Source organism: Chiloscyllium plagiosum, unplaced genomic scaffold (genome assembly GCF_037043375.1).
Source record: "Chiloscyllium plagiosum isolate Xiang-an unplaced genomic scaffold, Cpla_swu_hap1 HiC_scaffold_40, whole genome shotgun sequence".
NCBI lineage: Eukaryota > Metazoa > Chordata > Chondrichthyes > Orectolobiformes > Hemiscylliidae > Chiloscyllium > Chiloscyllium plagiosum.
The window spans coordinates 59,956,371-60,100,549 of record NW_028270178.1 but is presented as its reverse complement, the minus strand read 5'-3'; positions in this window follow the sequence as shown (position 1 = coordinate 60,100,549).

Genomic DNA, 144,179 nt, shown 5'->3' with positions numbered 1-144,179 from the left:
GCCTTGTGACCAGCGGTGGAGTGGGTCCCCTGTTGTTTGTCATTTTGATAAATGATTTGGATGGGAATATTGCTAAGTCAGTTAAGTAAGTTTTTTGGGTGACACTGAAATTGGTGATAAACTAGACAGTGATGAAGGTTATCTGTGATGTAACAGGATGAACAGTACTGCTGGGATAGTGGGCTGAAGAATAGCAGATAGAGTTTAATTAGATAAATAGGAAGTGTGCCATTTGGGTGAAACAAGCCAGGGTGGAACTTGTACAGTTAATGTTCGGGCCTTGGGTAGTGTTGTCAGTTAGAGACCCAGTGATGCAGGTACACAGTTCTTTGAAAGTGGTGCCACACGCAGACAGGCTGGTGAAGTAGGCGTTTGGGATGGTTACCTTCATTGGGCAGAGCATTGAGAGTAGGAGTTGGGATGTCATGTCGTGGTGGACATTGGTCAGGCCACCATAAAAGCATTGTTGATCAGTGGGAAGAACTCATCTGGTTCACTGATCTCCTTTTGTGTCGAACATCTGACATTCTAACCTTGCCTGGCTAACATGTGACTCCAGACCCACAGCAATATGGCTGACTCTGAGCTGTCCTCTGGGTAATTAGCAGTGATACCCACATTCCATGAATGAATAAATTAAAATACATATGTCCCTCCCTACCTCTGCAAACCCCTCCAGCTGCAGCAATCCGTACTGGCTTTGTAACACCGTTCAGACCCTGACCACTCTCTGTAACACTCTCAACACTTCCAGCACCTTCACCTCTCCCTGTTCCTTTTGCGACATTAAACCCTGACAATGATTCCCCTTCCCATTGCCCTCCTCCTGATAGCAGACCCTTTGCAATACCTTTAAAACGTACTCCTAAAACACTCTCTCACTTCAGGATTTTAAGTATTTTTTGGTGATCTTCTAAGTCTCCTAATCTAATATGATACATTTTGTCCTGAGAGAGGGGCCGCTGGGAATTTCTTGCTGAGGTTTTGTCTGTTTCAATGGAATGTTCTTTTGTTGAGTGATTTACACTGTTCCTTCAAATGATTTCCACTGTTCATTTACAGGCACACATTTCAGTTTGTTTCGCCTCTTTACCTTGGCCAGTTCTCCTCTCAAACCCATGTAATTGACTGTTTTTGTTTCTAGTTGTAGCTTGTTCTTTCTGTGATTCACTTTAAAACTTTATATTTCTTTAAGCTGAACTTTATCACAATTTCCTTGAAGATCTCTCCAGGTGACATTACGCATTCACTAAGTTTCATCACACAACGGTCGCTCTGAGATAGTTACATCCCTAGCCAGTTGCACAATTTGTTATTCAAAGAAACACTGAAAAACAATTCTCTGAACTCCTCTTCCAATATCACTGTCAGTGTGACTGTCCCAGATTATGTGAATATTGAAGTTTCCCAAAATTATCACAATGTGTTTGTTAAAAAATTCTAATGGCTTCCTGCTTAATGCAGTGATGAGCAATGAAATGCTGTTCGTGGTCTAAAACTGTTCTGCTGCTTGTGTCCTTTGCAAGTAGTGGCCAGAATTTACATTCAGACTGACTCTACTTCATGATCTGAGGCCAAATGCTTTCTCTGCAATGTCTTTCTTATCCATTATTGTTAGCGTTACCCATTTTGCCTGAGTTTCCACAAGGTTGTGATCCATTGAATATTTATGTTCCACCTTTTGTTCGCCCTGTAACTACGTCACCCTGGTGTCTAAATCTCTTTTATCTCTGTGTCACAAATCAATCTACCTTATTGATGAGACATTATCCATTCCAAAAAAAACATAATTTACTCTTTCCCACAATTTCCTGTCACACACCGATTCCCTGATGCACAGTCTTAGTTAAACTCTGTCCCTTCCTGTTCCTTTCTGCTTGTCTTCAGCCACATTCCCATGCTGCTCCCATACTTCACCTTTTCCATTTGGATTTGGAAAGCTCCTTTCACCTGGACCCTGTTCCTGCATCCTCTCTGTCAGTTGAAAGCCCTGTCCATTAACCGACGACATTATTGGCCAGGACACTGGTCCCAGCAGTTCCAGTGGGACCATCCTAATGGATTATTTTTTTAAATCAGGTAGGGGATGTGGGTGTCTCTGGCTGACCAACCTTTCTTGCCCAGCTCTAGCTGCCTTCGAGCTGAGTAACTTGCTCGGCCATTTCAGAGGGTAATTGAGAGGCAAACATTTTGCTGTGAGTATGTCGTGCAGACCACGTCGTGTGGATGAGCAGATATCCTTATCTGAAGGACAAGTGTTTGGGTTTTTTGTACATCAGCAATGGTTTCATATTATTTATGGATTGTTAATTACTATTTTTTAAATTATTGACTTCAAATTCCACCAATTCTGATGGCGGGATTAAAAACCCACTTCCCCTGAAGATTAGCTGAGGTTTTGGATACATACTCTAGCAATAATACCACTCGGCCATCACTTCGCCTGCTCACTGGTTGATCATCCCTGAGCACTGATACCAGGGCATCATGAAGCTAAACCCATTCTTCCAACATGACTGTGTGATCCTGAGGTCTTCCAGCACTCTAGTGATATCACTCAGTCTCTCTCCATGTGATATCCCTCACTGTGTGGGTCTAATTGCTGCCTTGGTCAGTGCCTCCACTCTTGCAGTTACTCCGTATCCTGAGCCAACAGAATTCTCCACTCCAGAGAGATGCAACAGCACAAGCCAGGGATGGAGTGGGATTTTACAGATCTCTGTGGGGCTCATTTCCATTCTCCATGTGTAACCCTCACTGCATCCGCCTAATTTTCCATTCTGTCTATTTCTCTGTCTCCTGTAGGTACTTACGAAGTTCCTGACTCAATAGACTTCCCAATTGCTGGGTGTGTCGTCCAACACCTCATTGAGGATGATTGGTCAGCCAGAGAGACAAAAGACAGGGAGATGTGGAGCCTTCAATAAATCCTGCAGTGAGGTAAGATCACTCAGTGCACAGAGCAGAGAGCAATGAAAGGCCTCCTAACATTGCTAGCAAGACATGACATAGATGCAGTGCTGGAGGGGGAGCACAGTACAGTACAGACACACCCCTGGCTCAAACACCACGTCTCCATAACTCACATTGCGCTGGGACAGCATGGGGAATTCATAGTAATCAAACCAGGCCTGCGCTGTCTTAGTGAACATCAGGACAACAGAGGGGAAAGCAGGCCTCTGATGAGAGGTTGGGAATTCTGCCTGGGATCTTTCTGTTCTGTGTTCTCCCTCCATCACTGTACTAAGACTCATTATTCTGCAACTCTGTACCTATGGCATGGCTTGTGCACCAGTGTCTTCAGTCATTTTTAACTCCTATAACAGTTCCTGTCCCTGTAACCTCCTCCCTTCCCGATAGTCCATCTACATATTTGAAACGGACTGCATTCCAGATTACCATCCCTATCGCTGTATCTTGCTTCAGCATCTACAACATGCTTTATCTCGGAACTGTAATCCTCTTTAGCTGGATACAGAGTGATACTGCGCATAAACAGAACCTGTGTCCAACTCATCAATGCTGCCCATGTTTCATATACTGAATGAGTCTCATTTGCCTGCATTTGGCCCTTAGCTCTTCAAACCTTCTCCTCTCCATGTACCTGCCCAAATGTGTTTTCCATGTTGTCATTGTTCTTGTATCTCCCATGTGCCTCTGGCAGTCCGTTCTGTCTGTGAACCATCCTCTGTGGATAATGTTGCCCCACAGCTCCCTCTTTAAATCTTTGCTCTCTCACCTCCCATTTGTACCCTCGAGTTTTGGACTCCCTTGGTTATTCACCATTCTTAGGCCCAATCCTTGTGGCACTCCACTGGTCACAGGTCTCCACTGGTCACAGGTCTCCAGTCTGATAAACAACCCTCCACCACCACCCTCTGTCTTCTACCTTTGAGCCACTTCTGTATCCAAATAGTTAGTTCTTCCTGTATTCCGTGAGATCGAACCTTGCAAGTCAGTCTCCCATAGGGAAACTTGTCGAATGCCTTACTGAAGTCCATATAGTTCGCATCTACCGCTCAGCCCTCATCAATCCTCTTTGTTACTTCTTCAAAAAACTCAATCAAGTTTGGGAGACATGATTTCCCACTCACAAAGCAATGTTGAATATCCCTAATCAGTTCTTGCCTTTCCAAATACATGTACATACTGTCCCTCAAGATCCCCTCCAACAACCTTCCCACCACCGACGTCAAGCTCACTGGCCTATAATTCCCTGGCTTGTCTTTACCACCCTTCGTAAACAGTTGCACCACATTAGCCAATCTCCAGTCTTCCGCCACCTCACCTGTGACTATCGATGACACAAATATCTCAGCAAGAGGCCCAGCAATCACTTCTCTCCCTTCCCACAGAGTTCGTGGGTACACCTGATCAGGTCCTGGGAATGTACCCCCCTTTATGCATTTCAAGACATCCAACACTTGCTCCTCTGTATTATGGACATTTTGCAAGGTGTCACCATCTATTTCCCTACATTCTATATCTTCCATATCATTTTCCACAGTAAAAACTGATGCAAAATACTCATTTAGTATCTCTGTCTTATAACCATTGTAATTTTACCCACATCCACCCCTTCCTCAGGAAGTTTACTCCACAATCAAAACACCCTCTGGGTAACAATTTGCCCCCATGTATTTTTTTTTGAACATCTCGCTCTTCAAACCTAAAAAACGTGGTCCCTCCTCTTGAGACTCCCCCATCCTACGGAAAAGGCAACTACCACTAAATCGATCTATATACCTCTTTTTTTTAAAAAAAATACCCTTTTATAACATCATGTCTCAACCTCCAGGCTCCAGTGAAAAAAGACCCAGCCTATCCAGCCCTTTTTCAGAATTCAAGCCTTCCATGTCCAGCAACGTCCTGGTAAATCTCTTCTGAACCCCTGCAGCTTAATAATATCCTTCCTCTAACTGGGCGACCAGAACTGGACAGAGTATTGCAGAACACGCCTCGCCAATGTCTGCGCAATCTCAACATGACGTCCCAAATCCTCCATTCAATGGACTGAGCAATAGTCAGACATGCCATGCACTGTCTTCCCCATCCTGTGATGCAAACTTCAAGAATTATGTACCTGAACCTGGAGGTCGCTCTGCTCTAAAACACTAACCCAGGCCAGAACATTAATTGTATAAGCTCTACTCTTGTTTGTTTGACCAAGTGCATTACCTTGCATTTGTTCAGATTGAATTTCATCTACAGTTTTTCCGCCCATTCACTCATCAAGATCACTTTGTAATCTCAAAAAACCTCCTTCACTGTCCACTATGCCACCCTCCAGCCTTTCCAGCACATCACACATGGCTGTCAATGGTACAAATACCTTTGCTCGGGGCTCCACAATTTCTTCCCTAGCATCGCACAATGTCCTGTGATATACTTAATCAGGTCCTGGGGCTTTCCATACCTTTGTGTCTTAAAACCTCCAGTACCACCTCTTCTATAACATGCACTCTATTAGAGTCATAGAGATGTACAGCATGGAAACACACCCTTTGGTTCAACTCGTCCATGCTGACCAGAAGACGTAAATAAATCCAACCCATTTACCAGCATTTGGCCCATGTACCTCTAAACCCTTATTATTCATATACCCGTCAATATATCTTTTAAATGTTGTCATAGTATCAGTATCTGTTACTTTCTCTCTCAGATCATTCTATACACACATCACCGTGTGCATAAAAAACTGACCCTTCAGTCCCTTTTAAACCTTTCCCCTTTAACATTTAACCTGTGCACTCTAGTTTTGGACTCTCCAACCCCGAGAAAAGACCTTGAATGTTTACAAAATCCATACCCCTCATGTTTATATAAACCTCTGTCAGGTCACCACTCAGTCTCCGGTGCTCAGGGAAAATAGCCCCAGCTTATTCAGCAACAATCCTGGCAACATCTTGTAAATCTTTTCTGAGCACTTTCAAATTTCACAACATCCTTCCTATAGCGGGGATACTTGAATGCGGAAAACTCCAAATGTGGTCTAAGATATTACTCTTGTTCCCTGAGTTCCCCAGTAGTTGTCCACAGTAGGTTCTGGAGTAAAAAATGTGTTTAAGGTCTTAGCCATATCATATGGTTCCACACATCAATTGTGTCATTGCTACTTTGTCTCGAGTTACTCTTTTGCTCAATATATTTATACAATCACTTTTGGATTCTCCTTATCATTCTCTGCCAAGGCTATTTCATGTCCCCTTTCTGCAATCCTGATTTCCACCCAAATTGTATTCCTACAGTCCCTGTGATCCTCAGAGGTTCCCTTGATCCAGCTAGTGATACCTGACATGTGCTCCCTTTTCCTTGACCAGACCCTCAGTAGACAGCCAGTGTTTGCTAATGTTGTCAGCATTGACCTGCACACAAACAGGAACATGCTGGCACTGATCGCTCAATTTATCTCACTTTTAATATATTCTCACTTGCCAGACTTCGCTTTCCCTGCAAAGAGACTCCCCAATCACATTTTGAAAGTTCCTGGCTAATATAATCAATATTGGTCAGGCCCCATTTTGTAACTTGAACTTGTGGACCAGGCCTGTCCTTTTCCATCGCTATTTTCAAACTAATAGAACTGTGGTCACTTTGGCAAAATGCTTTCCCACTAATACCTCAGTCCCTTTTCCTACCTTGTTTCCAAAGGGGGGTCAGATTTTGCCTCTTTCTCTTTTCAGGCCATTTACACATTGATTGGGAGTTTCTGGAACACAATTACCAAATTCCTCCCTTGTAAACACTGAACACTGGCAGTCTCAGTCTCAGTTTGGAAAATATAAAAACCCCAATCATAACAGCCCTATTATTATGATTAATATTTGAGATCTCCCGACATACTTGTTCCCCAGTCTGCCACGGATTATTCGGGGTTAGTGGAACAATCATGTCAGACTGATAACCCATTCTTATTTCTCAGTTTCATTAACATAGCTTCACTGGGTGATCCTACAGGAATATCCACTCTAAGTACTGCTGGGATGATTCATGCAATCAAAACCCACCACCACACGTCCTCTTTTTCCTCCCCTTCGATGCTTCCTGTAGTGTCTCTACCTTGAAACATTGAGTAGCCAGTCCTGCCCCTCCCTCAGCTGTGTTTCTGTCATAACTATAATATCCCAGTCCCATGTTTCAATCCATGCCCCGAGTTCATCTGTCGGGCCTCTTTCATTGAAATAAATGCAGTTTAATCATCAGTTTTTCCACATTCCCTGCGATGTTCTTGCCTGCCTTGCCTGTTGAATATTCTCTTTTTAACTTGTGCACTGGCCTCAATCTTCTTTCTGGCTTTACGGCTGTTTAAAGTCCAACACCCTGCCAGTTAAGTTTATATCCTCTCAAGCAATTCACCCAACCAGGGTATGGGTCCCCCTCCCGCTCCCAGTTCAGGTGCCTTTCCCACCCTGTCTCCCTGTGTTGACACCTTCAGGGATCTAGGCACCTGTCCACGAAGGTCCAAGTGTTCCTTAGTACTCCACAAGGTTCGCGCATTCATTATGTCTGCCCTTCACTTATCATACCTTCCACAGGGTATGACCTTACATTGAACAGAACTAAACTCCGCTCAGATTATCATCTGATCGTCATCACACTGTCGCGAGAGACCATCCCCCTCACTGTGAACAACACCCTCACCTTCCATGTCATCGGCAAACCGACTAATGATGCCTTCTGCTTTCATATCGGAGTTATTATTCCACAGAATAACCAGCAATGGTCCCTGCACATACCCCTGTGGTACACCCGCTGGTGAAAGAATTTCAAACACGAAGAAGTTTATACCCCAATTTTGTATCCAAATTACCAACTTGCCTTGAATCCCATGGGCTGTTCCCTTTTGGATCAGCCTTCCACTTGGGACCTTGTCAAAGGCCTTATTCAAGTACATGTAAACCACATAATCTGCACTGCCTTCCTCAATATTTTGAGAGACCAATTCAAAAAACACAACTGAATTCTGTGGCGGTATCTTCCTCTACCAAATCCGTGATGACGCAGCCAAGTTGACCTTTGCCTTTGTAAGTGTTGATCCATCCTCAGAATATTTTCCAATAATTTCCCTCCCTCTGCTGTCAGACTATCTGCTCTGTAATTACCTGGCCTATCCCTGGTGCCCTTCTTGAATTAAGGAAACAGATTAATTATCCTCCAGTCATTCGGCACTTCACCTGAGACCAGCCAAAGTACCCACCAGGGCCCCAGCAATATCCTCCCTTACTTCCTATAGCAGCCCAGGATATATTTCATTGGGTACTGGGGGTTTATCCACCTTTATGCTTGTGAAAGCGTTTAATAGCTCCTCCTTATTGGTCGTCACAGGTTCGAGAACCACACATCCTCGAATGAAATGTCTAGCTACAATGCCTTTCCCCTGTGTGAATAAGGGCAGGAGGTATTCATTGAAGACCTCACCTACGTCCTCTGGCTACATGTACAGATTGTTCCTTTGGTTTCCAAAAGGCGCAACCCTCTAACAATACTGATAAATACCTCGTGGCCTTTCCTTCACAGTATCTGCCAAGGATATTTCATGTCCATTCTTTGACCCTCAATTTGAAGGACCCCATTGCATGTTCTATACATTTGAAGGGCTTCTCCTGTTTTCATCGCAGTGTGCTTTCTTTATCAGGATCACAACATCGCTTGATCAGTATTCGCTGGAGTTACTGCCTTTGACATTCAATCATCGGGGACCATACCGGACCTGAATTCTCACCGTATGACTTTAACATACTTCCTTTTTCCGAATATGAGCCCAACTGCAGATAGTTGCTCCCAGTCTGTATTTGCCAGGTGCTGTATCATGATCGTGATAATGCCCAGTGACAGTGATATTCTAATGATTAGGGGGCTTCCCCAAATTTGGAATCTTCACTTCTGCACTACCCTTATCTCTTTCCAAAATAACCCTGACACTTCGAGTTATGCCCACTATCCCCAAAACGCTACAGAAATCATTGCGTGTGTCATCTTGCCCAGCACCTCCAGCCCACAATGTCTGTAACTTCCAGCCCTTACCGAGGGCTCCAAACATCGGCTAGCAAGACATGATATAGATACAGTGTTGGAGGGGGAGCTGAGTACAGACACACCTAAGGCTAAATCACCACTCCGACTGTAAGTTCTGTTGTACTAAGACTCACTACTCTGCAACACTGTATCTGTGGCATGTCTTGTGGACCAGTATCTTCAATAGTTTGTAACTACTATAACAGTTCCATTCCCTATAACCTCCTCCCTTCCCGATAGTCCCTACACATATTTGAAATATACTGCATCCCAGACTACCATCCCTATCGCTGTAACTTGTTTTGTCTATACCATGCTTTATCTCTTTAAAAATCACACAACACCAGTTTATAGTCCAACAGGTATAATTGTAAGCACACTAGCTTTCGGAGCGACTCCTTCATAGTCACCTGATGAAGGAGCGTCACTCCGAAAGCTAGTGTGCTTCCAATTAAACCTGTTGGACTATAACCAGGTGTTGTGTGATTTTTAATTTTGTACACCCCAGTCCAACACCGGCATCTCTAAATCATACCTTATCTCGGTAGTCTCCTCCTCCATTAACAGGAGACAGGGTCATTCAGCACGGAAACGGTTCCTTCGATCCATCTAGTCCATGCTGAACAGAGTCCCTGAATGATTCACGTTTCCCTGCATTTGACACAAATCCCTTCAAACGTTCTCCTCTCTCTGTACCTGCCCAAATGTCTTTTACATATTGTTGTTGTTGTTGTTGTTGTACATTTCTCTACCACTTCCCCCAGAAGCTCATTGCATACCTGCACCATCCTCTGTGTGAAAAATCTTCTCCTCCGATCGCTTTTTCAGTATTTCTTTCCCATCTCACACTTATGCCTTCTAGAAGACAGAACATAGAACATGGAAGCGCGGTACAGACCCTTCGGCTCTCGATGTTGCGCCAACCTGTGGAACCAATGTGAAGTCCATCTAACCTTCTCTATTCCATTCTTATCCATATGCCTGTCCAATGACCGTTTAAATGCCCTTAAAGTTGGCGCATCTACTACTGTTGCAGACAATGCATTCCATGGCTCTACTATTCTAAGTAAAGAACCTACCTCTGGCATCTATCCCATATCTATTAATTAATATTAATATTAATTGCTACCTTAATTTCAAACTATCTCACTTCGTGCTCGGTATCGCCATCCGAGGGAAACGTCTCTCACTGTCTAACCTATGTAACCCTCTGATTATCTTATATGTCTCAATTAATTGGCCTCAAATATCTTCTCGCGAACAAAAACAGATTCTAGTCCCTCAGCCTTCCTCATAAGACCTTCCCTTCAGACTTGGTAAAATCCTAGTAACTAACCTCTGAACCTTTCCAAATCTTTCATATACGTCCTCTAATACGGTGACCTGAGCCATAGGCAATACTCCAAATGTGGACGCACCAGGGTTTTGTACAGATGCAGAATTATCTCATGGTTCCGAAATTTAATGATTGTACCAATAAAAACTCATGCGCCGAATGCCTTCTTGACAACCCTATCAACCTGCGTGGCAGCTTTCAAGGATCTATGTACATGGACAGAGAGATGTCTCTGTTCACCTACACTACCAAGAATCTTACCATATCCCAGTACTCTGTGTTTCTGTTACTTCTTCCAAAGTGAATCACCTCACACTCTCAGTCCAGTTCTGCAGATTATCTAGACTTTTCTATAACCTACAACATTCTTCGTCACTATCCACAACTCTACCGACCTGAGTGTTATCCGCAAATTTGCTAACATATCCTTCAATGCCTTTCCCAAGTCATTTATATAAATGACAAACAATAGTGGTTCCGAAACAGATCGTGGCAGTTCCAACTAGTAAGTGAACTCTAGCATGAGTATTTCCCTTCAACCACGACCCTCTGTCTTCGTTCAGCGAGCCAATTATCCAATCCTAACAGCGAAATCACCCTCAATCCCATGCCTTTGTATTGTTGGCAATAGCCTACCGTGGGGAACCTTAACAATCACCTTACTGTAATCCGTATGCGCACCAACTGCTTTACCCTCATCCTCCTCTTTGGTCACCATCTCAAAGAACTCAATATGGTTTGTGAGGCATGTCCTACCCTTTAGAAAACTGTGCTGACTCTCCCTAATCAACTTATCCATCTCGTGCTGATTATAAATTCTCGCTTTTAGAAGCCTTTCCAACACTTTACCCAGAATCGAAGTAAGGCTCACAGCTCTATAATTACCAGGGTTGTCTCTATTCCCCTTCTTGGACAAGGGGACAACATTTGCTGTCCACCAGCCTTCTGGCACTATTCCTGTACACAATGATGTCTTAAAGATCAAAGCCAAAGTCTTGGCAATCTCCTTCCTGGCTTTCCAGAGTCCAAGGATAAATCCCATCTGGCCCAGGGAACTGTTTTTTTTAAACTTTCCAGAATTGCTACCACCTTCTCCTTCTGCAGTTCAATCCCATCTAGTTATGGACTCCACGACCCTGGGGTAAAGACATTGGCTAATCACCTTACCTGTACTCCTCATGGTTTTCTAAACCTTTATAAGGTCACCCCTCAGCCACCTACGCACAATGGAAATGCGAAAGACAATAATAAAAATATTTCTGCTCATGTCCCTGCCACTACTTTGTCACAATATTCTGGGATACGCTTGTTTTGGATCTAGCACTTTCTGTACCTTTGTGTTCTAAGACCTCTACTGTAATGGGGACTCTTTACAAGTCATCACTGTTTATTCCCTTTGTTTCCTCGTCTTTGTCCACTGTACGTTCTGACATAAAATGCTCATTTAGGGTCTCGCCCATCTCCTGTGGTTCCACACATGGATGGTCACATTAATCCATGTTCGACCCCCAGTTAATCTTCTGCTGTTAATATACTTGTAGACTGTCTTTGGATTTTCCTCAGCCTGATCTGCCAACGCTTTCTATGGTCCCCTTTGGTGTTTCCTAATTTCCCTCTTAAGTGAATTACTCCACCCGCAATGTTTATGACACGTGCCCCCTTTTTCTTGACCAGAGACTGAATAACCCCAGTCATCCAGTGTTTCCTACTTGTGATCGGCATTGTCCTTCACACTAACAGGAATATGCTGGCCCTGAACTCTCATTTTATCTCCCTTTTGAATGCTTCCCACCTGCCTGACGTCCTTTACCTGTGAATACCCTCAATAATCAATTGTTAAAACCTCTTGACAGGAGGGAGATTTGCCAGTGTTATGCAGAGAGGATTTAAACTAGTTTGGCAGGGTTTTTGGACTCTGAATAAGAGAGGTACCATCGACCAGTCAAGGGAAAAATGCATCAGCCATCAAGAGCAAGTTTCCTATCCAGAATATCCCGGGGCACAGTCAAGGGAGGGAAAAGACTTCTGGTTTAAAGGGCATTCTTTTCAACGCACGAGGCCTGACTGGTAAGGCAGACAAGCTCAGGTCATGGATTAGCTCTGGAGACTGGGATATTATAGCCATAAAAAAAACATGGCTGAGAGAAGGGCTGGACTGGCAGCTCAGTGTTCCACGATACAGAAGCTACAGGCGGGACAGAAGGACAAGTAAGTGAGGAGGGGGAGCTGCCCTTGTGATAAGGGAGGATATAACAACAGTGATTAGGATACTTTTTCGACGTGATAAAATGAGGTCATATGGTGAGAAGTAAGAAACCTAAAGGGGATGGTCAGTCTGTTGGGATGGTGTTCTCGACCCCCAAATAGCCAGCGGGTACTACAGGGGCAGATGTGTAGGGAGATTGCAGGTACCTATAGAAATAGTAGGATAGTATTGGTTTGAGATTTTAACTTCCCCTCGATTGACTTGGCCACCCAGAGTGTAAAAGGCCCGTATGGAGTGGAATTTGTCAAATGTGTCCAAGAAATTTTCATAAATCAATATGTAGAGAGCCCCACTCTACTCAGGCGGGTGCAACACTGGACCTGTCCTCAGAAAACGACGTCAGGCAAGTGTCTGAAGTGTCAGTCGGAGAGCACTTTGAGTCCAGTGAACACAACTGTCTGAGTTTTAACAAAGTTATGGAAAAACATCAGACAGGTCCACAGATTAATGTCTTTAACTGGAGCGGGGACAGGTTTGGGGCCGTGAGGCAGGATCGAGCAGGGTTCGATTGGGTGAATTAAAAATCACACAACACCAGATTATAATCCAACAGGTTTATTTCAAAGCACTAGCTTTCCAAGCGCAGGTGATCAGCCTAAAAGATAAAACTTCCACTAAATTTGTTTGTTATTACATTCCATGACACTGCAATCCTGTTGCTATACATTCTGTGCCTTATGATAGTGCTCCACAACCACCTGATGAAGGAGCAGCGGTCTGAAACCTAGTGCCTCTAAATAAACCTGCTGGACTGTCAAGCTGGTGTTGTGTGATTTTTAACTTTGCCCCCCCCCCCTCCCCGTCCAACATAGGCTCCTCCACATCATGCTCCCATCAACTGGGTGAGTCTGTTTGGAGGAAATGGAATGACGGACAAATGGGAGGCTTTTAAAAGTGTGATCTCAAGAATCCAGGGCCAATGTGTCCCCGTTAGAGTGAAGGGAAAAGCTGGCAGGTTTAGCGATCCCTGGCTCATGAGGGATATTGACGCTCTGTACAAGAAAAAGAAAATAGCATACATTTTCTTCAATGTTTCCGTAAACTATTCCCGTCCTAAAGACAATATCACTCACTGGAGACTCGACAAGCCTTTCAGGTGCCTGCAGCATTCACGGTCTGTAGAACCCACTGAAAGCCTGTAATTCTCCCGATCCAGTTCCGACAAGCCTCACTGTATGTGTGACATCCTCCTGTCGCCAACACCCACCCTATCAATGTAAGTTCCTCCTGTATTGCCATGCATTTACTCATCTCCATAACCTTCTCCAGCTCATATACCCCTATCTGTGGAAATGTCACCCTCCCCTACAACCCTTCCCACTTTGACCAAATTGGAGGAGGTAACAAATGCTCTCTTTTCTTTGAAACTGGCTCCAACCAAAAGTACTGTCCTTCTGGAAAATCTGTCAGACTCCACACCCTCCATGTCTAAATAATTTGCAGAAGTAAACCTTCCTATATCTATAAACATCTTCAGTCACGACTACCCTCCATCTCTGTTTGGTCCTCCAGTCAATGCAACCCACTTTATCTCTGCAATCTGTTCCATTCACCACACTCTGGGGGAAAAAGCTTCTTGCTGTCCACCCTGTCTGTACATCCCATGATTTTGTAGACCTCGATCAGGTCCCCAGTCAACCTTTGTCTTTCTAATGAAAATAATCCGAATCTATTCAAACTTTCTTCAAAGCTAGCCCCTTCCATACCAGACAACATACCGGTGAACCTCCCCTGCACCCTCTCCAATGCATCCACACCGTTTTGTTAATGTGGTGAGCAGAAATGTACGTGATATTCCAAATGTGGTCGAACCAAAGTCCAATACAACTGTAACATGACCTTCCAACTCTTTTACTCATTATCCCCTCCAGTGAAAGAAAGCATGTCGTATGCCGCCTTGACCACTTTACTGACCTGCATTGTCACCTTCAAGGAACAATTGACCTGAATATCCAGATCTCTTTGTACGTCAGATTTCCCCAGGACTTTTCCATTTAGTTTGCTCTTGAATTGGATCTTCTGAAATTTGCCCAGATTGAACTCCCCATCTGCCATTTCTCTGCCCATCTCTTCAATCTATACACTGCTGTATTCTCTAACAGTCCCCTTCACTGTCTGCTATTCCGCCAATCTTAGTGTCATCTGCAAACATGCTAATCAGGCAACCGATATCTTCCTCCAAATCATTTATGTATATCACAAACAACAGTGGACCCAGCACGGATCCTCGTGGAACGCCACAGGGCACAGGTCTCCATTTTGAGAAATTCATTTTACTCTCATCCATTTGCATGTGCAAAAGTTAATTAAATATCCCTAATGTAACTGTCTCTACCACCAACAGTGTCAGTGCATTCCACATACCCACCACTCTCTGTGTAACGTACCTACCTCTGACATCTCCCATAAACCTTCCTCCAATTACCTTAAACCTATGCCCCAAGGTTATAGCCATTTTCAGAATGCGAACATTCTCGGGCTATCCACTCTGTCTGCCTCTCATTATCTTGTACACCTCTATCAAGTCAGCTCTCATCCTTTTTCATTCCAATGAGAAAAGCCCTGGATTCCCCAATATTTCTCTATTAGATTTGCCCTCCAATCCAGAAATCATCCTGATGAATCTCTGATGCACCCTCTTCAAAGCTTCCACATCTTTCCTATAATGAGGCGACCAGAACATAACACAATATTCCAAATGTGGACTAACCAGGGCTGTATGGAGCTGCAGCATAACCTCACAGGTCTTAAACTCCATCCACCTGCTCATGAAAGCTAACACATCACACGCCTTCTTACCACGCCTATCAACATGGATGGCATCTTTGAAGGATCTATGGACGTGGACCCCATGAAACTTCTGTTGCTCCACATTACCAAGACTCCTGCCTTTAATCAAGTAAAGGTTTTCTGCAGAATCCTTCAATCTTTAACCCTCCCTGTTTTGGTACCTTGCTCCAAAACTCATAAACTGTGAAGCGTCTTCCCAACTCTATAATCCTCCTTAGCTCTGTAACCTCCTTTATTGATGTGAACCCTCAAAACTACCAAAGCCAATTTTAGCCACTTCAATATTACTAATACCTGCAAAACCCTCCAAACCTGATATTCCTCCCTAACTCTGGAACCCTCACCATCCTCCAGTACCCTTCTGGGGAAAATTGCAGAGGAAGGAAGAGTTGTAGAGTCCGGGTCATGTTGCGGAGGTAGGAAGGGCAGCAGAACCTGGAAGATGGTACAAATGTAGGAAGGGACGGGGATCCTTCAGGAGGTTAGAGGTAGCAGGATTCATATAACCTGCAGGATGGGACGAGACTGCGTTGTGGAACCTGAAGGATATTTTAGGCTGAATGATTCTTTTTTTTTTATTAGACTATTGGGCCGATCTTGATGACCTAATTTTGCCGATGTTTACCAGAATTGGCTGTGCACAGCTTCAGATTCCCAGGCTGGGAAATGTGGGTTCAGATGTGAATCTATTTGCCCATTCTGTCTGTGTGCCTGAAACTGACCTGGTGCTGCTCTAATAGAAAGTACTCTCCGTGGATCTGGTAAACTCCAGATCGACAGGACTGACCAGAGCTCACCTCACCAAAGTCTTCGTTTAGAATGTTCTTCTTTTTTTATTATTTTCAAGTGACAGTTGCATGAGATGCAGGAATTGGGGTGATTCCATGTTAAGAGAATGAAACCTTTATGATTGGAGATTGGGAAGCCTTCAAAAATGAGATAACGGCTTTCTAGAGACAATACATAGTATTCCTGTTAGGGTGGAAGGAAATGCTGGGGGTGTAGGGTATGCTGCATGACGTGAGAATGAAGATTATGGTTAAGAAAAAGAAGGAAAAAATTGTCAGGTATAGACATGAGAAATCAAGTGAATTCTCAGAATATAAAGGCAGGAGGAGTATACTTAAGAGGGAAATCAGAAGGGTAAAAAGGGGACATGAGATAGCTTTGACAAATAGTGTTAAGAAGAATCCAAAGGATTTTTTATAAATACATAAACGACAAGAGGGTAACCAGGGAGAAAATAGGGCCCTCAAAGATCAGCAAGGCAGCCTTTGTGTGCAGCCGGAGGAGATGGTGGCGATACTATACGAGTATTTTGCATCAGTGTTTACTGTGGCGAAGGAAATGGAGGATACAGAATGTGGGGAAGTAGATAGTGACGTCTTGAAAAGCGTCCATATCGAAGAGCAGGAGGTGCTGGATGTCTTGAAATGCATAAAAGCAGATAAATCCCCAGGCTCTGAGCAGGTGTACCATGGAAACTGTGGGAAACTAGGGAAGTGACTGATGGGCCCTTTGCTGAGAAATTTGTATCATTGATTATCACAGGTGAGGTGCTTGAAGACTGGAGGTTGGCTAACGTGGTGCCACCATTTAAGAAATGTGGTAAAGGAAAGCTAGGGAACTACAGACTAGTGAGCCTGACATCAGTAGTGGGTAAATTGTTGAAGGGAATCCTGCGAGATAGGATTTACATGTATTTAGAAAGGCAAGGAATGACTAGGGATAGTCAGCATGGCTTTGTGTGTGGGAAATCATGTCTCAAAAAATTGATTGCGTTTTTTGAAGAAGTAACAAAAAGGATTGATGAGGGCCAATCATTGGATGTGATTTCTATGGACTTCAGTGAGGTGCTTGAAATAGTTCCTCATGGGAGATTGGTTAGCAAGGTTAGATTTCATGGAATACAGGGAGAACTGGCTGTTTGGATACAGAACTGGCTCGAAGGTAGAAGACAGAGGGTGGTGGCGGAGGGTTGCATTTGTGGGCGGCACGGTGGCACAGTGGTTAGCACTGCTGCCTCACAGCGCCAGAGACCCGGGTTCAATTCCTGCCTCTGGCGACTGACTGTGTGGAGTTTGCACGTTCTCCCTGTGTCTCTGTGGGTTTCCCCCTGGTGCTCCGGTTTCCTCCCACAGTCCAAAGATATGCAGGTCAGGTGAATTGGCCATGCTAAATTGCCCGTAGTGTTAGGTAAGGGGTAAATGTAGGGGTATGGGTGGGTTGCGCTTCAGCGGGTCGGTGTGGACTTGTTGGGCTGAAGGGCCTGTTTCCACACTGTAATGTAATCTAATCTAATCACACAGAAGGACGATGGTGTGCCACAAAGATCGGTGCTGGTGTCACTATGTTTCGTCATTATATTAATGATTTTGACATGAACAGAGGAGGTACAGTTAACAAGTTTGCAGATGACGCCAACATTTGAGATATAGTGGGTAGTGAAGAAGGTTACCGCAGATTACAACGGGATCTGGATCAGATGTGCAAATGGGCTGAGGAGTGACAGATGGAGTTTAATTTCGATAAATGTGAGGTGCTGCATTTTGGGAAAGCACATCTGAGCAGGACTTGAACACTTAATGTGAAGGTCCTAGGGAATGTTGCTGAACAAAGATACATTGGAGTTCATAACTCCTTGAACGTAGAGTCGCAGGTAAGCGGATAGTGAAGACGGTGTTTCGTATGCTTTCCTCTATTGTTCATAGCATTGATTATAGGAGATTGGGGGTCATATTACAGATGTACAGCACACTGGTTAGGACACTTTTGGAATATTACGTGCATTTTGGTCTTTTTCCTATTGGAAGGATGTTGTGAAACTTGAACGTGTTTAGAAAGGTTTTACAAGAATGTTGCCAGGGTTGGAGGATTTGAGCTATCGGGAGAGGCTGAAATGACTGAGACTGTTTTCCCTGGAGCGTCAGAGGCTCAGGGGTGATATTCTTGAGGTTTATAAAATCATGAGGGTCATGGATAGGATAAACAGACAAGGTCTTTTCCCTGGGGTGGTGGAGACCAGAGCTGGAGTGTGGTTATGTATGGAATGTACTGCCAGAGGAAGTGATGGAGGCTGGTACAATTGCAGCATTCAAAAGGCATCTGGATTGTATATGAATAAATAAGGGTTTAGTGGGATATGGGCCAAGATGGGACGAGATTACGATAAAATATCTGGGTGGCGTGGACGAATTGGACAGAATGGTCCATTTATGTGCTGTACGTCTCTAGGACTCTCTGGGTCGAAATGTTTTCCACTGTTCATTTACAGACTGACATTTCAGTCTGTTTCCCCTGTTTACCTTGGTCAATTCTCTCTCAAAATAATGTAATTGGCTTTGTTACTGATGCTCGGGTGTGCTATATGGTCACTTTAAATTGTCATAATCTCTTTGAATTCCGATATAATTTCTTGGAGGATCTCGGTATGATATTACTCATTCACTCAGCTTCGGTCGATCTGAGATAGTTACATCCCTAGCTATTTGCACAATGTGTTAATCAAAGAAACACTGACAAAAATATTCAAGGAGGATCTCGGATAATATCATCCTGCCAATGTGTCTGTCCCAGATTATACAAAGATTGAAGTCTCCAAAAATTATCTCACCACCTTTGCTACAAATTCTAATGAATTCCTGTTTAATGCAGGGATGAGCAATGAAATACTGCAAGGCAGCATAAAAACTGTTCTCCTGCTTGTGTTTTTGACACACAGCATCCAGAATTTGTATTCAGGCTGATTCAGCTGCATAATCTGAGGCCAAATGCTTTCTCTGTTATACCTTTGTTATCCATTAGTGTCAGGGTTCCCATCTTGCTTTTCCATTCTGCCTGAGATCCTGTAAGGTTGTTTACTGTTGAATATTTATGTTCCACCTTTTGTTCAACCTGTAACCACGTCTGTCTGGTGACTAAGTCTCATTTTTCTCTGTGCCACAAGTCTATTACCTTATTTTAGATACTTTGCCCATTCCAAAAAAATGATAATTTCCTCTTTCCCACAATGTCCTGTCACAAACCGATTCATTGATGTACAGTTTTCGTTAATCTCTGTCCCTTCCTGTTCCTTTCTGCTTGTCTTCAGCCACGTTCCCATGCTGTTCCGAGGCTTCACATTTTCCCTTTGGATTTGGAAAGCTCCTTTCACCTGTACCCTGTCCCTGCACCCGCCATGTCAGTTTAAAATCCTATCCATAAACCTACCAACATGACTGGCCAGGACACTGGTCCCAGCAGTGTTAGTTTTAATTCACTCGTGAGACAGCAGAGAGCGGCGCGAGCTGGGCGGAAGTGAGGTTGGAGCGCAGAGCTGGTCGGCAAGGTAAGTGATTGATATTTGAGTGGGTGTGTTCTAGGTAGGAAGGGGGTGGGGAGGTTATTCAAGAGCTCAGGTAGTTAGGTTGGAAGCGAAAAGTTAGGACAGACAGAGTCGTCATCTCTGGGTTGTTGCCGGTGCCACGTGACACTGAGGCAAGGAATAGGGAGAGAGTGCAGTTGAACACGTGGCTGCAAGGATGGTGTAGGAGGGAGGGCTTCAGGTATTTGGACAATTGGAATGCATTCTGGGGAAGGTGGGACCTGTACAAGCAGGACGGGCTGCACCTGAACCAGAAGGGCACCAATATCCTGGGAGGTAGGTTTGCTAGAACTCTTCGGGGTGATTTAAACTAATTTGGCAGGCGGATGCGATTCGAACTTGTAGTGCAGCAAGTAGGCTAGCTGTTTGTCAGGATGTCCAAGAATGTAGGGAGGCTGTGGAGAAGGTAGCACTGACAGGGAATACTTGCGGACACAGAGATGGGTTCAAGTGCATATACTTCAACGCAAGGAGTATCAGATATAAGGTGGTTGAACTTAAGGCGTGGATCGGTACCTGGGACTACGTTGTTGTGGCCATCACAGAAACGTGGATAGAAGAGGGACAGGAATGGTTGTTGGAGGTTCCTGGTTACAGATGTATCAGTATGATTAGGGAGGATGGTAAAGAATTAGAAATGGTATAACGGCTGCAGAAAGGCAGTTCGAGGGGGATCTGCCTTTGGAAGTAGTATGGGCTGAAGTCAGAAATAGGAAAGGTGCAGTCACCTTGTTGGGTGTTTACTATAGGCCCCCCAATAGCAGCAGAGATGTGGAAAACAGATTGGGAAACAGATTTTGGAAAGGTGCAGAAGCTAAAGAGTAGTAGTCATGGGCGATTTCAACTTCCCAAATATTGATTGGAAGCTCTTTAGATCAAGTAGATTGGATGGGGCGGTATTTGTGCAGTGTGTCCAGGAAGCTTTACTAACTCAGTATGTAGATTGTCCGACCAGAGGGGAGGCCATATTGAATTTGGTACTTGGCAACGAACCGGGGCAAGTGATGGTCTTGTTAGTGGGTGAACATTTTGGTGATGTTGACCACAATTCTGTGACTTTCACCTTGGAGAGAGATAGGTGCGTGCAACAGGGTAGGTTATACAATTGGGGGAAGGGTAAATACGATGCTGTAAGTTAGGATCTGAGGAGCATAAGTTGGGAGCATAGGCTGTCAGGGAAAGATGTCGTGGAAAGGTGGAACATTTTCAAAGAACAGATGCGACGTGTCCTTGATATGTATGTACCTGTCAGACAGGAAAGAGATGGTCGTGTGAGGGAACCTTGGTTGACGAGGGAGGTTGAATGTCTTGTAAAGAGGAAGAAGGAGGCTTACATAAGTTTGAGGAAACAGGGTTCAGACAGAGCAGTGGAGGGATACAGGATAGCCAGAACGGACCTGAAGAAAGGGATTAGTAGTGCTAAGAGAGGGCATGAAAAATCTTTGGCGGATAGGATCAAGGATAACCCCAATGCATTTTATGCGGATGTGAGAAACATGAAAATTACGAGAACGAGGGTAGGTCCGATCAAGGACAGTCGTGGGAGACTGAGTTGGAAGAGATAGGAGAGGTCTTGAATGTGTACTTTTCTTCAGTATTTACGAACGAGAGGGACCGTATTGTTGAAGAGGAGAGTGTGAAACGGACTGGTAAGCTAGAGGAGATACTTGTTAGGAAGGAAGATGTGTTGGACATTTTGAACAACTTGAGGATAGACAAGTCCCCCCGGCCTGACGGGATATATCCTAGGATTATGTGGGAATTAAGAGAGGAAATTGCAGTACCGTTGGCAATTATCTTTTCGTCTTCACTGTCAACGAGGGTGGTACGAGGGGACTGGACAGTGGCGAATGTTGTGCCCCTGTTGAAAAAAGGGAATAGGGATAACCCCGGGAATTACAGGCCAGTTAGTCTTACTTCGGTGGTAGGCAAAGTAATGGAAAGGGTACTGAGGGATAGGATTTATGAGTATCTGGAAAGGCACTACTTGATTAGGGACAGCCAGCACGGATTTGTGAAGGGTAGGTCTTGCATTACAAGTCTTATTGAATTCTTTGAGGAGGTGACCAAGCATGTGGATGAGGGTAGAGCAGTGGATGTAGTATACATGTATTTTAGTAAGGCATTTGAGAAGTTTCCCCATGGTAGGCTTATGCGGAAAGTCAGGAGGGATGGGATAGAGGGAAATTTGGCCAATTGGATAGAAGACTGGCTAACCGGTCGAAGTCAGAGAGTGTTGGTAGATGGCAAATATTCAGCCTGGAGCCCAGTTACAAGTGGAGTTCCGCAAGGATCAGTTCTGGGTCCTCTGCTGTTTGTAATTTCTATTAATGACTTGGATGAGGGAGTCGAAGGGTGGGTCAGTAAATTTGCAGATGATACGAAGATTGGTGGAGTTGTGGATGGTGAGGAGGGCTGTTGTCGGCTGCAAAGGGACTTAGATATGATGCAGAGCTGGGCTGAGGTGTGGCAGATGGAGTTCAACCCTGCCAAGTGTGAGGTTGTCCATTGTGGAAAGACAAATAAGAATGCAGAATTCAGGGTTAGTGGTAGGGTTTTTAGTAAGGTGGAGGAACAGAGGTATCTTGGGGTCTATGTCCATAGATCTTTGAAAGTTTCCACTCAGGTGGATAGAGCTTGTAAGAAGGCCTATAGTGTATTAGCGTTCATTAGCAGAGGGATTGAATTCAAGAGTCGTGAAGTGATGTTGCAGCTGTACAGGACTTTGGTTAGGCCACATTTGGAGGACTGTGTGCAGTTCTGGTCGCCTCACTTTAGGAAAGATGTGGAAGCTTTGGAGAGGGTGCAGAGAAGATTTACCAGGATGTTGGCTGGAATGGAGAATAAGTTGTACGAGGATAGGTTGAGAGTGCTAGGCCTTTTCTCGTTGAAACGGCGAAGGATGAGGGGTGACTTGATAGAGGTTTACAAGATGATCAGAGGAATCGATAGAGTAGACAGTCAGAAACTTATTCCCCGGGTACAACAGAGTGTTACAAGGGGACATAAATTTAAGGTGAAGGGTGGAAGGTATAGGGGTGATGTCAGGGGTGGGTTCTTTACCCAAAGAGTGGTGGGGGCATGGAATGCGCTGCCTGTGGGAGTGGCAGAGTCAGAATCATTGCTGACCTTTAAGCGGCAATTGGATAGGTACATGGATGGGTGCTTAAGCTAGGACAAATGTTCGGCACAACATCGTGGACCAAAGGGCCTGTTCTGTGCTGTATTGTCCTATGTTCTATATTGCTGTCTCTGGCTGGCCAGCATCGCATGCCCACCCTGATCAGCCTTAGAGCTGAGTGTCTTGCCAGACCATTTCAGAGGGAATTTGAGAGTCAATCCCATTGCTCTGGGTCTGGATTCATATGTAGTCTAGTCCGGCAGCCTATAACAGATTTCCTTACTTAAAGGTTATTAAGTAGTCAGATGGGTATCCCTGCTACCGGCATTAAATTCTGGATGAACAGTCTCGTGAGAGTAACACGAGGCCATTGCCTGGCCCACTGATAGCTCGCTCATCCCTGAGTACTGATCCGTGTGCACCTTCTTCCTGACCGTGGTTTGATCCTGATAACTTCCTGCACTCTGGTGCTATCAGACAGTCTCTCTCCATGTGGTATGTGTCACTGTGAGGGTTTAATTGCTGCCGGTGACTGCACCTTTTGCAGCTACTCCAGATCCTGAACCAACAGAATTCTCCACTCCAGGGAGACGCAGCAGCACAGACCAGGGATGGAGACTGGGATTTTCCAGGTCTCTGTGGGACTTGGTGCCATTCTCCACGTTTAACCATCACTGCATCAGTCTGATTTCCCATTCTGTTCATTTCTCTGTCTCCTGTAGGTACTCAGGATGCTCCTGACTCAGCAGAATTCCCAATTCCTGTTTCGTCCATCACCACACTGAAGACAGTTGGTCAGCCAGAGAGATGGAGAGTGAGATCTGGAGCCTTCAATAAATCCTGCAGTGAGGTAAGATCACTCACAGTGAACAGCGCAGAGTGTATTTAATACATCGAACTTTGGTCCAGAAGACATGACACAGATACAGTGTTGAAGCACGAACACAGAGCATGATGTTCCCAGGCTCAATCCCCACTCTCTTGTTTACTTTCATCTCTGCTGTGCTGAGCATTCCTGTGTCAGTATAGGAATTTGACAGTTATCAATCCAGGCCTGTGCTGTCTTAGTGAGGATCAGTACAACAGAGGGGAAAGCAGGTCTCCCTCAAGGAGATAGTATTGAACTCTGGGATCTTTCTGTTCTATATTCACACATTGTCTCTTGTCATGTGATAGAGTCATACAGGAAGGAAACATGTCTTTCGGTCCAACTCATTTGTGCCAGTGTCTGGAATACTTGTAATTCCCAGAAAATTTCCTGTTTCTATAACCTCCACCCCTCTCATATTCCCGCTGTATATTTCAAACCTACTCCAATGCTGACGACTCTCCCTATGTGTAAATTGCTCCAGTGTCGATAACATGCCGAATCTCAATAATCTCATCCTTCACTCAGTACAATAATTCCTATTTCTGTAGTCTTGCACAGTACTTACATGCCCCCGTCTCTGTACACTCCTCCAGCCTGGATCAAAATACCCTCCTGTGTACCTTCCTCAAGCCCCAAGAGAACATGATATCACTGTAACCTTCTGCAGGCCCTATAACACTCCTGCCTACTGGCCTATAGCACCACATGACCTCAGTAACCTTCTCCCAACTTACTGAGTTCCTTATCTGCATAAACACCTCCAGACACTTTTCAAGCCACAACAGCACTCCACATCTCTGTTTGCTCCTCCACTCCCTGTAGTCCTCCCAGCACGTCAAACGTTGTCTCTGTGTAATTCTGCAATTTGGGGCAGCACGGTGGCTCAGTGGTGAGCAATGCTGCCTCACAGCGCCAGGGACCCAGGTTCGATTCCAGCGTTGGGTGACTGTCTGTGTGGAGTTTGCACATTGTCCCCGTGTCTGTGTGGGTTTCCTCCGACACTCCAAAGATGTGCAGGTCAGGTGAATTGGCCATTCTATGTTGCCCATAGTGTTAGGTGCATTGTCAGAGAGAAGAGGGTCTGGGTGGGTTACACTTTGGAGGGTCGGTGTGGACTGGTTGGGCCGTAGTACCTGTTCCCATGCTGTAGGGTTTCTAATCTAAACTCTCCCTCTGCGTTTCATATTATTGTCCCTAAATATATCCCTCTATCCATAAACAGTCCCAAACCCTTCAAACCTCCAAGTCTGTGTGAACTCCCACAGTTCCAACATCCCTCCTTCACTGTGTCACCTTTTCCAGTCCTGAAACACTCTGAAAATGTGGACATCCTACAATCCTCCCTATCTGCGTAATCCTCTCAGGTCCCTGCAACACCCTCGATCTGTGGAACCAACTCCAATGCTTGTGACTCTCCCGGTCAGTTTCTACAAGACTTACTATCTCTGTAACATCCTCCCGTCGTTATCACCCGCCCTGTCAATGTAAGCTCCTCCAGTCTCCCCATCAATCTAATCATCTCCAAAATCTTCTCCAGCTCTTACACCCCTATCTGTGTAAACGTTACACTCCCCTACAACCATCCCGAAAGCAGAAACCTCCTCCAGTGTCTGCAATACTCCTTATCTGTGTTAGTGTCTCCAGGCTCCATTGCTGTTCCTATCTCTGTAAGCTCTGACAGATTGTCCAGCTTTCCGGTCCATATAATTTCCAGAACCTCAGCACCCGACATCAACAAATGAATTCATTAACTACAGCCTTCCATATCTCTGTTCGTCCCTCAATTCCATACAACTTCATAGTCTCTGTAAATAGCACCATTCCATAAAATACTCCCTGTCTGTGTAAGCTACCCCAATCCTATACTGAGAAGCCTCACTGTCCTTTTGATCACCTGTGGTCCCTTCAGATCTCCCTGTATCTTCCCTGACTCCAATGAATACAGCTCATCTCATGTAATAACTCCTCTAACTCATATGTTACTCAACATCTCTGTGATATTCTTCAGTTACTGCAATTCTAATTCTTTATCTCCAGAGCTTCCAATCCCCCTGATCGATGTAAGGTTATTGATCTCCTACAGCATGTTTAACACCTGTAGCAGCCTCCAACTCCTCAATGCATCCTGTTGCTGTAACCTTCTCAAATGCTACAGCTCACTGTCTTTGTAATATCTTCCAGTATCTGCAACCCTGTTGATTTCTGTAACCTCTTCCACAACAGCACTCCACATCTCTGTGTAACTGATGGGAATGCTGCCAACCTGCCTTCACAGTCCTCACTAACTCTCTGAACTCCTGAAGCCCTACAACCTTCAGTATCTCTGGTTCCTCCAATCCCTACACTTCCCCCTGGCTGTGTGAACTGATCCATCCCCTTCAATCCTCCCTATCTTACTCACTCCTGCAGCTCCAACTACTGTCCATGTCAGTGTAATTCCCAGCACCAACAATCCTCCCGGTCTCTATAAACTCCTGCAGCTCCAACTACCAACCCGATCTGTGTAATCTCTAGTCCGTACAAACCTCCCTTTCTGTAGCTCCAAACACCACCCAATCTGACTAATCTCCAGTGCCTACAACCTTCCCTTTCTCTAAAATCTTCTATGGTCCCAACTACCACCAATATCTGTGTAATCTTCAGTCCCGACAACCCTCCCAGTCTCTGTATCTCCTGAAGCTCCAACGACCACCCCTATCTGAGTAATCTCTAGTCCCTATATTCCTCCTGATCTCTGTAACTCCTTCAGGACTGATAACCCTGTAACTCTCCTTGACATCTTTCAGCCCGACAACCATCTGATCTCTAATCACCAACAGTGATCTCAAACCACCCGAACTCTGTAACATTCTCCAGTCTCTACAACCCAGCTTTTTTCTGTTAGCTTCTCTGGTGTCTGTATTCCCCTTTATGTCCAGTTACAGATCCTTGCTCAGGGAAACAATGTCTCAGTACCGAATCTGTAAGAACACACGAATCTTCGTTGTATCAATAAATTTGCCTCATTTTCTAAAATGTAATGACTGCAAGTTCAACCTTCTCCACCTCCTCTCATCAATATCCCTCCATTTTGAAGATCAGCCTGGTGAACCTTCTCTGGGCTGCCTCCAATGCAAGGACATTTTCCCTCCAGATAGGGGACCAAATCTGTTCACTGTATTCTCAGTGCGGGCTGACCAGGAGTCCTCTATAGTTGTTACAAGCCTTCCCTATTTTTATTCTCCATTCCCTTTGGAATCAATGTCAGCATTCCATTTGCCTTCTCTATGTCCTGCTTGCCCTGTATACCACCTTTCTGAGATTTATACACAAGGATTCCCAAGTTACTCTGTGATGTAGCTTTCTGCAGTTGATCTGAAACCAAGAATGACATCAATAATCAGGAAGGTGCTGGAATGTATGGTAAACAATATGCCAGAAATGCGAACTGCACAGTTAGAAACCTATGGAAAAAGCGCAGTCCATACGACCATCATTTATAGGAGTAGAATTATGCCATTCGGTCCATCGGGTCTATTTCACAATTCGATTATGGTTGAATTGTTTCTCAACCTCGTTCTCTCACTTACTCCCTGTAACCCTTGATCTCCTTACTCATCAAGAAACTAGCTATCTCTGAATCACTTAGCACCCACGAGGTAGTGAGTTCCACAGATCCATCACCCTCTGGCTGAATAAATTCCTCCACATCTCTATTCGAAAGGGTCGTCCCTTCACTCTGGCCCCTAGTCTCTGCTGCTTGTGAAACATCTTGCCCCCGTCCACTCCATCCAGGCCCCTCAGTATTCTGTAAGTTTGAATGAGATTCTGCCGCTGCCTCTGAAACTTCATCAAGTGCAGACCCAGAGACTTCACCTGCTCCTCATATGACACAGATTTTATCCCTGGGATTGTTCTTGGAAACCCATTTCTCGTACCCATTCATTTCATTTGTACAGACTCTTAATGGAAAATGCGTGGAATGTAGTCCCAACACTGACCCCTGCGGAGCTCCCCCCTTCACCAGTTCCCATCGTGAAAAAGACCCCTTTCTTCACACTCTCTGCCTTGTGCCAATCAGACAAATCCTCTATCCATGCTAAGCATGTTGTTCTGAAACGGAAATTTCATTTCACACCCACTGCTGGATTTATTTTTCAGTCTGGCTGTAAACGGTAGAGTTTCACCATTACCTTCCCATCTGTAATTCCCTGGAGAAGGTGGTGGGGAGCTGCCTTCCTGACCCATTGCAGTCCTTTGGGTGTAGGGACAGACACAGTGCTGGGAGGATGGAGCGTGTCTTGGAGGGCACCTTGGAAATGCTGGTGTTCCCGGGTACCTGGAGCTCCTGTCCTTCCAGGGTATAGTAGTTCCGGGTTTATGAAGGGCTGTTGAAAGACCCTGCCTGAGTGACCTCAGTGCTACTTGTAGATCTTTTATTCCTTCATTTATTAATGAACACGAGCTTTGTTGGCTGACCCAGCATTTATTGTTGAGTTTGAGTTGTCCCTGAGAAGGTGGTGGTGAGCTGCCTTCCTGAGCCACTGCTGTTGTTATCTGTGTACCCTCCAGCAGGTGCTACAACACTCCTCATGTCTGTAACTGCATACAGATAATGCAGCTCTCCCTTTCATATCTGAGATCCTCCCCTCCATATAAATCTGACGGTTCCTCGCAATATCTCACCTCCTCCATTCCCATCTGTGCTAGAGATCACTAAAATTTCTTTATTCTTGTTTAAACTTCTGATCACCAAAACTCTCTCCCTTTTTAAAATTGTAACTCCTTCAGTTTCTGTTACTCTCCATCTAACTGTAATCAATGACAGCACAGGTTCCCTTCCTAAATGTCTATAATTACAATGGTTGTATGTGTTAAATTGGCACTTTTCTTCCTCCTTATACATCTCAGGACTTCCAGCCCCTACAATCCCACTATTTGGAATGCTCCCATTCTCTGCACCTCCTCATGTTCTGAGGGTCCTTGAAAACCACCAGTGCTCCAAAGGTTTATATTCCCCCCAGTTACTGCAAGTCTTCTCACTCTGTCACATGCATGTCTGTCACATCCAAGTCTCCATCCAAGTCTCCAGGACCAGACAACATTTGCTGGATGTCAATTCCCTTTTATTGAAGTCTACACATCACCGTAACCAGTTCAGAAAAAGCCCTTTAGACTCTACAAAGCTCCGTCATGAACAAGCCACCATCTCTCTATTTCCTTTGCCTTCTTCAGTGTCTGAAACTCTCACTGTCTCTTCCAGTAAACTTCTTTAGTTGCTACAGGTCTGCCTAGCTCCCGAGTCAACCTATTCCATCCCATATAGCTCGGTCAATCACTGTAAAACCCTCTGCTCTGTCTAATCCTCCTCTTTCCCACTGTCTTCCAGGCATAACAGCGATCCTGTAAGAGAGCAGAGCAGAATGGGATGTTATAAATCTCAGCTGAGGCTTGAGGCCTACCATTACCTGGGAGTCACAAAGGGAGAGAACCTGAGAGAGATCAGCACAGAGCGGGAGAATATAAATCAGCAGCGAGGATCGAGGCCGGCTGGGACTTGGAGTTCGAGAAGCAGCGGAGCAGGAGGCTGAAAATCAGCACCGAGTCACAGAGGGAGTGACCAAGTGAGGGAGCAACTTGGAGCAGGAACATGAGGCTCACTCACACCTGGGCGTTACAGAGGCAGCAACGTGGGAGGATATAAATCATCACTGAGGATCGTGCCTAGGAGTCACAGAGACGGCGACCCTGTGAGGGAGCGGATTGGAGGTGGAGCTGGAGGATTGCACGTCCCTGGGAGTCACAGAGACGGTGACCCTGTGAGGGAGCAGAGTGCAGTGGGAGCTGGAGGAGGACATGTACTTGGGAGTCACAGAGGCAGTGACCCTGTGAGGGAGTAGAGTGGAGTGGGAACTGGAGGATTACACGTCCCTGGGAGTTACAGAGACGGTGACACTGTGAGGGAGCAGAGTGAAGTACAAGCTGGAGTTCTACATGCACCTGGGAGTTACACAGATGGTGACCCTGTGAGGGAGCAGAGTGGAGTGGGAGCTGGAGGATTACACGTCCCTGGGAGTCACAGAGATAACTTTCTGTTGCTGGGACCTACCTGCACTGAGTTTGAAAGAAATGCAAGAGCCATCACAGGAAAGGCTGTAAAGTCACTTGCTGATAAATACACTGTTATTAGTGACTGTCAGTTAATTGTTGTAAGTCAGCAAATTTATTTTTTCAACTTCTGAAATAAGGGTTGAACACAGAAATAAGAGGGACAAGTGAAATTGTGAGCCAATATAATAAATTACCCTCAGTAAGCCACAGTTGAATAAGGGACTTAACCATATTGCTATTTCCCGAATGTTAACTTCATTCTAAGTAATTAATTAAGTTACTCCGGACATGTTGTATTTTAAGACATGGTAAGACATACTTGTCAGATGGAAAATCTATTCTGTTACATTGGGAAGTCATAGCCCCCTGCTCGTGTCCTAGATGGACACTGGGTCATGGAGCTCAGACAGTGACGAGAGACTCTATGGGAGATCTTTGATGCTGAGAGTTAGGTGGATAACACACACGCAGAGCAGATCACCCTGCAGACATGACGGCCTGGAAGAAGGAAGGGTCTGGGGAACTAAGCAATTGGAGAGAAACAGTCAGGGAATGCAAGAATATACTGGTGTCTCCCTCCCAATTCAGATTCCCAGTTTGGAAGCTGATGAACGTATTGGCTGCTGAGAGGAGTGAAGTCAGAGCCATGTCTGTGGCCCCACAAGCAGCCTGACTGTACAGGAGGGGAGGGAGAAGGAAGGAGAAGCAATAGGCACAGGGGAGTCAGGAAAGTGAAGAAGGTGTCAGTGTTTTTGTAATTCCAGGATAGTGGGGTTAAGAATGTCACGGTGGCTGCAGGACATTCGTCTGGGAGACAGTGAGCAGTCAAAGGTCATGTACCTGTTGGTAGGAATGACTTGGGTAGGAAGGGTGAAGTGGTCTGGGAGTCAGAATTTAGGGAGCTCGGTGGATGGTTAGCAAGCCGGTCCGCAAATGTAGCAATCCCTGGAATACTCCCATTGCCGTGTACAAGTGAGAACAGGACTCAGAGTTTTAGGTAGATGAGAGTGTGAATGGAACGATGGTGCAGCAGGAAGGGCTTCAGATTCCTGGGACATTGGGACTGGTTCTGAGGAAGACAGCAACTGTACAAGCTGGATGGGCGAACATGACAGAGCTGGGACTGAATTTCTTACGGGGTGTGTGGGAGGGATTGAAAATAACTTGGTGCGTGCTGAGGATCCAAAAAGGAATAGAAGAGGAGACTACCAGGATTCTCAAAATAATGGGAGATGCAGTTGGTACTAATTTACAACAACAAGTTTAACAGTGGAAGATGGTGTAAGAAAGAAAGCCTTAATCTGAGGTACACTGTATGGACGTGAATACTCTGAATGTGCGGAGTTCCAGATGCAGATTGTGGAAATCTGATGGACGAATCACCGATAGCTGGCTCAAGGAATGGTAGGACTGGGTGCTAAATATTGCTGGGTATAAGGGATTCTGAAATGATAGAAGGGAAGGGAAAGGATGAAGGTAGAAGTATTGGTTTAGATTAGCGTTAGTTAAGGAGTCCAAGAGAAAGAGGATACGTCCAAGAACAGAATGAATTTGGCTGGAGCTACAGAACAACAAGTGTACAATTACACTGTGAGGTACAGTCTGTCAGCCAGTAACCATTGGAAAGGATGGAGAGAATAAATAGGCAGGTTCATATGAGAGCGATGAGAATACTACAGATCGGTTATACTGAGAAACTTAATGTTTCAGATATAGACAGGGATACTGGTGGTGAAAGGTCACGAGGGGCAAGTGTTCCTGGGCTACATGGAGGAGGGCTGACTGGAGGAGTATGTGTCCAGCCCAAGAGGGCATGTACTGTTGGACCTGGTCCTTGGGAAAGAGGTGGGGCAAGTGGATCCAGTGTCAGTAGGGAAACGTTTTGGGGCGCAGCGATCATTTTATTGTAAAGATCAGGGTGACGGTAGAGAATGATGTGCAATGATTGAGAGTGAGAAACATTAGTTGACTGAGAGCAGCCTTCAATGGGGCAAGAATGAAGCTGGGAACCTTTCAGCAAGGCCAGTGAAATTGCAGATTTCAATAGAGTGAACCAGGTCAGATTGAGCTGGGATTATGGAGATGTTGCTGCAGTGTGACCATGACTGAGATCTGCATAAACAAAGGTTTTTCCCATTTTTACAGGAAGGTTAAATAGGCCAACACAGTGAAGTAGCATTGTGTATAAAGAATGGGATCTAATCAATTTACACACTGCTCCTCCCTGCCCTCACCGCTCATCCCTGCGTATTGATCATGTCAAACATTGGTAACCTTTGAAAAATTCAGAAAATAGCATAGTATAGAGGAGATCACTCTGTCCACTGTCTGTTGGTAAAGATGTGACGTTTTTTAAAGCCTAGTTCTGTCTCCCCGGACAGTGTAGGACTTCAAGTGCAGATCCAGGCACGTTATTAAAATAGTTTGAGAGTTTCTGCCGCTACTCGGCTTCCATGTGTGTCACCCAGATCCCGACCATACTCTGGGTGAAATAACAACTTTCCTCACCACTTCTCAAATATTTCAACAAATTACATTAAATATTCGCCGCTCGTAACTGAGCTCTTCAACAGGAACAAGGTGTTCTCTCCCTTTCTAACCAGGCTCCTGACAATATGTGCACCCCAATCAAATCTCCTGTCAGCATCCATCATTTCAATTTTTCCTCATAACTGCACTTCCACTGTCACAGGATAGCGAATCTCCTCTGTACCCTCTCCAGTCCAATTCCATCCTTCCATGTGATGGGGTGACCAGAACTGTACACAGTGCCCAAGCTGTGACTGAACTCATTATTTATACAGTTCCTGCATAAGCTTGCTGCTTTGAAGTTCCGTATTTTGTCTGATAGAGGAAATAATGCCATTTGCTATATTAACAAGATTATTAATGTTTCCAGCTTCCTTCTGCCCACACTGACTATACTGTCATTTATTGTACATATCTCTCTATTGTCGATGTCCCCAAATGCCTTGCCTTGCACTTCTCTGGGTTGTTTGTTCCATTCACCTGAATCCTATAGTTTCTGTTTTGAAACTGTCTGCCACGGGAATCTCTCGTCAAATCCAAGTAATTCACATGCAGTTACAGGTTACTGCCTCAGACCGACACTGTTAGTTTAATTACACACGATCTTCCTTGAACAAATCCAGACTGACCATCCTGAAGTCCCAGGGACTTCCTCAGTGACCGTTTATCCACTGTCTCAGAATTCCAGCCGCGACCTATTCAGTCATTCCCTTGCTCCACATTAAACAAACGGTGTTAGCCATTCTCCAGTCCTCCGGCACCATCCCTGCATCCAGTGAGGATTGGATAATGTGGGTAACTATAAGGCAGGGAATTTTCCCCGGCTCCTTTTAACAGTCTGAAACATTGTGTTACCGCTATTTTAAGGATTTGAATCTCCTGTAAAATTCTCCGCTCCAAGTTTGTTGCTCCCAATATTTCACACTGCATCCCTATTTTAGTTCAGACAGACAGAGGTCTAAACCATCTAATGATTTGGTCAAGTCTCATTTTAGACGGGTTTCATGGAGGGTTTCTCTCCACAAGGTGAAGTGCATTTTCTCATGATACCATCCCCAATCTGTCTCATTAACTACCTTCCCTGGCCACATGGTCTTCCTCTCATTTGACACTAAGCAGATGTATTTTTTTCCCTTTGTCATAACAACTGCCCACTGCCTGGATATCCCAGAATGCACCAGCCTTCCTGTTACAGGGGCCATCTTTAAAAAGTCATTATACTCTTGGATTGTCAATCCGAAACTGGCCTGGACATGGCAGAGGGGGTAAAACTGGGGTTTCACTTTGAGACCAAGCCGCTGAGGTTCTGGTGGATGGCACGGTGCAAGAAAGGGACATTATCTTCCTCCAGGACTGGCAAGGAAGGCCATGATACTACACCCTGCCAGCTTGGTTGGAGGTTGATCCCTGTGTCAGTGAGGTGCCAGCCTTCTTAGTGAATGCCAAGCAGTGTCGGAAGGAGGTCAGTGACCATCTCCACGTCACCATGGTAAGTGCCACCATCTGCACTTTGTGACCTCGCCCACACTGTCTCTCTGTTACTGCACCGACCTCCCACAAAGGCTCATGTTCTCCCACTGTCACTGAATGCAGCACCTTCTCTCGGTCTGTACCAACTGTTCCAAGCAATTCTACTTCCCTGGAAGGAACCACCAGAAAGAGCCAAGAGGAATAGGGGTTTCCCCAAAATTAAGCTCCTCACCCCATCACAGGGGAAGGATCCTGACCCTAACAACCATGAAAGGCTGACTGACCGTGTCCAAGCTCCCGGACTGAGATCTGAGACACCTCTTGTCTCACTGCACTGGGCACCGTGACTGACTGTGGACAATGATATCAAGCTTCCTGGGTTTGTGTCTGTGCTCAACACCAAAACAATGCAGCAGGCGGGTGAGCCTGGTAGCTCTGGCTAAGGGGAAATACTGCTGAGGGCAGGGTAAGGCAAGGCAATAATTCTGTGACTATTCAAGTCAGTTCAAAGTGAGTGTGTACAAACACCGAGTGAGCAGCCCAGAGGGACAGTCCATGAATTGGGTGGGTGTCCCTGAGCACAGTGTCCTTGCAGCAGCATTGAGTGTGTACAAACACGGAGTGAGCAGCCCAGAGGGACAGTCCATGAGCTGGGTGTGTGTCCCTGAGCACAGTGTCCTTGCAGGAGTATTGCAAGGAGAGTTGTCAGTGCACCCTGAGCTGCAGCATTGAAGTACAGAAGCATACTGTCAGTGTGTCGGAAATGTGCTGGGATGGCATGGTGAGGCTGGCATGTGTCAGATGCCTGCATTGGTGGGTGTGGAGTACATGCAGCTTCTGTCTGTGCAGTGTCCGCCGAGATGTTGGTATCCAAGATAGAAGGCCGTCGGAGCGAGGGGCGAGATGAAGTCACCAGTTACCAGCTCGGACGTTCACGTCCAATTCTCCATATTGATTTTCCCTGCTGTGGGTGGGAGGGTATGAAGCTGCAAGTTGTTGAGAGATCCATTGAATGTGGCTGTTGATCATCAGTCATCATTCAGTCAACATCTTGCCATTCCCGCACAAATCTTGTTTTAAAGAACAGTCCAGCACAGGAACAGGCCCTTCATCCCAGCAAACTCGCACTGACACATGATGCCATTCTAAAGTTAAAATAAACGTTTTTGCTCTGATACCTTCTATGTCATTCTATTCCCTACTTAGTAATACTTGTGCCAACATGCCTCTTAAACCTTGCTATATTGGCTTCTTCCCCTCTATCAGTGCATTCCAGGCATTTTCACATGCTGTCTGGAACAGCGGAAAAAAACCTTACCTATCACATCTCCTGAACTTTCTCCCTTTTACCTAAAACCGAACTGTCCTTCTATCTATGCCTCTGATAATTTTGTAAATATCTATCAGGTAGCCCCATAGCTGCACACAAACCATGTTTGTTCAATATCTCCTTCTGGCTAATACCCTCCAGACCAGACAAGATCCTGGTAAAACCTTTCCATACCATCTCCAACACTTCCATATCGTTCTGCTGGTGTGGCAACCAATACTGTACACAATATTCTAAATGTACCTCGAACTAAGTTTCTGTACAGCTGCAATGTGACCTGCTAATGTTCATACTGCATGCTGCTGTGTATGTCTGCAAGTTTGCCGTCAGTCTTCTTGATCACCCTATCCACCCATGTTGCCACTTTCAGGGAACTGAGGAGCTGTACACCTAGATCACTTCGGATGTTGATGCGGCCAGTAATTTTTCCATCCACTTTATACTTCTCTCCTGCATTAAACGTTCTAAAACGCATCACGTCGCAACTGCCCAGATAAAATTACATCCGTGTTTTCTCTGTCCAAGTCTGCAGCTGACCTAAATCCTGTTGTATTCTCTGGCAATCATCCTCATAATCTGCAACTCCACCAATCTATTTATACATCTCCAGTCAAAAAAACACTGTTCCATCACTACTCTGTCTTCTATGACCAAGCAGTTCTCTATCCATCTTACTAACTGACCGCTGATCCCATTTCACTTCATCTTCTGTAGGAGCCTGCCATAAGGAACCATATCAAAGGCCATGCTAAGGTCCAAACGGCCAACATCGAGCCCATGCCCTCATCAATCAATTTTGTCATTTCCTCAAAATAATTCATCACGTTTCTGAGACAGGATATTCCCCACACAACTGTGTTGCCTGTTGCTCATAAGTCCATACGAGAGTACTGTTGGAGTTGCACTCATTCAGACAAGTGACTATTCCATCATATTCCTGACTTGAACCTTGGAGTTTAGATTAGATTCCCTACATTGTGGAAACAGGTCCATCAGCCCAACCAATCCACACCAATCATCAGAAGAGCAACCCAACCAGATCCATTCGCCTGCCCTATATTTAACCCTGACTAATTGCCCTAACACTGTGGGAAATTTAGTATGGCCAATTCGGCTGACCTGCACATCTTTAGACGGTGGGAGAAAACCGGAGCACCTGGAGCAAACACACGCAGACGCTGGGAGAATGTGCAAACTTCACACAGACACCCAAGGCTGGAGTTGAACCTCGGACTTTGGTGCTGCGAGGCAGCAGTACTAAGCACTGAGCTCTTGATGGTTACTGAAGAGTGGGAGGTATGTTGGGCCGTGATGGTTACTGTACAGTGGGAGGTATGTTGGGCCGTGATGGTTACTGTACAGTGGGAGGTATGTTGGGCTGTGATGGTTACGGTACAGTGGGAGGTATGTCGAGCTATGACAGTGACTTTACAGTGGGAGGTATGCTGGGCGGTGTGACAGTGACTGTACATTAGGAGATACGTCGAGCTGTGATGGTTACTCTACAGTTGGAGATATGTCGGGGTGTGATGGTTCCTCTACAGTGGGAGGTATGTCGGGCCGTGATGGTTACTCTACAGTTGGAGGTATGTCAGGCAGTGATGGTTACTGTACAGTGGGAGGTATGTCGGGCCATGACAGTGACTGTACATTGGGAGGTATGTCGGGCCGTGATGGTTACTGTTCAGTGGGAGGTATGTTGGGTCGTGAGGGTTACAATACAGTGGGAGGTATGTCGGGCCGGTTTGGTTACTGTACAATGGGAGGTATGTCGGGCCGTGATGGTTACTGTACAGTGGAGGGTATGTCAGGCCGTGATGGTGACTGTACAGTGGGTGGTATGTGGAGCCATGACAGTGACTGTACAGTGGGAGGTATGTTGGGCCGTGATGGTGAATGTACAGTGGGAGGTATGTTGAGCTGTGACAGTTACTGTACAGTGGGAAGTATGTCGGGCCGTGATGGTTACTCTACAGTTGGAGGTATGTCAGGCAGTGATGGTTACTGTACAGTGGGAGGTATGTCGGGCCATGACAGTGACTGTACATTGGGAGGTATGTCGGGCCGTGATGGTTACTGTACAGTGGGAGGTATGTTGGGTCGTGTGGGTTACAATACAGTGGGAGGTATGTCGGGCCAGTTTGGTTGCTGTACAGTGGAGGGTATGTCAGGCCGTGATGGTGACTGTACAGTGGGTGGTATGTGGTGCCATGACAATGACTGTACAGTGGGAGGTATGTTGGGCCGTGATGGTGAATGTACTGTGGGAGGTGTGTTGAGCTGTGACAGTTACTGTACAGTGGGAAGTATGTCGGGCCGTGATGGTACAGTGGGGGGTATGTTAGCCGTGATGTTTTCTGTACAGTGGGAGGTATGTCGAGCCATGACAGTGGCTGTACAGTGGGAGGTATGTTGGGCCGTGATGGTTACTGTACAGTGAGAGGGATGTCGGAAAATGATGGTTACTGTACAGTGGGAGGTATGTTGGGCCGTGATGGTGAATGTTCAGTGGGAGGTATGTCGAGCTGTGACAGTTACTGTACAGTGGGAGGTATGATGGGCCGTGATGGTTACTGTACAGTGGGGTGTATGTCGGGCCGTGATGGATACTGTACAGTGGGAGGTATGTCGGGCCATGACAGTGACTGTACAGTGTGAGGTATGTTGGGCCGTGTGACAGTGACTGTACAATAGGAGTTATGTCGAGCTGTGATGGTTACTCTACAGTGGGAGGTATGTCGGGCCGTGATGGTTACTGTACAGTGGGAGGTATGTCTGGCCGTGATGGTTACTGTACAGTGGGAGGTATGTCGAGCTGTGACTGTTACTTTACAGTGGGAGGTATGTCGGGACATGATGGTTACTGTACAGTGGGAGGTATGTCGTGCTGTGACTGTTATTGTACAGTGGGAGGTGTGTTGGGCCGTGATGGTTACTGTACAGTGGGAGGTATGTCAGGCCGTGATCGTTACTGTACAGTGGGAGGTATGTCGAGCCGTGATGGTTACTGTACAGTGGGAGGTATGTCGGGCCGTGATGGTTACTGTACAGTGGGAGGTATGTCGAGCTGTGACTGTTACTTTACAGTGGGAGGTACGTTGGGCCGTGATGGTTACTGTACAGTGGGAGGTATGTCTGGCCGTGATGTTACTGTACAGTGGGAGGTATGTCGAGCTGTGACTGTTACTTTACAGAGGGAGGTATGTCGGGTCATGATGGTTACTGTACAGTGGGAGGTATGTCGAGATGTGACTGTTATTGTACAGTGGGAGGTGTGTTGGGCCGTGATGGTTACTGTACAGTGGGAGGTATGTCGAACTGTGACTGTTATTGTACAGTGGGAGGTATGTCTGGCCGTGATAGTTACTGTACAGTGGGAGGTATGTCAGGCCGTGATCGTTACTGTACAGTGGGAGGTATGTCGAGGCGTGATGGTTACTGTACAGTGGGAGGTATGTCAGGCCGTGATCGTTACTGTACAGTGGGAGGTATGTCGGGCCGTGATCGTTACTGTACAGTGGGAGGGATGTCGAGCGGTGACTGTTACTTTACAGTGGGAGGTATGTCGGGCCATGATGGTTACTGTACAGTGGGAGGTATGTCGAGCTGTGACTGTTATTGTACAGTGGGAGGTGCGTTTAGCCGTGATGGTTACTGTACAGTGGGAGGTATGTCGAGCTGTGACTGTTACTTTGCAGTGGGAGGTCAGTCTGGCCGTGATGGTTACTGTACAGTGGAATGTATGTCGGGCCATGACTGTGACTGTACAGTGTGAGGTATGTCTGGCCGTGATGGTTACTGTACAGTGGGAGGTATGTCGAGCCATGATGGTTACTGTACAGTGGAAGGTATGTCGGGCCGTGATCGTTACTGTAGAGTGGGAGGTATGTCGAGATGTGACTGTTATTGTACAGTGGGAGGTGTGTTGGGCCGTGATGGTCACTGTACAGTGGGAGGTAAGTCGGGCCGTGTTGGTTACTGTACAGTGGAAGGTATGTCGGGCCGTGATGGTTACTGTACAGTGGGAGGTATGTCTGGCCGTGATGGTTACTGTACAGTGGGAGGTATGTCGAGCCATGATGGTTACTGTACAGTGGAATGTATGTCCGGCCGTGATGGTTACTGTACAGTGGGAGGTATGTCGAGCCATGATGGTTACTGTACAGTGGAAGGTATGTCTGGCCGTGATGGTTACTGTACAGTGGGAGGAATGTCTGGCCGTGATAGTTACTGTGCAGTGGGAGGTATGTCGAGCCATGATGGTTACTGTACGTTGGAAGGTATGTCGGTCTGTGATGTTTGCTGTACAGTGGGAGGTATGTCGAGCCATGACAGTGACTGTAAAGTGGGAGGTATGTTGGGCCATGTGACAGTAACTGTACAGTAGGAGGAATGTCGAGCTGTAATGGTTAATCTACAGTGGGAGGAATGTCGGACCGTGATGGTTACTGTACAGTAGGAGGTATGTCAAGCCATAATGTTTACTGTACTGTGGGAGTTCCGTCGGGCCGTGATGGTTACTGTACAGTGGGAGGTATGTCGGGGTGTGATGGATACTGTACAGTGGGGGGGAAGTCGGGCCGTGATGGTTACTGTACAGTGGGAGGTATGTCGAGCTGTAATGGTTACTGTACAGTGGGAGGTATGTCGGGCTGTGATGGTTACTGTACAGAGGGGCGTATGTCGGGCCGTGATGGTTACTGTACAGTGGGTGGTATGTCGAGCCATGATGGTTACTGTACAGTGGGAGGTATGTTGGGTCGTGAGGATTACAATACAGTGGGAGGTATGTCAGGCCGAATTGGTTACTGTACAGTGGAGGGTATGTCAGGCCGTGATGGTTACTGTACAGTGGAGGGTATGTCAGGCCGTGATGGTTACTGTACAGTGGGTGGTATGTGGAGCCATGACAGTGACTGTACAGTGGGAGGTATGTTGGGCGGTGATGGTTACTGTACAGTGGGAGGTATGTCTGGCCGTAATGGTTACTGTACAGTGGGAGGTATGTTGAGCTGTGACAGATACTGACAGTGGTAGGTATGTCGGGCCGTGATGGTTACTGTGCAGTGAGGGGTATGTCAGGCCATAACGTTTATTGTACAGTGGGAGGTATGTCGAGCCATGACAGTGACTGTACAGTGGGAGGTATGTTGGGCCGTGATGGTGAATGTACAGTGGGAGGTATGTCGAGCTGTGACAGTTACTGTACAGTGGGAGGTATGATGGGCCGTGATGGTTACTGTACACTGGGGGGTATGTCGGGCCGTGATGATTACTGTACAGTTGGAGGTATGTCGAGCTGTGGCTGTTATTGTACAGTGGGAGGTATGTCTGGCCGTGATGGTTACTGTACAGTGGGAGGTATGTCGAGCCGTGATGGTTACTGTACAGTGGAAGGTATGTCGGGCCGTGATGGTTACTGTACAGTGGGAGGTATGTCGAGCTGTGACTGTTATTATACCGTGGGAGGTGTGTTGGGCCGTGATGGTTACTGTACAGTGGGAGGTATGTCGAGCTGTGACTGTTACTTTACAGTGGGAGGGATGTCGGGCCATGAGGGTGACTGTACAGTGGGAGGTATGGCGAGCTGTGACTGTTATTTGACAGTGGGAGGTGTGTTGGGCCATGATGGTTACTGTACAGTGGGAGGTATGGCGAGCTGTGACTGTTATTTGACAGTGGGAGGTATGTCTGGCCGTGATGGTTACTGTACAGTGGGAGGTATGTCTGGCTGTGATGGTTACTGTACAGTGGGAGGTATGTCTGGCTGTGATGGTTACTGTACAGTGGGAGGTATGTCTGGCCGTGATGGTTACTGTACAGTGGGAGGTATGTCGAGCCATGATGGTTACTGTACAGTGGAAGGTATGTCGGGCCGTGATCGTTACTGTACAGTGAGAGGTATGTCGAGCCATGATGGTTACTGTACAGTGGAAGCTATGTCGGGCTGTGATGTTTACTGTACAGTAGGATGTATGTCGAGCCATGACAGTGACTGTACAGTGGGAAGTACGTTGGGCCGTGTGACAGTGACTGTACAGTAGGAGGAATGTCGAGCTGTAATGGTTAATCTACAGTAGGAGGTATGTCTGGCCGTGATCGTTACTGTACAGTGGAAGTTGTGTCGGGCCGTGATCGTTACTGTACAGTGGGAGGTATTTCGGGCCATGATGGTTACTGTACTGTGGAAGTTATGTCGGGCCGTGATCGTTACTGTACAGTGGCAGGTATTTCGGGCCATGATGGTTACTGTACAGTGGAAGGTATGTCGGGCCGTGATCGTTACTGTACAGTGCGAGGTATGTCGAGCCATGATGGTTACTGTACAGTGGAAGGTACGTCGGGCCGTGATGGTTACTGTGCAGTGGGAGGTATGTCGAGCCATGACAGTGACTGTAAAGTGGGAGGTATGTTGGGCCATGTGACAGTGACTGTACAGTAGGAGGAATGTCGAGCTGTAATGGTTAATCTACAGCGGGAGGTATGTCGGACCGTGATGGTTACTGTACAGTGGGAGGTATGTCAAGCCATAATGTTTACTGTACTGTGGGAGTTCCGTCGGGCTGTGATGGTTACTGTACAGTGGGAGTTATGTCGGGGTGTGATGGATACTGTACAGTGGGGGGTATGTCGGGCCGTGATGGTTACTGTACAGTGGGAGGTATGTCGAGCCGTGATGGTTACTGTACAGTGGGAGGTATGTCGGGCCGTGATGGTTCCTGTACAGTGGGTGGTATGTCGAGCCATGATGGTTACTGTACAGTGGGAGGTATGTTGGATCGTGAGGATTACAATACAGTGGGAGATATGTCAGGCCGGTTTGGTTACTGTACAGTGGAGGGTATGTCAGGCCGTGATGGTTACTGTACAGTGGAGGGTATGTCAGGCCGTGATGGTTACTGTACAGTGGGTGGTATGTGGAGCCATGACAGTGACTGTACAGTGGGAGGTATGTTGGGCCGTGATAGTGAATGTACAGTGGGAGGTATGTCGAGCTGTGACAGTTACTGTACAGTGGGAGGTATGATGGGCCGTGATGGTTACTGTACACTGGGGGGTATGTCGGGCCGTGATGATTACTGTACAGTGGGAGGGATGTCGAGCTGTGGCTGTTATTGTACAGTGGGAGGTATGTCTGGACGTGATGGTTACTGTACAGTGGGAGGTATGTCGAGCTGTGACTGTTATTGTACAGTGGGAGGTGTGTTGGGCCATGATGGTTACTGTACAGTGAGAGGTTTGTCTGGCCGTGATGGCTACTGTACAGTGGAAGGTCTGTCGGGCCGTGATGGTTACTGTACAGTGGGAGGTATGTCGAGCCGTGATGGCTACTGTACAGTGGAAGGTATGTCGGGCCGTGATGGTTACTGTACAGTGGGAGGTATGTCGAGCTGTGACTGTTATTGTACAGTGGGAGGTGTGTTGGGCCATGATGGTTACTGTACAGTGAGAGGTATGTCTGGCCGTGATGGCTACTGTACAGTGGAAGGTATGTCGGGCCGTGATGGTTACTGTACAGTGGGAGGTATGTCGAGCCATGAGGGTTACTGTACAGTGGAAGGTATGTCGGGCTGTGATGTTTACTGTACAGTAGGATGTATGTCGAGCCATGACAGTGACTGTACAGTGGGAGGTATGTTGGGCCGTGTGACAGTGACTGTACAGTAGGAGGAATGTCGAGCTGTAATGGTTAATCTACAGTGGGAGGTATGTCTGGCCGTGATGGTTACTGTACAGTGGGGGGTAAGTCGGGACGTGATGGTTACTGTACAGTGGGAGGTATGTCAGGCCGTGATGGTTACTGTACTGTGGGAGGTATGTCGGGCCGTGATGGATACTGTATAGTGGGAGGTAGGTCTCTCCCTGACGGTTACTGTACAGTTTGAGGTATGTTGGGCCGTGATGGTTACTGTACAGTGGGAGGTATGTCGGGCCATGAAGGTTACTGTACACTGGGAGGTATGTCGGGGTGTGATGGTTACTGTACCGTGGGAGATATGTCCGGCCGTGATGGTTACTGCACAGTGGGAGGTATGTCGGGGTGTGATGGTTACTGAACAGTGGGAGGGATGTCGGACTGTGATGGTTCCTGTACAGTGGGAGGTATGTCGGGGTGTGATGGTTACTGAACAGTGGGAGGGATGTCGGACCGTGATGGCTGCTGTACAGTAGGGGGGGTTATGTCGGACCGTGACAGTTACTGAACAGTTGGAGGTATACCTGGCCGTGATGTTTGCTGTACAGTGGGAGAGAAGTCGGGCCGTGATGCTTAGTCTACAGTGGAAGTTATGTCGGGCCATGATGGTTACTGTACAGTGGGAGGTATGTCGGGGTGTGATGGTTACTGAACAGTGGAAGGTATGTCAGACCGTGATGGTTACTGTACAGTGGGAGGTATGTCGGGCAGTGATGGTTACTGTACAGTGGGAGGTATGTCGGGCCGTGATGGTTACTGTACAGTGGAAGTTATGTCGGGCCATGATGGTTACTGTACAGTGGGAGGTATGTCGGGGTGTGATGGTTACTGAACAGTGGAAGGTATGTCAGACCGTGATGGTTACTGTACAGTGGGAGATATGTCGGGCCGTGATGGTTACTGTACAGTGGGAGGTATGTCGGGCCGTGATGGTTACTGTAAAGTGGGAGGTATGTCGGGATGTGATGGTTACAGTACAGTGGGTGGTATGTCGGGGTGTGATTGTTACTGAACAGTGGAAGGTATGTCAGACCGTGATGGTTACTGTACAGTGGGAGGTATGTCGGGCCGTGATGGTTACTGTACAGTGGGAGGTATGTCGGGCCGTGATGGTTACTGTAAAGTGGGAGGTATGTCGGGGTGTGATGGTTACAGTACAGTGGGAGGTATGTCGGGGTGTGATTGTTACTGAACAGTGGGAGGTATGTCGGGCCGTGATGGTTACTGTACAGTGGGAGGTATGTCGGGGTGTGATGGTTACTGTACAGTGGGAGGTATGTAAGACCGTCATGGTTACTGTACAGTGGGAGGTATGTCAGACCGTGACGGTTACTGTACGGTGGGAAGTATGTCGGGCTGTGATAGTTACTGTACAGTGGGAGGTATGACAGACCATGACGGTTACTGTACAGTGGGAAGTATGTCGGGCTGTGATAGTTACTGTACAGTGGGAGGGATTTCGGACCGTGATGGCTGCTGTACAGTGGGGGGGGGGGGGGGGGGGGATGTCGGGCCGTGACAGTTACAGGACAGTGTGAGGTATGTCGGGGTGTGATGGATACTGTACTGTGGGAGGTATGCCGACCGAGATGGTTACTGTATAGTGGGAGAGATGTCGGGCCGTGATGGTTACTGTACAGTGGGAGGTAGTTGGACCGTGATGGTCACTGTACAGTGGGAGTTTTGTCGGGCCGTGGTGGTTACTGTACAGTGGGAGGTATGTCGGGCTGTGATGGTTAATGTACAGTGGGAGAGTTGTCGGGCCGTGGTGGTTACTGTATAGTGGGATTTATGTCTGTCCAGGAAGTTGCAGACTGTATGAGTTGTACAGAATATGATTGTGCTGCTGCCGATGGGCCATTATACCTCATGGATGCATCGTCATTGGTTGCTTTATCTGTTTAAAGTCTGTACCATTCAGTAGATATCACAATGTGGAGGGTCTGCAAAATGTGAAGTAAGCCCTTGTTCCCCATTAAGACTGTGCAGTGACCATTCTTACCGATATATGAAATGGAGGAGTGTATCTGCAGCAGGCAGATCGGTGATGATGTCGTCAATTTTTGGTTTCCCTTTTATTGGTTCCCCATAACCTGCCGCAGAGCAGTCTAGCCACCACAGGATCCAACATCAATGCTGAGCACTATGATTATTTTAGATTTCCTACACTGTGGAAACAGACCTTTTTGCCCAACCATTCCACGCCAACCCCCTCCAAAGAGCAACCCACTACCATGGCCAATTCACCTGATCTGCATTTCTTTGGACTGTGGGAGGAAAGCCATGCAGACACAGGGAGAATGTGCAAACTCCACACAGGCAGTGGCCCAAGGCTGGAATCAAACCTGGGTCTCTGGTGCTATGAGGCAGTAATGCTAACCATTGAGCCACCATGCCTCCCCATATTGACTATATGTCAAGGAGCTGTCCGCCTCTGCCTGGCTGTGTCCTGTCAGTGGGACAGAACCTACCACAGAGGATGGTGATGTTGCCTGGGACATAATCTTGCTTTCCAGACAATATCTGATTGTTGCTTGATTAGTCTGTGGGAAATATACAGCAGGTCACTTTTACATTCTGTATAATGATGAATTAATATCACTTTATTTCTTACATATTTTTAAATAAACCAAACATCATTGTTTTTCAGTTAAAAGCAATTGAAGTGAACAATAATTGACTTACCAGAGCGCACACCTAAGTATTACAGTTCAGTGACTATAGTAAACATACAATTCATGTCCAGTTCAGTGAACACACCATCTTGCAGAAAAGCTGTTGGAAATGACATTGAGAAAAAACCTACATTCAGGCACAGTTTTACTGGCCCACACCACGATCTCCAAAAACACTGGTCATCTCCAAAATCTGTTCAGTGAGCTTCCTAACTTGAGCTGGAGAGTTAGTCACACAATCCCTCACAATAGACTGGTTAGAGACATACCTGAACAACAGGGAGATGTGTGTGGGGCAGACTGGTCAATGGACTAGCACATGGCGCTGGTCCAGATACAATTCAACATTTGTAACAATGACCTGTAAACAACTATGTATTGCAAGTATATCCCTTCTGTAATTTTATACCTTGGACCCAATCCTGAATGAATGTGTTCTAAAGATGAAGAGTTCCTGCAGCAGATGGCATCTTACATTGAATCCCTCATAAACCATATCCAGTGTATGTTATTTCCACAATGTCAGTATCCAAACAGAATTGTGCAGCTCCATTGATGGCCAGTATGATCCCAGCCCAACATGCTTGTGTGTGACTTGAGCTGGAAATCTCTGTGTAAATGTTTGCACCATTGTTCTAACCATTAACAGCAAAGTCTTTTTACTGAAGGTCCGATATCCTTTCGTAATACCAACCTTTATTTTGTCCAATAAACACAAAATCTCTCCTTTATTCAGTTCATCTTTATAACAATATGGTGAAAACAGTGCACAACTCAAAATATGGAGCATTGAAATGATGGGCCTCAGTTCCACACCCAAGACCAAGTTATTATTAAGTGCAAGGACTTTGAAAATAGAAGATAGAACAGTACAGCACAGAACAGGCCCTTCAGCCCACGATGTTGTGCCGCCCATTGATCTTCATGTATGCACCCTCAAATTTATGAGACCATATGCATGTCCAGCAGTCTCTTAAATGTCCCCAAGGACCTTGCTTCCACAACTGCTGCTGGCAACGCATTCCATGCTCTCGCAACTCTGTGTAAAGAACCCGCCTCTGACATCCCCTCTATACTTTCCTCCAACCAGCTTAAAACTATGACACCTCGTTTTAGCAATTTCTGGACTGAGAAATAGTCTCTGGGTTTCGACTCTATCTATGCTTGTCATTATCTTGTATACCTCAATTAGGTCCCCTCTTCTCCTCCCTTTCTCCAATGAAAAAAGTCCGTGCTCAGTCAACGTCTCTTCATAAGATAAGCTCTCCATTCCAGGCAGCATCCTGGTAAACCTCCTCTGAATCCTCTCCAAAGCATCCACATCTTTCCTATAATAGGGCAACCAGAACTGGACGCAGTATTCCAAGTGCACTCTAACCAAAATTTTATAGAGCTGCAAGAAGATCTCACAACTCTTAAACACAATCCCCCTGTTAATGAAAGCCAAAACACCATATGCTTTCTTAACAGTCCTGTCCACTTGGGTGGCCATTTTAAGGGATCCATGTACCTGCCTATCAAGATCTCTCCATTCCTCCACATTGCCAAGAATCCTATCCTTAATCCAGTACTCAGCTTTCAAATTCGACCTTCCAAAATGAATCACCTGGCATTTATCCAGGCTGAACTCCATCTGCCACCTCTCAGCCCATCTCTGCATCCTGTCAATGTCCCCCTGAAGCCTACAACAGCCCTCTATACTGTCAACGACACATCCAACTTCTGTGTCGTCTGCAAACTTGCTAAATCCCCTCATCCAAGTCATTAATTAAAATGACAAACAATGGAGACCCAAGGACGGAGTCCTGTGGAACACCACTCACCACTGACTTCCAGGCAGAATATTTTCCTTCTACTACCACTCGCTGTCTTCTGTAGGCCAGCCAATTCTGTATCCAGACAGCTAAGTTCCCCTGTATCCCATTCCTCCTGACCTTCTGAATGAGCCTACCATGGGGAACCTTATCAAATGCCTTGCTGAAGTCCGTATACATCACATCCACAGCTCGACCCTCATCATGACCTGCTCCTCACAAAGCCGTGTTGACTGCATTTAATCAAGCCATGTATTTCCAGATGGTCATAAATTCTATCCCTCAGAATCCGTTCTCACACCTTGCAGACAACAGACGTGAGACTAACTGGACTGTAATTTCACGGGAATTCCCTATTTCCTTTCCTGAAGAGAGGAATTACATTTGCCTCTCTCCAGTCCTCAGGAACGACTCCAGTGGAGACCAAGGATGCAAATATCTTCGCAAGTGACGAAGCAATCACATTTCTCATTTTACAAAGCAGCCGAGGACAAATCTGATCCGGGCCTGGCGACTTGTCAATCTTAATGTTGCTCTTCGGAGGGTCTGTGTGGACTTGTTGATCAGAAGGGCCTGTTTACACACTGTAAGCGAAAGTGTGCTTAAAAAAAGCAGTGTGTGTGTCATCATTTTGATTCAAATCTCGACCCTCAAAGCCTCATTTGAAGACCCTTCCAAGATATTGTCCGTCCTTTCACCAGTAACTGACTTGTTAATTAATAAAGCAACACCACCTCATCTTTAACACCCTGCCCTGTCCTGTCTATAGTTCCAGTACAATAGAGTATTGAGTTGTTAGCCCTGACCTCCCTCAAATGCGCCTCTGTGATGGTAAAAATGTCACACCTCCACACACCTCCCCTTATCACATCTGTCAGGCTGTCTGAAAATACTCCCAGCATTAATGTAAGCTGCAATATAATACCTGGAATACCCTGTACCTCAGAGTTCTTCAGTCATTTCCTGTTTGATATCAAGCTGCTGAAACCATGAACCACATTTCTAACTCTGGCACTGAATGAATATCTGCGGAATTGTAATTTCTTTTTTTAAAAAATGTATTCATCAAGTGCAAATTTCGAGAACTGAGCAGTCAGCTCCACATACAATGAGTTTCTGATGGTTCATTGCCCACTCAGTGTGCAGAGGGGACAGCCCTCAGTAATGGAGAAAGTGAGAACTGCAGTTGATGGAGATCAGAATCAAAAAGTGTGGTGCTAGAAAAGTACAGCAGGTCAGGCAGCATCCGAGGGGTAGGAGAGTCAATGTTTCGGTCGTAAACTCTTCATCAGGAAAGCATTGGTGCATTCCTTTATTTTTTTCATTCCATGATTCCCAGAATGTTGTGAACTGTACTTACTCAGGAAGGCAGCACTGTATATTGCACTGAAATGGAAAGCAGACAATCAGTTGGTTGGTCAGAGTGTAGAAAAGTTGAAGGGAAGTATACACTGATTGAATGAATTACGAACATAAGAATAGATAAATCCCCTAGGCCAGATAGGGTTACCCTCGGTTACTCCAGGAAGTGACGGGAGAGATTGGCGTGCCTTTGGCGATGATCTTTGCGTCCTCACTGTCCACTGGAGCAGTGCCAGCCAGATGTTTGGAGGGTGACAAATGTTATTCCCTTGTTCGGGAAAGGCAATAGGGATAACTCTCGGAATGACCGAACAGTGAGTCTTACATCAGTGGTGGGCAAAGTATTGCAGACGTTTCTGAGAGACAGTATTTACAATTACTTAGTAAAGAATAGTTTGATTACAGATAGTCCGCATGGCTTTGTGAGGAGCAGGTCATCCGTCAGAAAGCTTATTGAATTCTTTGAAGATGTAAAAAACACATTGATGACGGTAGACCAGTAGATGTGGTCAACAAGAATTTTAGCAAGGCATTCCCCATTGTAGGCTCATTCAGAAGGTACGGAAGCATGGGGAGCAGAGACATTTGGCTCTGTGGATACGAGTGTGGCTGGCCCACAGAAGTCAGAAGATGGTAGCAGATGGAAAGTATTCAGCCTGGAGCTCAGTGACCAGTGGTGTTCCACAGGTATCGGCTCTAGGACTTGCGCTCTTTTTGATTTTTATAAATTACTTTGATGAGGAAGTGGAAAAGTAGGTTAGTACGTTTGCCGATGACACGAAGGTTGGTCGGGTTGTGGATGGTGTAGAGGGCTATTGTAGGTTGCAACAGGATACTGACAGGATGCAGAGCTGGTCTGATAAGTGGCACCTAGAGTTCAACCTTAAAAAGCGTGAAGCAATTTATTTTGGAAGGTTGCATTTGCATAAAGAATACTGGGTTAAAGGCAGAACTCTTGACAGTGTGGAGTGACAGAGGGAACTTGGGTTCATTGTCCATAGATCTCTCAAAGTTGCAACCCAAATTGATTTGGTTGTTCAGAAGGAATACGGTGTGTTGTCTTTCATTATGAGGGGGATTGAGTTTAAGAGCAGCGACGTTATTTCTTCGCTCTATAAAGCTGTGGTTCAACCATACTTGGAATATTATGTTCAGTTCTGGTTGCCTCATTATAGGAAACACGTGGAAGCCTCAGAGAGTGCACAGAGGAGACATAACAGGGTGCTGCCTGAACTGGAGGGCATGTCTTACAATGAAAGTTTGAGCAGCTAGGGCTTTCCTCCAGCGGTGGTAGTAGAGTCAGACACAATAGAGATATTTAAGAAGATTCCTGGATAGGCACACGGAAGTTAGTGCATTGAAGGTTATGGAGGTTAGTCTGATCTTAGAGTAGGATAAAAGGCTGCCAAAATATTGAGAGCTGAAGTGCCTGCACTGTGCTGTACCGTTCTATGTTCCAAGTTTCACTCAGCTTGTGGATTCTCATCAGTTGGTGAATGTATTGAGGGAGTGAGGTGTGTGAGGTCAGGAAGCTGGGGAGGGGCGTTAGACCAAGAGGTCCAGTTTTGATGTGCATTGTTACATTCACCTGAGTGTCAGCACAATATGTGTGGTTACCACGACCAGACAAAATCCACCAAGTTGAGTTATTAAAACGATTTTTGGCTTCCCGTTTGTTCCTGCTTTCTTCAGATGCATTCTGCTGGGTGACCTATGATTTAGTATCTGGGTATCCACAGGGATGTATAATTTTATTTTGATACTGTTGAATGTGAAGGTACATTTATTGGATATAGTTTCAGAGGGACCACTGTGAGACACAAGATGCTGCAATAGACTGTCAATTGTGAAGGTTTTCACCCAGTGTCTGGTCCAGGGTGCAGATGTATGGAGTCTGGGGGACATACCAGATGTCATCACCATAAGTAACTTGTGCGATGTGATTCTGACACTCCATGTCCATACATCTGCTCCCTGGGCCAGGCTCTGACTGAGGTTGAATTTAAAAGGCATGGTTCCTGGTCAGTCATTGGTATCTAATTTAGACAGCATTTATACCTACACTGAGAGCAGTGATAGCCTCTTGGCTAGTTTCCTCCTGCTCAAGGTGGATTCCAAATGATTCTCTGTGAGGGAATGTTTGAATGACTGCCCTGACCCAAGTTGGAAACTCTCTTCACAGATTCAGGGCGAGGCCAGTGTCTCTCTGAGTGCTACATGCAGCTGTGAGGTCCAGTAACACTACACGAATTCACCCTTTTGGAATCCACATTTAATGTCGGTCATGATGCAAAGTGATGGGTTTACTGACCTGCACAATAATCAGGAGTTTGCCATGTTTGTGAATTGTGCAATAATAAGGTATGAAATACAATTATTCAACTGAACAATATCTGCATCATCTCTGAAAACAATAAAATTGATTCTATGTTGATGGAATTAAAATATAAACACCGAATGACCTTTTATTATACAAAAATAAAGAATGCACATTTTGTTTTGTATCGAAAAAGAACATGTTGCCTGACTATGCTGGTGATCACAATTACACATTGAATCTCAGTATTCAAATGCCTATATTGTCGCGCTATCATTTGCAAAATAGTTGACATCTGACAGATTTTTTATTCAGAGTGAGCATTTGATTGAACAATCAAATAGAAATATAACATTTAAATATAATCAATCGATTTAATTTCTCACCTGAAATGTGTCAGCTTCAGTTATTTGCCAACAATTCTATTAGTTTTAAAACAATGATGGAAAAGGATAGACTAGATCTAAACGTTGAAGTTCTAAATTGGAGGAAGGTCAATTTTGACGGTATTAGGCAAAATCTTTCAAAAGCTGTTGGCGGCAAATGATCGCAGGTAAGCAGACGGCTCGAAAATGGGAAGCCTTCAGAAATTAGATAGCCGGAGTCCAGAGACAGTATATTCTTGTTAGGGTAAAAGGAAAGGCTGGTAGGTATAGAGAGTGCTGAATGACTGAAGACATTGAGGGGCTGGTTAAGAATAAGAAGGATATGACCGGTACAAACAGGATAGATCGAGTGAATCCTTAGAAGACTATAAAGGCAGGAGGAGTATTCTAAATAGGGAAATCAGAAAGGCAAAAAAGGGACCTGAGATAGCTTTGGCAAATAGAGTTAAGAAGAATCCAAAGGAGTTTACAAATACATTGAGAACACAAGGGTAAACAGGGAGAGAAAAGAGCCATCAAAGATCAGCAAGGTGGCCTTTGTGTGGTGCCGCAGGAGATGGGAGAGATACTAAACGAGCATTTTGTATCAGTGTATACTCAGGAAAAGGAGATGGGAGATGTAGATATACGGATAAATAGATGGTGATATCATGAAAAATGTCCATATTACAGAGGAAGAAGTGCTGGATGTCTTGAAAAACATGAAGATGCAAAAATCCCCAGGACCTGATCGATCAGTTGAAACTTGAAAGGGTTCAGAAAAAGATTTACGTGCACGTTGCCAAGGTTGGAGGGTTTGAGCTATAGCTGGAGGTTGAAGAGGCTGGGGCTGTTTTCCCTGGAACGCTGAAGATTGAGGGATGACCTTATAGAGGTTTAAATAATCATGAGAGACATGGATAGGGTAAATAGACAAGGTCTTTTCCCTGGGGTGGGGAGTCCAGAACTAGAGGGCATAGGTTTCGGTTAGGAAGGGAAAAATGTAAAAGAGATTTAAGGGGCATTTTTTTTTTTCACTCAGATGGTTGTACGTGCGTGGAGTGAACTGCCAGAGGAAGTGGTGGTGGTTAGTCCAATTGCAACATTCAGATGGCGTCTGGATGGGTATATGAATAGAAAGTGTTGAGATGGATATGGGCTGAGTGCTAGCAGGTGCGACTAGATTGGGTTGGGATATCTGATTGGCGTGGACAAGTTGGACCGAAGGGTCTGTTTCCATGCTGCACATCGCTTTGACCCTGTGACTGTAATTTAGAAATGACAATAATTTGATATGCACTATCAAATAAATAAATCGTTTACATTATTAAATTGTAGCATACAATAAGTTGAAAACTTGCTATTTTTAGAATGAATGATAAAGAACAAAGAACATTTCAACACAGGAACAGATCCTTCGGCCATCCTAACCTGTGCTGATCCAGATCCTCATATTTTCTAAACCTGCCACCTATTTTCTAAGGGTCTGTATCCCTCTGCTCCCTGCTCATTCATGTTTCTGTCTAAGTACATCTTAGATAACGCTATCGTTCCTGCCCTACCACCTCCGCTGGCCACAAGTTCCAGGCTGCATCTGCCCTATGTGTAAAGAACATCCCACATATATCTGCCCTAAACCTTTTCCCTCTTACTTTGAACTTATGACCCCGAGTAATTGAGTTCCACAATCTGGGGAAAAAGCTTCTTGCTATTCACCCTGTGTATATCTGTCTTGATTTTGTAGACCTCAACCTTCGACTTTGTAATGAAAATAGTCCTAATCTACTCAATCTTTCTTCATAACCAGCACCGTCCAACCCAGGCAGCATCCTGGTGAACCTACTCTGTACCCTATTCAAAGCATCGACATCCTTTTGTTAATGTGTTGACCCGAACTATGTGCAGTATTCCAAATGTGGCTAAACCAAAGTCCTATGCAACTGTAACATGACCTGCCAGCGCTTGTATTCAACACCTGATCCAATGAAGGAAAGCATGGCATATGCTGCTTTGACCCTTTCCTGACCTGTGTTGACACCTTCAGGAAACAATGGACCCAAACACTCAGATCTCGCTGTAAGTCAATTTTCCCCAGGACTTTTCTGTTTACTATGCTGTTAACTCTTGAACTGATTCTTTCAAAATGCATCACCTCGCATTTGCACAGATTGAACTCCATCTGCCACTTCTGTGCCCATCTCTCCAATCTATCTATGTTCTGCTGTATTAGCTGACAGTCCCCTTCACTATCTGCTACTCCAACAATCTTAGTGTCATCTGCAAACTTGCTCATCAGGCAACTGATACCTTCTTCCAAATCATTGATATATATATCATAAACAACAGTGGTCCCAGCACAGATCGCTGTTGCTGGCATAAGTCTCCATTTTGAGAAATCCCCTTCCACTATTACTCTCTGTCTCCTGTTGCCCAGCCAGTTCTCTATCCATCTAGATAGAACACCCTGGACCCCATGTGACTTCACCTTCTCCATCAGCCGACCATGGGGAACCTAATAAAACTCCTTCCTCAAGTCCCTCAGTATCTTCTCCAGCAGCTTCCCTCCCACTGATGTCAGGTTCGCCGGTCTCCAATTACCTGGATTATCCCCGCTATCCTTCTTAAACTAGGGGACAATATTAGCAATTCTTCAGTCCTCCGGGACTTCACCCATGTTCAATCATCTTGCAAAGATATATGGTAAAGCCCCAGTTATTTACACACTCACATCCCTCAGTAACCTGTGGTTGATCCCATCCGGACTTGGGGTTTGTCTACCTTAATACCTTTTAGAGTATTCAAAACTTCCTCCCTCTTTATGTCGACTTGAACCAGAGTACTCAGAGATCTATCCCTAACCTCAACATCTGTCAAGTCCCTTTCCTTGGTGAATACAGATGCAAAGTATTCGCTAAGAATCTCATCCATTTTCTCTGACTCCATGCATAACTTTCTTCCTTTGTCCTTGTGTGGGCTAAACATTTCTCTAGTTACCCTCGCTCCTTATATATGAAAATAATTCTTTGGGATTTTCCTCAACCCTGTTTGCTATCAATATCTCATGACTACTTTTAGCCCTCTTAAATAGTCGATATTTACTGTGAAATGTAACTAGTGAAAAGAAAATAAGCATTTGTTCGTGCGAGTGGGAACTCAGACCTTTGCAAAGTGTTTTGTGCCAAAAAAATTTGAAATCCGTCTCAGTTCAAATAAAAAGCAAGAGAAGAAACCGCTTGAAAAGAGTAATTTTCAGCCACTGTCCCCCCCAAAGTACTTCTGAGGTAGAAAAGAGTGAAGGTTTGTAACCAGGGCACAACAGTAACTATGGGTGGTTTGAACATGCAAATTGGCTCAATTAATCAACTTGACAGTGATATCCTTGAATACACATCCATAGAGTGTATGAGAGATTATTTCTGAGAGCAGAATGTCATGGAAACAACCAGAGAATGGGGCGGCACGGTAGTTCGGTGGTTAGCACAACACCAGGCCTCCAGGTTCGATTCCAGCCTCGGGGGACTGTCTGCGTGGGTTTCCTCCCACAGTCCAAAGATGTGCAGGTCAGGTGAATTGGCTATGCTAAATTGCTCATAGAGTTAGGTACATTACTCAGAGGGAAATGGGACTCGGTGGGTTACTCTTCGGAGGGTCGGTGTGGACTTGTTGGGCCGAAGGGCCTGTTTCCATACTGTAGGGCATCTCATCAAATTTAGATTTAATATTATGTAAAAAGGAAGGATTGGTGGATGAGATTTGCCTTGGAATAACCACAACATGCTGGAGTTTCACATTCAGATTGAAAGAGTGAAGACTGAGTCATACATGAGAGTTTTAGTGTTAGGTAATGATAATTATACTGGCCTAAGGAAGTATTTGGCTGTGGTGGTCTGGGGGGAGAAAAGAACAGTCAAAGGCAGGACAGCTGAAGAAATTTGGCAAACAATTAGGGAGATACTAAATACCGAAGAGGAATTTCATTTCGGAGAAAAATCATCCATATCTTGATAAGGAAATCAAGGATAACATGAAGGCAAATCCCAGTACATATCGTACTGCACATGTTAGTCACACTGTGGAGGATTGGGCAAGTCAGTGGCCTCGTGGTGTTATCACTGAATTCTGATGCGATAAACCCAGATAATGTTCGAGTGACCTGGGTTCAAGTTCTAAAGATTTTCTCTTGACTCTCAGGCTATGTCCTTGAGTCCTTTCTCTCCTAGCCGTGGAAGCATCTTCCCAACATCTACTCTGACAAGTCAACCAGTATTCTGTATGCTTCAATCAGATCCACCTTCATCCTTATAAACTCCAGCGAGTATAGACCCAGAGATCTCATATGTTAAGCTTTTCATTCCATTCTTATGAAGCCCCTCTGAACATGCTCTGGGCGGTACATCCTTACTGAGCTATGAGGCCGAATATGGTACACAATACACCAAATGTGTTCTGACCAGAGTCCTATAGAGCCTCAGAAATCCATCGCTGCTGTAATATTCAAGTCTTCTCAAAATAAATGCCATCACTGTATTTGCCTTTCTGACCAGATTGACCACCTGAAATAATAATCTTACAATGGACAATAATAAATTTACCATGGAGTTACAAAAACGAACAATGATTAAAGCATGCTGTGAAGTAGAACCAAGCCTTGACCAAAGGCTCTGTGCTCATCCACATTCTGCAGAATCCAGACAGGCTGCAGCTACCCACAGATGGTTGCAAAGAAACCTGAAGCAACAGACCATGTAATACAAACCTGAAGTTGGACCTGAACGGGATAATGGAATGTCGCCCTAGGGCCATCAATGTGACAACACCTGGTTGAGTCTGATTGATCAATTTAATGTACCTGATCATTTCTTTGGCAGATCCTCCACACCCTCCCAAAAGGAGTGAAGACTTGGAAGGATAAAAATCATCGTAAAACCCCTCAGAGAGTGGTAACTCGAGAATAACCACTGAAAGAGAAGACACCTCCAAGACTATCAGAAGAACAAGAAGACTTCACCACGTGGAATGTGGTCGACTTCTCAAAGGGTGGTATGTGATCATCCAAAGTTAAGTTAAACCATAAGTTAATTTGTAGTGTTTTACATTACGTTATAATACGTTTTATTGTTCTAATATTAATTGTGTTCAATAAACGAATATTATTGTTTGTAAGAGTTGACTCAGTTCTTTTGATGAATATAAGATTTCAAGCACATTGTGAGGCAGATACACCACCTTCCTAACTACTGACTCAACTTGCTGATTACCTTGAGACAATCCTGGACTGGAACGCGCAACACTCTTTGTACTTCAGACTTCTGAATTTTCTCCCCAGGTATAAAATAGTCCATGCCTCTCTTCTTCCTATTAAAGTGCATCACCACGCACTTTCCCACGTTGTACTCCATCTGCCACTTCTTTGCCCACTCTCCTCCCCTGTTTAAACCTTTCTGCAGCCTCCCTGCCTCCTCAATGACACCTGTTCCACTACTTACCTTTGCATCATCTAAAAGTCTCACCGGGGTGCCCTCAGTTCCGTCATCTAGATTGTTAATGTACAAAGTAAAACGTTTTGGTTCCCTTGCTGAACACCAGTTGACATCGGCTGCTATCTAGAGAAGAATCCTTTTATTCCCACTCTCTACTTTCTGCCAGATAGTCAAGTTTCTGCACACATTAGTACCTTGTATCTGACACCATGGGCTCTTATCTTACTCAGCACCCTTCTGTGAGGTACCTTGTCAACGTCCTTCTTGAAGTGCAGATAGATAGCATCCATTAGCTCTCCTTGTCTAACTTGCTTGTTACATCCTCAAACAAGGAGGAGAAAGTGAGGTCTGCAGATGCTGGAGATCAGAGATGGAAATGTGTTGCTGGAAAAGCGCAGCAGGTCAGGCAGCATCTAGGGAACAGGAGAATCGACGTTCCGGGCATTAGCCCTTCTTCAGGAATGAGGAAAAACAATTCTAACAGATTCATTACCTCGATCTCCCCTTGACGAAACCATACTGACCTCGCCATACTTTACCACGCACTGGCAACTATTCAGAAATTCCATCCTTCACAATGGATTCCAGGAACTTACCCACGACCGGGGTTAGGCTGATCAGTTTGTAATTTTCTGTCTTTTGCCTTATTCCCTTTTTAAGCTGGGTGTCAGTGAGATCCAAGATGGCGGCGACCCAGTAGGTATGAGTCTGCACAGCTCTGCCCAAGACTCAGTCAAAGTGGGGTACCCACCCTCACATCACCTGTTAAATTGTTTAAAATAGTTTTTTCCCAGCAGCCTTGGCCATTTTACATCAAACTTTAGAATTTGACGCTTTTTAAAATGACCAAAGGCAAAGGCTCTCGCAGTTCCCAACAGCCAGGGACCCCTCTCCCACCCCCACCCCCATCTGGCAGCAAGGCAGATGTCTGCGGCCGCCCCGGGGGACTCACCTGCAGGGGCGAGCCTGATATCGGAGCTTGTAACACTCCGGGAGAAGATTGATGCTTCCATTGAAGAGACCCAGTCCAGGTGGGACTCAATCTCGGTCATGCTGCAGAAACATGACGGAGAGATCGAGAAACTCGGGCAGCGTGTCGGAGATGCAGAGCAATGGACCACGGCCTCCGAGACCACTGCCGAGATATCCATGGATCAGGCCTGGGCTCTGGGATATCTAATCCCGACCTTAGAGGAACATATTGACAACCTCAAAAATCGAGGTCACCGGGAAAATATTCGGTTGCTGGGCCTTCCCGAACGGGAGGAGGAAGCCCAGCGTTTTGCTTTCCTGAAGCAATGGCTCCCACAGCTGCTGAAACTGGAGTCGGAGCTGGGCCAGGTGCGGGTTGAACGGGAACAACGGGTTGCTGTGCGCCAGCCCGGGTTGGGCCAGCGCCCCCGCCCAGTCCTAGTTCAACTTCAACATTACAGGGAAAAACATATGCTGCTCGAGTCCTCCAGAATGTTGGGAAAGGATCCCCATGTCATGATATACAAGTGCTCCAGAATAATGTGGTCCGAAAGAGGAAGGCATTTGATGAGGCGAAGATGGTGTGTGGGGGGGTAGGGGTTAGCTCCCACCCTTTTCACGTTTGTCTTATAAGATATTGGAATTTATTTACTCTACTTTGTAATGCCTGAGCCGAGGGCATGGCTCTGGCTGGGAGATGTTATGGCGGGATTATTGGAAGCTGGTAGTGCCCATTGTGAACAAGGGAGAAAGTCTCCTTTTAAGTATGTTTTATGCAATTTGTTTTTAGGAGTAGTTTGATTTCGTTGTTTTAAAGAGTGTTTTATGTGTAGTCATTCGTTTAGGTGGTGCACCTGGAATGTCAAGGAGAGCCACTCAGCAATCAAAAGGAAAAAGATATTATCAAGTCTTAAAAAGGAAAGGGTGGATGCAGCCTTTCTACAGGAGACACATTTACTTGATAAGGAGAATTCGAGGCGGAAATAGGGTGGATTTGGCCAGGTGTTCTTTTCATCTTTCAGCTCAAAAAGTAGAGGAGTAGCCATTCTTATCCAGACGAATCTTCCCTTCCAAATGCTAAGCCAATAAAAGATGAGTCTGTATGGTATACAATAATTAAAACCCTAACATATGGAGAGGAACATGGGATTTTGAATCTCTATTGCCCCCCAGCGCACCCTTTTAAGTTTGTGTTGGAAGCGTTCTCCAAGTTGATGGCTCTCGGGGTGCACCACACAATTATAGGGAGAGATCGTAACTGTATCATCAACCCATGGCTGGACAGAATACCTAAGATCTCTGCGGGCATATCTATGAGACCGAGGCAGTTGGCGGATCTGAGTAGGGAGTTGGGGCTGGTAGATATGTGGATGTGTTCACACTTAGGGTAAAGACTTTACTTTTTATTCTAATCCACACAAATACCATACCTGAATCGATATGTATCTGTCCCCTCGACACTTTTGAACTCAATATTGTTTTGTAAAGTAGGTAATATAACTATTTCCGACCATGCCGCAGTATATATGGAGGTTAAGATTAGTAATGATGAGCTAGCTTCCCGGCATTGGCGAATGGACCCTTTCCTATTGAAGGGTCGTAAGTTCATAAAATATTTCTGGCAGGAATTTAAAACCTTTTGGCATATCAACTCCAACACGGCCAGTAAGCCTTCGGTGATGTGGGAAACTGGTAAGGCCTACATATGAGGCTTGGTTATCTCATATTCTGTGACCCGGAAAAGACAAAAAGGGAGAACAAAGGGTCTGCTCGAAGCTCGCCTGAAGACGGCTGAGGCAGCGTATGTGGATAGACCCTCCATTACTAAACTACAGTGGATCACAGCCCTTAGAGCAACTTTGAATCCCACACTTACTCAAAAAGCCAAGAGGGAGCTATTACTTGTTCAACAGAGATTATTTGAATATGGCAACAAGCCTGGCAGGTATCTAGCATACCTTGCCAGAAAGAAAAAGGCTCCCGAAGCCATTATGTCTTCAGAAAGAGTGCTGGTACCCTGACTTGTGATCGTAAAAAGATCAATGCAACCTTTAGAATGTTCTATTTCGAATTGTATAGGTCACAGGGCTGTGAGGATAGAACAAGGACGATAGAGTCTTTATTCTTTTAAAAATCTTGCCCTCCCGGGCCTAACCTGGTAGCAGGTGTTGTTCTTGAATGCCCCCCTAGCAACCTAGGAAATACAGGAGGCAGTGAGGCAGCTCCAGAGTGGCACAGCGCCTGCACCAGATGAATTCCAGGCTGATTTCTATAAAGAATTGATTGGGGAATTAGTCGGGCCACTTATATATATGTATAATTATTCACATAGTCAGGGCTGCCTCTCGCCTTCTCTGAGAGAAGCAAATATTTATTTCATTCTTATCAAGGAAAAGGCCCCAGATGACTGCTCTTCATTTCGACCTATATCCTTGCTGAATGTGGATTTTAAATTCTCTCAAAAGTGTTGTAATTTAGACTGGAGAGGGTTTTGCCATTCATTATTAAAGAAGGCCAGATGGGGTTTATAAAGGGTCGCAGATCCTCTAATAACATTAGAAGAGTCTTAAATATGGTACTAGCCTGCCAGCAGGAAGCGATACCGGGATTAGTTGTCTCCCTAGAGGCAGGGAAGGCATTCGATCGGGGAGAATGGCCATATCTCGTTTATATGCTGGACTGGTTTGGTGTTGGAGAGGTCTTTACTAAATGGGTTACAGTATTATATAATGATCCCAAAGCAGCGGTGATCACCAACAGTTTAAGTTCAGATAGCTTTCGCGTTGGCAGAGATTTTCGTCAGGAATGCCCTCTCTCACCATTATTATTTACGCTAGTGATTGAGCCGTTGGCAGAATCTGTACGAGCTGACCTTAATATAATGGCTCCGGAGGTTGGCTCGGGTAAGCACAAAATTACTCTCTATGCAGTTGATGTCCTCCTTTTCTTAAGTTCTCCATTGACATCTGTGCCCCGCTTAATTCAAGTGGTTAAATTATTTGGCATGTTCTCAGGTTAAAGAGAGGTCTGCAGATGCTGGAGATCAGAGCTGAAAATGTGTTGCTGGAAAAGCGCAGCAGGTCAGGCAGCATCCAGGGAACAGGAGAATCGACGTTTCGGGCATAAGCCCTTCTTCAGGATTCCATTTTGTTTTCGGTGGTCACTGGGAGTTATTCTTTACTTTTTAATACTTAGGCATTTGGTCAGCTATATAAAGTCAAATATACACATTTATTGGCGAAATCACGATAGGACCTTCAACGCTGGGAATATCTCCTGATATCCTGGCTCGGTAGAATAACTTTGTTCAACATGCATATCCTACCTCTCCTTTAATATGCTATGAGAATGCTCCCCTGGATGCTGCTGAGACAGGTGCAGCGTACGCTTTATGGTTGGCTCAGCTCCTTTATTTGGATTCATAGACGGCCCCTTATTAAATTAGAAAAGCTACAGTTTCCACAAGTAAGCGTTGGTCTGGATTTTCCAGAATTCAGGAGGTACCAATTATTATCTCTATTATCCTACGTAGCTGATTGGGTGTCTTTTGACCCACAATCAATCTGGTTAGATATTGAGGCCTCCCAAGCAAAATATCCCCTCTTCAATCTACTATTTATGGACAAGGTGAGAGTTATTACGTAACATTGTAAAAATCCTATTGTATTGAATACAATCAAAGCCTGGACGATAATGCGACAGGATGAGGGTAACCTACAAAAATCCTCCCTCTATACCCCTATAGTGGGAATATTGGGATTCCAGCCAGGACTGAATGATACTGTATTCAGAACCCGGGAGTTCAGAGGTATCTCCTGTTTGGGAGACCTGCTCGATGGGGATGTCATGATGTCCTTCAAACAGCTGCGTCAGAACTTTCGGCTGCATAGCAAAGATCTTTTTCGATATGTTCAAATGGGAGACTTTATACAAAAAAAGACCATGTTGATAATTGACCCTTATAAATCGGATAGGGGAACGAGAGTGATTTGGCCGATGGGTCCGCCCGTGGTCAGTAGTCTCTACCATAAACTATTTAATAAGGTATCAAAGGACATGGAACGGTTGTCTAAAACCTAGAGTCAAGAATTGGGGATCGAAATCTGCTTAGACATGCGGGAGGACGTCTTGGAAAACGTCAGGAAGTTGTATATCTGTAACAGAACTCAGGCTATCCAATTGAAGATACTTCATTGGGCTCACATGGCACCTGAGTGACTTGCAAAGTTCAAGGCAGGAGCATCGCCAATGTATCCTACATGCAACATAGAAGTTAGTACTCTCACCCATTGTCTGAGGACATGCCGTAAGATCCGCGTGTATTGGGACAGAGTAGCGAATGCCTTGGCAAAGATTTTGTGTACTGAGATTGGGTGGGACCCAGTGCCCCTACTTTTGGCCTCTCCAAATTTCCCTTCTTTGGATGTATACGGGAGGAAATTATTCATTATCCTTTTCTTTTGTCCGGGCAAAAACATTTTAGTGAATTGGATATCCGAAGGTGCCCCAGGGCTTTCAAATTGGCACAGGATAGTCATGGAATATATCCCACTTGACATCCTTACAAATATGGTGAACCAAAAGACGGAATTATTTTATAGAACATGGCAGATCTTTATGAACTACATTGACACAGATATATCAGCCAAATTGTTCAGTGCTTTTGCTTCGCCGTGGGGATGGTTCTGGCTGGTTTGGGGGCTCCTGGGGGGAGGACTCCTGAATCAATACGGGTTCTGTTATGACTTAATATAAATTTGAAAACATATGCATCTAGTTATTTATTCACTTATTTATTTTATTTTCTCCTTTTGTTTAGTTTTAGTAATGTGGGATATCCTATTTTATGGTTTGCTAGTTTAGAGATTAGATTAGTAGTTTGTTTTTAAATTCTATATTGGGGTTGTTATTATATTGTAAAGCAGAATACACTAGTTTGTACTATTTTTTGTAATTTTGTAAAAAAAAATCAAAAATCTTCTTTTTATTAAAAACAAACAGGGTGTCACGTTCGTAATTTTTTCGTCTACTGGGAACCTCCCTGATTCCAAAGATTTCTGGAATATCACCATTAATGTCTCCATCCAGTTTATTTATACATTTAGTTTTTCGAGCAACTTCTCCTAATCAGTTCTGCCTCCCCACTCTCTTTAATTTTTCGGATATCATTCATGTCTTCCGCCGTGAAATCAGACGTGAAATAATTATTCAGTTTCTCATCTATAATTTGTTCCACACTACTATCACTCCAGCGTCATTTTCCAGTGTCCCAATATCCACTTCTTCTTCCTGTTTTTGCCCTTAATATATCTAAAGAGGCTCTTGCAGTCATCCTTTCTATCACTGGATAGCTTAACTTCATATTTAATCTTCCCCCTCCTTATTTCTTATTTTGTTGCCCTCTGTTCCTCTTTGAAAGCTTCCCAATCCTCTGGTTTCCCATTGCCATTTGCCATGTTAACTGCTTTCTCTTTTGTTTTTACCCTAGCCATGCATTCCCTGTACAATACATATATTACCTCGGGATGAATCTCTGCTGTGACTCCTAAATTGCTCCGAGAGACTCCGTCCATTACTCTTCCACTGTGTTTCCTGCTCGGCTCCTCTCCCAGTCAATTCTACCCAGCTCCTCCCTCATGTCTTTGTAGGTGCCTTTATTCAGCTGTAATATTAACTCCGATTCTACTTTCTCCCTCTCAAATTGAAGTTTAGGTTCAATCATATTACGATCACTACCTCCGAAGGGTTTCTTCACCTTAAGCTTCCTTCTCACGTCTGACTCACTGCACAACACTAAATCCAGGATTGCCCGTTCCCTTGTTGCCTGCACCATAAGCTGCTCCAAAAAGCCATCTTGTAGACATTCCACAAATCCCTTTCCTTGCAAACCACTACCAGTCTGACTTTCCCAACCCACCTGCATATTGAAATCCCCCCACTCACTGTAACTTTGCCTTTCCTACATATATTTTCTATCTCCTGGTCTATCATGCGCTCCAGCTCCTGACTATGATTCAAAGGCCTGTACATTACTCCAACTATGGTTTTACACATTTGTGGTTGCTCAATTCTACCCACACACATTCCACACCATCTGACCCTACATTGAGTAATGGGAACTGAGTGATAGGACTGCAGCACACTTTAGCTTTGTTCTAAATTTTTACTTTAGACATGGAGTAAAAATATTTCATTTCAAATTACTTTGAAATGTCGCCACAGTGTGTTTCTTTGGTCAAATATGCTGTCTGTATTAGGGAAGAATACAAATTGTTGAAACTGTTGGAGAAAAAAGATATGAAGAGGACATGAGTCCATGAAGAGATATAGGTTGGGCCAAGTGATCAAGCAAATATTGGTGTATGGAACATAGTAGGAAAAATGTGTCTGTGCTCAAAGATATTGGCAGGTTGAATGGAAACGTAATGTATTATTTCAGTGGAGAGATTGGCTTTAGGCACAGAGGAACCAGGCACCTGGGTTACAAAATAAAAACGTTACGTGCACATCAAACTTTTAGGGAGTTAAGATAAATGTTGAAACTTTCTGAAACAGAATACATTTAAAAGTAGCGGCGATTTTCTACAGATCTACAAGGTAGTGGTGTAAGCACATCAACAGAGCGATGGCCACAATGATATGAAATGCAATCCATAGAAGATTCACACAGCTGACTCCTGGGAGGAGCGCATATTTCAGGAGGAAATCTTGAATTGACTGGCCTTGGATCTGCTGAGCTTTAGGCGAATGACATGTGATCTTGTTTAATCCCAGAATATTCCAAGTAGTCTTTTAAGTTGAATACTGAAACAATGTTTCAGCTTGTGTGAGAGATTACCATGAGTGGATGGATTATAAAACTGAAAAATGTCTCTGTTAAGAAGTTGGTGATTTGGAGTAATCATCTAATTGTGTTGTGTCTTTGTGGAATTCTCTTCCCAGATAGCGTTGGAGAATAAGACATTGAATATTCCTAAAGCAGTGGCAGGCAGACTATTGATTAAGAATGACGCACTAACGTTGTAAGGGCAAAGGAGGACTGTGTGATTGAGGTCACAATCAGATCATCCACGACCTTATCGCATAACTGAGCTGTTTTGATTCCTTACTCCTGATGCTAGTTTCTACATTTCTGTTGTTTTTAGATACTGAAAAAATTACGACACGTTTCTCATGAACATGAAGACTTTCCCTTTCATATTATTGGGCACAGCTTTCAATATGTGTCTTTTAAACGGCACTCTAAACCACTCAGGAAATGTTCATGATGTAGAGAGGTCAGGAGCATAGGGCAAAGGGAAAGCCTCGCTTGAAACTGCTTTAGAAATCAGATTGGGTCGAATGGATAACTTTAATACAACAGATTCCTTTAACTTGTTCTTGTGAGGTGGGTTTCATTACGAAGGCCAGCAGTCTGTTGCCTGTGTTTAATTTCTATTTAGAATATGGTGATTGACGCCAGGGGTTCTTGTGGTGCAGGAACACTAACAGGTATGTTACAAAGAGAGAAACGGAGTTCTTAACAATTTGATAGTGAAGGGAGAATGATATATCTTCAAATCCTGTGTTTCCTTGCAGATTGTATTCCTCACTGTTTGATGCTCACAAGCTATGGAAATAGTGAGATTTCATTCTCTGTTTCCAACTATTAAAGTGACAGTCATACAGCATACAAACCGACCCTTCAGCGCAATGCAACTACATCAGCCAGAAAACACCAAACTACATTATTTCCATTTTCCTGAAGATCTGTAGCCTACTATTCCCTGGCATCTTGTGTTTAAATGTTGCGTTACCGTGTATATGTGACCTGAGCTTTTATTCTTTCAATTTATGCACGAAATGGTTTCACGGAAATAGATCACACAACTTCAACGACAGCGACACACTCATTGGATCAATAAGATTTCCTCATTGTTTAATAAGTATTAGAAAATCGAATTGTCTTTTTAGTTCATTTGGGATTTTAATGGTGCAGTTGGTGTTGGTCCATTCAAGTGGCTGTTGAGAGGGAGTGCCAGCTGTATACCTTATGTACTGGTTTAACTGGGAGTAAATATTACTGCTGATGGATGGAGTGTTACACAAACCGCTCGCAGGAAAACGAACTCTTTGTCAATGCGAATATATGAGAAGGAATTTATTATTCTTCAGAGAAATAACAACCTTACACGAGAAGTCTGCATAATAATGAAGCAAAGTCTGTTTCTATGTTATTGGTGTCCTTAAAATACTGGTGTCAAACAGCCGAAATAATGCTGATGGTATCGTTGGACGATTCTTGTACTGAGCATGTGGATTAACATGGATGTTTTCAGAGATGTTTGGGCAGTCCTAGGTTGAGTAAATACTGATACTCCATGGGATGATTCTGGTTTGTAATCTCACCATTTACTGAGCACAGTTCGATGGGACAAACCAAAAAGTCTCATTGGTTGCTGCTTCATGATATATCAGAGCTTTCATGGCTGCCACCACATGAAATCTTGTATTAAAGAAAAGGCCCATCGAGTCTGCACCATCCAATGCCCGTACAAGTGCTTTATAAAGTTTGTGAGGTTTCCTTTCTTATCCGCCTTCTCAGGCAATGCATTCTAGACACAAACCATCGCCTGGGTTCAAAACAGATTCCACAAATCCTCTCTTCATGCCTTGTCTTTCATTTTAAACGTGATCCTCCTTATTTTTGACCCTTTGACTAAAGGGAACAGCTGCTGTCTGTTCACTCTGCTCATACCTCTCATGCTCCTGTTCACCTCTGTTAGGTTCAGTTTCCTCCCACAGTGCACACAGGTTCAGTAGATAGACCATGCTAAATTACCTATCATGTGCAGTTAGGTGTGTTAGCTGTGCCAGACGCAGGGACAGGGTTAGAAGTCGTGTAAGCCATGGGAAATGCAAGAATGGGGTATGAGGTGGGTCTGGGTGCAATGCTCTACAAAGGGTCAGTGTGGACTTGATGGGCTAATGTCCGATATAATAAGAAAAATAAAGGTTAAATCAAACAAAGAAAGATGCTGGGGTTCTAAACCAAAAGGAAACAGAGTGCTGAGGAAATGGAATAGGTTTGACAGTCTCTGTTGAGAGAAAAACAGAGTTAGCTTTTTGAGTCCACTCATCATGCATCAGTCATGAAATCAGCTGGGAAATAGTGTAATATGTGTTGGTGGATTGAGTTGGATATATGGAGAAATAGAGACAGAAAAAAAAAACCAAAGGAACTGTGGATAATCAGCTAGTATGGAAATAAATTGAGAGATCGTTTTCACTTGTTTTTCACCTTTTCCCATGCCCATGTAGATATATATATCCAAGTCCCTGTTTCAAGGGAGTTCTGTCCCCTCTATCTCTCCATGCTGGGTGTGGTCGTCTTCTTTTCTTTTTAATGGGACATGGGTGTTGTTGGCTGGGCCAGCATTTATTTCTCTTTCCGAGTTGATTTCAGAAAGTGCTGGAGAACTGCATCTCTGAACCACTGCACTTCTACGTGCTGTAGACTGACCGTGCTCAGGTCTGTCTGGTTTCACTTCTTTGAGACCTTGTAGTGTATAACTGAATATCAGACTTGGCCATTCCAAAGAGCATTTGAGAGTCTACCACTGCTGACGTCTGAAATCACATGTATGCCAGACCAGTGAACATAGAAAATTCCCTTCCCTGAAGGGCACTAGTGTGCCAGATGTTCTTAGTTCTGACAACCATCAAAATTTTATTAGATAGTTAATTCTAAATACTTTATTGAATTCAAATTTCACCATCTGCTGTGGCGGGATTGAAGTCCAGGTTTGCGTCATCACCTGGGAAAGGTATACAATTGGGAAATATTTGTGGAGATATCAGAATTTATAGTCTAGAGAAAATGCTGTTAGACCATCACCTTCCCTTGCATCTCCACCATCAATAGCGGTGTTGCTGTTATCGTATCTGAGGTACTGTATATTGCGCAGTTTAATTTGTCAACTATTTCCATGGAGAGCAGAACTATTCATATTTCAGGGATTGCACTGAAATGCAACAGTTTATCAGCCAGGAATAGAAACAGAGGAGAGGTAGGCATCTTCAACACTGAGTTCGTGTGTCATATATGTACGTATTGACTTGCTCCAGGCATTGGAACGTCAGTGTAGGTTCTCTGGATGGTTTCCTTGGATTTGTGTTGTCAGCTGCTGCATTCATTCAGGGAGACTAGAGGGCCTGGTGTACCTACTCTGTGCAAGGTATGGGGATATATTTTACAGTGTATCTGGGTCTGCGGAGACTGGGTAGGGAGGAGCAGGGCACTGCACTATCCTTTCTATCATTTCCACAACTATTTCCCAATGGTATACCTTTCACAGGTGCAAAGAACGAAGCCAGTTTATTTGAACAATGAGGAAGTCACAGAGCTGTGCATTCCCACACCAGGGAGAGGGCTGCACTCAAAATGCCCATCAACCATTTTGATTTTGGAACTTTACAGGCAGGAATGGGGACATATCCATTATGTCTGAGCCCCATCCTCTCACGTATTCACGAGGTGACAGAGGCCATTTCTGTTCGGTGAGGTGAATACATTTGTTCTGTCCAAACAGAAGAAGCAAGAGAAAATCTGTTTGGAAATACTAGAGAACAGGGTGACTGCGAAAGCGAGGAACTTCAGGAAGTTTAGAATTAGTAAAGCTGAAGTCCTGGAAAAACTCATTGTGTTGAAGGTTGGTAAGCTGCTGGAACAGAGGAGTGATGAATTTAGAGGGCTACAACGATAGGGTTGGAGAACTGAGCTTGCTGGATAACTCTTTTCGGAGCTGGGGCAGACAGAATGGGTCAATAGCGTCCTTCTCTCCTGACTTTTCCTTAATTATATGAGGGTGGTTAAAGCTCTTTATATTCTGTAAAGGATCCTGCAGACTGGAAAGCGGCTATTACGACCATACATATATAAAACAGGACGGAGGTTGAAAACAGAAAACCAACTGGGGGATAAGCTGATGTCATGAGTGAGGAAACTATGATCAATTTTTGTAATTAATCATAAATAGATCATTGGAGAACAGTGATATGATTGAGCAGCGCCAACCTAAATTCAGGACAGGAAAACTATCTTTAAAAAACATACTGGAGTTTATGGAGGGTATTGGTTGTGACATCGACGAGTGAGAACTAGGGTGAACAGTGTATTTGAATTTTCAGAAGAAGGTTGACACGGTTGCACACAGGTGAGTGAAAAAAGTTACAGTCCTTGGGTAAGTGAGAGATATCCTACATGAATTGAGAATTGGATGATGGTGAGAACACAGAGACTAGGGGCGCTTGGAACACCGCTATTTGTAACACAAAGAAGTGATTTGAATGTGAACAACACATACAGTCCTTTACATGTTGTATTTATTAGAAGGTGAGAGGTTGGGAAGTGCTTTTTGCAATAAAGGACCTGTATGCCCTTGGTCATAAGTCATGAACAGAATTCATGCAGGGCATCCATTAACAGTACAGGAAATAAAATGCCAGCCTTCATTACTAAATGAATCATTTGTAGGAGCTGGGGTGTGTTGTTGAGGCAGCATTTGGGCTATTGTCGACAGACACTCTCTCCATTATAAATCCTTGTCATAGAGGCAGTGCAAAGCTATTTTATCACAATAATCTCTGGGATGATGGTAACATGAAGAGGGTGTGAAATAATGGATGCTTAATTTGTTGCATGGTGACAGAATAAGAGTTCACTGCATTGAAACCTGAACATCATAGACGAACACACATTCTTTCCATTGAAAGACATTGGTGAGATGAGAAATTGATTTTCCCCATGATACATGCTTCTTGGTAGTTTATGTAGCTCTGTGGAGCTCCCATGTTTGTTGAGAGAGAGCTTCAGGCTTTGACTGCACTCTCACCACCTCAATGTGCAGTTGGTGTATGACCCTGCAATGATCGTCACATTGTTCACAAATCTGTCAGCAGCTACAATGCCTTACTTCTGAAAGAGTTAGCCATTCGCAATAGCTTCTGCCATCTATAGAGAACACAAGTCTACTTCTCAGAGTTGGAAGATGCTTCTTTGAGACTTCACATGAAACATTTGTCTTCCCTCTTCACTGTCAGCCTCTCACGTTGATGTATCAATTGTGTACCATTAGCAATGGAGCCAGGAGGAACAAGATGGAGCAGTCTATCCGTGCAGTCTCTGCTTCATTAGTTGGCATGTTGGGGCGTTGATAACATCCTCCTATTTCTGTACAAGGGGCTTGAGGGCCTCAATGGCCGCCTCCTGGTGTCAGGGGAGAAGCTCAAGGGCCTGATTGGGCAATACCTGGTTCCTGTTTAACAGTTCAATGTGTTTGGCTGGGCTCCTTCTTTTCCTGTGTAATAGGCAGGAGGCATTGAATGGGCTATCCCTATTCTTATCCAATAGTGTTGATGGGCTGAATGAGCTCCTCACATTCCTGTGAAGTGAGCTTGAGGTGCTGAATGAACTCTTCTCTTTCCTGTGGTAATGCACAGTGCCCAGCAGGACTGTTGCATGAATGTTACCGACATTTTAATAGCACAAGCCTGAATGCTGCCCCGGTCTTGCTGCACATGGACACAGACTGCTACAGGAGCTGAGGGAGGACATGTTATACTGAACATTGTGTGATCTTCATTGACCTTCCCCACTTCTGAGCTTATGATGGGAGGAAAGACATTGAGGAGCAACTGAGGATGCTTGTTCTGTGGATCTCCCGCAGAGATGTTCCAGGACTGAGGTGGTGGATGTCCAAGAACCACAGCCATCTTCTTTGTGTTGAATCACTCCAACCATAGAATATAGAACAGTACAGCACAGAACAGGCCCTTCAGCCCACGATGTTGTGCCAACCATTGATCCTCATGTAAGGTAAACCTAATGTACGAACCCTCAAATTCCTATGAACATATGCATGTCCAGCAGTCTCTTAAATATCCACAATGACCTCGCGTCCACAGCTGCTGCTGGCAACACATTCCATGCTCTCACAAGTCTCTGCGTAAACAACCCACCTATGACATCCCCTCTATACTTTCCGCGAAACAGCTTAAAACTATGACCTCGCATGTTAACAATTTCTGCCCTGGGAAAAAGTCTCCGGCTATCAACTCTATCTATGCCTCTCATTATCTTGTACACCTCAATTAGGTCGCCTCTCTTCCTTCTTTTTTCAATAAAAAAGTCCAAGCTCAGTCAACCTCACTTCGTAAGATAAGCCGTCCATTCCAGGCAGCATCCTGGTAAACCTCCTCTGAACCCTCTCCAAAGCATCCACATCTTTCCTATAATAGGGCGACCAGAGCTGGACACAGTATTCCACGTTCGGTCTAACCAAAATTTTCTAGAGCTGCAACAAGATATCATGGCTCTTAAACTCAATCTCCCTGTTAATGAAAGCCAAAACACCATATGCTTTCTTAACAACCCTGTCCACTTGGGTGGAAATTTTAAGGGATCCATGTACCTGCACACCAAGATCCCTCTGTTCCTCCACACTGCCAAGAATCCTATCCTTAATCCTGTACTCAGCTTTCAAGGTTGACCTTCCAAAATGCATCACTTCGCATTTATCCAGGTTGAACTCCATCTGCCACCTCTCAGCCCATCTCTGCATCCTGTCAATGTCACGCTGCAGCCTACAACAGTTCTCGATACTGTCAACGATACATCCAACCTTTGTGTCGTCTGCAAATTTATGAACCCATCCTTCAATCTCCTTATTAAGTCATTAATAAAAATTACAAAGAGTAGAGGCCCAAGAACAGAGCTCTGTGGAACATCACTCACCACTGACCTCCAGGCAGAATACTTTCCTTCCATTACCACTCGCTGTCTTCTGTCGACCAGCCAATTCTGTATCCAGACAGCTAAATTTCCCTGTATCCCATTCCTCCTGACGTTCTGAACGAGCTTACCATGGGGAACCTTATCAAGTGCCTTGTGAAGTCCATATACACCACATCCACCGCTCGACCCTCATTAACGTGTCTAGTAACATCTTCAAAGAACAAAATAAAAATTGTGAGGCATGACCTGCCCCTCACAAAGTCATGCTGACTGCATTTAATGAAGCCACGCTCTTCCAGATGATCATAAATCCTATTTCTCAGAATCCTTTCTTACACCTTGCAGACGACAGACGTGAGACTGACTGGCCTGTAATTGTCGGGGATTTCCCTATTTCCTTTCTTGAAGAGAGGAATTACATTTGCCTCCCTCCAGTCCTCAGGTACAACTCCAGTGGAGAGCAAGGATGCAAAGATCTTCGCAAGCGGCAAAGCAATCACATTTCTCACTTCCCAAAGAAGCCGAGGACTTATCTCGTCTGGCCCTAGCGACTTGGCACTCTTAATAATTGTCAGAATTTTCAGCACATCAGCTTACCTGCTCCTCAATGGTTTAATTCACTAAAAGGTCCTTTTCTTTAGTAAAGACAGAAGCAAAAAAACGCATTAAGGCCTTACCCTACCTCCTCAGACTCTATACACAAGTTCCCTATCCTATCCCTGATCGGTCATACTCTTTCATTGATCATTCTCTTATTCCTCACATACGTGTAAAATGCCTTTGGATTCTCCCTAGTACTTCCTGCAAAGCCCCTCCTGGCTCTCCTCAGACCATTTTTGAGCTCCTTCCTCGCCTGCCTGTAATCCCCTAGAGCTGAGCAAGACCTTTGCTTCCTCCACCTTACATAAGCTGCCTTCTTTCTTTTGATGAAAAGCTCCTCCGCTCTCGTCATCCAAGGTTCCTTTATCTTACCACTTCTTGCCTGTCTCAGAGGAACACATTTATGCATCTCTTGCAACAACTGTTCCTTAAACAATCTCCACATGTCTATAGTGCCCTTTCCATGGAACAATTGCTCCCAGTCCGTGCTTCCCAACTCACGTCTGATAGCATCATAGTTTCCTTTATCCCAATTAAATATCCTCCCATTGTGCCTGCTTCTCTCCTTCTCCATGGCTATGTAGAATGTGAGGCAGTTGTGGTCACTATCACCAAAATGCTCTCCCACCGCAAGATCTGACACCTTCCCCGGCTCATTGCCGAGCACCAAATCCAAAATGGTCTCTCCCCTCGTTGGCCTGGCGACGTACTGAGTTAGGAAACCCTCCTGAACACACCTTACAAAAACAGTTCTTTCCAAACCATCTGCTCGCAGGAGGTTCCAATCAATATTGGGAAAGTTAAAGTCACCAATTACAACAACCCTATTACATTCACACTTTTCCTGAATCTGCCAACCTCTGCTTTCTTCAATCTCCCTGTTGCTATTGGGGCGGCCTGTAGTAAACCCCTGAGGTGACTGTTGCCTTACTGCCCAACCGAACTCATCTCGGCATACCTCGACACGGTCCTGTCCCCATTAGTCCAAGAACTCCCCACCTACGTTCGTGACACCACCCACGCCCTCCACCTCCTCCAGGATTTCCGCTTCCCCGGTCCCCAACGCCTCATCTTCACCATGGACATCCAGTCCCTGCACACCTCCATTCCCCATCACGACGGACTCAAAGCACTCCGCTTCTTCCTTTCCCGCCGTACCACCCAGTACCCTTCCACCGACACCCTCCTTCGACTGACCGAACTGGTCCTCACCCTGAACAACTTTTATTTCCAATCTTCCCACTTTCTCCAAACAAAAGGAGTAGCCATGGGCACCCGCATGGGCCCCAGCTATGCCTGCCTCTTCGTAGGTTATGTGGAACAATCCATCTTCCGCAACTACACTGGCCCCACCCCCCATCTTTTTCTTCGCTACATTGATGACTGTATCGGCGCTACCTCGTGCTCCCACGAGGAGGTTGAACAGTTCATCCACTACACGAACAGCTTCCACCCCGACCTCAAATTCACCTGGACAGTCTCGGACTCCTCCCTCCCCTTCCTAGACCTTTCTGTTTCTATCTCAGGCGACCGAATCAACACGGACATCTACTACAAACCTACCGACTCCCACAGCTACCTGGACTACACCTCCTCCCATCCTGCCCCCTGTAAAAACGCCATCCCATTCTCCCAATTCCTTCGTCTCCGCCGCATCTGCTCCCAGGAGGACCAGTTCAAAATACGTACAACACAGATGGCCTCCTTCTTCAAGGACCGCAATTTCCCCCCCGACGTGGTCGACGGTGCCCTCCACCGCATCTCCTCCACTTCCCGCTCCTCCGCCCTTGAGCCCCGCCCCTCCAACCGCCACCAGGACAGAACCCCACTGGTCCTCACCTACCACCCCACCAATCTCCATGTACAGCGCATCATCCGCCGTCACTTCCGCCACCTCCAAACAGACCCCAGCACCAAGGATATATTTCCCTCCCCTCCCCTATCAGCTTTCCGTAGAGACCACTCCCTCCGCGACTCCCTTGTCAGATCGACACCCCCCACCGACCCAACCACCACTCCCGGCACCTTCCCTTGCAACCGCAGGAGGTGCAACACTTGCGCCCACACCTCCCCCCTCACTTCTCTCCAAGGCCCCAAGGGAAACTTCCATATCCGCCACAGATTCACCTGCACCTCCACCCACATCATCTACTGCATCCGCTGCAGCCGGTGTGGCCTCCTCTATATTGGGGAGACAGGCCGCCTACTTGCGGAGCGATTCAGAGAGCACCTCTGGGCCACCCGGACGAACCAACCCAACCAACCTGTGGCACAGCATTTCAACTCCCCCTCCCACTCCACCGAGGATATGCAGGTCATTGGACTCATCCACCGCCAAACCACAACAACCCGACGGTCGGAGGAGGAGCGTCTTATCTTCCGACTGGGAACCCTCCAACCGCAGGGGATGAACTTGGACTTCACCAGTTTCTTCATCCCCCCTCCCCCCACCTTGTCTCAGCCGGATCCCTCCAGCCCGGCACTGCCTTCCTGACCTGCAGTCTTCTTCTTGACCTCTCCGCCTCCATCCTACTCCGACCTATCACCCTCACCTTGACCTCTTTCCACCTATCACATTTCCAACTCCCCTCCTCCAAGTCCCTCCTCCCTACCTTTTATCTTCTCCTGCTGAACACTCTCTGCTCATTCCTGAAGAAGGGCCTGTGCCCGAAACGTCGAATCTCCTGTTCCCTGGATGCTGCCTGACCTGCTGTGCTGTTCCAGCAATAAAGTTTCAACTGTTGCCTTACTGTCCCTAATTTCCACCCATACTGACTCAGTAGGCAGATCTTCCATGACAATGAAGACCTCGGCAGCTGTGATACCTTCTCTGATTAGCTGTGCTACAACCCCTCCTCTTTTCCTCTCCTCCCTATATTATTTTTAATGTTCTAGATCCTGGAACATCCAGCAAAAATTCCTGCCCCTGAGAAACCCACGTCGCTGTTATGGCTACAACATCATAGCACCAGGTACTGATATATGCTCTAAGCTAATCAATTTTATTCCTGATACTCCTTGCATTAAAGCAAACACACTTCAACCAATCCCTTGGTTCTTTCCCAGGAAATTCCTTCCCACTAGCTAACGCTACCTCTTGCTATTGTCTCATCTCCATCAATTCTCACCTCCGGTATATAGCTTAGGTTCCCACACCCCTGCAATACAATTTAAACCCTCCTGAACCACTCGAGCAAACCTTCCACCCAGGACATTGGTCCCCTTCCAGTTCAGGTGCAACCTGTCCTTCATGTACAGGTCCCACCTTCCCAGAAGGCATCCCAATTATCTACATATCTGAAGTCCTCCCTCCTTCACCAGCTGCGCAGCCATGTGTTAAGCTGTGCCCGCTCCCCTGTTCCTCGCCTCGCTATCTCGTGGCACCAGTAGTAAACCTGAGAACACTACTCTGTTCTTACTGCTCTGTAGATTCCACCCTGACTCCCTGAAATCACTTTTTATATCCTCAATCCTTTTCCTGGCTGTATCATTGGTGCCAATATGCAACACGATGTCTGGTTGTTTGCCCTCCCCTTTCAGAATCTTATTCATCTGATCGGAGACGTCCCAGACCCTGGCACGAGGGAGGCAACATACCTTCTGGGAATCCTGATCCTGTCAATTTTCTTAGCAATCAAGTGTCCTACCACTAGCACTTTTCTCTTCTGCCCCCTTCCCTTCTGGGCCACAGGGCCTTGCTAATATATTTGGTCACTTACTTTCCTTCCCGGCTACCCCTCTGGTCCGCGTCACTTACGCCGCTGCTCCCGCTCCCACTGTGGAAGAAAAACACCGCTGGCCACTACCGGTAAGTAATTTTAAACATCTCCCGCTCCTTAGCTGTAGCCTTTCTGATTCGCCTTACCTTCGCTGTTGCTCCCACTCAAAAAAAAATGTGGGGAAATTCCTCATAATCTCCATTATGTTCCATTTACTTCAGGTTCCTTGATACCATCATCAGTCAAATACTGCCTTGTTATCTGGGTCAGTCAATCTTACCTGGTGTTCATATATTTTATTGATGTCGAAAGGTCACAGTGTATGTGTGCGGTGTGTCTCCTTCTCACAGAGGGGAGTGACCATCGGGACTTCTCTATCTCAGAGAGATTGCGGAGATAGGACATTGAGATGGTTGGAAGTTAGGGATGGATGGATGTTTGACACGGCAGGCCCTGCAGGAGGTGGGGCCTACAGCAGATCAGCCATGATCGTATTGAATCGAAAGGCAGGCTGTCGGAGCTGAATAACCTACTCCTGCTTCTTATGTTCTTGCATTCTGTTTTTGGAAGTTTCATCGTTGTTATTTTCCTGGATGTTTTGTGAAGGAATGCTGTAATCAAACAGACCAAAGGATTTTGTGAGCAATATCTGGGTACAGTATGGGGGCTGTAATCACTGTGAATCTGGGTCAACAACATGACTAAAAAATAGAGACAGGGGAACATCTGAAAAGAGAGAGGCGGGGACTGTTTCACAGTAACACCCACAGTAACACCTCATTACCGAGGTGAGAGAGTCATTCCTGAAGAAGGGTTCATACCCGAAACGTCGTTTCTCCTGCTCCTTGGATGCTGCCTGACCTGCTGAGCTTTCCTAGCAACACATTTTCAGCTCTGATCTCCAGCATTTGCAATCCTCACTTTCTCCTCGAAGATTTTAACCTACTGCGAATCCTCTTGCAAGGATGCCTTCCTTGAAGAAGCTCTCTTCCTCTCTTTACAATAATTTCAGTGAGTCCCTCTCTCACTGCACACCCCAGGTCATTCCTGAAGAAGGGCTCATGCCCGAAATGTCGATGTTCCTGCTCCTTGGATGCTGCCTGACCTGCTGCACTTTTCCAGCAACACATTTTCAACACCCACTCTTTTCCCAAGAATGTTTTCCAATCCACACCAAATCATATTTGACTGTACTCAGGAGCTGAATGGTCTCCTCGGTTTCTGTATGAGGTAGTATGAGTAAGTGATCTCCAACTGCTCATGGATAGCCGATTGAGGGGCTCAATGGAATGGGGCAAAGTCGGGCTGAGGAACAGGAGTCGGTCCCTGCCCCATCAGGCACGAAGCTTGTGGGTGATCAGAGTGTGGTCTCAGCCCCACGTCCCTATCTGCAGTTCATTATCCTTAAGTCACTTTCCCGTCAAGTATTTAACTAACACACCTTTGAATAAATGCAAACACACAGGTACCACTAACCTGTGGGGAGGAGAAATTCCCACTCAAATGGCCTTTTGAGAATTTCTCCTGATCCCTGTTCCTACCGAGGTTAGAGAGTCATTGCTTCTTTTTCTATTCCCTCTCCTCCAGACGTCACGACAAATTGTCAGTGTAACTAAGTGTGTAATTTGGTAAATGTTATCCATCTCAGGTTCAGTGTTAGGACAGTCAGGCAGGTTTCTTAAATTTGGTAAAATAACTAACCTAAAGCCAAAGCAAAGTTAGTCAAAATACGATGGATTCATAAATGACATAGAGTTTGAACATTGACAATATGTACATCAACTTTTATTTTTCTATAAATTTGAGACACAGAAATATGCACACAAAGACACACGCATACACACACACACACACACACACACACACACACACACACACACACACACACACACACACACACACACACACACACACACACACACACACACACACACACACACACACACACACACACACACACATCTGAAGGCAAACATTAATTCGAAAAAGCTTTGTCCAAATAACAGTTAATTTCATCACAATAGCTAAATTGAGAGAGTTTCAATTGTTATTCTGCCTCTGAAGTTATTCTGCCTCACAGAAGCTGCTAGCACTGGGGTTTCTTCCTGGAACAGTTGGATTTGGCTGAATTCCCTTTGCTGCAGGCAGTGGACAGATTCCAATGAATCCTTAGCTGAACCCTCAAAGAGTTCTAAAGTTGGCTGATTGATTTTCAGCTTGCATATGTTGCTGTAGAGAAGTACAAGTAGAGACGGAGCAATGGCCGTTGCTTCCACGACGGGTTGCATTTGCCCCCTCTCTGATCTGAAACATGCAATATTGTGACCCAAACACCAACCTGGACTAGGTAAGGTATGGTTGAACATTCTCCTGATTGAATGACTCCATCCCTGTTACCTGCTACATTTAGGAATGATTTGTAGTTTATAATTTTGAGGTGTATTTATATATGTATACATAATTTTTGTACAATTATGTACAAAATCGTCATAGTACCTGTGTTAAAATGAGTATGTTGTTTTCTAAAATTAAATCCTTAGTTTTATTCTCTCATCCCTCAGCTCCACCCCAATAACTCTCCTTAGGGTCTTATATAGTTCGATATGATCAGCTCTCATTCTCAGGCCTGAAGTACTCTGACCTTGTAGAGGCCATGAGGGGCATGGATGTGGGATCAGCCAAGGTTCTTTTCCAAGGCTGGAGGAGTCCAAACCAGGGGGCAAAGATTTAAAGTGAGAGGGGAAAATTAAAAAGATACCTGCGTGTTAACTTTTTCATACAGAGTGTAGTGTGTGTATGGAGCGAGCTGGCAGCAAAAGTGATGGCGGCTGGTACAATTACAACATTTAAGGGCAATAGATGGATATATAAACAAGAAAATTTTAGAGTGTTATGGGTTAATGTTGGCAAATAATTTTACATCAGATTAGGATATCTGGTCGGTGGAAATAAGCTGGACTGAAGGGTCTGTTTCCGTGCTGTATGACACTATGATTCTATCAGGCCTTCACTCTAGCAAAGAGTAAAGTGAAGCATCTGTGAAAATCTTCTAAAACAATTGCATATTTTTTCTTTCAATTTCAGGGTTCATTACTACATACAATACATTCGATATAGTCTCAGCATTGTCATGTACAGATCCAGTAAAATATCCCGATTATACCCGATAGCCTTTGTATGAAACAGCATCATTCGATACACTTCCCTAATCACTTGCGGAATCTGCTGACTAGGTTTATACGGCTCATGTACAGAGACACGCACATCCCTCCGTACCAATGCGTTCTGCAATGTTCTCTCCATTTGAGTAGGTTACTGTTATTTTATCTGTTCTGAGCACTGACTTCCCTTAGCCCTTGTTATACTGTTTTCTGCAAAAGCTTTGCTCACTAATTTCCCCTGTCGGTATCCCATTGCAGAGTCTCCATATGCTGTTAAATGACTATCTTGGTAAATGAAGTAATTGAGCTCCAATCCAATTAATCACCTCATCCAAGTCATTGGTATAGATTCTAAATTGTTGATAATGTCACACTGATTCCTGAGGCATTCCACCAAGTTACAACTTTACAACCTGAATATAAATATTTATCCTGAATGTTTATTCCCTGATAGTTTACCAGGTTTCCCCTGTTGCTGGGCAACAAGCTAGAAAGGCAGGATGGCCTCATCCTAAACTGTGTAACGTACTTAGCCGGCTGAATGACTTCAATCTATTCCTGTGTAAATCCTTAGAGGGCAGAATGGTCTCCGCCTGTCTCATTATAACGATGTTGACTGGCTGAATGGGATCTTTCTTTACCTCTGTAACAGTATTGAGTGGTTGAGAGAACAACATATCGGTTAGTGGCAGCAGCTGACCATTCAGCCCCTTCAGCCTGCTGCACCATTTGGAATGTGCATTGTTGATGTGATTGTTACTAAACATCTCTTTCCTGTCTGTTCCCAATAAACCTGGATTCTCTAGTTCATCAAAGTTCCATGGAACTCAAACTTGAGTGTTTTCAGTAACCCAGTCTTCACTGCTCCCTAGGGATGAGAACATCACAGATCGTACAACCCTGAAGAGAAAGGAGCATTCGTGTCTCAGTCTGAAATGGAACTGTCCTTATTCTCAAAATGTGTTCCCCTCAAACCAATCACCACTCTTTTGAGATATAAGGAGTCGACAATTAGAAACAGATATCGACCACTCAGCCCCTCAAAGCTATCCACATTCCCATTGACTCTCCTAAACTAAATACTTATCAAATTCAATTTCCACTGACCTCGCGGAAAGACAATTCCAGGAAAGATCATATGAGCAATGAACACTGGAGCAGAATGAGGTCATTCAACCCATCTTTTCTGCCATGACATTTGATCACGGCTAAAATATTTCTGAACCCCATTCTCCTGCCTTCTCTGACGAGCTAATGATAACTTATTTATTAAAAAATGTATATATCTCTGTATTCAAGATTGTGTGTGCCTGTATGTTGGGTTATGTTTGTGTGTTTGTGTGTAAATGTCCATATATATGTGCGTATCTCTGTGGGTCTGTGTTATGTGTGGTAGTATCAGTATCTCAGTTTGTGTGTACCTCTGTCTGCATCTCTGTGCAAAGTTGTTTTTGAAGTAAATAGATTGAACTTGGAATCAAAGTCTTCTTCCTCCTCTCTCTCCGTCTGTCCCTGTTGTTCAGAGAGTTCATAAAATCGCTACAGTGTGGAAACAGGCCCTTCGACCCAACAGTCCACACTGACCCTTCGAAGAGTAACCCACCCCCACACCCGTTCAAATGCTCTCCTACGCTTACCCATGACTAATGCCCCTAACCTGTACATCACTCGGCACTATGGACAATTTAGCATGTCCAATTCACCTAACATCCATATTTTGGACTGTGGGTGGAAACCAGAGCATCCAGAGGGAACCCACGCAGACACGGTGAGAATGTGAAACTCTACACAGACAGTGGCCTGAGGGTGGACACGAGCAGCAGTGCTCGCCTCTGAGTTTTGTGATTAGATTCTGACAATACCTCCCTCTTTTGGACTACCCAAACCACTGCATCGGTGCCACAGTTTTTAACTCTGAGAAGATAATAAATCCTTTGCTGTGAATCTGTCAAATTGCATGGCCGTTTGATTTTTCAAATAATATCTTTGGAAGCACAGAGCAGTTTTGTCTGATACTAAACAATGTTGTTCCTGTGTCATTCCCAACATTACTGGAACTTTTTGGGACTTTTCAATACTTTATCACATAATTTTTAAGCATTGCAAGTCACAGAATGAGAAATCAATTCATCTAATCTCCTGACAAAATGGTTCACTCGGAGGCGAGCATTTCTATACTGATAGGGCTAAGTATAGTTGCAACCTTCCACCTACCAGCATTGTGTGTGAGTGTATGTGGGGATGTGGGGGTGTGGAGGGGGTTGGGGAAAGTTGTACGTGTTGAAGGTGTTGCCAGTTTGGATGGTGCTGTGAGCTGCTGCCCTCTCTCCCTCCCAGACTGAATCCTCGAAGGTTTTCATCCTCTGCCGCTGTCACTGCAGTAGGGTGAGGAGGCTAGCTGATGGAGAGATTGTCATTTTAAACACCACAGAGACTGTCAGACCTGCACCCACGTATAGATAGCCACAGAGTCAAATACAGACACACAGGTAAGTGGGCGGGGTGGGGGGAATGGATATCGGGCACTTCACCACCCAGCTTCACTCTTTGTGTCCTATTCCAAGCTGTCTGTCCTGGAGTAGGAGACGGTGAAGGATGGAGTGAGAGTAGGATTGGGTGACCCTGCTGTTAGTGCTGATGTGGGTGGGGGGGGGGGTGTGGGGGGAGCTGGTGGCGTGTCCAGAGGAAGTCAGTCAACAGTGTTGTATCCATCCAGTGCTATTAGTGAGGGAGATATAGTAGAGAGTAAAGAAAAAGAGAGAGAGGGAGAGAGAGATGGTGTTGCATGCTGGGTGGAGAGCCCAGACCATGCTCGCTGTGTCTTGTGGTGTGGCCCCCGCTGGGAAGAGAATGGTCCCCCTCTGTACTTGCCTAGCCCATCCACCAGAACCTCCGTGTCTCTGTCGACAAACCATGGTATAATTCCCCTTTATCTGCCATGGTCAGGATAAATTCTGCAGGGCAGTGCCAACCTGAGAAAGCTCAACCATGTACCCATTGGCCTTTTAAAGATGGCACCAGTGCCAAAGATCACGGAATACCAAGGGGCATGCGGGTGATGGTGATTACCTCCAACTTTGATGGGTGGGAGAATCGGGCTGGTATTGAATGAGAGGGACACCATGGGGTGGGGTGGGTGGTTAATGAGATGGCGCCAATAAGATAGCACCAAAAATCTAGCTCAGCCTCGTGCAGACAATCCCTCTGTCACGCTCAATGAAAATGGCATTGAGTCAAATTATTGTTCGATTCAAACCAATGAGCCGAAGACTCTGCTGACCCCAATCCCAGTTACAACGCTGCAGCTGTTTGACCAATGCTTTCCAGCACAGAGAAGGAGCTAAACGTCACCTTACCCTTGGGAAGTAAGGCAGTGGGGAGGGGATGGTTTTGGTATCAGTGTGGGAGCACTTTATGGCAAGTCATCATAATTCTATTAGTTTTAAAATGGAGATGGAAAAGGATGAACCAGGTCTAAAACTTAAAGTTCTAAATGGTTGAATTTTGATGATAATAACTAAGAATACGATTGGGACAGATATTCTCAGAAAAGGGGGTCAATTGGGAAGTGGGAAGCCTTCAAAAATGAGATGTCAGGAGTACAGAGACATTATGTCCCTGTTAGGGTGAAGGGTAAGGCTGGTACGTGCCAGGAATGCTGGAGGATTGGAGAAGTTGAGGTTCTGGTCACGGGTAAAAGGGAAGCATATGTCAGGTATAGACAGCAGGAATTGAGGATTGTTTTCTTAATTCATTCACGGGATGATGGCATCACTGGCTAGGCATGCATCTATTACCCATCCCTAATTGCCCAGAGGGCAGTTGGAAGTCAACCATATTGCTGTGTCTCTGAAGTCACGTGTAGGCCAGACCAGGTAAGAACGGCAGTTTGTTTCCTTAAAGCGTGTCAGTGAACCGGATCGACTTTTCCATCAATCGGAATGGTCATAATTAGCCTCTTAATTCCTGATTTAAAGTGAATCACGAAAAGAGTCGGAAGGCAACAAGAGTATACTTGCGGGCAATTTGGAGCATAAAAAGGGGACATGTGATAGCTTTGGCAAATAGAGTTAAGAAGACTCCAAAGGAATTCTACAAACACGTCAAGGACAAAAGAGTAACTGTGGAGAGAATAGGACATCCTTAAAGATCAGCAAAACTGCTCATGTGCAGAACCACAGGAAATGGAGGAGGTACTGAACAAATATTTTGAATCAGTATTCACTGTGCAGGAGGATATGGAAGCTCGAGAAATTGGGAAAAAAGTAGTGACATCTTGGAAAGTGTCTGTATTACAGAGGAGCTGCTGGAGGTCTTAAAACATGCAAAGGCAGGAAAATATCCAGGCTTTTATTAGATGTACGCTAGAACTCTGTGGGAAGGTAGGGAAGTGATTGCTGGGCACATTGCTATCATTAATAGCAACAAGTAAAGTGTCGGAAGACTGGAGGTTGGCTACATGGTGCCATTACTTAAAGGATTGAAGAAGGGTAATAAGGAAAAGTTAGTGAGTCTGACGTCAGTAGTGGGTAAGTTGTTGGAGGGAATTATGAGTCATTGGATTTTCACGCATTTTGAAAGGTAATGAGTGATTAGGGATAGTCAACATGCCTTTGTGCAAGCAATATTGTGTCTCACTGACTTGACTGAGATTTCTTTGAAGAAGCAACTAAAAAAGATTGAGATAGAGTGGTGTACATTGTCGATATGGACTTCAGTAAGGCGTTGAATAACATTGTGCATGGTCATCTGTTTATCAGGGTTGGTTCATATGAAAGCCATGTGGATACAAAACTGGTTCAAAGGTAGGAGGCAGAGGGTGAAGGTAGAGGGTTGCAATATCCTGGCAAAGGTTTGCAATGCTCCCCATGCTGTGCAGATAATCCAGTTTTTCAAGTAATCCACTAGCACGGCCGACACAGCTCTCCATATTAGCCGTTACCTTACCCAAGTTTACGGTGTCTGTGCTGGTTCTGTGAAGCAGATTCAGAATTTGAGGCAATGAGCATTCTATCGGATATGGCAATGTCTTTATTCAATGTTTGCTTTCTTGGGATTGGACTGACCATTGTGTCACTTATCCCGTTATTCTATTGCCCCCATCTCCTTATCCATATTATCAGCAAGTTATCAGTTAATAAATTATTTGGTTTTTTTTTTCTGTATCTTTCCCTGGCCGTAGTTTTTGACTTCTTCCTGTATCGATTGCTGGCATTGTGAAGCTCAGAGCCATTGAAATGGTGTGCGTCAGGTTGTTGTTCCCTTCCCATTGTTTCCCATGTCGTGTTCCATGGACAGCAGTGTTCCAGTAAGCTCTGAGTCACGCGTTTGAAACTTGGTATGCGCCTGCCCATGGAACGCCTCTGTTTGTCTCTCTCAGTTGATCGTGCGTCTGTAACATGAGGGAAATCCTCGAGTACAATTGTTAAGGAATAGACATCTGGCTTGTAGCTGAGAGGCTTGTGACTTACTCCTGTTATTGAAAAGTTAGTGGCGGGGCTGAGGATGGTTTGCTGGAGGTTGTGCTGTGAGGTGCGTCAGACATCCAGGGAGACCTGAGGATTTGCTGACCCAACTCTGGATGGAGCATGGGGACTGTAGTTACTGCATCTGCGTCTGCAACATGAACACCAAATGGAGCAGAGACTGCATAGAGGTGACACTCTGAAAACACGGAGTGAGTGTGTGTGGGGAAAGGGATTTGCTGTATCTGTATGTGTTTTCATCTGGACAAGCACATACTCTCACTCTCCCCATTACATACACTGATGCACACTCTCCCTATCCGTTCCACACACACATTCTCACTCTCCGTCTCTCAAATGCACATATGCGCACTCCACTCCGTCACACGCACGCATGCACACACAGCCTCTCCCTCTAAGTCCTGTACTCACACACACATACACACCCTCTCACTCTCTCTCACATACACACAGTGTCTCTCTCTCTCTCTCTCCACCCCTCTCTCTCCCCTTCACACAGACACGCCCCTCTCTCCTACTTAGGCACACACATGTATGCACATATAAATCTGCGGGTTGAACTTGCATTTGACCATTTGTATTTGCAAATGCATTTTTTTTTCCAAATACGTTCAAGTTGTAGACAGTCAGTCAATGTGATATTTTATAAACTCCTACTTTGAAAATAAAACCAGTCTGACTCCAGGTGAAGACACAGACAGCGTCCAAACAAGGCTTCACGCTTAGAATACATTGTCTGACCGTAAGTGTTACTTCATTTACCTGAAGTTATCTCCAGGCAGTGACTTGAAATAAATTCTGCGATTTGCATAATAATCAATCAAACTTGCACCTCCATTCTAACTAATAAAGTATTTAAGAGCCATCTTAGGTATGTCCAATTCATGTGCATAAAACTTTTGTGTTTAAGGTCATCCTCTCTCTTACACCCATGAAGGAACAGCGCAATAAAACATTGTGTTTATAAATAAACCCATTGGACTCTATTCTGGTGTCGTTTGATTTTTGATCTTGTCCCACTCATTCCAAAACCAGCGGCTCCATATCATGGTTTTTACTGGTTAGCTAATCCTCTCCTCTAGCAAGTAAATTGTTCCTAACACCATGTGGTCTTGTCTTGCATATTAATCTTTTGCGACGCACGTTATGCATTGATGTCTGGAAGTCCAGATATAATACATCTATAGGATCCCCATTATCCACCTTCCTTGTTACGTTTTATTTAAAGAAAGTTAGTCAAATCATTCAAACATGATTTATCCTTCATGAAACTATGTTGACTGTGCTGGATTGTGGCTTGACTTTGGAAATCTCCTGTTATTTATACCTTCATAATGGATTCTAATAATGTGTTTTCAATCCCAAAAGTTTCCTCACTACTTTTCATTCCCCAGTGAAGCTGGTTATTCGAAGTCCTTCCCTTTCTATAACCTCTATGTTTCCTTTCACAATTCCTGTGTAACGGGCACAAGGCTGTAAAAGATCTGCTCCAATTGCTGCGTAAGAGGCATAAGTGTCTGATTGGGCTCATTCTGTTCCTGCTTTACACTTCCTGGTATTCTTACATTGTGTCCTGCTCCTGTTCCTGACCAAGTCGCTGAAGATCTCAATGTCCACTTCCTGTTGCTCAATGACAAATTTGGGGACTTATGGAATCTCCCTGCTCAAATGTCATTTTTCAAGGGCTGAACTATACTGGGTAGGTCAGAGGTTAGCACTGCTGCCTCACTGCACCAGAGATCCTAGTACAATTTCAGTATTCAGTTTCCTCCCACAGTCCCAAGATATGCAGATAAGGTGGATTGGCCAAGCTAAATTACCCATAACGTTTGGGGATGTGGAGGCCAGTTGCATTAGTCATGGAAAATGCCAGGTTACAAGATTGGGTGGGGTCGGTGGTGGGATTAGATGGGATGGTCTTCGGAGGATCAGTGTGGAGTTGATGAGCCAAATGGCCTGCTTCCACACTGCAGCGATTCTATGATTAACACCTTCGTTGCAGAAATCAGTTGAGGGAACAATCTTTGAGTTCATTCCCACTTCCTTTCCCCGGTGAGGAGATTAAATCTGTGTGCACTACTCCAGATGTGATCTCACTGAGACCCTGTACAGCAGCAGGAACACTTTACCACCCTGCTGTAAAGTTCCCACCCAGGTTAGAGCAGTCTCATCTGTCTGGGGAATACACAGCTTTGCTAAAAGATCATTGTCCTTCTCTACTCCACCAGCATAACGGGAGATCTGGAGACAATATCAGAATGACGCTTGAGAAGAACGGGGAAGCTGTGGTGAGATAATAACCATGTTGAGCTATGCCTCGCCAAACATCTTGTCTGAATCTACCATTAACCTCGCCCCAGAGCCTACGTCACTCAGATTCCACAGATTCTGTTGAGGTGGATCTTAGAAACAGCAAAGAGAAGCAAACATTCATGAGAGTTACGTATCAAAGTGAACGCTGCAATACAATTGTTGGGTATGCTATAAAACAGGAAAATAGACATACAGGTTTGTGAGTAATAATGGACAGCTTCAAGTTACATCTCACCAGTGTTTACCCAAGTGAATGTAAATGCTGGGAAAACGGATATCATGAGCATGTCTGAGATGGGTTGCTTTAGTAGTCAATTGAGCACCGAGCTGCTGATCAGGCAATTTTGGAGTTGGTGTGTGATCAGAAGAGCAAATCGAAGACTTTGCTGTAGACGAGCTTTGGGGAATAGTGATCTTAATATATTGAATTTTACATGACGGCTGAATACAAGCAGTTTTTTTTTATATTACGGGCACATACCTGAGTCGTGCAAGTCACTAAGATACGAGAATAAACTTGGCTTTAGTGAATTTGAAATGTACATGAACGTGACTTAATGAAAGACAGGAAATGTCTGCTTTTTACAGAAACATTGTAAGGTCTACAATGCACATATATACCTCCAAGGCATAAATCGCAAAAGTGAAAGGTGACTCAATGATGGTGAACAAAAGAAGTTAAGAATTGCCTTAGATCGATGGAAGTGCGTTAGAGAAGGGTCATCTATTGTGGATTCATTGAAATTTTGGCTGCAACCAAAGGGGGCTGATAAACTGATAAGTAAATTATAAAGAGAGCAGCAATGCAAACTAACCAGAAACAAAAAGACTGACGAAAAACCTCTGACTATTTGAAAGGAAAATAAAAGCAAGGTCAAATGTGGAAGAGTGAATATGTGGGCAGGATAATTTATTGTGGAGAACAGAAAAATGATCGGGAAACTAACCAGTTGCTTTATATATGTCTTCATGGAGGAAGGTCCAGAAAATCTCCTGGGAATACCAAGTGACCATGGGACTTGTGTAACTAAAGACTAACATAATTCATATCAGTGACAAGGTACAGTTTGAAAACTGGCCTTGAGTATTGATATTGATAAGTCTGACAGACCAAATGTACTTCATACGAGAATTTCAGAGAAAGCAGAAATAGACATAATAATTGCATTGGGAATCACTGTATCTTTACATATTCAATTTGGAAGGTTATAAATGCATTCTAAGGATTTACAAAGTGAAGAAGAGGGAGACCAGTAAACGTATTGCTCACAGTGGGGAATCTGTCGAAATTTATTATAAAGAATGTGATATTGGACACTTGGAATGTTATAGCAAACGTCGAGAGAATGATGCTAGATTTCTGAAAGGGAAGGCAACATTTACAAAACGTTTGCTTGAAATGTCCCTTATCGATCTAAATAATGGAGAACAAGTGGATGTGGTATAGTTGGATATCAGAAGGATTTTTAAAGAATTCATACAGTAAGTTAGCCCTACAACAATAAAGTAAATTGTATTGGGAGGAACATACACAAACTGGGGAAGGTAAAACTTCAGTTTGCTTTGTTTGAAGGGAATCAGAATATAGGCGATGAAAGGCCCTGTGCTCTCTCTCCATTGATGATGTCTGAGTCACTGTGATCTCCAGCAGGTGTTGGTTTCAGTACAGATCCCAGCATCTGTAACACACTCTCACCACAACCGCCCCCCTCCACATTCACATCGACATCATTTCTAAATACCACAAATAATAAGGGACACAGCACTGCTCCCTGTGATACGCAGGGGAGACTGGTCACCAATCACACAAACAGCTTTCTACCATTACTCTCTGTCTCCTGCCAGAGCACAGAGATTATCCAGGTGGTTGACAGTGAGGAGAAAGGTTTTATATTACAGGAAGATACAGATGGGCAGAGCAATGGCAGATAAAATAACTATGAGGTGATGCACTTTGGAAGAATTAACCAGACAGGGGAGGACTCAATGAATGGCAGCACACTAGGAAGCTCAGAGTGTGCTTCTCCACACATCCCTGAATGTCACTAGATAGAGTAATAGGTTAGTTCAGAAGTCACACGCGACTGTCGGCGTATCCTTTAATCATTCAGACATAGATTATAACAGTTACACAAAACTTTGATTCGGCCACAGATGGAATACTGTGAACCGTTCTGGGAACCTCATTACAGGAAGGATGTGATTGCAGTGGAGGGGGTGCAGATGAGATTCACCAGGATGTTCCCTGTGAAGGAGCATATCAGCTATGGAGAGAGGCTGGATAAGATTGGGTTGTTTACACTGGAACAGAGAAGGCTGAGGGGGACTTGATTCAGAAGGGTAAGATTATGAGGTGCATGGACAGGGTGGCTATTCAGCAGCTGCTCCTTTTAGTCAAAGGGACAAGAACAAGAGAGCACACTTTTAAAGTGAAGGGGTTGAGGTTTAGACAAGATATGAGGATTTTTTTCACCCAGAGGGTATTGGAGTCAGGATTAAACTTCCGGAGAAGATAGTTGTGATGGGTAATCGCACAACCATTAAACGTGCTTGAAATATCATAACATTTATGGTTACAGATCTCATATAAGAAATTGGGACAAATGTAGATCATACTGCTTTTCTGACCGTACAGAGTATATGCTTCTGTGATTGTTTGATTATGGACGGTGAAAGCAGTTAAGAAGATAAGTGGTACGTTGACCATCATTTCAGGGGGATTTGAGTACAGGAGTAAGGACGTCTTACTGCAGCTGTACAGGGCCTTGGTGAGACCCCATCTCAAATATTGTGCAGAATTGTGTGCAGGTTTAGTGTCGTTACACAATAAATGACAAATCTGACATTGAGGGAGAGCAGTGAAGGATGACCAGACAGATTCCTGGGATGACAGGCTTGTTGTGGGATCAGAGTTTGGGGTGACTGGATCTGTATTCCATGAGCTGTAGGAAAATGAGTGAAATATATAAAACTCTGATGGGGGAGACAGTATGGAAGCAGGGATGACGATTCCCCAGTCTGTGGTGTCTAAAACAAGGGTCCACAGTATTAGGTACAGGCAGGCCACTCTGTATTGAGATGAGAATAAATGTCTGCTCTCAGAGACTGGTGAATCTGGGGAATTCGCTCCCAGATCAGGCTGTGGAAGACAGGGCACTGAATATAAATAATGATTGTTAGACATGAAGGGGATGGGAAAGGAGCAGGAATATGGTGTGGAAATAGAGGATCAGCGATCATTACAGGTTGTTCTCTGATAACGTGGCAGCTGTGTTCCTGTGGAACACTATTATAGAAAGCCGTGCAATATAAATAATAAGGGCTATGGGAAAAAGAGAGTAAGGGGCGAAGACCCAATAATGTCAGGAAAAATCAAAACATAAAAATTAGTCAGCCTAACACAAACAACAGCACAGTCTATGTAAATCTTCAAACCATATATTGTGATGTAATAATGCTGTAAATGTAACACTTCCACACAACCGTTACTGACGACAGCACTCTACCTTTCACCAAGTTCTTTACCAGAAAGCACGCGAACGGACTGACCACATGACGCTACTGCGGGATTCCAGTTACAATAGATTCCCGACAGTAAGGAAAGATGCCCTTCAACAAAACAAGTCCACACCACCCAGACCCATTCCTCAACCTGTATTTACCCCTGACTAACAAACCTAACACAATGACCAATTCACCTGACCAGCACATCTTTGGACTGTGGGAGGAAACTGGAGCATCTGGAGGAAACCCATGGAGACATAGGGAGAATGTGCAAACTCCACGCATAAATTAACCCAATGTGGAAATTGCATCCGGGTCCATGGTGCTAACCACTGAGCCACTCTCTCATCCCAAGATTTCTCCCCAAGATTCTTTCTCTGGTTTGAAAGAAGTTCCTTCTAGATGTCGATTACAATTCCCAGTTCTGGATTTAGATTTGCTCGCTGAGCTGGAAGGTTCATACATCCATAATCTCAACCTGAACTACAAATCTTCTCAAACCTCGCTAACATTTCCCAGTCTCAGGCTCAGTTGCAAAATGTGCAGAGCGGATTATATTCCTGGTTTAGCTGAACACATTGAGGGTGCATTTTGCAGGCAGAGGACCGTGAGGTTGGGTTTTGCTGTTCAGCTGGTGCCGGGGATTGAATGATGTCACCGTGAACGGGAGCTCCCTTTTTAAAGAAGAGTGCACAATTCATGAATCGTGTTGCAGCCAAATCGTGGTTAATAAGCACACATTACTGGAGAACTGCTTGTATATTGAATGGAGGAGCAAAATTAATGGGCCGAGGGGACGACACCAGTTTTTATTTTATATGTCCCAATGTTTAAACATACTAAGGGAGATGAATCTTGTGTGGGGAAAACTGCATTGAGGAGATTTTCTCTATGAACTAAAATGGAGAAGGCTCAATGTGTTTAAAGACCTCCGCCTTTCCCGCTGTTTCTGTGCAGTCTGTGGGAAAGCTCTGTAAATGTTGTCACAAGCCCTCAGATGTTAGGAAGGATATCTCTGCATGGTGACAGGACTGTGTTTCCAATTCCCTTTTCCAATGCCGAGACTGGTGCTGGGTGCTCTGTCCGGGTTTATCCTTAAAGACCTCGGAGCAGTTTGATACAATTGAGTGTCTTGCTTGGCTGTTTCCGAGAGCATTGAAGAGTTATCACATGGCTGTTCTGTCTGCAGTCACTTTTAGTCCAGACCATTAAAACAGGGGAGATTCACTTCTTGAAAGTACATTGAGGAAGCAAATTGGTGTTTCTAATCGACATTGGCTTCAACGTCACTATTACTGATGCCAGATTTTGCATCTTGATATTTCATTAATTATTGTTAACTTCCACCAGCTGCCAGAGCATTAGCCTGGTCTGGATAAGTAATCCAGTGCCATTTCCACAACAGCACCATCTCCACCTATCGGAAAGCACACTGAGCAGGTTATTTCTGTGCTGCTTGCCAGCTCTGTCAAAAAGAACTCCCACCAATGTGACTATCGTGATGGGGTTGAGGGCATAGCAAATGGTCAGACTGTAGTCATTCCCCTTATATGGGACTGAGTATGCGGCTGTGCAGGACATTGATTAGATTCGATTGCTTACAGTGTGGAAACAGGCCCTTCGGCCCAACAAGTCCACACCGACCCGCCGAAGCGCAACCCACCCATACCCCTACATTTACCCCTTTTAGCCTAACACTACAGGCAATTTAGCATGGCCAATTCACCTAACCCGCACATCTTTGTGACTGTGGGAGGAAACCACGCAGACACGGGGAGAATGTGCAAATTCCACACAGTCAGTCGCCTGAGTCGGGAATTGAACCCTGGTCTCTGGCGCTGTGAAGGCAGCAGTGCTAACCACTGCACCACCGTGCCGCCCACATTGGTTAGGCCACTGTTGGAATATGGTGTGCAATTTTGGTCTCCTTCCTATTGGAAAGATGTTGTGAAACTTGAAAGGGTTCAGAAAAGATTTACAAGCAGGTTGCCAGTGTTAGAGGACTTGAGCTACAGGGAGAGGCTGAATAGGCTGGGGCTGTTTTCCCTGGAGTGTCAGAAGTTGAAGGGTGTCCTTATAGAGGTTTACCAAATTATGAGGGGCATGGATAGGATAAATGGACAAAGTCCTTTCCCTGGGGTCGGGAAGTCCGGGACTAGAGGGCATAGGTTTAGGGTGAGAGAGTAAAAACAAGGACGCAGATGCTGGAAACCAGAGTCTAGATTAGAGTGGTGCTGAAAAAACACATCAGTTCAGGCAGCATCCGAGGAGCAGTAAAATCGACGTTTCGAACTCAGCACCGCCTTCCTAACCTGCAATCTTCTTCCCGACCTCTCCGCCCCCACCCCACTCTGACCTATCACCCTCACCTTAATCTCCGTCCACCTATCGCATTCCAACGCCCCTCCCCCAAGTCCCTCCTCCCTACCTTTTATCTTAGCCTGCTGGACACACTTTCCTCATTCCTGAAGAAGGGCTTTTGCCCGAAACGTCGATTCTCCTGTTCCCTGGATGCTGCCTGACCTGCTGCGCTGTTCCAGCAACACATTTTCATTTTAGTCCCTTGCACAGGTGTGGAGGGGGAGGGGGTAGGAAACAGAGAAAAGAGGGTGTAAGAACAGATGAACAGGTTTTTAGCAGTGGTGAATGAGAAGATGATGTATAATGACTTTAAATTAAGATGTGACTGGGGAAAAGGGGTTCCCTCTATTGAGTGAAAGAGAATGAAGAAACAACCACACAAGTTCATAGGGAGGCCAGAAGGGAGAATGTTGAACATGTGGTATTATACAGATCTGGCCAGAGATATATTTTCACTGTGGAGATCATCATCACCACCAGAAAAAGGAACGCAGGTGCTTGACGTTTTATTGGCACTAGTAAGATTTTCATGCTGCCTTTGTATTGTAACATATAGACAAACAAATAACAGAATGACGTTTGTGCTGAGTGCTGTTTACCAGTCGCTTTTAATATTGTTTTAAATATGCAGTGCTTATTTTAAAATGCTTGTTCTAGAAGTTAGTATCAGATGGGGTTTAGGAGGTTAAGGGGTGACATTGTAGAAATTTATAATATCATGGGAGGCATCGGTAAGATGAAAAGCCAAGAACCTTTCCAAAGGACAGGAAAATGTACTCATAGAGTGCATAGATTTAAGAGGGAAGATTTAAAAGGGAGGAAGAGCGAACTTCTTTTACACAGAGAGTGATGTTTATGAAATGAGCTGCCAGAGGAAGACTGGCAGATGCAAGTATAGCTCCAATATTTAAAAGACATTTGGACAAACATATGAATGGAAACTTTTTTGAGGCATTTGAGCCAAATGCAAGCAGATGGGACTAGCTTATATTGGAAAACCTGGCCGGCATGGACAAGTTGGACCAAATATTGTGTTTGTGCACGATATAACTATGAATATAGAAAGCAAACAAAAGGAAAGAAAAGATGTGATGAAAACAAATTGGCAACAAATATCAAAACAAGCAGCACGAGCTTTTCCATTTATATAAGAATAGTTCAAGAGGTGTGTGTAATCTTTGGTCGAAAGAAAGTCAGGAAAGTTTATTGAGGACATTTGGAGGGTGTGACTGGGGAACTGGCTACAGGGAACAGACAGATCATTTCCACCAGTATTTTATATCGTTCCTCACAGGTGAAGGTGCTGTAAATATTTCAATGATGTAAACAACATGGTAATAGGAGGTACGTTCTTGAACTGTCTCTAACAAAAGGAGCAAGTCATTTCTCAAACAGATAAGACCAAGGGTAAACAGATCATAAGCAATTCATAGCTGGTTTTGTAAGAAATGGTCACAGACAGGCTGGTGGCTCTGTGTGAAATATTCCATAACTCACTGGATTAAAGGAGTGTTCCAGTGAAACTGGCGACCATCCAATGTGGCGCCTGGCTGCAAGAAAGGAGCGAGACTGAAAGCAGGAACCATTAAGCCTCAACGTTATTGCTGGGAATCTGTGAAAGTCTGTTATGAAGGAAGGAACTTGAGGACATTTAGAAAAGCTTCACACAGAGTCAGCATGGTCTTGTTAAAGGCGAAGTATATTTTGTCTGTAAAATCATGCAAAGCTTTTCTGGAGATCCATGAGAATGCATCAAGAGGCCTTGATGCATGGTGAACTGATAGACATGAGGTTTTCCAGAGATTTTCCACAAAATAAAGGATCTTACACAAGACAGAAGCTCATACTATGACGGATAATGCATTAGCATTGGATGACAATTGGTAAACACTTAGAAATCGGAGAGTCAGGATTCATCGATGTTTATGAAAAAATGTATCGACTGGAGTACCAAAAATATCAGACTGATGGCAAGAGCTCCTTACAATCTATACTGATAGCCTGACGGCGGTAGCTGAGTGCAATATACATCCGAGTTTGTGGATGACACTGAGAACAAAAAGGCAGGCTGTCATTTAATCGAAAGGACGCCCAAAAAAGGAGCAGTACAAAGGATTGGAATGTTCATCTGTATGAAACATAACGTCAGCATGCTGATGTAGAAATGTTCGTTTATTAGACTGGTTCCTGGAATGAAAGTGTTGATTTATTGAATACATCAAAAATGCTGAGGCCATTATTCATTGTGGTTTAAATGAATGAGGGTGGCATTACTGAAATGGACAAAATACAGAGGGGGCTTCACAAAGTAAATGTTGAGAATGTGGTTCCACACCTGGGCAGAGTGTCTCACTCCGGGGCATAGATACAGAATAAGGAATATCGATTTCAAACTGAGATGCAAAGAATTGTCTTCTTTCAGAAGGTAGTGAATGGCTGGAATTCGCTAACCCAGAGAGTTGTGGAGGCTGGGTCACTGATTGTATTTACAGACGGTGTGGATTGGTTTCTGACATATCAGCGAGTTGAGGATACAAGGGGTTAGCAGGAAAGTGGAGTTGAGCCCTGGAATAGATCAGCCATGCTCTTAATGAATGACAGTGCAAGTTTGAGGCGCCGAATAGCCAGTCTCAGTTACTGTTTCTTACGTTCTTATTTATGCTTTTGGTAAATAATTGGTTATTTTCCTGGAAGTCATGATGTAAAATGTTAAATCAGGGAGAGCAGAGGATTTGTCAGAGTTGACCTTATGTGGGGTATGGGGGCTGTATTCACAGCGAAGCTGGGTCTCTAAGACGACCTACACCTGGTGCAGAAGTCACAGAGAGGGGAAGCCTGGAAAGAGGGATTTGGTGGGGGTCACTTCCTGACCCAGCCTAGATTTTCCAAGTGCATTTTAACCATCGGACTGGCCTCGATCTGCTCCTGTACTGCAGGACCAAAGGGCTGGATGGAACATCAGAACATAGCGCTGACGGACACGAGGGGGCCATTCAAACCTTTGACACTATTCCACCAGTCAATAAGGTCATGGCTCATCTCATTGTGTTCCCAGCTGCACTTTTCTCTCATTGCAACATTATCCCTGATTCACCTGACTATGAAAATACAGTCAAAGTCAGCCTCGATTTAATGTAAAGATTCAGCCATCCCAAACTTCTGCGAAAGAGAATTCCCACTTGAATGAATTCACACTTTGTGAGTTTCTCTTCACTCCAGTTCTGACTGGGGTTGGAGGGTGTCACTGTTTCCTTCTCTCGTTTCACTCCTCCACTCCTCGCAACATATTTTAAATGAAACCAGATATGGCAGATGATAAAGATCTAAGCCTGGATCAGGATCAGTTATCAGAATAAGTCAGTTAGATTTCTTCAATCAGCTGCAAGTAATTAATAGAACCAACTGAGGAGTATGATGGATATGTGGCTAGCACTGCTGCCTCACATCACCAAGGAGCAGGGTTCAATTCCAACCTCAGGTGACCCTCTATGTGGAGTTTGAACATTCTCCATGTATCTGTGTGGGTTCCCCCCCATGCTCCAGTTTCCTCCCAGAGTATAAAGATGTGCAGCCTAGAGTGGATTGACCATGCTAGTTTGCCCATTGTTAAAAGAGCGCCCCCTTCATGGTCAGCTCTGTCAGTGTGAGGAATTGAACCTGCGCTGCTGGCCTCCCTGTGCCTCACAAACTAGCCGTCAAGCCAACTGAGTAGGAGATTGTGTAACTGTTACAGACAGAAATAGTCACAGAAAAAGGGCAAAAGGAACGTTCATAACAAGGAAAGTGGTACTATTCAGATAACGGTCAAGAAAACGGCTGAGGATAAAAGGTTAACTGTTCAAATTGTATTTCATAACCGTCCTGAAGAAGGGCTTATGCCCGAAACTTGGATTCTCCTGATCCTCGGATGCTGCCTGGCCTGCTGTGTTTTTCCAGCATCACATTTTTCAACGCTGGTCTCCAGCATCTGCAGTCCTCACTTTCTCCAAGTGTTTAGAAGCTATGTTTAGCTGAATACAATAAAGTGAGACAAAGTGAAATAGCCAGAAAACTAATTATGATTGGATATAGAATATGAGCATATGTAGAGAGAGAGAGAGAGAGAGAGAGATGTAGAGAGATGAAAAATCGTCGTGTTAGTTCCCCTTATCTGCCATGCGCGGGTCAACTGTGCAGTGTCGCTCCGAACTGAGAAAGTTCAACAGTGTGATCGTTGACCATTGCAAAATGGCACCAATGCCAGTGATCACGGAACATCCAGGGGCATAAGTCCGATGGTGAGTACCTCCAGCCATGATGGGTTGAAGAATCGGGCTGGCATTGAATGAGATGAACATTATGGGATTGGGTGGTTAGTTAGTGAGGTGAGCTCGATAAGATAGAACCAGGAAACTAGATCAGCCTCGTACAGACAATCCCTTTGTCACACTCAATGAAAATGGCGCTGAGATTATTTATTGTTAGATTCAGACCAATGTATTGACGGCTTTGCTGACCCCACACCCAGTTTCATGGTTGCAGAACAAATGTTCATCCAAAACACTCCATCATCTGTACTTACACCAATTTCCCCTTCACCTATCATTCCTGGGAATACTGGTTCATGCTGCAGAATGCAGTCAAAATGTCTTCATTTCAGCATTCTCAAACCTGTGACCTTACATGAAATTCTCTCTCAATCTCCCTTCCACTTCTTTCCCAAAATCCTTTTGGTTGTTGGTAATTAAACTGACTTCCCCGCCATCTCTCTCTGGCAGGGACTGGGAAATACCGTCTAGAGAATGAGGACTCTGAATTAGAGTGATAATGCAACTCGACGGCCACTTCAGAGGCATGGGCTGTGACTCCAAGGTAGTGTTTAAAATCCTACCACAGCCGTTGTCAGAGATTAAATTCGAATGACAAAAATTGGAATGAAACCTAATTTCACTCATGGAAACCAGAAACTATCAGGATTTATTCTTATTATTTCACTGATATTCTTTGGTAAAGGAACGTAACATTATTGCCCAGTCTGTACTCAGTGTGACTTCAGACCAACAACAGAATTGTTGTCTCCATTTTTTCTTGACAAATGGCCGCGTGATCAAGGACAATTACTGATGGACAACAAATGCTGCCCTTGCCCGTGATGCTGGCATCCCGTGAAACAACAACATTCCAGTTGAAATAAACCAAGGAATGGTGGGTGCGAGAGATCGAAAATAAAATTCTCCAGCATCTGCAAGTGTTGGAGAATCTCAGCATATATAGCAGCCTCTGTCAGGAGCAACCCAGATAACAGTTTGAGTCCAGTAACCCTGTTGCACAACTGAATGCAAACTGAGAAATAATATTATTTATCCTGGAAACAGGGATGGTTGGTTTGGAGAGTGAGGTGGGGGGCATTTTTAAATAGAATGTATGGAGAAATGGCCAAAAAGAGAGGAAAAGAAATGAAAAGTGATCAGATGGATTGCTGTTGATAAACTAAAAGGAAAACAAAATGGCAAGTTATTCTCACATTTCCCCATTTCCCATATTCTTGAATATCACGTCCGTTTAGATATGTCCCTGTTTATAACGAGTTAGGTTCCCTCTGTCTCTCTTCTCTGAGTGTCATGATCAAATCCATTGGCAATATTGGTGCTGCCCTTATAGTTGCTGAGATACAGAGAAACGTAATGTTACATTGTCAACTACGTCTTTGAGGAGAGAAACTGTTACTGTGGGACTGTGCAGAGATGCAACAGCTTTCTCAGCCAGGTAGAGAAACTCAGAAGTGGAAATAGTTTTCAACACTGAACCCGTGCACCATGTGTGTGGGGAATTGATTTGTTCCTGTCATTGGAAAATCAGTTGAGGTTCTGTGGATACTTATCTCGGGTTTGTATTGCTAGCTGGTGAGTCTGGTGACCGACTCTATTAATTGCATTTACAGAGTGTCTGAGTCCATGGTAAACAAATGGAGATGAGACTCCACAGAAGGGAAGCTCTATAAATAGGGAGGAGTACAGTGCACTATCCTCCCTGGGATTCCCGGGGACATTTGTCTAAGCTGGACCAGGTGTCAGGTATGAAACCAGTTTATTTCAAAATTGAGGTGGTCACTGTGCAGCCTCAAATCAGTGACAGGACTATGCTGATGCTCACCAAGAATTAAACTGGATTAATTCTGGAACTTTCCAGGTAGGAGTGAGTAACATATCCATCATCACAGGAGTGCAGTCCTCCGATATATTCACTGTCTGACAGAACCCATCTGTCTGCTGAGAGCAATATATTGTGTCCATCTCCCTGAGGAAGGTACAGAAAAAACTTCCTCATGTACAAGGGAACAGAGTGACCGGTAAAAATGGGGAACAGCAGGAAATTAGAATTAATGAAAGGTACGTCTTTCAAAATCTCATTGAATTTAAGTTTGGAATATTGCTGCATCTGATGAGCTACATCCCAGAGTATTGAGGAGTGGCAGTAGAGCTAGTGAAAGAATTACTGATTATTCATCAAAGCTGGTTAGATTCTGGAAAGGATTCTCCAGACTGGAAAGCAGCGATTGCAAACCTAAATATTTAAAACAGGACGGAGAGAGCAAACACAAACTAAACAGTGGTTAGCTTGATGTAAGCTGTGAGAAAAACATTGGAAACTTTTGTGAGGAATGTGACAACTAGACACTTGGAAAATAATGACATGATTCGGTAGAGTCAATCTAGATTCAGGAAGGGGAAATGATCTAGATCTCTGATAAATCTGCTGGATTTTGTGGAGGTTGCCCGTTGTAACATTGACAATTGAGAACCAGTGGGAATGAAGTATTTGAATTTTCAGCAGACGTTTAACATGGTTGAATACAGGTGAGTAGAGAATGTTAGAGTCCATGGGTAGGTAGGGGTGGAATACACCGAATGTATTAAAAGTTGGATAATCGAGAGAATAAAGAGAATAATATAATTATCTGGAGTGAAGGCTTTGGGGTATCAGAAGAATCAGTGTTTGGGCAATAGCTCTTCGCAAGATATAAAATATTTCGGATATGAACAACAAATATCATATTTCCCGTTTATGTCCATTAAATAGTGAGAGGTTGGGAAGTGCTGTTGTTGAAACAGACCTGGAAGTGCTTGGTCATAAGTCACAAACAGAATATTTACGCAGCAGGAAGTAAATGACATGTGGCTCTTCATGCAAAATGATTAAAGTACCAGACTAAATTTATCTTTCCCAATGATAGTGTTTTGTTGAGAGACTGTTAGGTGTATTGTGTACAGGTTGAATCAACTTTATAAAGAATGATCTCGTCAGCGATTCAGTCCAAAGGGTTTTCACTAGACTAAACCCTGGCATGATGTTACCATGAGGAGAAAGTGAAGAAACTTGTGCTTAATAAAGTGTGTTAAGGTGTTTGTGAGTTTATATAAAAAAAATGCTGAAGCACATTGAGTGTTGAAGATACAAAATTGCCTCATTAAATCAATTAAAGGTATGCCCAGGCAAATTCACATTTCCTATGTATTGGTGTGCAAATATATTCAATGTATGTATATTGGCTGGTGCCTGTTGTAGTCGAGGAGAGATCTGCACGGGAACAGAATGTAGATTGTGGTTTTTGAGGGTGGTGGTGGTGGGAGGTCCAGCCAGTTATTGTATTTAAAACTGAAAACACAGCAGAATCATCTAGCCTGAGATAAGAAAACATGCTTCATTCTCCCTCACTAGTAACTTCACGAGAGCAATGGGTGATGGGAGATATGACCAATAGCCAACGGTGCAAACATTCAATCCAGTCCAGTAGTTTTTGTGAACTGAAGGAACCATACTGAAAGGGGTTAAATGGAGCTGTTTGTTCAGTGACTGTGAGTGATGCCAGTCTCCATGGATCCTAGTTGTGTCACTGGATGTTTTCCGTCTCCTATTAGTAAGGGATCTCTTGCAATGGTTTATGCCATTGTAGCAGCAGATGCATCAACTCCGACGCTCAAAGGGATCAGCAGCTGCAGAGACAGAAAAAGGAGATTTAAACATCTGAGAATAGTCTGGAATGATCCATTAATGGATCAGAATCTGCGAACATTAGACTGGAATGCTGCAACAATGGACAGGGGTTTATCCTCGGGTTTTTTCTATTTTTCCTGGTCCAGGTCAACATTACCATATCGGATATGGGGTGCACTGATGATTATTCAGGCGGGTTACTATCCTATCCTCGCTATTGTTGGTGTTCCTGGTAAGTTTCTTCATCTCTATCCATTTATTAATCTCTTCAACCATGGCGAACTTCGTTGCTATTTCTGTTATCTATATTTGACAAAGACGGAAACTATTGTCTTCAGTTTCAAATGCAACTTCCATTAATTACCCACAAATTTCAGAACCGCCCACACCCCCGCCCTCACAAACATCGGAGAACGAGACTGTTCACAATACCGAATTTAAATAAATGAAATTCATTTATGTTTCGTTATTCTATCCATCACAAAACCTATCCACTACCAGCTCGATTATATGCCCAGTCACCATCTTGGCTTCAAACTGACGCTTAATAAACCATTATCTATGCTTTGGTAAAATTCAGACGTTATGGTTCCACCTCTCCTCTAAGCACTCTTTCAGTTGCAAATATTTCGATCACAACTTTGTTCTTGTCTCTACAATAACATAATGACACGAACAGTCTCTCAGAGCAGTAATGTCGGAAGGAATGTAATTCAGATGCGCAGGTTATTACACAGAAAGACACTGTTCCACATCCTACCACAGACGATGTCAGAAAGTAAATACAAAAGACAGGAATTGGAAATAACAACCATAACATTTCCAGCATTTTGTCTATATGTTTATCTATTTCACTGATGTCCTTTGGTATATAGATCTTGTGTTATTATCTGGTCTGGCTTAAGATTGATGTGAGACCCACAGCAATGTGCTTGGTTCTGTACTGACTGAAAGAATGACCTCGCAGAAAATGACACTTGGTTAGGTCAACAAATGCTGCCCCTGTCAGCGATGCAGACATTCCAAGTAATAACAAAATTGAAGGTTAAATAAAGCAAAGAATGATGCAACAGATCAGAAACAATAACGAATGAGAAAGTGCAAGGCAAACTGAGCAGGTGTGGCAGCCCATCTGCCACAGCGGGTCGAGAGAAAAATAGAATTGGCAATTCGATTCGAATGACCGTACATCAGAACTGAACACAGTTGGGAAATAGCGTGATTGATGTTGGTGACACCGACATCTGTTATGAAGGGGAAAAGGACTGAGTTGAATAAATGGAGAAAGAGAGAGATAGAGAGAATGAAGCAAACAAAGGGATTGTTGATGATCAGCTGGGATGGAAATAAAAAATGAAATTAAACCTTACTTATGTTTCTCCTGTTCCCAGATTACTGATAAATATGACCATGTAAGGTATATGTCAAAGTTCCTGTTTAAAGTTATTTATGTCTGTTTTTCTCTCTTCCCTGAGTGGGATCATGTTCTTTTATTCATGAATGGGATGCTGGGCCAACATTTAATTCCCTTTCCTCATTGTCCTTGAGAAGGTTTTGGTGAGCTGCCTTCCTGACCCACTGCAGTCTGTGGGCTGTTAGTAGTCAGTGCTGAAGTCCATGCGGTTTCTTTTCTTTGAGGCTTTGAAGTGACTGATATAACTGAGTGGATGGATTAGCTATTTCAAACTGCAACTGAGAGTTCACCACATTGCTGTGGGTCTGGAATTACATGTAAGCCCGACCAGCTGAAGATGGTAGATTTCCTTTCCTGAAGGGCATGAGGGTGCCAGGTTGGACAATCGACAATGGTTTCATTGTTTCATTTGATTCTTAATTCCTGATATTTTATTGAATTCAATTCCCAACATTTGCCTTTGTGGGATTCGGATCCGGTGTCTGGGTCATTACCTGATTCCCTGGATTAATATTCGGAGACAATACAGCTAGATCATCGCCTCCTCAGTATCTCCAATCAACTCCAATGGCAACAGTGATGTTGTTGTTGGTGTGACTTTGCTTCATAAATAAATGTTTGGCAAACAATGCCATCCTTCGCATTTTGTATTTATGAGAAGGCGAGATGATGGGAAGTCCTCTTGGTGAAAAGGAGCTGGATGTCCTTGATCATGGCACTAACAGAATTCATACAGAGCAGTTGGGTACTGGCAGGTGGGACTAGATTGGGTTGGGATAATTGGTCGGCATGGACGGGTTGGACCGAAGGATCTGTTTCCATGCTGTGCATCTCTATGACTCCATGACTCAGCAAGTAATCAGCACAATAAATGAGTAGGTGCGTTCATTACAAATGATTAAAGTATGAGTGAAGACACCGTCCTGCAGTTGTGGAGTGTACTTGAGACAGTATTTTCTTTCATTTATAATCAATGATCTCCTTGGTACAGAGAGACTGTGTGATGGAGTTTCACCAGACTATTCCCTGCGGTGATGGTACCATGAGGAGAGTGTGAAAGAAATTAGTGTTTAATCTGTAACGATACAAAAAGAATGAAACGTGATTGCATTAACACTGGAGTGTTATGAATCAACACTCATTATTTCCAAAACAAAATACGGATAGCATTGGATAGAACATGTTTTCCATGATACGTGCCTTCACATTTGGACAAATGTATAGATAGGAAAGGTTTAGAAGGATATGGACCAAGCGCAGGGAAATGGGGTTTGCATGGATGGACATTTTGATCAGCATGAACCTGTTTGAGATAATGGGCCTGTGTCTGTGCTGTGGGATTCTATGACTCGATGAAAGTTTACAGAGATATATTGAGCCCCCATGTTGGTTGAGAGAGAGCTCCAGGTTCTGAATGAAGTCTCACCGTCTGGATGTACAGTTGGTATGTGACCCTGTATTGAACGTCATGTTGTTCACAAATCTGTCATCAGATAGTATGAGCCATTCCCAACATCTCTTACCTCTACACAGAACACTAGCCTGTCTTCTCTGACTTCGTTTTTGCTAAAAGCTGTTCATTGGCTCGAGTAGACTCTGTCCTTGATGTTTTTCAGAGGGTCAATAAAACGGGGTCAGGCTGCGATCAGTCTGGTTTGGTGCAGACACGAAAGAGATTTTCAGAGGCCTTTTATTTATATATAAACAGATGAAACTACATGGCAAAGTTGTCATGCTTTCGAAGTAACCTGTATAATGAACTGGGAATGGTCAGCTCTTTTCGCTGAGCTAGCTGAGTTGAGCTGAGCTGAGCAGTTTTCAGTTAAGTCTTGAACTGGGAAGTTCAACTGGGAGCTGTGTGGAAACTCTCTCTCTTTTCTGCCCTTCAGCTTCAACCTGGAAGCATGCATTCCATTATAACGTTTTTTCAAGGAAGTTTGATTATTGGGACTATTGTGTGTATTTGGAATAGCATAATTGAGTCTAGCTGGATAGGTTGAATTCTGTAGGGGTTCTTTATTCTGTTCATTGTGTCTCATTGTGTAACTTTGTGAATAATGTGTTTGTCTGATTTAAAAACATCCTTGCTAAAGTACTCCCGGTAATTTTTATTGGATAATGAACAAAACAAACTGCAAAGTTATGCTCAGGGCTGCTTGCTTAAGAATGATTTGAGTGGTCTAGCCTCGTCCATAACAGAGTGGGGACTCATTGCTGGATTTTCAACAGCGAGTGGGAGGTGCTAGTGTCTTTATTTCGGGTATTAGTTTGATTGGGTTGACAAAGCTTCGAATAGTAATGGCTATTTCAGTCGCCAAACGTTTCCTGGGTGTGCATGCAGTGACTTTGGAAACTTTACGAAAAGTGAATAAGACCAACTTGCAAGAATTAGCTGAGAAGCTGGAATTGGAAGTGACTGCTTCTGTGAGGAACGGAGAGATAATTACAGCAGTAGCTCGTCAATTAAACTTACTGGAGAAACCATCAGAATCTATAGAGATGGCAAGAATTCAGTTGTGAATGAAACATCTTGAGTTAACGTCGAGAGGTAAGGAAAGGGCAGCCAAAATGAAACATTTGACATTCGATAAATTGCAGAAGGTGGTGGGGGTATGGGGGTGTGGAAGAGAGCAGGAGAACAGAGAGTAAACAAATTGGCAAAAGGGAGAGCAACAGGGGAGAGAGAAAGAGACAGCTTTTGAATAGCAAAAACTGACACTTAAAAAGGAAAGTCAGTGTAAAAGGCTGGAGATAACGGCTGAGGGTGCGCTTAGTTAGGAAGAGAGTGAGGATGAGCAAGCCCCTGGTAGTCAGAAGACCTTTGCATCTCATTTGAAAAGTTGGCTAAACAAATGTAGTGGCCAGGGGCATTGTGGGTTTTGTTGATCCAAACCAAATGTGTAGGTCGGACTGGTGAGGTACTCACATCCCTATCAGAGGAGGTATCTGGGGAGAACGAGGAGGTTAAAAAAACATTTTGTCTGCATTGGCAACCTTCCAGGAATCTAATGAGGAATCCTGGTCAAACTACACTGAGTTTGTAAGGATCAAACAGACTAATTTCGATAGTTGGATATGAGCTTTAAAATTCGAACAAAGCTATAATGCCCTTAGAGAGGTTAGTACTTGGAGGAATTCAAAAAAATCACTGCCTGAAGTAGTGCAAACTCAGGTGGAAGAGCAGAGAGTGTAAGCAGCAAGGTTAGCTGCTGAAATGGCTGATGATTATGAACTGGTCCATAAACTTGGTTTGGCTTCCAGAACCAGTTATGGTCTCTGAGGGACAGAAATTGGAGCAAAGAGATATCCTCACGTGCAAAGGGAAAGGTAGATCACAGCGTAGATTATAAGGATAATTTACCACAGTAATAAAGCAAACCTTGAGGGGGACAAAGAAGTTAAAATACTATGGTGTTTTCATTGTAATAAAGTGGGCCACACAAAATCACAGTGTTGATGAGGTGGGAGATATAGGATAACTATGTAGGATAACTAGACAAGCCTGGAAGTTTTGTTGGACTCGTAACAAAAAGCGTAAGGGAAGTTAGGCTACTGCCTCAGAATGTACAAGATGATCAGTGGACGTGCCAATTCTGCATAAAAAACATACATGAAAGGGTAAAGTTTATTCACATAGGCCAGCAGTAATTGGTAAGGAGGTTCCAATATTAATTGACACAGCATCTTTGCAATCTGTAATGCTGAGGGGTGAGGCTTTATGCACTCTTGAGAGACTATTACCAGAAAATATGCTGGTAAAAGGAATTCATAGTGAGGCAAAAAGTGCTCAGTTATGTAAAGTGAGGCTGGAGAGTCCAGAGAAGAGTGGATAATGTGTGGTAGGAGTACTGGACCCCGAACTCTCAGCTCCCGGAATAAAATTTGTCCTTGCAAATAATATAGCTGATTCACTGGTAGGTGTGCTGCCTACTCTAGTTGAAAAGCCAGTGGAGATGCAGGCAACTGAAGACCTGGAAAATGTTTATCCAGGAATTTCCCCTGATTGCGTGATCAGAAGATCACAGATACACAGGTTTAAGCAGGCAAAAGGCACAGACAAGGAAGCTGATGTAGAGTTATCTGAACGTTTCTTTTTGATCTGATAAGTGGAACAGAGAAGGAGCAAGTAGGAAAACATGAACGTATTTTTAGCTCTGCTAAGTTGATTGAATTACAGTAGAAAGATGAGGAGTTAAAAAAGTTATCTCAAAAGATATTTAACAAGAAGGAAAATGAATGCATTCCTGTGTGTCATTACTTAATAAATGATGTTTTAATGCGGATATGGAGATCAGCACACACTGAAGCAGGTCAGACGTGGACAGAAATTCATCAAATTGTTTTGTCTGTTGAGTGTCGAAAGGAGGTGCTGCGAGTGACACATGAGCGACCACTTGGAGATCATTTCGGGGTTAGGACAATACAGGCTGAAATACAAAGCTATTTTCATTGGCCTGGACTACACAAAGATGTAGTTAAATATTGCCAGACATCTCAAACATGTCACACAGGCAGTAATAAAACCTGCAAGTTTAATACCGATTCCAGCATTTGAGGAACCTTTCCCAAGAGTGTTGATAGATTGTGTAGGTCCCCTATCTCAACCCAAAAGTGGGAATAAGTATTTATTAACAATAATGGATGTGTCGACGAGATTTCCAGAGGCAGACCCATTATGCAGCATTACAGCTAAAAGAGCTGTAGAAAAAAAATGCTTATTTTTTAACTAGGTATGGACTACCAATAGAGATCCAGACAGATCAAACCTCACATCTGAACTATTCAAGCAGGTGATGGATAACTTAGGAATAAAGCAATTCAAGTCTACTACGTAGTATTCGGAATCACAGTGAGCATGAGCGAGATGGTATCAAACAGTGAAGAAAATGTTGAGAGTTTATGGTCAGGATTATCCAGATTAATGCGATAAGGAAATTCAGAGACGCACGGATTGAATTTACCAAATTCAGACTATTTGAATTAATTTGTGGGCATGAAGTAAAAGGACCATTACTATTGGTTAACGAGAAATTAATCAATCAGAATTCAGAGACCACCCATTTGAACGATGTGTCAAATGTTAGGGAACGCTTAAATAGAGCTGGAGAGTTGGCAAGACAGCATTTAAAAGTATTGCAGCGTACAATGAAACAGGAAGTGGATCAGAAATCACAACTTCGCAATTTTGCAATTGGGAATAAGGTATTGGTGTTACTTTCAGTAACAGTTGATCTTTAGAAGCAAGTTTTACTGTACCTTATCAAATTGGGAAGAAATTGAATGAGGTGAACGACTTGGTATGGACTCCAGACAGGGTGAGATCTCGCAGAGTGTGTCATGTGAATATGCTCAAAAGGTATTTTGAAATGGAAGAAAAGCAAGAGGAGACGGTATTAATGATTACAGCACAGAAGGAAGAACCAAGATCAGAGGATTCTGAATTGGACATTCCTCAAATCAAATTGAACAATGAGAAAGTTGTCAAAAATTGGGATAAACTATTGAGTTACCTTCCACAAGAAAAGCAAAGTGACCTGAAAGAGTTATTACGATATCGTGGAGAGATATGCGGCAATAAACTGGGAAGTACGAACATAATTGTGCATGATGTAGACACAGGGGATTCTGTTCTGATTAAGCAACATCCTTATAGCCATGAATGTCCAAAATTGGCACAGGTTCAAAAGTAGATAGAGGGCACACTCCAAGATGTCATAATCGAAGTGAGTTACAGTGACTGGAGTTCACATATAGTCATGGGAACAAAGCCAGATGGTACCCAATGGCCATGTGTGGACTATCACAAAGTCAATGCCGTTACAAAGACAGATGCATATCCAATTCCATATTTGGAGAATTGTGTCGAAAAAATGGGAGAAATTATTTACATTCTAAGTTGGATTTGCTCAGAGGCTACTGGCAAGAACCTCTGCCAGAGAGAGCGAAGGCAATTTCGCCTTTCATAATGCCAAATGGACTATATCAGTTCAATGTTGTGGCATTTTTTATGAAAAACGATCCAGCCACGTTTTAGGGACTGATAATAAGGTCATTTCCGGATTACCCAACTATGTGGTGTACATTGATGACCTGGTGGTTTTTAGTCACTCATGAACTGAACATTTACAGCATTTATCGGACTTGTTCAATTGACTTCAGAAGGTAGGCTTGGTGGTAAACTTAGCTAAAAGTGAATTTGAGAAAGCCCAAGTCACGTTCCTGTATCACGTTATTGGACATGAACAAATGGCCCCATGAGATATGAAAATGAAAGTAGTTGGGGAATGTTTCACACCGTCGACAAAAAGAAATATGCAGTGCTACGGTTCCTGGGATTGACTGGATTTTACTGAAAGTTTCTGCCAAACTTTAAGCAGTGTGGCTGCTCCGCTCACCGAATTGACAAGGGCAAGAACTCTCAGTGCACAGAGGACTGTCAAAAGGCATTTTACAGCCTAAAGACTGTGTTAACCACTGCCCCCAGTATTAGCTACACTAGATTACATGAAACCTTTCAAGGTGGCGAACGTTGCCAGTGATGGGGGTGTCGGTCCGGGTTTGCTGCAGGAGGAACGTGAGGGAATAGAAAGACCCATCGGGTATTTTTCTGGGATGTCGAACGTTCATCCACAGAAATGTTCAACGGTGGAGAAAGAGACTTTAAACTTGTTGTTGGCATTACATCAGAACAGTTATTTATATCACCAGCAATGCAACTGAGACAATGGTATACACTGATCATGACACATTGACATTTGTCGAAAATATTAAGGACAAAAATATCAGATTGCTAAGATGGAGCTTGTTGTTGCAGCCATTTAATCTGACCATTGTGCATGTGGCAGGTCGTGAAAACGTGAAAGCTGATGAGTTATTGAGACTCGAATTAGATATTGAGGTGTTCGATGGTGGGTGTACCACGGTCTGAATTTGCATAGGTTTGTGTTTGAATGATTACAGTTAGTATAGTGTATCTGTCTGTATTGACACTACTAACTGGGTTTGAAGGGTTAAAAATGCAGCCAGCTTTTAGCATCGATGGTTCTTTTTTAGGGAGAGGAGACATATCCCAAAGCAAGTCCCTTTTTTGTCTAAAAGCTGTTCCTTGGCTCAAGGAGACTCTGTCCTTGATTTTTTTTCAGAGGTACAATAAAACGGGGCCAAGCTCCGATCAGTCTGGTTTGGTACAGAGATGAAAAGGATTTTCAGAGGCCTTTGGTTTACATGGAAACAGCTGAGACTTCAGGCCAAAGTGGTCATGCTTTATAAGTGACCAGTATAATGAACGGAGAATGGTGAGCTATTTTTGCTGAACTAGCTGAGCTTAGCAGTTTTCAGTTTAGTTTTGAACTGGGAAGTTCAACTGGGAGCTGTGTGGAAACTCTCTCTCTTTTCTGACCTTCAACTTCAACCTGGAAGTTTGTGTTCCATTTATGCTGTTTTTTTATTGGGGGTTTGTGCATTGGGACTATTGTATATATTCAGAATAGAATAATTAAGTCTAGCTGAATAGGTTGAATTCTGTCGTGATTCTTTATTCTGTTCTTTGAGTTTTATTGTTTAATTTTATGAATACAGTTTTTGTCTGTTTTAAAATCTAGTAGTCAACCTAGCTAAATTTCTCCGGGTAATTTTCATTGTGCACTTACCGAAACAAATTGCAAAGGTATGCTCTGGGCTGCCTGCTTAAAAATGTTTTGAGTGGTCTAGCCGAGTCCGTAATATCTCGGACATGGAAGGTGCCTCCTTGGTACTTGATACAAACCAATCACTTTCCCTCCTCATGGTCAGCAAACCACGTTAACATAGCATGTGTGTACCATTAGCAATGGGGCCAGGAGGAACAACGTGGAGCAGTCTGTCTGTGCAGTCTATGCCTCATTTGTCGTGTTGCAGCAACAATAACATCCTCCTATTTCAGTGTAACAGTTTGGAGGGGCTGTATGGACTCTTCTGTTCATGTGTCGGTGTCTCGAGGGACTGAATGTCTTCCTCCTGGCCAGAGGGAAGGCATTCAAAGACTTCAGTGGGAAGCCCGTGGTTCCCGCCTACCAAGACGTTGTGCTGACTAGACTCGATCTTCCTGAGTTATAGGAGACAAACGGAAGGCTGAAAAAACACTGCAAGCCATGCAGCATCATGAGCTGGGAAAGTCAACATTTCAGGTATAAATGTCCTTTAGAACTGGGTTGGTGGATAGGGGGAGCTGCAGATAAAGAGGGAAGGGATAGTTGGGGTGGGGAGATCGGGGGATGGTGAGTTATGGATATGTGGACACAAGTGGTGGGTGCAACCTGGTTGTGCTATGGGAGTGATGAATCCGGTTGCGAGCTGAAAGGTAGGGTCGTTAGGTGGAATGGAAGACCTCCCAGTCACTTACTATTTCAATTCTATTTCCCAATCCCTTTCCGACATAGTCATCCTTGGCCTCCTCCATTGTCACAATGAACCAAACCATAATTTGGAGGAACAAGATCTCATCTGTCACCTGTGTAGCCTACACCCCGGGGACTCAACATTGAATTCTCCAATTTCATATAACCTCCCTTCAAATCCCCCGACTCCCTTTCAGGCTCTCCCCTCCCTTCCATTCCTCTGAGCAGGCTTTTGTCCAGCTACCAACTGGATTCAGCCCTCCCATCGACAACTCGCTGATACCCTTCATCTGTGTTCACTTATCCCCCACCTCGCCGCCTCAGCCTCCTCCTCCCTCACCCGCCAATTTATCTATAAACCCCCTTACTCCCACCACAGTCCTGACGAAGGGTTATATCCAAGGCGTTCACTTCTCAACGTCTTGATGCTGCCTTGCTTATTCTGTTCTTCCAGCTTTCTGCGTGTGTACTTTGGATTCTAACACATATTATTTTTTTAAAATTGTCTCCTTGTGTAATAGGCAGGAGTGAGAGAACGCATTGCGCCTCTTGTTATCCAACAGATCAGATGTGCGGAATGGCTTTCTTATATTACTGTGAAAACAGCTAGAGTTACTGAAGGAGTTCCTATTTCTTTTAACCGTGGAAATGTTTAGTGTCCAGCAGTGCTTTTGATTAATGTTACCTATACATTAACAGCACAAGCTTGAATGTTGTCCAGATTTGATACCTGAGTACCTTAGGAGGTGACTCATTGTTCTGAACATTGTATAATCTTCAAAGAACATCCCCACCTCTGATCGTATGACGTGAGGGAAAGACATTGATGAAGCAGTTGAAGATGTTTGTGTCGAAGAAGCTACCCTGAGGATTGCCCACAGGGATATCCAGGGATTGATGTCCACCAGCCCCATTGTGTTCTGAATGATTCAACTAGTGGGGAGCCTACAACTGATTCCCATCAAGTTCAATTTTGTTCAGTCTCCTTGACATCTCGCTCAATCAAATACTACCGTGATATCAGGGCCAGTCACTTTACGCTGTGTTCATAAATTCTATCCATGTCCACAGTCCAAGGTATATGTGTGGGGAGTGTTTCCTTCTCTCAGGCGGTAGTGACGGTTGGGACCAGACAGGTGGGGCGGCCAAATCACTGAAATGTTTGAGGGGTGCGAGTTGGTGTCAGTGGATTTTGACCCATCAGAGAGTCGAGCGCGACAAAGACTTGGGCATGAAAGAGAAATTGCAGCCAAGTGCAGATCAGCCCTGACTGACTGAATGGAAGGGTAGGTCTGAGGGGCTATGTAGCCTGGTTTATTTCAGTATGCCCCATAGTTCAGTCACTTCGTGGCCTCTTCCATTTCCTGTGTTACTGAATTCAAATTACTGAATAGACTGATCCTCCTGCTGTGTAACTGGATACTCGTGCTGCATGATCTGGTTACAGTTTTATGGGCCCAAGGGGCTTATTGGCCTCCTCCTGTAATTGTATATCAGGCTCCAGGGGCTGAAAAGCCTCATTCTGTTCTGGTGTAATTGTAATCCATATTGACTAAATCTACTGCCCTTTGAGAAAGTGAGATCTGCAGATGCTGGAGATCAGTGTCGCAAAATGTGGCACTGGAAAAAACATGGCAGGTCAGGCAGCATCAGGTGAACAGGAGATTCGATTTATTGGACGTTCCTGATGAAGGGCTTATGTCCGAAACATAGATTCTCTTGCCTCTCGAATGCTGCCTGACCTGCTGTGTTTTTCCAACACCACATGTTTCGACGTCTCCTGCCCTACCCAAGTCAATCTTCCTGGTCACTTCATCCAATTACATTAAGAAAATTATCAAGCACAAACTTCCTCGCACAAAGCCACACTTACTATTCCTGAGCAAAGCCTGTCTTTCTAAATGCATGTAAATCTTACCCCTCAGAACCTTCTCAAGTAACTTACCTAAACCGGATGTTCAACATACGGGTCTATAGTTCCAAGGCTTTTTTGTTCCGTTCTTCTTGAATAAGGGCACAACATTTGCTATCCTCCAGTCTTCCGGGACATTACCTGTAGTTCATGATGATCAATATTATAGGCCAGGGTCCCCGCAAATTCTTCTGGAGCCCCTTGAGGTGTTCTTGGATATATCGGGTAAGGACCATGAGATTTATCCACTTTCAAACATTCAAGTACGTCCAAAATCTCGTCTCCGATGACATGGATTGTCCCTAAGATATCACGACTAAGTTTCTCAAGTTCTCAAGTCATCATGTCTTTCTCCACGGTAAACATAGAGAAGACGTTCCACATATACTTGTCTACATTGGTCTTCCAGTGATCCTATTTTCTCTCCAGTTATTGCTTTTTCTTTTAATATGTTTGAAGTACCTTTTTGGATTCATCTTAATCTTCTCAGCCAAGGCTCTTTCTTGCCCCCTTTTCACCCAACTGATTTCTTTCTTCAGTAAACTCCGTTATCTCTTATATACCTCCAGGGATTCCCTTGATCCCAGCTGCCTGTACCTGAGCCACGTCCCGAGTTCGAACATGTGGACCAGTTTTGTCCCTCTCCATAACTATTTGAAAACTAATAGAAATAGGTTACTGGTTCCAAAGTGCTCCCCCCACTATTAACTCATTTACCTGTCCTGTCCTATTTCCGAAGAAAATTTCGAGTTTTGCCCCTTCCCGAGTAGGACACTCTATACATTGCTTGAGGAATCCTTCCTGAGGCATTTAACAGATTCTATCTCATCAAATTCCTTAACGTTCTGGCCGTTCCAGTCTGTATTAGAAAAATGAAAATCCCGTATTATGATAACCCTACTGCTCATGCAGGTCTCCCCTCTCTCCCTGCATATTTGTTACTTTCATTCCTGTTGACTCTTTGGGGGTCTATATTACAACCCCAATCACCTCACCATTCCATTCCTATTTATTAACTCCACGTACAAAGCCTCACTGGGTGATCCATCAGTTATTGTATCTCTAATTACTGCTGTGGTACTCCCCTTAATCAGAAATGCAACTCCCCCTCCCCTCCTTCCACCATCTCTGTTTCACCTAAAGCACCTGTTCCCTAGCACGTTAAGCTGTCAGTCCTATCCATCACTTAGTCATATTTCTGTAATGGCTATAATATCCCAGTCCCACCTACGTATCCACGCCTTGAGTTCATCAGACTTACCTGTCAGCAGTCTTGCATTGAAACAGATGCAATTTAATCCAAAATGCATTACTTTCTCTCCGTCGATTTCCAGCCAACCTTACTATTTCTATTTACTCTGTCTCCTTCCACTTGCCTCCTGCTCGTGAGGATACGACCACCTGCCAATCTAGTTTAAACCCTCCCTTGTAACCCTAGCAAAACTGGCCGCCAAGATATTAGTTTCCCCTCCAGTGCATGTCTCCCTCTCAGGAGATTACCACTGTCAAGGTTTTTATTAAAAATGTTTCTCCTAGCTCTCTGTAATCACGCTGCAGGACCTCGTCCTTATTTCTACGTTATCATTTGTACCAACGTGCATAATGATTTCTGGCAGCTCACCGTCCCCCTTGAGAATGTTCTGCAGCCACTTGGAGACATCCTGGTCCCGAGCAACTGGGAGGTTGCCCATCATCCTGGATTCCCGTTTGCGATCACAGAATCTCTGATTTATCCCACTAGCAATCGACCCTCCTATCTTTAACGTCCTGTTTACCTTTTCCCTTTCCCGCTGTGCCCCAGAGCCAGTGGTAGTACCACCAACATGCTCCTGCTACTTTCCCCTGAACGGTCATCTCCCCCAACAATCCAAAATGGCCTACTTGTTTTCGAGGGGAATGGCCACAGGGGATTCCTGCGCTCCCTGCCTACTCCCTTTGCCATTCCTGGTGGTCGCCCATCTACTCTCTGCGTGGAACATGACAGGAAGCAAGGAACACCTGTTGGATGAAATTGTGTTTATTTAAATACAACAGGACTGACATGTAAGGCTAATGAACTCAGGACAATGAATGTTGGACAGGAATATTACAGTCATTAAAGAAACATAACTAGGGGCGTGTCTGTGAATTTGTCAGTATCTCAGATGACCCTGAGTGCATCCTAAATTAGATTACCTACAGTGTGTAGACAGGCCCTTCGGCCCAACAAGTCTGCACCAACCCACCGAACAGTAGCCCACCCAGACCCACCCCCGTACATGCAACACTACGGGTCATTTAGCATGACCAATTCACCTAACCTGCACATCTTTGAACTGTGGGAAGAAGCCGTATCACCCAGAGGAAACACATGCAGACACGAGGAGAATGTGCAATCTCTACACAGACAGTTGCCCAAGGCAGGATTTGAGCCCTGGTCGCTGGTGCTCTGAGGCAGCAGTGCTAACCATTGAGCCACCGTGCCGCTCAGTATCTCTCCCTGTCACGGTCTCCCAGGAGCTGAAGCTGGGTGCAGTGCCCACACGTGTAGTCATCAGGGATGGTGAAAATCTCCCTGAGCTCCCACATCCCACAAGAGGAGCGTGTGACTGCCCTAAATGCTATCACGACTACTGTAACAATAATGTTAAAAGAACTTTATTTGAGTTTACCTGTATATTTTGCTAAACTTGAGCTGTCCGAAGCCTCTCGTGCCAAAGTCTTCCTGCTTACTCTGCTACCAACAGCATGTCTCCCTACCCCTCCACATTTAATTTTGGTCAGGGAAGGAAGGAGACACGACATTAATGTACTGTTTAGGCCTTCAGCACTCCTTGACACCTGGCCCCTGACTTCCTGCTCCCCAGTACAGGTCTCTGCTTGGCCTTGGAGGGTGTCTTGCTGAGGTCTTCCTTCTGGTAGTGGTGACTGTGTCAATGCAAATCCTCACCCCGTCAGGCAAATCCGTGTTGTCACAGTCCTCTCGTACTTTCTGTCTATTACTCTCGCGTTTATGAATTCCTTTAAACCCTTGATTGCATTCCAAACTGTGTCTCACTCCATAGTGTGAGAGGTGATGTTCTTGTGAATACAGACCTACTGGAAAAGAACACCATTCGACCTAGGGACAAGAATATGTCTATCCTTTCACTGTGTCTGCTTTTCCTTTGATTAGATTATATTTATTTTGTTAATCCCCCATTCCACTTTCCTGTGATATCCCCTAACACTTGTATAAAAATCTGTCTCAGTCTTAAAGATATTTAATGATCCAGTCTCAACAGCCCTCCGAATTTTCTACAATTACTTCCCTCTCACTGCTGTGAGACTTGGTGGTCTTTAACATGGTGATTTCCCCACTCTATCTTGCATAAACTTCCAATTCTTCCTCAGTTCCTGCATCAATTTGCTCAAAGGTCAAACGGTCACTCTTCCTGAATCCAGAAACTGCTTCTCCAAACTGAAGATAGATTCGTAAGATGTGTTTAACATATTCTCTGGCTCTGTGAACGGGCTGCCCCCTTAGTCCCTAACAGTCACATTCTTTCCCACGTTATCGTCTTCCCCTTAATAAACAAAATAATGACTTCGGTTTCTTGCTAATCTTACCCGCTAAAGTTTTATCACCCCTCCTTCTGCTCTTGCACTGACTTTTTAAGTTTATCCCTCCACTTTCTATATTCTTTCAGGACCTTATTGACTTGCTCACTTGGTACCTGTTTTAAGCTTCTCTTTCCTTTCTCATCATGTTCGGAATTTATGTCGACATCTGAGGTTTTCTGGGCTTGTGTTCCTAAATTTTATCTTCGGTGTAACATGCTGGGCCAACACTGTCATCAATTCCATTTTAATCAAATGATTCCCCCAACCCACATCCCACCTTGTTCTGCTACTGTTTCACCCAGAAGCAACTGCACTTTGCCCAGATCCTTTCATTTATTTCTTATAAAATCTGTCTACCCAATCCAAAAAGCTTTTATGTTTCCAACATTTTTGTGACCTTTTCCTTAGCAAAGTCAAAATGTGTGATATCACGGTCACTGGTCCTCCCACTTCTGCCTAGAACAGCTGACTGGCTTCGTTCCCCACTGTGATCCACAGCACTGCACTGCCCATTGTTTTATCTGCTCGATGTTGATATAAGAAGCTCTTTGGAATAAATTTGAAAGCACCTGCCCCCGCTTAAGAAGTTATCACTGCCCTAACGAATGTTTGGAATTGAAATGCCTGAATATAATGATCCTATTATTGTTTTTACGCATCTCAGTAACTTGGTTGTATACCTCCTCCCGTACTTTCCTTTATCTGGGGGTCTACAATATGTCCGAAGTAGTGTTTCTGTCATGGTTTTGATCCTGAGCTCGAACCACCAAGCCTCATTAGAAGAATCTTTCAAGATATCGTCCCTTCTGACGCCAGTAATTGACTCCATAATTAATAAGGCAACACCACTCTTCTTTTACCCTCTCTCCTGTCCTGGCAAAAGTTCTGGTACCACAGAATATTGAGTTGTTAGATTTGAACTCCCTCAAACACATCTCTGCAATGGCAAAAATGTCACACTTCCACATGTCACCCCGTTTCCTTGTCATATTTGTCTGTCTGATAATATTAGCAGCATGAAGGTAAAGCACATCCGAACTGGAATATACCACCTGGAATACTATGTACCTCGGAGTTCTTCAGTCATTCACTGCTCGTTATCAAGCTGTCCAATTCATGAACCAAAACTGTAACTCTGGGACTGAATGAAAATTTGATTAATTGTAATTTCGATTGTGGTAAAATGTTCGTCAAATGCAGCTTTCCAGAACTGAACAGTCAGCTCTAAGTACAACGGGTTTCTGCTGATTAATTGCCTGCTCAGTGTGCAGAGGGGACAGCCCCTCAGTAATGGAGAACGTGAGGACTGCAGATCCTGGTGATCAGAGTCGAAAAGTGTGGCGCTGGCAAAGCACAGCCATTCAGGCAGCATCAGAAGAACAGCAGAGTCAAAGTTTTGGCATCTGCCCTTCATGAAAAAGGCATTCACATGTTTTCCATTACATAATACACAGGATATTGGGAACCATACTTGCTCAGGAAGGCAGCACTGTACAGAGCCCTGAAATGGAAAGCAGTCAATCCGTTGGTTGGACAGGGAGTAAACAAGTTGAGGTGAAATACAGACTGATTCAAGTACAAACATAAGGATAGATAAATCCATCAGCCAGACAGGAAACAGCCTAGGTTACTACAGGAAGAGAGGAAAGAGATTTCTGTGCTTTGGCGATGGTCTTTGCGTCTTCACTCTCCATTTGAGTAGCGTCGGTTGATTGGAGGGTGGAAAATGTTACTTCCTTTTTCAGGCAAGGGAATAGGGATTGTCCTGAGAATGACAGACCAGTTAGTCTTGCATCAGTATTGGCCAAAGTATTTGAGAGGATTCTCAAAAATCATCGTTTGATTAGAAATAGTCAGCATGGCTTTGTGAGGGCCAGGTCATGCCTCACAACTCTTATTAGATTCTTTGAGGATGGGATTAATCGCACTGAAGAAGGTAGAGCAGTGAATGCGGAGTGCACGGATTTTAACAATGTGTTTGATAAGCTTCCCCGTGGTAGTTTCATTCAGAAAGAAAGGAGGCATGTCATACAGGGAGACCTATCTGTCTGGATACAGAATTGGCTAGCCCATAGAAGACAGAGGGTGGTGGTAAATGGGAAGTATTCAGTGTGGAATTAGGTGACCAGTGGTGTTCCGTAAGGATCGGTTCTGGGACCTCTGCGGTTTGTGATTTTGATAAATGACTTGGATGACGAAGTGGAAGGGTAGGTTGGTAAATTTGATGATGTAACACCGGTTGGTGGAATTGTGGATAGTGTGGAGGGCTGTTGCAGTTTGCAACAGGACATTGACAGGATGCAGAACCCAGCTGCTAAGTGGCAGATGGTGTTCAATATGGAAAGTGGAATACAATTCATTTTGGAAGGTCGAAGTTGAATGCAGAATACAGGGTTAGAGGCAGGATTCTTACATTTTAGAGGAATGGAGGATCATATGGGCCATAGCACAGCTCCCACAAAGTTTCTACCCAGGTTTATAAATTTATTAAGAAGGTGTTTGATGTGTTCATTAGCTGAGGGATTGAGTTTAAGAGCTGGAAGATTATTCTCCAACTCTATGGAGCTCTGGTGAGACCACACTGAGAATATTGTGATCAGTTCTGGTTGCCTCGTTATAGAAAAGATGGGGAAACTTTGATATGAATGCTGAGGAAATTTATCAACATGCTGCCTGGACTGGAGGACATGTCTTGCAAAGAAAATTTGAGGGAGATAGGGTGTTTTCCTCATTGTAACGAAGAAGAATGGAACGTGACTTGACAGTGGTATACAAGATGATGAGAGGCCTAGATAGAGTGGATAGCCAGAGACTTTCTCCCAGGGTGGAAATGGCTATCTCGAGTGGGTATGATTTTAAGGTAATTGGAGGAAGGTTTAGGGGAGATGTCAGAGGTAGGTTCTTTACACAGGCAATGGTGGGTGTGTGCAATGAACAGCCAATAGTTGTAGTAAAATCAGCTTTATTAGGGATATTTAAATGGATAGGCAGATGAATGATAGTATAATGAAAGGTATGTAGGTTAGTCTGATCTTGAAGAAGGATAAAAGGTCGACAGAACGTCAAAGGCCGAAGAGCCTGTACAGTGCTGCACTGTTCTATGTTTCCAGTTTCACCCAGCTTGTGGATTCTCATCAATTGTTGAATGTGTGAGGGAGTGATGTGTGTGAGATCAGGAAGCTTTGGAGGGGTGTAAGGCCAAAACCTTCAGTTATGGTGTGCATTGTTACAGTCACCTGAAAGCCAGTATAATATGTGTGGTTACTTAGACCAGACAGAATCCGCCAAGTTCAGTTATTAATGCGATTTTTGGTTGCCGTTTGCTGCTGGTTACTTCACATAAATTCTACTGTGTGATCCATGTAGTAATCTCTGACCATTCACAGAGAAGTACAATTTTACTTTGATACTGGAGAATGTGAAGGTGACATGTATTGGATATGGCTTTAGAGGTTTCTTTGTGAGACACAAGGCACTGCAATAGATTGTCAACTTGTTAACGTCTTCACATATGTCTGGTCTGGGGTGCAGAAGTATGGAGTCTGGGAGGCAGGTCAGGTTTCATCACCATAGGTAACTTGTATGGTGTGATTCTGGCTCTCCATGTTAACACGTCTGCTCTCCGGGACAGGCTCTGACAGAAGATTAATTTCAAAATCTGGTTGCTGGTCAGCCATTAGTATTTAACCTGGATCATATTTGTACCTACACTGAGACCAGTGATAGTCTGTTGGCGGGTTCTCCCCCTGCCCAAGGTGGATTCCAAATTATTTGTTTTGAAGTAATGTTTGACTGACTGCCCTGAACCAGGTTAGAAGCTCGATGCACAGATTTTGGAAAAGGCCACTGAGTCTCTCTGTATCACAGGCAGCTGTGAGGTCCAATAACACTGTAAATGATTTCAGATAAATTGGAAGCAATTTTCAGCCTAGCTTATTGCAAGGTATTGAGTTTACTGACCCGAACAATAATCGGGTGTTTGCTATATTTCATGAATTGGGCAACAATAAGATGTGAACGATAATCATTTAACTGAACGATAATCTCTCCAATCAATTCTGTTGATTCTATATTTATGGAACTAAAACATCAACTCCTGTCAAGACTTTCTAACTCAGAAATAAAGCGTGTACCTTTTATTTTATCGAAGAAAGAACATAACTCTTGTGGTTATCAGAATTAGATATTCAATGTCAGGATTCAAAGCAATGTTTTGCCATTCCAACATTTTTAAAGTGGCTGGCTTCTGAGTGATTGCATATTCAGAGTGAGCAGAAGATTGAACATATAAATAGAATTAGCGTTCTTATACATTTATATATATATATCAATCAGTTTAATTTCTCACTGAAATGTACGATCTTCAGCAATGTGCCAGCAATTTTAAAATGGCAATAATTCAACATGTAGTGTGTATATTAAACTAAATAAATTATTTGTGTTATCAAATTTCAGTGAACAATAACTTGAAAACATCCAATTTTTAGAATGAATGATATTTAATATGAAATGTGGAGAGTGAAAAAAACAACGAACATAATATCGTGTCAGTGAAATGTCAGAGCTTTCGGAAGGGTTTTGTGCCAAAGCAATGATATATTTGTTTTAGTAATTAGAATACAACACATAAAGTATTCAAGTTCTGAGTAATAATTAAACTTCATAATGAAGCTGACCTTGCAATACATGCATTTTAAATGCTTATGCTGCACCAAATAATCAGATATTTGCGAGCATTTACACTGTGAAATAATTGGATACTGACTTTTATTCACAGCTGACACATGATAGAGTAAAAAACTTTAAAGTACAGGAGGAAGCCATTGGCCATTATGTATGAATCAGCTCCAAACACGTCTCCCAAGCACCTCCCATTTGCCAGCCCTCTCTCTGTTGCCCATTAATTTCATAATTTCCAAATATATATCCAGTTCTCCTTTGAATCTTCATTCACAACTTTCCCAGAGAATCAATTCCAATTCGTAACAATTCTCTAAATAAAGACACTTTTCCTTATTTAATTTCTAGCTCTTTTACTGACAACCTTGAAATTAGAAGTCTTTGATGCTATAATGCCAACTAATAGAACATTATTTTTCACTCTGACAGTTTATTCATACTTTTGACCACCGCAATAAACTCATATCTTTGTCTGTTCTGCTCCAGGAACAATAAGCCTTGCAAGAACTGTAACAAACACTACACGGAAAAACAAGCAGAAAACTAGTCACCAGGATATATGAACATCAATTAGCCACAAAATACATGACCCCAACACTAGTTTCTTGCGTACTGATGAGGAAGTACACCACTTCGACTAGGTCTGCATATCCATTCTAGGACAGGCCAAACAGAGACAAGCACAAGAATTCCTAGAAGTATGGCATTCTAAACGGAACTCCATCAACAAACACATCAATTTTGACTCCATCTACCACCCTCTTAGAAAAAGGGCCGGAAATGACATGATCGACACAGAAAATTACATTACCAACGCAAGGAAACCGAACACTTCAGTAGAAAGTGGGAGATAACACCAGCACTTCACTGGAGGCTCACATACTGACACAGTCAATGGAACAAACCAGGAACTGCCATTAGCTATTGCTTCAGAATATATCAGTGTTCATGGCTGCCACCACATCGAATCATTTAATGTAAATGCGAGCCTGCATCACCAATTGCATATCCAAAGGCTTTTTTTAAAAGTTTGTGAGATTATCTGCTCCATCACCCGCCGAGGGAATGCACTCCAGCCACATGTCACCAGAGGCAGAACGGTGGCTCAGTGGTTAGAACTCCTGCCTTGGAGCTCGGGGACCCAGGATTGATTCCAGCCTCGGGTGACTGCCTGTATGGATTTTGCACATTCTCGCCGTGTCTGCGTGGTTTCCGCTAGGTATTCCGGTTTTCTCCCACAATCCAAAGATGTACAGGTTAGGTGAATTGGCCATGCTTAATTGCCCATCGTGTTCAGGGATGTGTAGGTTTCGGTGCATTAGTCAGGGGTAAATACAGGAGGAACGTTTTTGTGTGGGCTATTCCTTGGAGGGTCAGTGTGGATTTGTTGGGCCGAAGAACCTATTTCCACACTGTAGGAATGTTATATTCCATGTCTGTGCCACCCTCTCAGTTCAAAACTGACTCACAAATCGTGTCTCAATTCCCTGCCTTTCACTTTAAGTATGTATCCCTTTGTATTTGACCCTTCGAGTGAGGGAAACAGCTGCTGTCTGTTCCCCTTATGCTTTTGTACACCTGTACCAGGTTTCCTCCTCAACCTTCCCTGCTGCAATGAAAAAAGGAGCAAATTTAGCCCGCGCACTTCACAGTTTGAGTACTCACTTGTCTTGTTAATTCAGATGTTCATTATCTCACATTTATCAGTGTTAAACTTCATCGGCCATTAATCTGGGTATAGAAATCATCTGTTAATATCGTCTTTAGGCTAACCATTTCCTCCTCACTGTGAACCACCCATTTAATCTTTGTGTCATCCCCAACATTAGTTATCATTCTACTGCCGTCCATCTTCCACATTCTCACCATCATCATTTATGAATATCACAAACAAACCTTGATTTCCTTTCTGTTCTTCAGATGTTATTCACAGAAGAGGAATTAAGAATTCCAGTCTCTTGATTTTGTTATTTTGGGGAATTTACAGAGTGATGTAGTTAACACCTATTATGAGGGAGCTACAAATAGCATTTTCGACACAGAGTTGAATTCAACTTTTACACTCTACCACACAGCATGTCTTATTCATAAAGCGTGTACCTAATTTAGGATGAACTAGGGTTTGGCACATTGCACTGCAACCTCTTGCGTGGCACTGTTCTTCGTAACAACAGTCAGAGCTGAAGAAATTTTTCATCTGCAGGATGGACACTGACTCATTGCTTGAATCAGTAAATGTGATGAGGATAAATACTCAATTAAATTCTATGTTATGGACAAACTGCAGGAGATCAAATCATATTCTCATGTCTACATTGAATTCGAAGCAAATACACACTGTTAAAAAATTCAAAAATGGTGAGACACCATACCAGGGGGAAAAAAACACGTCATCCGCAATTGATGGAGATACAGAAATACAGGGTGGATGCGCAATCTGAACAAGAATCAAGTGCTGGAAAATGAAATACATCCAAACTTAATTTTCAATGGAACCAGATCCCAATTTTCCTGAACAGTGATGTTTATCACCCAATCTCACGTTTGCTAAAGCAAGTTTTTCCCAGTCACTAAAACTTCATTAGCCATTCTTCCTCCACTTTCCTACTCTTTTTTACACTCCTACGTCCCTTGCATTACCCCTTCTGCTGCTACATACTTTTCCACTGATGATATCTCTTTGCATCTTTCTTCTCCCACTCCCATTGTAAGTTACACCAGTTCCCTAGTTACTCCCACTTCCACTGGCCATTCCTTTCCCTTTTTGCTTTCCAACTGGGGTGACGGGAACTGCTGGCTTCTGTGCTGCTATTAGTCATCAGTGAATCATGAGATTGAGATGATCAATGTCCAATAGGAACAGACAATAGTGTGTGTGAGTCACTTTCCAATGCACCGTGAACAGGGTGGTTTTGTTCCCCATAGAGAGTGGAACTTTTTTTCTGTCTCTGTGTCACAACGCTTTACCAAACAGCCTCATCACAAATAGGACAAACCTTTCCTCAGAATCAGACATCCATGCATGAGTTTTTCCTTAAATGTTGTGAGGACAGTGACCACACTGATCAAATAAGCCGTGTTCTATCATTTTGCTCTTTACCATTTTAACTTAATTTCCAATGTCATTAGATGTGAGATCAGAGTAACTTCCCTTGCATCAAAGTAATATTTGACTCATGTAGCATCATTGACACTCCGCAAACTGTGGTTCACGGGAATCAGATGAAATTCTGCGCTGGTAATTTCCTCAATGAATAATGAAATCTTCCCTAGAGCTATTGGGAATGACCATAAACTCTGCCTTTGCTAGTGCCTTCCAAAACCATGGATGGATTTGTCTTATTAATAACATCATTTGTTTTCACAGTTTGGTCTAAAGTCTCAGAAAGGTAAGACCTTGCTGGTTGAGTGTCACCCCAATGAAATCAGAGCATTACAATAAGATAACGATTCCGATTATTTTCAATCAGTTACTTCATGAGGACTGATCCTGCGATGTCAGTGCCACTGAGATCAACATTTTCTCTGTCCAACAGCATCACATCACATTGGCTCAAGGCTGCACTATTCCCCAATTCTACTTCATTCTCCAGCTCATTCGCCGTGCTCGCCAGATATACGAGGCCCACAAGATGGAATAACTTAGAGATGCCTATGAGCCTCTTGAACCTGCTACCCCACCCATGCCCTGCGCTCTGAGTCCATCCCCTCCCCAAAACCCACCTCCTGACCTGTATTCACCATCCCTCCTGAAACTTGCACGCTCTAATGCTGAATGTTCTGTACTTAGCAAAGGTCTCAGCTTTATCCCTCTGTGCCCCCACTTTAATGAATTTCAGGAACTACATAATTTGAACTCCTCTTCTACCGTCTTCTCCTCAGTGTCCATTTCTTTGGGCAAGAGTCCATTCCCCATCCCACAGAACCTTCCACCCAATGAGAATTCAGCCCCATGACAATGTGCTTTACTTTATATTGGCTTGTGGAATGGCCTCAGAGTCAGGGTAATTAGTGATGGTCACCAAAAGCTGCCTTTGGCACAGATGCCAACATCCCACAAAATAACAAAATTGAAGGCGAAATCAAATAAAGGAAGATGCTGAAAATCTGAAATTATACAAGGCACTGCAAAGAAACGAACAGAAAGTGCAGGGGAACTTTCCTGAACGGAAAGCAGCTGGAAAAGAGTGTGATTAATACCGTTGACAGGGAAGTCTGCTTTGAAGGGAAGGAGCAATCAATAGAGAAAGAGGGATATAGAAGAAAAAGAGGAAACAAAGAGAATAATGATTAGCTGGGCTGGAAATAAAATGTGAGATTCACCTCATTTATTGTTCGCCATTCCCACCTTCCTGATTATCATGCCCATGTACATACAGGTATTCCCCGTTTTTCAAGTTTGCTTTTCGCCACTTCCCTTCCCGAATGACCAACATTAGGGCAGTGTTTCGCTAACCAAAAGAAGTTCGAAGAGGATTTTCACTTTTACGAAGAAAGGCGAAGCTTTTCCCATATAAATTAGTGCTACTGCACTTTACACCATATCTGCTAGTGAACGGTTTCTTTCAGATAGCGAGGGAAAACTGTATTTATCTAAGATCATGTTTTAAGCGATTTGATTCCCCTCTCACTATTCCCTGAGTGTGGTCATCTTCTTACATTTCTTAAAGGGATATGGCTATCTCTCACTGGACCAGCATCAGTTCACTTTCACAGTTGCCCTTGAGAAGACCTTGAGCCAATTTAGTCCACGTGAGTGATTTGATTTGATTTGATTTAATTTAGTCAAATGTACAATGGAAAGGTTTGTTTTGCGAGTAGTGCAGGCACATGATTGTAAACAAGGAAACAGAGATCGTGGGGTACTGACAGAGAGTGAGGCACTGACAGAGATTGAGGCATACATGGTTACAGCTTCACAGGAGGTGAGCAAAGCAAAATCGACATTAGCAAGATTAATATTATTTGAAAAGTTAGAGATGTCAATTCGTCAGTCCAATTATAGTAGGGAAGGAAGTGTTCCTGAGCATGGTGGTCCATGTTTTCAAGCCTCTGTGTCTCCTCCCTGTTGGAAGAGGTTGTAGGAGGTCATTACTGGTTTGGGAGAGATCTTTGATGTTGCCAGCCTTTCTGCGACAATGACAAGTATAAATGACGGAAGGTTGTCTTCCGTGATGGGCTGGGCTGTGCACACAACCGTCTGTAGTTTCTTATGATCCTGGGCAGAGCAGTTACCATGTCAGGCTATTATACACGTGACTAGAATGTTTTCAGTTGCCAGTGTACGGAACATTGGGAGACGGGTTGTTCTAAAATATGTAGATGTAACATTTGGCTATTAAATAGATACCCATGTTCGGGGTGCTATTTTGACAACAATTGAAATTTAACCGATGATTTTAAATTATGTCTTCGATATCAAAACCCAGTTGAGTTAATTGCATTGCCAGCATCGAACCAATGAGCCATCGCCGGCTTCAAACGAATAGAGAAGCCATCACCATCACAACGAGGGAGAAAGAGACAGATACGAAGGGAAGGAGAGAGAGAACACAGCGAGGGAAACAGGTGGACAGTCAGTCAACGAGAGAAAGGAAACAAAACAAGGAAACAAACCGTCACATGGACAGAGAGCAGGGAAGATAATAGGTTCAGGAAAAGAAACAGAAGGCAGTGAAAAGGAAAACAGAGGGAAACAGACAGGGAGAGACACACAGGAAGAGACAAAGGACACGGGGTGCTGGGGATGGGGTCACAGGGAGCTGGGGGGTATGGGAGAAGCTGGGGGTGAGGACCGAAGAGAGCTGGGAGTGAGCACTGAAGGGAGCTGGGTGGAGGTGAGGATTTATTTTTACCTGTACCAAGATGTCCAGGCAGATCATAGTAAGCAAAGATGTACAGAACGATGGCTGTAAAACATGTCTGAGAAGCATATAGGTTACGCTGCACAGAGCATGCGCTAGGAGAGATCAACATGAACAAGATCAGCATTATCTGAGATTAGAGAGTCCATTCATCCGTCTAATAACAGCCAGGAAGGAGCCGTTACTGAACCAGTTGATCTGTGTTTTCAAGCTTCTGTATCTTTTAGCCTGATGGAAGAGGGTGTGGGAGATATTTACAAGCATGTGATGGGTCTTTGGTAATGTTAGAGCTAAGAAAATTCCAGTACAACAGGCCATTCGTCGGTCAAATCCTGCGCTGATCCAGATCCTCTATCTAAATCAGTCGCCAATTTTCTAAGGGTCTGTATCCCTTTGCTCCCGGCCCATTCATGTATCTTTCTGGAAACATCTTAAATGGAGCACCACTGGTCACAGTTCTCCATTTTGAGAAACTGCCTTCCCCTACAATGCTCTGTACCCTGTTGCCCAGCCAGTTCTTTATCCATGTAGCTAGCACACCCTGGACACCATGTGACTTCACTTTCTCGATAACCCGACCATGGAAAAACTTACCAAACGCCTTCCTGAAGTCCATGTACATGACATCTACAGTCCCTCCATCATCAATCAACTTTGTCACTTCCTCAAAGAATTCTATTAAGTCGATGCACATAACCATCTTGCCTATCACTGATAAGACCATTTTCAACCAAATGAGAAAAGACCCTCTCCCTCAGTATCTTCTTTAGCAGCTCCCCTACCCCTGATGACAGGCTCACTGGTCTATAATTAACTGGATTATTCATGCTACCCTTCTTAAACAACAAATTTCCAGTCCTCCAGGACCTCAGTTGTGTTCAAGGATGCTACAAAGATATCTATTATTGCCCCAGCTATTACCTGTCTCCCTTCCCTCAGTAATCTGCCATAGCGGTGGAGCTTCTCGTCCAAAGGAAGAAGGTAGCTTACATAAGGGTAGGGTCAAGCTCAGCTCTAAAGGATTACAGGCAGGCGAGGAAGGAGCTCAAAAATGGTCTGATGAGAGCCAGGAGGGGGCACGAGAAAGGCTTGGCAGAACGGATTAGGGAGAACACAAAGGCATTTTACACTTATGTGAGGAATAATAGTAGGGCCGATCAGGGATATCACAGGGAACTTCTGTGTCGAGTCTGAGGAGATAAGGGAAGCCCTAAATGTGTTTGTTGCTTCTGTCTTTACGAAAGAAACGAACTTTGTAGAGAATGAAACCTTTAAAGAGCAGGAGTGCATGCTGGAATGATAGAGATAGAGGAAGCTGATGTGCTGAAACGTTTGTCAAACATTAAGATTGAAAAGTCGCCAGGCCCGGACCAGATTTGTCCTCGTCTGCTTTGGGAAAGGAGAAATGCAATTGCTTCGCCACTTGGGAAGATTTTGCATCCTCACTCTCTACCGGAGTCGTACCTGAGGATTGGAGGGAGGCAAATTTAATTCCTCTCTTCAAGAAAGGAAATAGGGAAATCCCCGGCAATTACAGACCAGTAAAGTCTCACGTCTGTCGTCTGCAAGGTGTTAGAAAGGATTCTGAGAGATAGGATTTATGACCATCTGGAAGAGCATGGTTTGATTAAGTGCAGTCGACACAGCTTTGTCAGGGGCACGTCATGTCCCACAAACCTTATCGAGTTCTTTGAGGTTGTGACTAGAAACGTTGATGACGGTCGAGCTGTGGATGTGGTGTATATGGACTTCAGCAAGGCATTTGATAAGGTTCCCCATGCTAGGCTCATTTAGAAGGTCCGGAGGAATGGGATACAGGGGAACCTAGCTGTCTGGATACAGAATTGGCTGCCAATACAAGACAGTGAGAAGGAAAATATTCTGCCTGGAAGTCAGTGGTGATTGGTGTTCCACAGGGTTTTCTCCTTGGGCCTCTCCAGTTTGTAATTTTTATTCATGACTGGGATGAGGGGATTGAAGGATGGGTCAGCAAGTTTGCAGATGACACAAAGGTTGGAGGTGTCGTTGACAGCATAGAGGGCTGTTCTAGGCTGCAGCGGGACATTGACAGGATGCAGAGATGGGCTGAGAGTTGACAGATGGAGTTCAACCTGGATAAATGCGAGGTGATGCATTTTGGAAGGTCGAATTTGAAAACTGAGTACAGGATTAAGGATAGGTTACTTGGCAGTATGGAGGAACAGAGGGATATTGGTGTGCAGGTACATAGATCCCTTAACATGGTCACCGAAGTGGACAGGGTTGTTTAGAAAGCATCTGGTGTTTTGGCTTTCATTAACAGGGGGATTGAGTTTAAGAGTCCTGAGATCTTGTTGCAGCCCTATAAAACATTGGTTAGTCCGCAGTTCTGGTCGCCCGATTATAGGAAAGATTTTGGTGCTTTGTAGAGGGTTCAGAGGAGGTTTACCAGGATGCTGCCTGGACTGGAGGTCTTATCTTATAAAGAGAGGTTGACTGAGCTCGGACTTTTTTCATTGGATAAAAGGAGGAGGAGATGGGACCTGACTGATTATACAAGATAATGAGAGGCATAGATAGTGTCGATAGCCAGAGACGATTTCCCAGGGCAGAGATAGCTAACACGAGGGGTAATAGTTTTAAGCTGGTAGGAGGAAACTAGAGAGGGGATGTCAGAGGCGGGTTCTTTACACAAAGAGTCGTGAGAGCATGGAATGCGTTGTCAGTAGCAGGTGTGGAAGCAACGTCATTGGGGACATTTAAGAGACTGCTGGGCATGCATATGGTTACAGAAATGTGAGGGTCCATACATGAGGATCAATGGTCGGCACAACGTTGTAGGCTGAAGGGCCTGTTCTGTGCTGTACTGTTCTATGTTCTATGTTATTTGTTCTAGATGTTGGCAGCCTTTCTGCGGCAACGAGCCGTGTAAATAGAGTCAATGGTTGGGAGATTGCCTGTGCACCCAACCTTCTGTAGTTTCTTGCGGTCCTGGGCAGAACGTTGCTGTATGAAGCCGTGATGCACCCAGACAGTATGCTCTCAATGGTGTATCTGTCGAAGTAATACATGCTGAATTTACTGAGCCTCCTGGGGAAAAAGAGGCGTTGTTTAACCTTCTTGACTGTCACACCTATGCAAGAAGACCAGGGTAGGTTGTCAGTTATCGTCACTCCGAGGGAGCTGATGAACTGCACTCCCTCAACCATTGATGTAGATGACGGTGTGTTCCTCTCCTTTCTTTCTGAACTCAATGATCAGTTCCTTACTATTGCCGAATTTGAGAGAGAGGTTATTAACATTACACCATGCCACTAAGCCCTCAATCTCCTTTCTGTATTCTGACTCATCGTTGTTTGATATCCCTCCTGATTTGGTGATTTTATCAGCGAATTTGTAGCTGGCGTTGTTTAGAATTTGACAACACAGCCGTGTGTGTACAGGGCGTACAGTAGGAGGTGAAGACAGAAATATGGGAGTAGAGGGAGTAGGGTATGGGGATGAGGACACAGACATGGGAGTGCAGGGAGTACAGTAGGGGGCTGAGGACACAACCATGGGAGTACAGGGAGTACAGTAGGGGGCAGACGACACAACCATGGGAGTACAGGGAGTACAGTAGGAGGCTGAGGGCACAGCCAGGGTTGTACAGGGAGTACAGTAGGGGGCTGAAGGCACAGCCATATGTGTACAAGGAGTACAGTAGGGTACTGAGGGCAGAGCCGTTGATATACAGGGACTACAGTAGGGGATGAGGACACTGCTGTGTGAGCACGGAGAGTACAATAGGGGGCTGAGAACACATCCTCCAGTAGGTCCAGTGTTGAGTTTTATTGTGGAGAATATACAGATACATATCTTCACGGATTGTAGTCTATGTGTCAGAAACTGGGGATTCTGTTGCAGAGGGTGGAGCCGTGATCAACGTCACGGAGTTTTCAGATCAGACTGGAGGGAATAATGATGTTGAAGGTGGAGCTGTAGTCAATGACCAGGAGTCTGGTGTAGGCATCCTTGTTGTCCAGATGTTCCATGGATGAGGACAGGGCAGGTTTCTGGCATCCGTTGTGCACCCGTTACATCAGTCTGCACATTATAGGACAGCAGGTCAGGCTGGGAGACTGGAGGTGATGTGGGCCATAACCAGCGTCTCAAAGCACTTCATGTTTATTGAGGTCAGAGCCACTGGGCGGTAGTCATTAAGGAATGTTGCACGTGCTTTCTCACTAGGAGAAAATGAGGACTGCAGATGCTGGAGATCAGCGTTGAAAAATGTGTTGCTGGAAAAGCGCAGCAGGTCAGGCAGCATCCAAGGAGCAGGAGAATCGACGTTTCAGGCATGAGCTTCGGATGTACCTGTGCCCGATGTCACCATGGCAGACATGATCAGTCTTCCTGCAGGTCAAGTCAAGGAAAGTGACAGGCCTGGAGAGTGTTCCCAGCTGAACACTCAGATCCAGTAAGGACCAACTGGCAGAGGCATTTACAAACAACTTCAACCTCTCCGTCCTGAAGCCGAAATCCCAGCCTGCTTCAAGAAAACCACTATCATCCTTGTACGTGAGAAAGCACAGAGCTGAAAAATGTGTTGCTGGAAAAGTGCAGCAGGTCAGGCAGCATCCAAGGAGCAGGAGAATCGACGTTTCGGGCATGAGCCCTTCTTCAGGAATGAGGAAAGTGTGCCAAGCTAAGATAAAAGGTAGGGAGGAGGGACTTGGGGGAGGGGCGTTTGAAATACGATAGGTGGAAGGGGAGGGAGAAGTCTGAGGCGGTCCAGGTGAATTCTCAGACTCCTCCCTCCCCTTCCTCGACCTCTCAATTTCTATCGGGCGACCGAATCAACACGGACATTTAATATAAACCTACCGACTCCCACAGCTACCTAGACTACACCTCCTCCCACCCTGCCCCCTGTAAAAACGTCATCCCATATTCCTAATTCCTTCGCCTCCACCGCATCTGCTCCCAGGAGGACCGGTTCCGATACCGAACAACCCAGATGGCCTCCTTCTTCAAAGACCGCAATTTCCCCTCAGACGTGGTCGACGATGCTCTTCACTGCATCTCCTCCACATCCCTCCACTCCGCCCTTGAACCCCACTCCTCCAATCGCCAACAGAACAGAACCCCATTGGTCCTCACCGACAACCCCACCAACCTCCAGATACATCGTATCATCCGTCGTCATTTCGGCCACATCCAAACGGACCCCACCATCAAGGATATATTCCCTTCCCCTCCACTGTCAGCGTTCTGAAAAGACCACTCCCTCCGCGATTCCCTCGCCAGATCCACACACCCCACCAACCCAACCTCCACTCCCTGCACCTTCCACTGCAACTGCAAGAAATGCAAAACTTGCACCCACACCTCCCCCCTCACCTCCCTCCAAGGCCGCAAGGGTTCCTTCCATATTCGCCACAAATTCACCTGCACCTCCACACACATTATTAACTGCATCCGCTGCACCCGATGTGGCCTCCTCTATATTGGGGAGACAGGCCGCCCACTTATAAAACGTTTCAGAGAACACCTCTGGGACACCCGGACCAACCAACCCAACCACCCCGTGGATCAACACTTCAAGTCCCCCTCCCACTCCACCAAGGACATGCAGGTCCTTGGTCTCCTCCATCCCCAGACCATGGCAACACGGCTGGAGGAAGAGCGCCTCATCTTCCGCCTCGGAACCCTTCAACCACAAGGGATGAATTCAGATTTCTCCAGCTTCCTCATTTCCCCTCCCCACCACCTTGTCTCAGTCCCAAACCTCGAACCCAGCACCACCTGCCTGACCTGCAATCTTCTTGCTGACCTCTCCGCCCCCCACGCCCTCTCCGGCCTATCACGCTCACCTTAACCTCCTTCCACCTAAGGCATTTCCAACGCCACTCCCCCAAGTCCTTCCTCCCTACCTTTTATCTTAACCTTCTGGGCACACTTTCCTCATTCCTGAAGAAGGGCTCATGCCCGAAACATCGATTCTCCTGCTTCTTCGATGCTGCCTGACCTGCTGCGCTTTTCCAGCAACACATTTTTCAGCTCTGATCTTCAGCATCTGCCGTCCTCACTTTTTCACAGTCCTTAGGGAGTCAGGAAGTGCCATTTACATGAACCACCTGAACAAAAGACCTGAGAGCATTTTTGCTAAGTTTCGAGATGTTACGGTGATGGTTGGATGGGCAGACGATATTCATGAAGTAGGGAGACTGCAGAAAAGCTTGGACAGTTTAGGACTGTGGGCAAACACGTTGCTGATGGAATTTAATATGGGCACGTATGAGATTATGCACCTTGGTGGGCGGACGAGAGGCAGACACTATGTTCTAATAGGATCCATTAAACCTGAAGCACAAAAGGATTTTGAAACACTCGTCCTCTGTTATGGTTATTGTGCAGGTTCAGTTGGCAATTAGGAAAGCAAATGCAATGTTAGAATTCATTTCAAGGGATCTAGAATTAAAGAGAGGAGTCATACCGCTGAGAATGTAATGGGCAATGGTCAGACAGCATTTGGAATATTGGGTGCTATTTTGGGCACTATCTCTGGGGCAAGATCAACTGGTGTTGGAGGTGATCCTTCCTGGGATGGTGGCTCGTCATGAGCGGCAGTGTGTGTACTCGATGGAATTTAGAAGAATAGGAGGCGAGGCATCTGATAGAAACTGATTGATTACTGCAAAGATTGAGACAGTAAGTGTGTAGAAGATATGTCCAATAGTCATAGAGACTATGATAAAATGGCACAGTTTCGCAGCGAAGGAATGGGCTGAATGGCCTCAAACTATAGCAATATCTCATGCTATTATGGTCATATGGTCTATTTTTTCAGTGCAGAATTGTTTGTCTCTGAGCAGCTCTTGTAACACATATTTGTATGTTTATTTGACTTCACGTCTGTTCAATAGTTACCCCGTGATATGAACGATGGAAGGATTCAGTGTCGGCCAGTAATCCATTAAACGTTGAATATAAACAGCTACATGTGTGTCTCATCTGGCGGGAATACACTGTCTCTCAAATGATTGCCATTTTCAGTCTGGTATTTTCGAAGGATCGATCCTGTTACGCCAGCATTGTTGAATTTAACAAAACAGATGCAATTTATCACAGCACACAGCAACAATAAGTTATCGAACACTGAACACCCTTCTAATAACAGAAACTTTGATAATGTTCTGTATCAGAAATACTGCTTTCCTGCTCATGTTCAAATCAGATAACCTGCCCCATCGAGAAGCTCAACTTGGAACTATTTTTTAAAAATCTTTTTTTGGATGTGGGCATCGCTGGGTGGGCCCAACATTTCTTGTCCGTCCCTCATTGCCTCCCTGAGAAAGTGGTGCTGAACTGCCTTCTTGAACCGCTGCAGTCCACTTGCTGTGTGTTGACCTACAATGCTATTAAGGAGGGAATCCCAGGGTTTTTACCAGGAACAGTGAAGGAATGGCGATATATTTCCACATCAGGATGTTGATTGGTTTGGAAGGGAATTTATAGGTGGTGGCATTCCCATAAGTATGCTCGCCTTGTCATTCTAGATGTAAGTATTCGTGGGATTGGAAGATGCTGTCTGAGGATCTTTGGGGAATTTCTGCATTGTGTCTTGTACATAGTACACACTTCTGCTACTGAGCGACGGTGGTGGAGGGAGTGAATGCTTGTAGATGTGATGCTTATCAAATGGTCTGTTTTGTCCTGGATGGTGTCAAGCTTCTTTTGTCTTGTTTGGTCTGTACTCATTCAGGCAAGTGGGAGAATTCCAACTCATTCCTGACTTGTGCCTTTTAGATGATCGACAGGCTTTGGGAAGTCAGGAGGTGAGTTACTCGCGCAGTATTCCTAGCCTCTGATCTGCTCTTACATTTATGTGGTGAGTCGAGTTGAGTTTCTAATCAATTATAACCCCCAGGATATTGATAGTGGGGAACTGAGTGATGATAATGCTGCAAATACTAAGTTGTTATATTGTTTCTTATTGGTGATGGTCATTGTCTGGCATCTGTGTGGTGCAAATGTTTCTTGCCACTTATCAGCCCAAGCATGGAGAGGGACAGATCTTGTTGCATTTTGGCATGGACTGCTTCCGTTCCTGAGCATTTGCGAATGGTGCTGAACATTGTGCAGTCATTGTCGAATATCCCCACGTCAGACCTTATGATCGAAGGAAGGTCATTGATGAAGCAGCTGAAGATGCTTGGATCTAGGATTCATCCGGAGAGTCACTGAAGGTGTTGTCTTGTATGGTGATGAAATGTCTGTTAATGAAACTTCCAGTTCAGCGAGGTAACCTACATCCATATTATCCTGATGGACTACCGCAGAGATGTTCTGGAGCTGAGATGACTGACTTCCAACAACAATGAGCATCTTCCTATCTATCAGGTATGACGCCAATATGGAGTATTTGCCCGCAATACCGTTTTTGCTCGGGTTTCGTGAAGCCACATTTGAAAGAATGTAGCCTTGACGTCAAGGGCGGGAATTCAGCTCTTTTTTCTATGTTTGAACCAAGGCTATAATGAGGTCAGGAGTTGAGTGTCCCTGGTGGAACCCTAACTGGGTGTCACTGAGCAGATTATTGCTGAGCAGGTGCTGGCTTGATAGCACTGTTGATGTCCCCTTCAATCACTTTACTGATAATGGGGAGTAGACTGATGAGGTGGTATTTGGCCGGGTTGACTTTGTCCTGCTTTTTATGTACAGAACACACTTGAGCAGTTTTTTTTTCCCCATTGTTGGTTTGCAACCATACTGGAACAGCTTGGCTAAGGGAGCGGGAAGTTCTGGAGTACAAGCCTTCAGGACTATTGTCAGCATGTTATCAGGGCCCATATCCTTTGCTGTATCCAGTGCCTTCAACCGTTTCTTGATATCAGTCAATCGAATTTGCTGAAGACTACTATCTGTAATAATGGGGACCACGGGAGGAGACTGAAGTGGATGATCCACTCGAAACTTCTGAGTGAAGAATTCTGTGAAATCTTCAGCCTTATCTTTTGCACTGATGTGCTGAGCTCCTCCATCATTGAGGTTGGGGATATTTGTTGAGCCTCCTACTCAGGTGAGTTGTTTAATCATCCACCACCATCCACGATTAGTTTCGCAGGACTGCAGAGCTTAGATCTGATATGTTAGTTCTGGGATCTCTTAGCTCTGCCTGTCCCTTGCATTTTATGCTATTTGGCATGCAAATAGTTCTGTTTGGAAGTTTCAGCAGATTAACATTTTATCTTCATGTATGCCTGGGTCTGCTCCTGGCTTGCCCTCCTGCACTCTCTTTTGAACCAAGTTTAATCCTCTTTCTTGATGGTAATTGTTGAGTGGGGGATATGCTCAGTGTTTGAGGTTACAGGTCACAGGGAGTCCCAGAGCATTGACCTCCCGACTCTATCACACTGAGCTACCTCGTGTGCCGGATCGGTCCTGCCTTTGGGACAGGACATATCCTGGGATGGTGATGGTGCTGTCTGGGTTTTATCTGTAAGGTAAAATTCCGTGCGTATGCCTATGTCAAGCTGTTGCTTGACTGGACTGTAAAACAATTGTCCCAATTTTGGTACGAGCACTCATTGTTAGTAAGGAGGACTTTGCAAGTTTGACAATGATGTTTCTAACGTTCACTTTTTCGGTATCCAGGTCAATACATCCAGTTTCATTTCTTTGAGATTTTGTAGCTCATCTGACTGACTCGCTAAACCGTTTCAGAGGGCGATTGAGAGTCAATCACATTGCTTTGGGTTTGGAGTCAACGGTCGGCCCGACCAGATGAGAAATGGAAGATTCCTTCATTGAAGGATATCATTGACCCAGATGGATATTTCTGACAATCGGCAACGATTTCATTCTCATAGGTAGATTCTTAATCCCAGGGATATCTTAAAATTATTGAATTGAATTCCCACCATCTGCAGTGGCGGGATTCAACCTGGGCCCACAGAACAGGAGCTGATTGTCTGGATTGATAATCTCGCGGTAATAACATGAGGCCTACTTGGAATCACATGTTGTACTCAACTGTTATTCATTGTGTTGCCCTGTTTTTCTATCATTGTTATATTATTGTGGAACCTCATCCTTCAGTAAATCCTGATTGAAATACACCGTGATGAAAGTCATCCCGACTGCTCGAATTCCATTCAGTCTGTTTTTTTAATAGACATGTCAAGGCAGCTGCACATAAGAGACGAACATGAAGAGACAATGGTAATTGTGCACTGTACCTGTCACCGGACCAGTGTGTCTGTCCAGACACCGAAAGTACTTATTGTGGGTCACAGAACCGCGGAACTATTATAGCACAAATGGAGGTCAGTCAGTCCATCGTGGGCTCACAAGCTCGTCAACCGCACAATTGGAGCTAGAGAGAGTATGTGGAGATAGATTGTGTGAGAGAGAAATAAACAGAGAGAAAGAAAGTGAAGAGAGATAAAATGAGAGAGAATAGAAAGGGTAGCGACGAACTGAGTGGCAGATGAAGAGGTGTGAGATGAGAGTGAAGTTAAATAGATCAAAATCAGCATGAAGGTGGAGAGACAGAAGTTATAAGTTTTATTTAGAAATGCCTCTAGACTGCAAGCCCTTTGTCTCGGTATCATACATTGTGAGCAGTGTGCTGATACTGGCTGTCAGCCCAGATCACTTGTTCCCAATAATATTACAGAGCTAGGTTACTAACAGCTAAACAAAATCCATTCGGCCAATAGATTAGTATCATGGAGAAGGTGGATTTTTAAAAATAGACTAGGCCAAGACTAGCAGGAAATGATGACAGTCCCCACTGTGTGAGAGACTGGTCCAGAGAATCTCAGTCAGGTGGATCACTGACTGTCGTGGAAATTACACTGACTGGACTCAGATGCTAACAAGAGCTAAGAAAAAGCTTTATTTTTACCCACTGCAGGGGGCCAATACACTTAGCAAAAACGTCTTGTGTAAGGGCACTGAACATAATTAACGTGTTCCTTTTATGCTCTTCTTATCACACGCTCAAGGACAAGGGCTGGGAAACATTCAAGTTCTTATTTTCTCACCCCTTGCCGTGGACATAACTTAGCTGTTTTTCTTAGCTGAATAGCTTATGTTGTCTGCTGAATTCGACTGCTCGCCAGGCCAGGTTGAATGTTTAAAAAGTTCAGCAAAGACAAGCTGTCTCTTCGACTGCAGAATTCAGCAAAGTGTTTGCAATGTTCGGAAAAGTTTTACATTTACCATAGCATTCGCTTTCAAATTTCACAGGAAATGTTAATTTTGTTAAATTTCCATTAAATTTCCCTTTCTTGTTATTTTATGACAACAAGGACAAAGAAAACAGAGCCAGAATTAAAAACGAAATGTAGAAAGCAACATTTTAAAAAAATGCAGAGCCAGATATCTATACATCGGCGATCTTAACAGCTGTCCGTGTTGTAAGGAGCACTTGAAACGGTCCCAGTCACCTGTTCACCTTCTAGCTTTTTCTCCTGAGGTTTTTCACCACGATCCAGTCTCCAGATCGTGCAACTTCCCCTCTGCTGATAGGAGTAGTGTTGCTTTCACTTGATTCAATGCTTGACACAAATGTGTGGAGTTTTACACAGTAACACGACATCTCATCCTCACAGTGGTCTATTATCTGTCTTACCTTAGGTCTTGGGCCCATTCCTGTAATTGGTGGCCTACCAAACAAAATCTCAAACCGGCTAAGATTAGCTCTTCCTCTCCTCTTAGATCTCATATACGTTAGCAAAACTTTGTCCATGTCAACCCCAGTTCCTCACAAAAATTCATCCATATATATGTATTAGGGTAGCATTTTCTCTTTCCACTGCCCCACCGCTCGCTGGGTGGCAGTGTTGTCTCATGTTTATTCCCAAATAATGACGGATCTGCTGCAAGGCATTATTGACAAATAGTGTCGCATTGTCACTACAAAGGCTGTCCGGGATGTCCCATCGTTGAATTATTTCAGTTACAAAAGCCGAGATACTGGCATCCTGTTTTGACGTGGGGAACGCTTCCAAACATTTGGAAAACATATCAATTATAATCAGACAATATATGTTCCCTCCACTGGTAGTTAGTTCAAAGAAATCCATCTGTAAATGTTCAAAGTGTCTTTGGGATTGGGGGTGTGCTGCCTGTCCCGTCTGTAATCCCCTCCCCACATTATTAGTGGCACAGATAACACATCGTTCACAATATTTCTGGGATTAATGCGTAAATCCCTTTGTGTATCAGTGTGCCGAATTACTGTCGTACATCCCCCGTTTTGACACATGGTCCTTACTGTGTGTCAGTTTGGCATAGAATGGAAATAATGATTGTGGTCGACAGGCTTTACCATTAGGGCCACAACACACCCCTTCATTCATGCTGCACACTGCCCTTGTCCACTCACCCTTCTCCTCCAGCGTTGCCTGTGACTGTAATTCCCATACGTCTGCTGTTGGGGTACAAATCTTTGTCATGCACATGTCAAACTGATCACTTCGCGGCTGCTGGGCTGCCGACCTTGCTGCTGTGGCTGCCTTCGCATTGCCTTAAGAAATAGAATCGTTTTTTTTGTGGGAGCTTCACATTTACATACAGAAATTGATTGGGCAGTAGGACCACTTCCAGGAGGTCAGAAATCAGACCACGGTGTGTGATGGGCTTTCCGGTGGTGGTCAAGAAGCCCCTGTGTTTCCATAGGGTTCCAAAGTCATGTACAACCCCGAATGCATATCTGCTGTCGGTGTAAATATTCACTGGCCTTCCCTCAGCCAATTTACATGCCTCAGTCAAGGCAAATGATGAGAAAGGAATGATCACACTTTGACTACCTCTTGAGTAGTCATTACAGCATATGCAACGCATTTCCTGCCTGTCTCCTTGCTCCTGAATGTTGACCCATCTAAAAAAGCCTCCATATCCGGATTCTGAAGTGGAGAATCCTGCAAGTCTGGTTTAGGGCTGCAAATTTCATTAGTTACAGCAACACACTCATGTGGGTCTCCATCTCCTTCTGTGGGTAGAAGGCTAGCAGGGTAAAGGACGTTGCATCACTTTATTGTAATGTCAGGCGTCTCCAATAATACAGAGTTATATCTGAGCCAACGTGCGGACATGTGTGCTGTCTTTTACTCAGAAAGCAGTAAGGATACTGCATGTGGGACCAATAGCTGACTATATCCCTGGATGCTACAACAGCCTTTTCAGATGCGGCCATGGTTTGCAAGCATTTAGGCAATCCTGCCGCTATGGGGTCTAGTTTAACTGAAAAATAAGCTACTAGCCTCAATCGTTCCTCTATAAGCCTGCAACAGGGCAGATGTCATGCAGCTACGCTTCTCATCTACCATTTGTAAAAAAAGGCTTGTTTGGATTCGGAATCCCCAGTGTAGGTGTAGTTTATGCTGCTATCAAGCAATCATCTACATACTACAGAAGCGCTGACCACAGGGTTAAAACAAAAGTCTCCAGACTCCTGCGTAGAGCCTCATTGTATATGGTGGGGGACTCACAGTTACCGTGACAAAGTCATGTGAAGTTATATGATTTCTCTTTGAATAAAAAAAGCAAACCAGAATTGACGATCTGGGTGTACCAGTGCACTTAAGAAGGTGTTTGCTAAATCCACAACACAGAATCATTTACTGTCCGGTGGAATTTGATCTAATATAGCACAGGGGTTAGGAACATTTGAGGGCATGGAACAACAGAGTTATTGCCTGAAAAGGGGGATTCAAAGACTGGAGTAATTCCTGCTATAGCCTCAGGTTTTAACGGGTATTCTGTTCTGCAGCGGTGCCGTAAATCTCTCTCGTAGCACAACTCCTGATGCACCCATTGAGTTCAGGAACCTTCCACTCGACTTTATTGCCGTTGACTCTCTGAACTGGCTTGATTTAATGACTGAATATGCTGCCCCTGTGTCTCCTAAAAAAAGTAACTGGTGTACCTTCCACATATAACATAGAGGTAGGCATCGACTTATAGGCATCGTTGTTGTAATGAACGTATTGTCCACACTTCGCAATCGCAGTGCTCAATGTCGAGGTGGGACACGTCTCAGGGCCAATAAGGTTAGTAGAAGAGATTAGCATAAGCGAGTTTTCGTTGCCAAGCATAAAGGAAAGAGGCTTACCTGTACCTTGTGGGCTGCCGACCTCCAACTCAGTCTTCCCCTGCCAGTCACACTGCTGCCTAGCTTCCAGGGCCGAGTGAGCCTGTCTGTGCGGGCACTGTCACGCCCAGTGGTCCATTGCTCCACAAACTAAGCACCCGCCAGATCGACCTCTGCAATCCCTGCCTCTTCCACTTCCACAACCTTCCCCTCTGCCTCTCTCTTTTCCTGCAGCACATCCCTGCAACGGCTGGATGGCCATTTGCATCAAAGTAAGCTGAGCTTTATGCACTTGCTGTCCAATTTTTTTGCATGTATCGCATGATGTTCTATCAAATTCAGCTTTCCCGTGTCCGAGGTAAAATATGTGCCTTTTTCACTATTTCGTCCTTCATTCAATTGGTGAAGCTGTTCCTCAGGTGTTCCTCATACGCCGTGATTTCTGCCATTATGTCGTCGGGTGGTCTCAGTCCACTATGGATGTTATGGACTTCAGTGAGGCGCGTAAGGTACTAGGACACTGTCTAATCTTCTCCTTGTTTACACATTGCAGTTTTGGTCATGTCCATTCGCACTGGGAATGTCTCCCTACAGGCGATTGCCATCGCTGCAACAAAAGCATTAAAGTCTCCATTTTCTTTCTCTTGTGGGGCTGTTGATCTGGCATGGACATTTACAGCTGGCCAGCTATACTTGATTTTGATGACATCAGCACAAAGCTTTCGTCCCAAGAGGCGTCTTATCGCATGCAATGTGGGACGGAACTCGGTCCAGAACTTCGTCGCATCTTCAGTGAACTTATTCCCTCCAATCTGACGTGGATCGGGCAACTGCCCAGAGGCACGCCCGAAATCTTTAATGGTCCATGGTCGGTGGACCCACACTCGGCACCCTTCTGGGCCTGCTACATCAACCATTGGTTCTTGCAGAACTACCTGGTAAGATGATCATACGCCAATACACTCACCGCCTGACTCATCATCCATCATGGGGTGATCGCGGACAGACTCTGGATGCCTTCCTGTCGTGGAGTGGGTTTCCTTCTTTTGGCCTTCTTGCTTCAGTTGGTTGGGGTTATGGCATGCCATCGGTGATTCAGCAGACCCTGAGGCTGCGGTCGCTAACTTGGGATCTTCACCAGGCAGATCTTGGAAGGCTATTGGTCTCGGATGGTAGCCATCAATGTCAGGATCTGAAACAGACTTAAGGCACTGTTCAGCTTCGTTAGGTTGTTTTCTCACACGTCTGCATGTGCTCTAGTGATTGTATGCGTATTTGATATGTCTTTTACTTGAGATTTCCTTTCTCTGATATCAGCATCAGCCTTCCACATATTAGAAACACTCCAATTCCTAGGTTCTATTTTCCCCTTCCGTTTCTCCTACTCTCTCGCCTCCAACCGTGACCTCAGTATTTCCAATTGCCTTTTACTAAAATCACATTCCTTGATCCACAATTCTAACTGCTTTACAGACTCTGAGCCGTAATTATTTAACATATACTGTATTGTTGGTTGGCCATTCCCAAGTCCTCTGTTAACCCTCTTTTTGGTTGGTATTGCTGAAGCCCATTTTCAGCGTTACTGGAAAAGTGTTCAGCTCTCTCGCGGTACCGTTATCTTTTTCATTTGACCTGCCTTTACCTCTGGAGGACTCCTTTCGCATTGGGCGCGTCCACCACAATGCCTTGTTTTTTTTGTAAACCAAGAAAGCACGTACCCGGTATGTCTTTGGTGGGTCAAGATCAACCTGTGTTGGTTCCAAGTCTAAAACCACCCTTAACCTGCTGTCTCTTAACCACTCTAGAGACGGCAATCCTTTCCCTTGGGTTTGCTCGAATACCATGCGAGAGTTTACTGAACCCTCTTCCTGATTAATTTATTCTCTTAGAATGAGTCTCTACACAGCATTATTAAAGCGACGGCACTTAACCTGACACTATTCGATTCACGCCGCCGGTTCTGGCCCAATCCACAGATTCCCAGTCCTCTCACGCAAAGGGAAGTATGTTTATGTTCTGTTAAACCTCTGGCATCAATTTCATACCCAAGGCAGACTGAATGATTACACGCAAACAATCTTCCATTTTCAACAGTCCTTCCTTCAGTCACACTCACATATCAACTTCCTTGATTCATTTTCTCCTGCACAGTTTACATCTCCATACCCTCTACACTCACCAATCCTTTCGAGTACCACCATTATGACGTCCAGGCTCCTCCTCAGCCTCAGTGCAACGCCTGAATAAACCATAATTTGTACATTTGTTAATTCCAGATACAGCTGTTTCAAGTCCCTTCTTACCACGAGTCCATTGGAAAGTAATTGCACTTGAAATGTTTAACTTGTTCTCTGCACAAAGATGGGAAGACAGTGTATGGTGGTCACACCATTGGCTCATAATCTAGGGGCACAGAATAATAAACTGTTGATATCGGCTTGCCTCATGTCCATTAGAGAAAGCATTGGGTCATCCTTCCCTAGTCAAGTCTCTGTGTAACTGCAAACACACATCACTGTGTTTTACTATTTACTGTCCTGTGGAGCAACTGAACACTCAGTTCAAGTAAGGCATAAGATGCTGGCCTGATCAGGTCTGCACACATCCCGTGAGGGCAGATCAAAAGGAAAGATACCTCCCTTCCTCTGCCTCTCTCCTAAATTCCTGCAGCTGATTTCCATTCAGGTAGGTGGCCATTCAGTGTTTTAGATGGATTCTTTGTGATTGAGTCTCTCGCTGAGAGTGATGTCCATCTCGATAGCAACCTCCTGTGCTGGCTTTGTTGATGCTGACCTATAGATGTAAGGATGTTTTACATTTTTAATCAGTGACAGTGCATCGTAAATTAAGAGTTTCCTATTTCACACAAAAGAAACAGAGCCAGCTAAGTGAGGGAAAGGAATTATTGCGATCGTACCCGAGAGTGTTGTTGAGGCACTATTTGGAGCATTGTGGGCAGATTTTCTCTCTTTTATAAAGCGTGAGCTTCTTACCACAGGAGAATGAACAGGGGTTCCAGCAGATTAATCTCTGTGATGATAGCACCACGAGGAGTGAGTGAAAGTTGATCGGGAGCACTGTGAGAGAATATGAGGTGATTGCATTGAACACTGAGTGGGATTGACAATCACTCCTTAAATTCTAAACAGACAATGAGAAGGTCGTAGTTTCCATGACTATTATTTCACTCAGGATGCATAATGCTGGATAGTTTAAGTGCCTGGGAGGACGGTACGCCCTCCCACCCCAACCCGCACTCTCCACGGTGATTGAGAGAGACAGAGACGTCCAGGTTTTGAATAAACTCTCTCCACATTAATACAGGGCAGTGGGTGTGTCATCCTGCACTGAATATCATATTATCCAAAATCCTAACAGCAGCCACAATGCCTTCATTCTAAAACAGTTAACTGTTCCCTCCAGCTACTGACATTGATGAAGGACATGTATCCATCTTCTCAGAGATGCAAGGTGCCTCCTTGAGGTTTAAACCATAAGTCGATAAGACATAGGAGCAGAGGTTCGGCCAGTTA